At 42.2% G+C, this 144,179-nt stretch overlaps 1 protein-coding gene across 3 annotated transcripts; it reads right to left on the bottom strand.

Annotated features, from left to right (window-relative positions):
• Nucleotides 1-42,566: 42,566 nt before the first annotated feature.
• Nucleotides 42,567-140,012, bottom strand: cbfb (core-binding factor subunit beta). Of its 3 annotated transcripts, none has more exons than XM_060923967.1 (7): nt 139,509-140,012; nt 138,852-138,938; nt 135,095-135,211; nt 56,540-56,656; nt 54,985-55,080; nt 54,462-54,509; nt 44,240-44,329 (listed from the first exon to the last, which is right to left on the bottom strand). In XM_060923967.1, the coding sequence occupies exons 1-6, from the start codon at nt 139,584-139,586 to the stop codon at nt 54,480-54,482; spliced, it is 525 nt and encodes a 174-aa protein (XP_060779950.1). In that variant the 5' UTR covers nt 139,587-140,012; the 3' UTR covers nt 44,240-44,329; nt 54,462-54,479. The 3 variants fall into 3 exon arrangements, with proteins under 3 accessions (XP_060779949.1, XP_060779950.1, XP_060779951.1); XM_060923968.1 differs by having other exon boundaries at nt 44,268-44,324; XM_060923966.1 differs by lacking the exon at nt 54,462-54,509 and having other exon boundaries at nt 42,567-44,329; nt 139,509-140,011.
• Nucleotides 140,013-144,179: the final 4,167 nt, after the last annotated feature.

Below are 144,179 nucleotides of genomic sequence, written 5' to 3'. Positions count from 1 at the left end.
GTTCTAATCCAAACACAAACCTGAAATTACAAACGACACATTCAACACGCGACATTTATGATTTAAAAATCGAAGAACAAATGCATCAAGTAAATAAGCTACAGTGATATGGAATCAATTTTGTGCCAAAATGTTCATACAATACTTTTGAAATATCAAACAAAAACGACAAATCAAAATACAAAAAAACAAAAAAAGTCAATTTTTTTAGACTGGCAAACAAATTATTCGTGTAATCGTGCAAAATATCAGTCTATTACTCTTCAGAAAGCTTTTGTTTTTGTTCCGCGGCTTTCTCAGTTTTGTTTGCCGTAATTTATTTTGGTTGTGATTCCAGCTCTCTCGTTTGCGCTCCCTGACTTTTTGCTTGCAGTTTTGGCACAAACTTCACGTGTGGGCGGGCTGTCCAGGAACGCATTCCCATTGGCTAACTTGTGTTTGACTGACAGCTACGCTCAGCCATTCCCTACTCGGATTCTGGCGGACTGTTTGACGAGTGACCGATCCATTGACGGTAAACAAGGATCGAGTGGACTTCAGTGGCGACTAGGATACTGAATTAATTCAACAAAGTGTAAGTGCGGGACAAATGTGTTGTATGTGTTGCAGTAGTGCACATTATGCAGGTGTTTCGTGGCAAGTCAAATGTTAGCCTTAGCTCCACTACCCAATATAATAGAGTAGAGTGGGGGAAAAAGCCCCCCTTAAGGAAAATTCAGTTTTTCTCCAAGTTGAAATGAACCATGTGTTTAGTTTTAATCATAGTTTTTGACAACAGTGACATGAACAATAATGCCACCTAAAGTTTGCCTAAAGTTAATACTTAATTTTTTTTTTTTTTAAACAAAAACAAACATTGTGCCAAGGGGGCCTTCCCCCCCCCAGTGGGGTAAAAGGCCTCCTGAGGTGGGGCAATAGGCCCCCTCACTCAAAAAAAAGCTGTTTGGATAGCAAAAGTGTTTACTTAAGCCTATAATGTGAAAGAAACAAGAAAATATCCCTGAATTAATGAATAGATGCATTATTTTTATTATATTTCGCATTTTAATTTCAATATAATTGTGTGTGGATTGAACATGAATTAACAAAGAACAAGCTATTCATTAATTCAGGGATATTTTCTTGTTTTTTTGAGTGAGGGGGCCCATTGCCCCACCTCAGGGGGCCTTTTACCCCACTGGGGGGGGCTTGGCACAATGTTTGTTTTTGTTTAAAAAAAAAAAAAAATTAAGTATTAACTTTAGGCAAACTTTAGGTGGCATTATTGTTCATGTCACTGTTGTCAAAAACTATGATTAAAACTCAACACATGGTTCATTTCAACTTGGAGAAAAACTGAATTTTCCTTAAGGGGGGGGCTTTTTTCCCCACTCTACTCTAATTATGATAAAAGGAAACGATGCCCCCTGGGGGCCATTTATCCCGCCATTAAGGGGGCGTTTTACCCCACAGACTACACTTTTACAAAAAAGGGTCTTACTTTCAAAATGTGATTCAACTTTTTATCATAGTTCGAATTACGTGGGAGCCAATGGGAGCTGAGCTCCCATTCCCTCAGGCTCCCATGAAAGAAGCAAACTTAATTTCCTGTGGAAGTCTCTCAAATACATCATATATCACCATAATAAGCTTGAATAGCCTATATCACCATATAAATAAAACTCGTTTAATTTCCGATCACCATGCAGCCATAACTTTGTATTGAACGTGTTATTAAACCGCAACATGTATGGCTGTACTTCATCGCCACACCACTATGCGCGCAAACTGAAATTTGCAGCCTGCGAAATCGAATGTGAAGTCTGAAGAAGACTTGTCCTCTATCTCACAACGATCTTCCTTTGTTTAACAATATATATATATATATATATACATACATACACACACACTAATATATATATATATATATATAAAATTTGTTTAACTATATATATATATATATATATGCGCAACACCGTGTGTGTGTGTGCGCGTGCATGCGCGCACCTGTGTGTGAAAGCTGTGCACTGCAGTGCGCAAAAGTGCACTGGTCCAGGAGAGCGAGTATGCATTGCTTTTTTTTTTTTAAATAGAGACCCCCATAGGGTCAAATTTAGAATTCGAACCCTGCTTTTTATACCTAATGTATTTTTTTAACGTATTGACTTGTCTACTCATACCACATACACAGCTGTGATATCTGACGAAATAGCAGCTATCTAAATACAGTTTAACTGATATCTGAAAATTATATCACTTACCATGAAATTTGATTTTTCTCTCTGCTGCGTTGCTGATATGCGATCCACAGTGGATATTTGTATATCCCCGTTGTCAAGCCAGTCCATAGCAACAATAGAAATGTAACTTTGCGCCATCTGGTGGTTATTTTGGGTAAAACAGGCCAGGGGCCTTTTACCCCACGGGGGCCTTTTACCCCACTCTACTCTAACTGTCTTGCTAACGTTAAACACGCCTGCATAATGTGCACTACTGCAACACATCTGTCCCGCACTTACACTTTGTTGAATTAATTCAGTATCCTAGTCGCCACTGAAGTCCACTCGATCCTTGTTTACCGTCAATGGATCGGTCACTCGTCAAACAGTCCGCCAGAATCCGAGTAGGGAATGGCTGAGCGTAGCTGTCAGTCAAACACTAGTTAGCCAATGGGAATGCGTTCCTGGACAGCCCACCCACACGGGAAGTTTGTGCCAAAACTGCAAGCAGAAAGTCAGGGAGCGCAAACGAGAGAGCTGGAATCACAACCAAAATAAATTACGGCAAACAAAACTGAGAAAGCCGCGGAACAAAAACAAAAGCTTTCTGAAGAGTAACAGACTGATATTTTGCACGATTACACGAATAATTCGTTTGCCAGTCTAAAAAAAAATTGACTTTTTTGTTTTTTGATTTGTCGTTTTTGTTTGATATTTCAAAAGTATTGTATGAACATTTTGGCACAAAATTGATTCCATACAGTGTTTTGTTCACACTCAGGGCTTCAGCTGTTTGTGTAAACAGACCTCAAGATTATTTATTCTCTGCCCAGCTCCCAAACAAACAAACAAACCAAACTGTAACTTACATACAAGCGTCATTCAGAAGCAGCACTAGCTGTAGAAGGCCCTCGGCTTTTCCACTGGGACTCAAACCTCAACACTTGTTCTCAGGGTCGAATCTCTCAGCACAGACTCAGATGTTTCTAATAACAGAGGAGAGGAGAATGAAAGAACCAGCTCTCTCTCAGCTTGCTGCACATGAATAACAAACCCGCTTTATTATCAAACTCACACTGAGAAGGGACTAAAACGCAATTCTACCCTTCCCTAAACTTAAAGTGCAATTAATAAACCGCGCATGGACTCAACCGGTACAAGGAACTTCTTCTTCGTGAAATGGCGGATTAGACACTACTCGGTGTATTACCGCCACCTACAGGATAATTATGTCCACTACTAGACCATCACTCTCATATTCTGGCAAAAAGGCCAGAGGATTTTAAAAATCTAACTAGGCATGAAGTTACTTTTGGATCCTTCACTTTTAGCAGAGCAGGGAGGGTAATAGTGGTAACACCCAAGCTGGATAGGTCAGTTATCAGTGTATGCCTGTACTCACTATACATCTTGCATTCTAATAAACTGTGGAAAACTGTCTCAGGAACTTTGCAAACATCGCATAATCCATCCCTATGTTTATGAATCAGATGTAAATTTGAATTTAAGGCACAGTGCCCCAATCTGAGCCGATTATAGAATAGAATAAGGTAATTCCAGCTGTAATTCCAAATCGTCTGTCTTGTTTACATGGATCTGGCGTTGGAGAGATAGAGGCTTAGCAGTGGAGATTTGAGTGGCTGTTTTCTGAGCTTAGTCAACAGGCCGGCTCTGCCTGCAGCCTCGCTTTTGCTTCCGCTCCCGGCACCGCCTCCTTCGCTTTGCTTCCGATAACAATCCACGGAGACCCCGCTGGTCTCGCTATCTCGTCCGGAATGTTGTGTATGCGATGGAAATCGCTACAAACCGTCATTTTCTGCTGGAAACCAATGTCCAGTAAGTCCATACTGTTGTAGTGGATATTGAAGTCCGGTACAGACGAACAACACGCAAAAATACACACAAAAAACATAAAAAACGTGCACAGGTAGGGAGAGCTTGTAGCTGCAGCCGTTGTAGTAGAATTGTATATAGTAGGGTTTTCCAGAAGAAAAGGTAGAAGTAAAAGCATAAGTAGAACCAGAAGGCAGAATATGGCGTTTGACTGACAAGATGGTGTTTTTTTTTTTATAGATAGGACAGTGTAGAGAGACAGGAAATGAGTGGGAGAGAGAGACGGGGAGGGATCGGGAAATGACCTCGGGTTGGAATCGAACCCGGGTCCCCGGATTTATGGTATGGTGCCTTAGCCATCTGAGCCATGACACCCCCACTGACAAGATGGCGTCTGTCACAATCTGGATCAGCTGTGACGTCACAACTTACTCCTTAATTCTGTTCTCCCTGGTCTAATTGGGGCAGAAATTGAGTCTTTTTTTAAGGATTCTTTTGCAAGTTTGTCTGCCACCTCATTCCCTTCGATGCCTATATGGGCAGGAACCCATAGAAAAGATACTTCACAACCCAATTTATGTAACTCATTCACACTCATCAGAATGTCCATAATTAGATCAGGCCTAGCGTTTGAAGAATGGACTCTTAAGCACTGCAGGACTGAAGAAGAGTCAGAGCATATCACTACACTGTTAGGTCTCACTTCCATTACCCACTGCAGGGCTTTTATAATGGCCACAGATTCTGCCGTGAAGACAGCAATGTTGTCACTGAGCCTCGGTACAAGGAACTAGCCAACATGAAACGGTTTTTATCCTTCAAAATAAGTCTATAGAGCCTTTACACTTCACCATACAGCGTGTTCAGAAATGTATCATGCGGGATATGAACCACTTCTCTTTGTATTCGTCCCTTTTCCAAATCCCAGCATGCATTGCGCTTCCGGTGGCTAGGCTCATGTTGCTAATAACACTACAAAAACAATTATTATACATCCGGTACACTTTTTCCAAGCAGTAAAAAACATATTCGATTCCCTTCTAGCGGGTTGATTGATGATGTTATCATATCGCTTATCCTCCCTGCATTCCGCCGCTCTACCCAATGGAGAATGAGCGTGCAATATTGTTACAAGATTTCTTGTTAAAGCTGTTTGTACAGTCAGTCATACAACAGCTTTTTCCCATTTTAGATCTGTTTTTTGGTGTGTTTTCATGACATTCGAGCTGTGTTACTGCCACCTGGGGTGAAGTTACGTGTATTCCTGCTATTGTACACTACCGTTCAAAAGTTTGGGGTCACTTTGAAAGGTCCTTATTTTTGAAAGAAAAGCACTGTTCTTTTCAATGAAGATCACTTTAAACTAATCAGAAATCCACTCTATACATTGCTAATGTGGTAAATGACTATTCTAGCTGCAAATGTCTGTTTTTTGGTGCAATATCTCCATAGGTGTATAGAGGCCCATTTCCAGCAACTCTCACTCCAGTGTTCTAATGGTACAATGTGTTTGCTCATTGCCTCAGAAGGCTAATGGAGGATTAGAAAACCCTTGTACAATCATGTTAGCACAGCTGAAAACAGTTGAGCTCTTTAGAGAAGCTATAAAACTGACCTTCCTTTGAGCAGATTGAGTTTCTGGAGCATCACATTTGTGGGCTCGATTAAATGCTCAAAATGGCCAGAAAAATGTCTTGACTATATTTTCTATTCATTTTACAACTTATGGTGGGAAATAAAAGTGTGACTTTTCATGGAAAACACAAAATTGTCTGGGTGACCCCAAACTTTTGAACGGTAGTGTATATAGGCCACTTTTTCCATGGAATAAAAACATGTACAGGTAGTCGTCGACTTACAACCTATGCGACTTATGACCAATCGACTTTACGACCATCTGGTTATGACTGGCAAGTGTTTCCCAGCTGAGCATACAACAGTTTCCGCCCCAGCTCCCGGCAGCGCCTCTCGCCGCGTACAGCAGTTTCAGCCCCAGCTCCAGGCAAATGCGCAGTCTCTCTTGCACTCCCTCGCGCACTCCGTCATACAGTTTCCGCCCCAGCTCCTGGTTTATGAAATGACCAAATGCTCCCGCCAGCCCGAGCGCTGCAACAGCTGATGATGAAGTAGACGACCCACAGCCAAGCACCAGTGATGCCAGCCGTCACTAAATTTTGTATTTTGTTATGTTTTACATTTGTATTTTGGTATGTGTCAAACTAAAATGTTTTCTATTTTTCACACCTGTATTTCAGATTTTTTTGTTTTGCACATATTAAACAAATTGTACTGTACGCAGTGTAGTATGCAGTGTTTGACTTAAACCAAATAATGAGCCAAGGTAATGAAATAAGAAAATGTTGATAAAATAAGACACTAAGATGATTACAATAGGGCGGCACGGTGGTGTAGTGGTTAGTGCTGTCGCCTCACAGCAAGAAGGTCTGGGTTCGAGCCCCGTGGCCGGTGAGGGCCTTTCTGTGCGGAGTTTGCATGTTGTCCACGTGGGTTTCCTCCGGGTGCTCCGGTTTCCCCCACAGTCCAAAGACATGCAGGTTAGGTTAACTGGTGACTCTAAATTGACTGTAGGTGTGAATGGTTGTCTGTGTCTATGTGTCAGCCCTGTGATGGCCTGGCGACTTGTCCAGGGTGTACCCCGCCTTTCGCCCGTAGTCAGCTGGGATAGGCTCCAGCTTGCCTGCGACCCTGTAGAACAGGATAAAGCAGCTAGAGGTAATGAGATGAGATGATTACAATATCATTACACATCACAATATACTTACATTCATTTAACATAGGCCGACTTATGACCAGATCGGTTTACGACCGGTCAGTCATAACCAAACGCAGTCGTAAGTCGACGACTACCTGTATTCTATTCCCTTCTAGTGGGTTTATTGATGGCATGCAATATTGTTATCATATCACTTATCCTCCATGCATTACGCTGCTCCACCCAATAGAGAATGAGCGTGCGATATTGTTACAAGATCGCACGGTGTCAAGACAACACGACGTCACATGTCGGAGCTCATGCGAAGATCCAATGACAAAACTTTCTTGCTGTGCATACGCACGATCGTTTCTTTGTCAGCTGGGAAAGAGAGAAGACGAGGCTAATCCAGTTAAGCACTAAATAAATAAATGGAAAAGTCAATCTCATACTTGCCAACCCTCCCGATTTCGGCGGGAGGCTCCCGATTTTAGCCTCCGTCTCCCGCCTCCCGATCGTATTTGTTAAAAACTGGATAATCTCCCGGTTTTTGGGAAATCCCTACCATCAAGTTAAAAATACTCCCGATTATGTCCAATCAGAATCATATATGAGACACTGCTGACGTCAACTGATTTTTAACCAATCAACGAACAGAACGACAGTCACTTCCGTAATGTAGGATTCACCCGGGCTGTCCGACATTTTTTCATCATAGCCTCTAAACCCAATACCAAACGGCAAAAATATGAACGCAAATACCAGGTTGCATGGGAGAATGAATTTCCATGGATAAGCAAATGTTCGACCAGCCAGTTACACATTTTAAGGTAAAGATACCTGAAATCAGAATATAATGGACATTTGAGTGTGAAAGTAAACTAGTCTTCCATACCATTTCAGAAACAAACTGTACAACTTCTAAAGTGTTTAGTGAAATTTTTGCAGGACAGAGAATTTGTTTGGTGAGCGTATTTGAATAGTGTGGGAGTGTCGTAGTGCTATTTTGAATTTATGTTTGAAAGTTTTAAGTGAAAGTTTACAAGTGAATTATCTGGAAAGTGATTGATTTTGATAGAGTTTTGAGGTTTTAAGTGAAAGATTACTAGTGAATGTATTTTGGTCCTAGTAAAATTTTGCATTCGAGTAAATTTCTTTGTGGAGTATATTTTGATAGTATGGTAGTATTTATAGTGCCATTTTTACATTTTGTTTGAAAACTTTCAGTCAAAGTTTGCAAATGAGCAAATTCCTTTGATGCATTCCGATAGGATTTGGATAGGATTTCTAGTGCTTTTTAAAAATTCTGTTGGAAAGTGTTTAGTGAGAGAGATGCGTTTTAGTAGTACTAAGACAGTGCAGTATTTATTTAATTGAGTTGTTACTATTTTGGTTAAATCTTATTAAAATTGTATTTAATTTATATATGATATAGTTCTCTGTATTTTTACATGAGCTTACAGAAGGAAAACACATTTGATGCAATCCAATAATACCTTCATTCACTGTGACTATTTTAAGAAATGATAAACGTTCTTCTAAAGCATCACTTGTGTTATTTTCTGTGGGTCTCTGTACAGTATGTAGACAATATTCAGGCATGAGATTTTTCAGCTAAAAATCTGATTTAAGCAGACTTCCCTTTCATTGTTATTATATTAAAATTCAAGACAAGAGTATTATTTCAGATTTTTCACTCTCAGCTCTCTCATGCCTGACACATGAATCCCATAACCTAGAGTAATTGATAGAACAATATCAACATTTCAAAAACTCTTTAATTGTATAAATTTCATATGGTTTGCAATTAATTGGGATCCACTGTTTTTATCGTTTCAACCACGCATCATACCCTCATACAACTGAAAATGTCTTTCACGCACTTTTCTCCCCCATGAGAATTTTGAAAAGTTGGCAAGTATGCAATCTGAAGACGCGCTGAACACCCGAAAAGTGACCAAAACTTCATTATACATTCTTCACACATATTTACAAGAGAAAAACATACCAACGGACATCGAAAAACTGGAAAAGAGACACATCGAAGATGTAAAACTTCCGTGCTAGCGAGTGACTATGACAAGTAAACAAACATGGCCGTGAGGTTTGCTTCGTTAAAAGCAGAAGATTTTGAAAGAATTTTGGCTGCCAGGTCGCGCCGTTGTGTGGAGTTGTCGATGTTGATTTTAAAAGTAACTAAGTAAATTATATTGTTCAGTATTGTGACTCGTTCAGTATCGTGCTAGCTGAATGGAATATATCTGATATGCCATGAAAAATAGCCAGCAAATATTATTATTATTGTTATACCTCACCTGAGGGCCTTTCTATGTGGAGTTTGCATGCTCTCCCCGTGTCCGCGTGGGTTTTCTCCGGGTGCTCCGGTTTCCCCCACAGTCCAAAGACATGCAGGTTAGGTTAACTGGTGGCTCTAAATTGACCGTAGGTGTGAATGTGAGTGCGAATGGTTGTCTGTGTCTATGTGCAGCCCTGTGATGACCTGGCGACTTGTCCAGGGTGTACCCCGCCTTTCGCCCGTAGTCAGCTGGGATAGGCTCCAGCTTGCCTGCGACCCTGTAGAACAGGATAAAGCAGCTACAGATAATGAGATGAGAATGAGATACTAGACCGGACAATTCCCTGGGGGAAATTGTGAGAGGATGCAGTGCGCGAAGCAATTCGGTCACGCATGTTCGCTGGCCGTGAATGTGTGACCCGCAATGACGTTTCAATGCAATGATTATGTGTGTGCTTGAGACAGCAGCCGTCATGAATAAGAGCTATTCAAGAGTATGAACAAAGTGACTACAGGCGGAAATTAGCATGTACTGCTATAACCTGGGACAGACATCTGTCCTTACCACAAGGATAATGTTTAATTTGTGCGCTGTCCCTTTTAAAAATAAAATAAACTCTAAACTCTAAGAAGAGTGTTTGTAGTTTGTATGTACGAACAGAAGTGTTCCTAATAAAGTGGGCGGCTAAGGTGAGGCCTGTCGGCTGCCCTCTTCTCAGTTTGAGGCTTGTCATTCAAAAACTGTAAATCCTATCGTTTAGGTAGACACATTGTGTGAATCAGGACAAGTTTTACTACTACTTTTGAGAAAATCATGTCTGTAGAGTGAAATTTGTGGCAGAAAACACAGTTTAAGTGAGAAAGTTTGACCTTTTTTTTTAACCTCTCTCCACTCTGAGTTTAACGAGGTGCACTGGTGTGTAACGCAATAGGCACCCATTCAAAAGCCGGATTTTCTCCCGGAACCCACATGGCGTTTGACCCGGGACTGATCCGAAAGTGTAGAACCTAGCAGAAAAGTTGAATGCCAGATCCACAGAGGAGAAGTTTTCCTACGTTTTAGAGTTTGAATCACGTCTCTAGGTGAAAGCATGCCAGAGCAGCGGATGTTTGAAAAAGTGCTTTTTTTTCCAATTAATTCCATAGAAATGAATGGGGTTTTTTTGGGACAAGTGTGACTACTACTTTTGAGAAAATTATGTCTGTAGTCTGAAATTTGTGGTTGAAAACACAGTTTAAGTTTGAAATTTTGAGCATGATTTGTGTGTGGGCTTGAGACAGCTTTTCCCTCTGCCCCGTCACTGGCCCCAATCGGCATGGTGACGGGCCTGAACAGGAGAGTTAAGACACACACACAAGATTTTGTCAGGTGTCTGTCTGCTGTGTTTTGCTAAGGAGTAGGCCTCGAACAATCACAAATAACTCGACAACGAAAGCAGCTATTCACAAAATTCTTTCACAGTGAGCGCTAGAAGGGTCTCCTGAATAGACTGATGTAATTTTTTTGTCTGTATTGTTAAAAATGAGGACGCTACAGGGAGTTAAAAACGAGTGACTTTTCAGCAACGTTTATAATGAGAGTCAATGAGGCCGCTCACCTGTGCTCTCCTCACTTTGAGGCTTGTCATTCAAAAACCGTAAATCCTATCGTTTAGGTAGACACATTGTGTGAATCAGGACAAGTTTTCCTACTACTTTTGAGAAAATCATGTCTGTAGAGTGAAATTTGTGGCTGAAAACAGAGTTTAAGCGAGAAAGTTTGACCTTTTTTTTAAACCTCTCTCCACTCTGAGCTTAACGAGGTCCACTGGTGTGTAACGCAATAGACACCCATTCAAAAGCCGGATTTTCTCCCAGAACGCACATGGCGTTTGACCCGGGACTGATCCGAAAGTGTAGAACCTAGCAGAAAAGTTTAATGCCAGATCCACAGTGGAGAAGTTTTCCTACGTTTTAGAGTTTGAATCATGTCTCTAGGTGAAAGCATGCCAGAGCAGTGGATGTTTGAAAAAGTGCTTTTTTTTTCAATTAATTCCATAGAAATGAATGGGGTTTTTTTGGGCGATTTTTTCGCGACTACGTCGCGAAAAAATCGCAATCTGTAGAGAAAGGTAATAGCATAGCGAGTCCGATCGAGCCGCACGTTTTGATATATTGTTTGTCTGTGTGCGACGTACGGTTATTGAGTTATTCGAAATCAAAATTTGCGTAGGAATAAGAAGAAGAAGAAGAAGAAGAAGAAACACGTAGAAGAACAATAGTTGCAGTGCTTTGCACTGCAACCTATGGGCTCCCCTAGGGGAGCCCATAGGTTGCTGTGCTGCAGCACTGCATCCTAATTACAGGAAAACGACTGGATCAATCTTCATGAAACTTTCAGGATAGATGGGTGTTGGTCTCAAATAGAACCTCTAACATTTTGAGGGTCATCCGGTCAAGGTCACCAAAAAGGTCAAAATCATTTTTGTTGTGTCTACTGCCTCATATAGAGGTGCTAGCCACTACGTCATCGTGCTGTGAGAATGTAAGTGTAATGATTGCGCATGCACATACACGTGTTCTGATTAAAATGACCAGTGAGTGTATACAATTTGGTTCACCATTCTAAATAAATGGACTAAAGAAATCGCTTTCAGACATGTTTATGCTTATTACAGAGGGAAACTGCGTTCCACTGAGCTCTAGCGCCGGGCCATTTCTGGGAAATAAGAGATTCGGTCATGGCAACAGCGTGTGTATGTCAGCCTCGGTTCGGAGGTTTCAGTTTTGAAAACCATAAGAGGTAAGAGTAGAATGATATACAGTACAGACACTTGGTATATTTTACTTCTGTGATTTTTAAATTGTTCATTTTTTGATTACGCTTCATTTTTGTGACTACTGCCTCATAGAGTAAATATATACGCTATATTTACTGTATGGACATGGGATTAGAATTAAAAAGGACTATACGTACAGTCAAGTAAACAATTATCTACTAAAGAGAATGACTGAACTATAAACTTAATTATTTAACATACATTGCATCAGTAATACCAAAATTATTGATGTAAATTTTGCAAATAAAATGTATTAATATTAAATAGTTCATAAAAGTTATATTTGACAAGTGTTGACATCACCTACAATATTATATTCCCCCAAAGAAAATTACTTGAAATATAACAGCAGTACTAAGTAGGTATGTTAATTAAAATACAACCCCGATTCCAAAAAAGTTGGGACAAAGTACAAATTGTAAATAAAAACAGAATGCAATGATGTGGAAGTTTCAGAATTCCATATTTTATTCAGAATAGAACATAGATAACATATCAAATGTTTAAACTGAGAAAATGTATCATTTAAAGAGAAAAATTAGGTGATTTTAAATTTCATGACAACAACACATCTCAAAAAAGTTGGGACAAGGCCATGTTTCCCACTGTGAGACATCCCCTTTTCTCTTTACAACAGTCTGTAAACGTCTGGGGACTGAGGAGACAAGTTGCTCAAGTTTAGGGATAGGAATGTTAACCCATTCTTGTCTAATGTAGGATTCTAGTTGCTCAACTGTCTTAGGTCTTTTTTGTCGTATCTTCCGTTTTATGATGCACCAAATGTTTTCTATGGGTGAAAGATCTGGACTGCAGGCTGGCCAGTTCAGTACCCGGACCCTTCTTCTACGCAGCCATGATGCTGTAATTGATGCAGTATGTGGTTTGGCATTGTCATGTTGGAAAATGCAAGGTCTTCCCTGAAAGAGACGTCGTCTGGATGGGAGCATATGTTGCTCTAGAACCTGGATATACCTTTCAGCATTGATGGTGTCTTTCCAGATGTGTAAGCTGCCCATGCCACACGCACTAATGCAACCCCATACCATCAGAGATGCAGGCTTCTGAACAAGAGCCTAATCTAGGAATTTGAAAATAGGGGACAGATCCCTCACTAGTTGTAGAAACAGGGAACAGAAAATATTAACATGGGTAAAAATATCCCTCATTTGTTCCAGTTCGTGGGGACAGAAAAATAAGTAATACATTGGTAGATATTTTCAAGAGTACATCTATAAACAGAACAGTTTTATTAATAAAACTAAATGCATGTAACAAACATTCATATCAGATGTTAATCTATATAATATCATAATTATGGCACTATACATATCCTTTAATACAGTGATATGAAAACCGTATCAGCAAACACTTATCCACAGTTTATAGTATTGCACAAACATTATGATCAGATCTGAACTTTAAAAATGTGAAGATTTTAGATCAAAAACTATATGAAGAATTATATACTGCAAAACCTTAGAAATATGACTAGTTCTCTGTTATATGACTAGGTTACTGTTTTACTATAAATCATGTGACTAGCCTATTTTTACCAATTTGACCACCAGTAGTATAATATTGCATATCAAATATGACTAGGTTAATATTGCATATCAAATATGACTAGGTTAATATTACATCATTTGATATAGTTAAGTCTAAAATCCATGTAGTCTTGCCACTATTAATTAATAATAAGATGAAAAATCTGACTTTCTGAATAAAATAAAATCACTATCAAATATTTAAAAATGCTATCATATTTGTTTTGTTCAGACCACCTTTCATGAAAGTGAAAAACATTAAACAATCTGCCTATGTTTAAACTAGATTTTGACATAAATGACTGGAGATAATCTCAAAATTCAGACTATATAATTCAGTATATAATCTCTATCATTTACAATCTTACAGTACCTACAATTACACAAGAACAGATTAAATATATTTCATAATATTTTTAAATAAAACTTGCATAATACCAAACATTATCAAACTAATTGTATATTGGCATTAGGAAAATAATATCAAATTCAAACTTCAAAAACCATTATCAATCAGAATCAAATGACTTAGTATGTCTTCACACTGTCATATAATTACTCCAAGATCATATTTGTACACAAACTTATATATGTCTTATATATCAACTAAACACCTTTACTATTTGAATATGATTAATAACATAATACTAAACTGAATTAAACAAATTACTCCCAAACAAAAAACAACAAACAAACCAAAAAAACCCCTAGCATTCATGTAGAACTTATCTTTAAACTAGTTTTTGACATAGATGACTAGAGATAATCCCAAAATTCAGACTTCCTAAACAGTATATTATCATGATAATCTCTTATTATTTACAGTAATGTTACAGTACCTACCATTATACAAGAACAGATTAAATCTATTTCATAATATCTTGTATTGGGTTGTGTAATGTCGGCTGGATTAGTATCTGTCACTTCTGTGTCTTCGTTTTGTTTTCTTTTTTCGTCCAAAAGTCTTTCAACGTGACCACGCGTTTTGACATTATGTTTGGATGAGACAGAACAATATGCCATGTGCTTTTGGGTATTTTTAAAACACTTCACACGATTGGTTGAGATACACTGTCTTCCAGTTCAGTGACCAATGATATAATAGTTCACAAAACTGTTTTACCCGCTAAATAAACCATTCGGAATACTTCGGTCCTTTCCGATATTTTCCGATTGGTGTGTAAACAACGCTATATTTACCGCAGTGCTTGCTAGCTGGTGCTGACAAATTGATACGCACGAGATTCAGTAAAACGCGACTACACGCGCTCTACTTATAAATGCGCAACAAAATGAATAGATACGCGATATCACTCTCATGCCCAAAAAGTAGATGTGTGACAGACAGATAAAAAAACGCGTATTATCGCGTATTACGCACCCTAGATTAGGCTCTGTGAACTGAGCGCTGACAACAACTTGGGTCGTCCTTCTCCTCTTTAGTCCGAATGACACGGCGTCCCTGATTTCCATAAAGAACTTCAAATTTTGATTCGTCTGACCACAGAACAGTTTTCCACTTTGCTACAGTCCATTTTAAATGAACCTTGGCCCAGAGAAGACGTCTGCGCTTCTGGATCATGTTTAGATACGGCTTCTTCTTTGAACTATAGAGTTTTAGCTGGCAACGGCAGATGGCACGGTGAATTGTGTTCACAGATAATGTTCTCTGGAAATATTCCTGAGCCCATTTTGTGATTTCCAATACAGAAGCATGCCTGTATGGGATGCAGTGCCGTCTAAGGGCCCGAAGATCACGGGCACCCAGTATGGTTTTCCGGCCTTGACTCTTACGCACAGAGATTCTTCCAGATTCTCTGAATCTTTTGATGATATTACGCACTGTAGATGATGATATGTTCAAACTCTTTGCAATTTTACACTGTTGAACTCCTTTCTGATATTGCTCCACTATTTGTCGGCGCAGAATTAGGGGGATTGGTGATCCTCTTCCCATCTTTACTTCTGAGAGCCGCTGCCACTCCAAGATGCTCTTTTTATACCCAGTCATGTTATGCCGCTTTTCCACTACAAACGCGGCTGAGCCGTGCCGTGCCGAGTCGAGCTGAGTCGAGCTGAGCGGGGCTGTTGGAGTTGCATTTCGACTACAACCGCGCTGAACCGTGCTGGCTGGAAGTGGGTGGACACATTGGGTGGAGTTAGCGAAAGTGGGTGGACGTCAGGTGATGTCGTTAAGCAGCGCAAACAGTGACATCAGTGACAGTGGCGGAACAAGTCCGAGCCGGGCCGGGGGCGGGGCAAATGACCGGGCCCTTTATTAAAGCTTATCATAACATCATTTTAGGCTACAAAATGTCCGCAACTGCGGTGTTTACCAATTTCAACACTACCGGGTGCAACTATGTTATTTAGTACATCAAGTCCTTCAAACGAACATGTAACTCAGAAACAAAAAACATTAGGATACTGTACATGGCTCATAATAAAACATCAATAGCCTATACTGCGCACATTATTTGAAGGGCATACGAATGAGCGCTCAGAGGTTGCAACGCTGACAGGAAGAGTCAGAAATAAAAGGAGGGCGGTGCAAACCTCATTGAATGCACTGTGTTTACCAATTTCAACACTACGGGGTGCAACTGTTATTTTGTACATTAAGTCCTTCAAACGAACATGTAACTCAGAAACAAAAAAACATTAGGTGACATACTGTACATGGCTCATAATAAAACATCAATAGCCTACTGCGCGCATTATTTGAAGGGCATACGACGAGCCTTGCGCTCCGCGAACTCGTCCACGATGCTCTGTATGTCACTGATTCAGTGAGCTTTTAAGCAGTAGTCTCACAACCCGGATAGTAAACAATAAACATGGAGGACATGGAGTCGTTAGGGTTGCTGGTCTTGGTGCTGTGGCGGACAGATACTGGCAAGAGCGTATAGATGAGGCGAGGCGCATAAGGCTTCAGAAATTCTCGTAATTCGTAATTCTTCTTCTTCCGGGTTTACGGTGTTTACAGATCCCAGCGCGCTCGCGGGGCGTGTGTGGGCATGTGAGGACACTCCTCCTCACCAATCAGTGCACAGGGGAGTGTCTGCTCACGCCCCCAACCTCAGTCGGCACGGTTTGGCTCGCTTCAGCCCCACTCCAAAACGGTGCGAGTTTTAGGGGCTAAGCAGGGCTGAAACGAGCTGAGTCGTGCTGGTTTTTGGTAGTCGAAACGCGAGCCGTGTCGGGCTGAAGCGAGCTGAAGCGAGCTGAAGTGAGCTGAAAAAGGGTAGTGGAAAAGGGCCATTAATGACCTATTGCCAATTGACCTAATGAGTTGCAATTTGGTCCTCCAGCTGTTCCTTTTTTGTACCTTTAACTTTTCCAGCCTCTTATTGCCCCTGTCCCAACTTTTTTGAGATGTGTTGCTGTCATGAAATTCCAAATGAGCCAATATTTGGCATGAAATTTCAAAATGTCTCACTTACGACATTTGATATGTTGTCTATGTTCTACTGTGAATACAATATCAGTTTTTGAGATTTGTAAATTATTGCATTCCGTTTTTATTTACAATTTGTACTTTGTCCCAACTTTTTTGGAATTGGGGTTGTAGTAGGTTATATGTAATAAATTATATATAATCATGTCAAACAGTAAATGAAGGTTAGTAAAAGTTCCATTTGAGAAAAAAAAAGTGTTGACACCACAAGCAGTGTTAGCTCCAACTAAAGATGACCGAACCACATCAAGTATATTATGCAAACAAGGATAAGTGAAAATATTAATAAATTATGAAGTTAAATTGAAAATCTTCCCAGTAATTTATAACAAGAATTTGAATCTTATTCCTTTTTGGAGTGTTCTTTGTTGTACAAAGATGTTGCAGATTTGGCACTAGCTATAAATCACTGCTTGGGTAGCAGTTGTAGCTCCTCATCACAGTTCATTTTAATTTGCAGATATGCAGTTAATGTGTCTGCAGCTATATTTTTTCTGGACTCCGTATGAATTTTCCTAACCAATGAAAAAGCCCTCTCACTATCTGCATTGCTATGTGGGAGGCGCAGTAAAGCAGTAAAAAGTTGTTTCAGCACTGGAGACCTGGCAACACCCAGAGCAGTTTTTACATCGAAGACCTTTCCCCAGTATACATCTATTGGTACTTTTTTGCCAATCATTTGCCCTGCATGGCACAACACCATCTGGCACAAGCTGAAAGTCCTCCCACTCCTCCTTCAGCTGCTCCAGGTCCAGGTCAAAGCCAAAAGAGGAAGTTAAATTGACAACACGACTATAGTCCAGGTCATCCTTTTTAGATGGCTCTAACACTGCAAGATTGGCCAACACTTCATTGTCAAATGGAAATTTGTCCATCATCTTCCTGGCGGGGCAGCACGGTGGTGTAGTGGTTAGCGCTGTCGCCTCACAGCAAGAAGGTCCGGGTTCGAGCCCTGTGGCCGGCGAGGGCCTTTCTGTGCGGAGTTTGCATGTTCTCCCCGTGTCCGCGTGGGTTTCCTCCGGGTGCTCCGGTTTCCCCCACAGTCCAAAGACATGCAGGTTAGGTTAACTGGTGACTCTAAATTGACCGTAGGTGTGAATGTGAGTGTGAATGGTTGTCTGTGTCTATGTGTCAGCCCTGTGATGACCTGGCAACTTGTCCAGGGTGTACCCCGCCTTTTGCCCGTAGTCAGCTGGGATAGGCTCCAGATTGCCTGCGACCCTGTCGAAGGATAAAGCGGCTACAGATAATGAGATGAGACGAGATCTTCCTGGCAGCAGCCTCATAAAATCTTCTGACAGAGGAGAAGAAGACCTGGACAGTTTTTGCATCCAGGTCTTCCTCTAGCTCCACCAGGTGAGATATGACTGCAGGCCCCACTGCCAGATTGTCATTGGACTGTTGCAGCTCCTGGTTGCCCACATCAAGTTCCCTAAGGTTCCTGCAGGACTTGACATGCTGCAGCTCCAAGAACTTAACAGCAAACTTCCGTAGAAGCCTGTCCATCTCGGGGAGGAGACTGCCAACCATGCAATCCTCCCCTTGAAAAAGGATGTTAAACTGATTCAGCACTGGCATAATGTACTGCAGGAACAACAGTATCAGCTCAGTCAGGGGTTCCTGTAGCCTGTCATTTATCGACTTGACTTTGCCAGGTTTCTCAACATCTTTATGACTGGCAAAGTAGCTTCGCAAGTCCGGCAGTTGGCTCAGTAGGCGGTTGCAGACTTTCTCTAGGGACAGCCAACGGGTAGGACAGTGCTTCAAGATCTGCTGCTCCTCTACGTAGAATTTAAAGTAGAACAATTAATTGAGGAAAAGCTGGAAGACTACCAGAAGAGAATCTCAAAGACTCTTTATATTTTATGCCGCTTTTCCACTACAAACGCGGCTGAGTCGGGCTGAGCCGTGCCGTGCTGAGTCGAGCTGAGCGGGGCTGTTGGAGTTGCATTTCGACTACAACCGCGCTGAACCGTGCTGGCTGGAAGTGGGTGGACACATTGGGTGGAGTTAGCGAAAGTGGGTGGACGTCAGGTGATGTCGTTAAGCAGCGCAAACAGTGACATCAGTGATCTTTTAAGCGGTAGTCTCACGACCTGAATAGTAAACAATAAACATGGAGGACATGGAGTCGTTAGTGTTGCTGGTCTTGGTGCTGTGGCTTGTTGTCACCGACAACGTGGACAGATACTGGCAAGAGCGTATAGATGAGGCGAGGCGCATAAGGCTTCAGAAATTCTCGTAATTCGTAATTCTTCTCCTTCCGGGTTTGCGGTGTTTACAGATCCCAGCGCGCTCGCGGGGCGTGTGTGGGCATGTGAGGACACTCCTCCTCACCAATCAGTGCACAGGGGAGTGTCTGCTCACGCCCCCAGCCTCACTCGGCTCGCTTTGGCTCGCTTCAGCCCCACTCCAAAACGGTGCGAGTTTTAGGGGCTAAGCAGGGCTGAAGCGAGCCGAGTCGTGCTGGTTTTTGGTAGTCGAAACGCGAGCCGTGTCGGGCTGAAGTGAGCTGAAGCGAGCTGAAGTGAGCTGAAAAAGGGTAGTGGAAAAGGGCCATTAGTGATACGATAGGTCTGTTAGCTAACCTCTGTAAACTGCTGAAATTCTTTGAAGTCCTGAATGCGCTTTGAGCTGTGGTGGAAAAAGTAGAACACATCCGCCAGAAGGTCATCTACTTTTAAATGGCAGCACCTTCACACAAAGATTTGCCAAGTGGCAAATGTGGGCAATGCTGAAACAGAAATAACAGTAGAATAAGTACAGTACTGGAGTACTATTCTGATAAAATTTTGGTGTGTATTATTATATATACAAATATTATATGTATATACTTATGACACATGAAACACCTAAAAATCGTGGGACTTTTTGCTTGGAGCCTGGTCAAAACAGAATCTTTCCTGCCAATCATGGTGTTGCAATTGTCACTTGCAAACCCAACCATGTTGGCCCAGGGGATGTCATTTTCACTGAAAATATGCATTAGTGCTCATTTTGTAATTATAAAAGTTACAAAGGTATTTATATTATACATATTACTACACACTTCCAGTCTAGATTGTTAAACAGGTATACAGATTCAGCAAACTGGCACACCGTTTTACAATTTAAAGAATAAATTCTTACCTCATGAAGCTGTCAACAGCTTCAAATATCACTGAAGCTTTACCAGAAGCAAGTTCTGGTAAATCCAGCATTCTGGTTTTTACACCGACATCTTCAAAAATGCGTGCCGGAATGACCAAGCGCTTGGTGCTGTTTCTGTCGTTGCTCTCATCTGTCATAAGGCTAAACGGCTGCTGGCGCATTTTTTCGACGACAGGATTTGTATAAGCAGGGGCTAAACTTCCTTTGACGACCATGGTCATCTTCATTCATTTGCATGCAAAATCCTGGGTGAACAACAAATGAATAAAAGGTTAGGTCTACGTACATAACTGGCAAGTACAGATTATTTTCCTGGTCAATAAATGAAAATCAGAGCAGGGCAAACATGTAGATGGTGTTAAATTGCTTCCATCCCCTACTACACATTTTAGAGACAGGTTACCAACGGTCGTTACCACCATTACTCTTCATTCAATACTTTTCCAGTTTACTGACGACTGATGGTAGTAACGAGTGTTGGTCATCTGTTACCCCTTTTCCACCAACTCAGTTCCAGGGCTGGTTCGGGGCCAGTGCTGGTGCTGGTTCACAACTCGTTCAACTTGCGAGCCAGCTGAGAACCAGTTTGCTTTTCCATAGCTCGCGGTGCTAAGGGAAGCCACGTCATTACGTCGCTGTATACGTCAGTTACGTTGCTGTATACGTCAGTTACGTTTACATAAACCTTGGCGCAAATATCAAAGCAAAAACAACACGGAAGAAGCAGCAGCGGTAACAACAACAACAATAATAATAATAATGGATGACTTCGCGTTTGTACAGCTGCTGCTTCTCGTCGCTTAAAAATGGCGATCTTTCGCGGTCTTGTTATTGTTGTTGGTCTTAACAACTCCACCCCCCCACTGACGTAAGTGGTTCTTTCCTCTGGCCCAGCAGAGAGTTGGTGCTAGCCTGGAACCGGTTTTTCTGGCCCCAGAGCCAGTTCTTTGTCAGTGGAAACAGAGAACCCGGTTCCAAACTAAGCACTGGCCCCGAACCAGCCCTGGAACTGCTTTGGTGGAAAAGGGGCATGTGTCTACATATAATGTCTATCAGCAATTAAAATGTTTAGGGAAGCAAAACCAGAAATCGCCAGGTAACTACAGTCGTCGTTGTATAAACGCCGACTCCCAGTATCGCCTCCCTAAATTATCATGATAATGGAGGAAGCTTTCCTACATGCAAACAGTAAAAACTTTAAAAAAATAAAAAAACCCACAAATGCTTACCTCTGCAGTCTTTGAATCGGGAAACATTTTTTTTTCGCTAGCTGCGAAAAATGGTCTGCCACAGTTGGGGGGATGTTGTGTTCCACGAGAAATTGGCAGAACATAACTTCAACAGCCGTCACAGAAGTCTGGGCAGTCCGAGCCAATATACTTAAATGACCGAGAAACCCACATGCAACTTAAAACCACATAAATCGAAAATAGTTCCGTTTCATTGGGCATGCGTGTTTTGAAAAAAATAAATGGTGGATGCTAAGAAAATTTTCTCAGAGTAACGGAAAAAATCTCTGATACAAAACGTAATTTTCCCGTATGAAAATCAGTCTACGCCGTATTAGCCAAAAAATTGCATTTTCTCGTATAAAATACAGGGAAATCGTATAACTTGACATGTATGCCATAGGGTACTTTTTATTTTTTGCGATATCTTCCTTCATATTCATCATAAGTGCTACTGGGCGAGGTTTGTTTTGCCTGGCAACACTTGTTATTATTGTTATTATTATTATCATACATACACATTCCTTTTAGGTGTTCAACGCATCTTTCTCGTTCGAAATGCTCTCAAAATCTTCCGTATTTAACGAAACAAACCTGGCGGCCATGTTTGTTTACAAACTGTCACAGTCGCTTGCTAGCGTGGAAGTTTTACGTCTCCAACGTGTGACGTCATGTTGTCTTGACAACCATGCAATATCGTAAACCATATTCAACGCTCAGTCTCCATTGGGTAGAGTGATGTAATACACGTAAGATAAGCGATACGCTAACAATATTGCATGCTATCAAACCAAATGAATGAAACCCGCTAGAAGGGAATCGAACACGTTTTTATTCCATCGAAAAAGTGTCCTGGATGTATCAGAATTCCCAATATTTCACTCCCAGTGTTTTCCCCAGTGATCTCTATGTAAAATATCTGGATAGTTCAATTGCCAGTCTGTGCTGTCGAGACGAGTGAAACCATCTGGCTGCCATATTACCATGCACATTGCGTGTATTTGGTTTGTGTGTTAAAGCATCATATCCAATCGAATTTGCCCCAAGCAAAGTATTGGCTGACTTTGTATTCCTTTTCATTACCTCCTCTTATTTTCTCACCTTTACCCACATTCCTTACATATCTTTATAGCGCTCTCATCTCATCTCATTATCTCTAGCCGCTTTATCCTTCTACAGGGTCTCAGGCAAGCTGGAGCCTATCCCAGCTGACTACAGGCGAAAGGCGGGGTACACCCTGGACAAGTCGCCAGGTCAGCACAGGGCTGACACATAGACACAGACAACCATTCACACTCACATTCACACCTACGGTCAATTTAGGCCCTGTCCACACGGCAACGGATTCAGGTGAATCTGATAAAATTGTTTATCGTTTCGGCCTGGCGTCCACACGGCACCGGCGTTTTGGGTGCCCCAAAACAATATTTTTTGAGAACGGGTTCCAGAGTGGAAAAATCTGGCAACGGCGCCGTTGCGAAGTCGTCTGGATGAGTAGAACAGATTTGTTTACGATGATGTCACAACCACATGACTAGAACAAGCAGCACTCTCGCTGTTTTGTATGAACCACTGCATCACATTCACTTTTGTATACAGCTTTTCTTTTAAATAAACAAGTAACTGAACCATTTCTTGAATTTCTTTTTTTTATTGGATAAGACTGCTTTTCAAAATGTTCACACACAATATAAAAAGTTATATAAATTATATAAAAATGCTTTTCAAAATGTTCACACACAATAAGAAAATTAAGTTATATAAAACTATGCACACTAATAAAACTAATTTGTACACACAGAAGGCACGATTTCCTCGCGTAGTCGCAGCCATCTTCTTCTTGTTGTGTGTTTGTTCCTGTGAGTGCTTCACGCCGGGTAGAGGAAGGGGTTTATGCGCATGCGTCCTACTTCTTCTATTGTTCTGGTGTCGCCGATGGGACCGTCTTACAGCGCACGTAGAGGTGTGGCATGTGTATTGCATCGTTTTCAGCAAGCGTTGCGTTGCCATATGTACCTGATATTTTACTGATCCGTTGCCCATGTGAACGCGATTTTTTTTTTTATAAAATCTCATTGCCGTGTGGATGTAGCCTTAGAGTCACCAGTTAACCTAACCTGTATGTCTTTGGACTGTGGGGGAAACCGGAGCACACCCACACAGATAACATGCAAACTCCACACAGAAAGGCCCTCACCGGCCACGGGGCTCGAACCCGGACCTTCTTGCTGTGAGGCGACAGCGCTAACCACTACACCACTGTGCCACCCTGACTCTATTACTACTATCATTATTTTGACTGAGATTATTTTAGTTTTTCTCTTATACAGTGTATCTTTCTCTTTCGTATATTTCTTTTTCCTTTCTATTTAGGACAGTTGCTGAAACAGGATTATTTTCTCATGTTATTTGCCATTTTCACTTCATTCTCACAGTCATGTCTTAACAGTATGTATTGGTCACATAATTCAGATCACACATGAATCGATCCTGATAGAGTTCAATAACTTATAGATTATTCCTCAGTGCTCACACTAATATCTCACATCTCATTTTCTTTAATACACATTGGCTTTTTTATACTATTTAATTGTTATATTGATCTTGTTTTTGTTTGCCTGATGTTATTTAGGTTTTCTTGAAATTTATGTCAAATTTTTTTTTTACTGTTTTGTAAATATTAATTTGTATGGAAATATTTTCTAAAAATGGAGTATTAGAATAATTTATTGTTTTGTTATAATTATGCAGTAAATTGTAATTACTTTAGGACTTATTTAATTTTATTATTATTAGATGACTGATTGATTATACATAATTTGTAAATATAGCTACAGATTGGTATCAGTCTGTTTCTAAATAGTTAATTTGTAATATCTATATGTAACGTTTGGTTCCATCCATTATTTGCATGATTAGTTTCATTTCGGTTTTCATTCTGTGCAGTAGAATGTGTTTGTTTGTTTTTTATTGCTGATCTGGAACGGTATATGAGGGTTCACATGCCTCCAAGCAACAGGAAATGGCTTTATTTTTGTGGACTCTGACCCACATGCTGTCTCCATCTCTGTGTAAACCAGAATTCTTTTGTCATGTTGTAATGCACACTTTGTTTTCTTCTCTGTTATGCATGCACTGTCTATGTATTTTCTATTTGGTTGAATAAATACTACTACTACTAATAATAATAATAATGATAATATCTGCAGTAATCTTCCTGAATGTATCCATGATGATAAAATGTATTGAATACTGTACATTATGATTAAAACACAAACATCCCCACAAAAATCAACCACACACACACACACACGTATAAATAACATGTCCAGTTTGTGTTTTTTTTCTCAACAATTACATGAATAACATTCAGTTTTGTGTAGCTTCCTAAGCAGAGATATTACCGTACCAATCCGGTGTGCGCAATAATATGGCGGCCACTCTGATGGGCCAATGAGCTCTCTAGATATTTTAAGTAGAGATCAGTGCATCATTCATATTTTGCATACGAGTTACATCCGGGACATGGAAAACCAAAATCATGACATTTTTAAATAATATTGGCTGGCTTTGTTTCGTGGTCTATCAGATATATTCCATTCAGCTAGCATGATACTAAACGAGTTGAAGACGAGTAGCTGAATGGAATATATTTGATAGACCACGAAAAAAAGCCAGCCAATATTATTATTATTATTATTATTATTATTATTATTGTAATACACACACACTCTTCATATCAGCATTCTCGAAGGCTGATGCTAGTTTACCCACGACTCGGTGCTGTTAGCGTGGCAGTCCAGTTACCTTCTAGCTGGTGTCGTGTTTGCGAAGGCCAATGCTAGCGCAGTCAAGCAGATGATTATTATTATTATTATTATTATCCCTGTGTAATTTACTTAGTTATTTTTAAAATCAACATCGACAACTCCACACAACAGAACGACCTGGCAGCCAAAATTCTCTCAAAATCTTCCGCTTTTAATGAAGTAAACCTCATGGCCATGTTTGTTGACAAACTGTCACAGTCACTCACATGCACGGAAGTTTTACATCTCCGACGTGTCTCTCTTCCAGTTTTTCAATGTCCGTTGGTATGTTTTTCTCTTGTAAATATGCATGAAGAATATATAATGAGGTTTTGGTCACTTTTCAGGTGTTCAGCGCGTCTTTAGTTTCAGTTTATTTATTTAGTGCTTAAACTGAGCACTGGATTAGCCTCGTCTTCTCTCTTTCCCGTCCGACAAAGAAACGATCGTGCACATGTGCAGCAGAAGAGTTTTGTCATTGGATCTTTGCATGAGCTCCGACGTGTGACGTCATGTTGTCTTGACAGTGTGCAATGTTATAACAATATTGCACGCTCATTCTCCATGGGGTAGAGCGGCGTAATGCATGGAGGATAAGCGATATGATAACAATATTGCATGCCATCAATAAACCCACTAGAAGGGAATAGAATACATATTTTATTTCATGGAAAAAGTGGCCTATGTGTAATAATTCTCTATATGCCACTCGTGAGGAAATCGATACATTTTGATAAATTTGGGTCCTTTTTTGTTTGTGACTGTGTTTATATAATAAAAAGAAAATGACGTTGGTTTGAAGATATGAAGTTTATCTTCTCATGTTGAAAAAGGCAGCTTTGCACTACAACATTTCTTTGCATGTGTTTTAAGACTTCTATAAATGTATATACAGTACCACTCAAAAGTTTGTGCATCCCTACTCATTCAGAGGTGTTTCTGTATTTTGACTCTTTTCTACATTGTAGAACAACACTGAAGATATCAAGGCTATGAAATAACATCTGGAACATATATGGAATTTTGTGGTAAACAAAAAAAGTGTTTAATAAAAACAAAATATGTTTCATATTTTAGATTCTTTAAAGTAGCCAGCGTTTACCTTGATGACTCTTTGCATACTATCGGCATTATCTTAACCAGCTTCATGAGGTCGTCACCTGGAATGCTTTTCAATTAACAGGCGTGCCTCGTCAAAAGTTAATTAGTGCAATTTCTTGCCTTCTTAATGCATTTGAGATCAAACAGTAAATAGCCCTATTCCACACCACAATTGTAGTAATCCATATTATGTCAAGAACCGCTCAGCTAAGTAGAGAGAAATGACATCCATCATTACTTTAAGACATGAAGTGACTTTAATTCATAAAAATAAAGTGGCAACAGTTTGGGGAAGTTCCACATATGGGTGTAATGCTCAAGCGTCCACATACTTTTGGCCATACAGTGTACATAAAGGTGAAAGCTGAGTCAAAATTATCAGCTTTCTTGGTCTTATTAGTTCCAACATACAGTATATTTGAACTTTTATTGTTACATTTTTTACTTGGTCATTTACTGTATACCCAGACGGCCTACATTAGCTCAGTTCACAATACATTATAGGACCAGTGATGTTTTAGGTCCGTCGTTTGTGACAGAACCTGTACTAATGGATTACTTTGAGAAGGGAATTACCGCATAAAGAGAACTAAAGGAAACATAATCAGGAAAACACATGAATGTCGATTAATAAATGTATGCTCCAGAAAAATTGAATATGAAGCGATTTCAGGTTCATTTGCAATCCCTTAACGCTTAGGAGAATCACCTGAATGGTGTAACGTCACTGTTATGAATCAGTCAGGATAACAGTAAATAAAGCCATTCTGTTCTCAACATGTATGCTTGAGCCAAAATGTAGGTGCATTTACTCATCTCATCTCTCATCATCTCTAGCCGCTTTATCCTGTTCTACAGGGTCGCAGGCAAGCTGGAGCCTATCCCAGCTGACTATGGGCGAAAGGCGGGGTACACCCTGGACAAGTCGCCAGGTCATCACAGGGCTGACACATAGACACAGACAACCATTCACACCTACGGTCAATTTAGAGCCGCCAGTTAACCTAACCTGCATGTCTTTGGGGGAAACCAGAGCACCCGGAGAAAACCTATGCGGACACGGGGAGAACATGCAAACTCCACACAGAAAGGCCTCGCCGGCCACGGGGCTCGAACCCAGAACCTTCTTGCTGTGAGGCGACAGCGCTAACCACTACACCACCGTGCCGCCCCAGAGCATTTACTTCTTACCAAAATTCAAGGGGTGTTCTTTGTTTTCTTACCTAGCCCCACAGTTATGGAACAGCCTTCCAAGTAGTGTTCGGGACTCAGACACAGTCTCAGTGTTTAAGTCTCGGCTGAAAACATATGTGTTTAGTCAAGCCTTTTGTTAATGGTGTTTATGAGGTAAAGGAGTAGATCTGGAGGGTCCTCAGGCATAGAGTGTTTGGGTAAACTGGGATGTATGGATGCTGTCAGCCTCCACTCATTCAGGTTTGTTGGCGGTGTAGTGGCTGGTTGCTTTATGTCCCGGGGCTCCTTCATGTCTGTGTTACCTTCTGGCTCTCCTCTTTTAGTTTTGCCGGAGTCCCTGCTTGCACTCAGTGCAAAATCTATACTCTTCTTACTCAGTAGGTGACATTGGGCATACCTAACAACCCATGTGTACCCCCCGAGTTACATGTCAATCTTGAGAAACCAGTAAGATGCTGACCTCTTCTGCTCCTCGGACCTGCCTGATCCATCCTGATGCCCTACGTCTTGCTGGAGTCTCATCACATCGATCCTGTAGAGGACGGCCCCATATGGACGGTCGAAAGTCGCACTTGAAAGATGCTCTGGACGCTTACAGTAATACATTTATGCCTGAGGACTACAGTTGACTTTAGCACTGCGGTTGTCATGAACAGTTTTGCACTCAAGTTTCCATCAATGAACAGTTTATAACTTCAACAAAACAGACTTCATGTTAAAACTATAATGAACTTCCTGGTTTCACAGTTATACTTTGTGACTCTATAGGACACAGTTATAGAAGCGAGCTATTTATAATCATGCTATCTGTCATCACCCAAATGAGGATGGGTTCCCTTTTAAGTCTGGTTCCTCTCGAGGTGTCATCTGAGGGAGTTTTTCCTTGCCACCATCTTGCTCATTGGGGATGAATTAGGGATAAAATTAGCTCATGTTAAAAGTCTTTAATTTTCTGTAAAGCTGCTTTGCGACAATGTCTATTGTTAAACTTGACTTGACTTTCAAGGCAGTTATTCACAATCAGCCCTGCTGTGCTGCATAAAGCCCAGTCCCAGGATCAAACCTCCAGTTTCTCACATGACAATGGGGCTGTTCACAGTCGTACAACTCTTTGTACGGCTTCCTTGATGTGGTAATGTCAAGTAATGTATCAGACATTTCAATCTCTATGCCCTTTGTTATTTGCTTTGCTCCATGTAAAACTGTAAACTGTTTACCTGGTCATAATAACTTCAATCTCAGCACAAATGGCCAACAGCTCCTTTGTTACAGAATGGCTCTAAGGCCATTCTGACTGAATTGATGCTTTTTGTTCTGTTGTTGCTTTATTGTGCGACTCCTTTAACCCAGCACACTCAAAATGTCCCAAAGTAAAAACAAGACTTTATTCTCTTTACCAGTAATGCATGAGCTTGATGATCATTTTACTCGGTCTTCATTTATCCATGTACCCACCTCCCAATTAATGACGGTTAAATTCCCATATTAAAGTTTACATACAGAAACCCATGGCACAGTAACTATATCAGGAGCATTTCCACCTCAGTTTGATCCTGAGCTTGAGTTATTGTCTGTACCGGGAGGTGGATGGGTTACTCGAAATTGCTGCTATGTGGGAAAGTGTGTGTGAACATGTCTCAACAAACAGGTGTTCCATCCAGGGTGTGTTTATGCCCAGTGTTCGTGGGTTAGGCAAAGCCTTTTGCACGTGACAGAACGTAAACATGAACAGAAACTTCATCTTCTTACGCATTTCAATTTAGAGATGAGTGTATATCAATTCTAAACCCAAACCTTACCTATCTCACCCCATCCTGCCAATGACTTCAGCCGTTCCTGGCAACTTCCTATATTAGGATTAGATTCCTGTAGCCATGATTTTGACATTGGTGGGGACACAAAAGTGATCCAAGGCAGTTACCAATATTCGTCTGAAGGTGGCAGTAAAGGACCATGGATTTGTTGTATCTAGCCTAGCCTAGTAGTAGTAGAAAGAGGTCTCTGTAAAACGGTGAACGCAGCAGACTCAGCAGCAGACTCAGCGGCTGTCACGCTGTTGATTCTGAAATGCAAGTCGCACATCTGCATGGCCATGCAGTAGCCTACATCTGACTACTTACATTCTGTAAAACCATTAGGTCTATAAATTTAACATTCATTCATCGAGGATATTATCTAACACCAAGTTACATTGCTCCAGCATTCCTTTTCTCTGCAGCTATGCAGTAGCCTAGCTCTGATGCGTCCTGTCACATTGCTAAACCTGCCTAAGGAGCCGCAGCAATACTTTTATGAAGGGTTTCCATACATCAAAAGGATTTTGTTGAGTTTTTAAAGCTCAACGGAAACCCTGCACTTACATTCTTGACTTTGAAGAAGAATGAACGAATGTCTCGTTTCTTGGGAGGGGGGCCGTCGTCCATGATACTCAAGTCAGCATGTGAGTTGTAGGGCAAGCATGCAAGGACATCGAAGTCCAGCTCAATTTGTAGGCTGACGGAGAGTGGGGGGTGCGTGGGGTAGGTCAGGTGTGTACATGTGAGATACGGGGGGTTGATGGGCGGGTAGTCACGGCTGCTGTGGGAAGTGTGCTGCTTTTACAGCAGATGGAGTGACAGCTGGGATAGCCAACCATGTAAGTTAGAGAGAAACAGGTAGCTAATCAGAGAATGTATATCTACGTTAGAGGGGGGATTATTAGCAGTGTCATACATTTAACCCTTTGTGTGCCATATAATCATTGCTCAGGTTAGGACATCAGTTTTATTGATCGTGATTACACAGTAGCGGCTGAATATTGGTAGGGACACGTCCCTAGCGTCCCTACTCAAAATTACGGCCTAGCCTGTAACCAGCAGGAATCTACTTGCAATACTCAGACCCTCTTCACCCCAGCTAGGCAGGTAGAACACTGTTTGAATCTAGGAATTGTTGGGTCTCCTGGGACCTGATGAAGTCATTTCAAAGGGTTAAGTCCAAATAATGAACTTTTTCAGGTTCCATATCCTTTCTTTTCAACACGAGCTTTCCAAAGTATCTGATGACGGACCTAATGGCACTGTGTTAACCTAGTCATTGTTTTAAGTTAACTTCAACATTCATGACAAATAACTGACATTTTAGTTAGTAACAGGCTTGCTCGAGTCCGACTCGTGCCCTAATTTTAAGGACTCATGGCTTGAGCACTGATGACTCGGACTCGTGCATTAACTGCATTCAGACTCATAAATTAGAGACTCGGACTCTGATTTTTTTCTTCATTTTCTGGTAACATGCCATAATAATTTGGCATAAGATATTTATATCTACATTAATTTTTGTACTACAGTAATTTCGTGCAAGAGTGTCACACCTGCGCGCCTTGGTGTGTGCATCAGATAGACTCTCGGGTGCACTCCGGACAGCGTGCGTACAAAGTGGACTCTCGTGCACGCCATAAACAACTCGCACCTGCACAGGATTAAGACACAATCAGTGCGCCATTATAAAAACTGTGAAAACACACTTACTTTGCGAAGTATTGAGTTGCATTGCTGACACATTACCGAGCCTTATTTCCTTGTTTGGTTTCCTGATCCCTGATTTCCTATTTCTCATCTGTGATTCTGCCAAGTCTACGATAGCCTGTTTGTGTTTCGCTCGACCTATTGACCTATCACCGTTTTACGATTTTGCCTGCCGTTCTGGATTGTTTACCTGTCTTCACTTGTATTAATAAACACACCTTCTGTACTAGCGGCACAGTGGTGTAGTGGTAAGCGCTGTCGCCTCACAGCAAGAAGGTCCAGGTTCAAGCCCCGTGGCCGGCGAGGGCCTTTCTGTGCGGAGTTTGCATGTTCTCCCCGTGTCCGCGTGGGTTTCCTCCGGGTGCTCCAGTTTCCCCCACAGTCCAAAGACATGCAGGTTAGGTTAACTGGTGACTCTAAACTGACCGTAGGTGTGAATGTGAGTGTGAATGGTTGTCTGTGTCTATGTGTCAGCCCTGTGATGACCTGGCGACTTGTCCAGGGTGTACCCCGCCTTTCGCCCGTAGTCAGCTGGGATAGGCTCCAGCTTGCCTGCGACCCTGTAGAACAGGATAAAGCGGCTAGAGATGATGAGATGAGACCTTCTGTACTTACATCCATCTCCCAACCATCTCTGACACAATACTTCGCACTCCCTGATAAAGAGAATGCACATTCACCTGTTCATACGTCATGTTCAGGAACAAACTAATGTTAATGGTGCTAAAACAGCCACCGTCAAATGGTGCAGTTGGAGTCTTCTTCTCGGACTCGACTCAAATTTTTTTTAACGACTTGGACTCGACTCAGACTTGAACACTGGGGACTCGAAACTGGACATGGATTCGAGGTTTAGTAACTCGATTACAATACTGGTTTGCAATGTCATTTGAAGAACTAACACAATAAAAGAATATGATTAAACCAGGGCTAAACCTGTACCTGACCGTCCTGTCAACTTACATTTTGGCAACATGGGTTTATTATTAGACAGTTTTCTGCAGTGGGAAGCAGAAATTTCTAATATCTCACACTCTGGGCAAACCCAGCATTCCTACCAAAGATGCTGACAGTGCAGTCGCCGATATCAGGAAACCTATCAGGATATCTACACTTGCAGGTGAGAATAGCGTAAAGAGGGCTCTCAAGCTCTATATGGAAGTGACTGCCTGCTGGTGGATTACTGACAAACTGTCTGTGTGCTGTGGGGGGTGGGGGGTCTCCGCTGTAGAAAGATAGCTTGGCCCATTTGCTGAAGGAAGCGACTGTGCAACAGTACTTGAATGCGGGTAAAGAGGTGCCTTCTTCCATCTGCAAGCAATTTTGAACCTCAGAAGTGTACAGTATCAGCACCTTAAGCAATTTTCATCCTCGAGAGAGCAATATAAGAATGCTCTAATTCTAATCCTCTGTAAAGAACAGTATCAGCACAAGCGTGAGCTTCATCCTCAATAGCCTAAAAAAACTGTTAATACTTAAGGAGAAACCAGTGATTCTCTTATTTGATAGGAAGTAGTACTAATTTTTCATTTGCACGTGACATCATAGCTAATTACGCATGAGGCTTTGAACCGGAAGTGTTGGAGGATATACACAAACTCACGCGGCGCACATTTACTATAGAAGATATGCTCGAGAGGTTGTTACACTCAAGAGTTCCTTTAGTTTCTTCACTATGCCGACTCTTTGTACTGTAATTGGAGGCGGGCACAACTCTACTGGAGACAAAGGGACTTATAAATTCTTTAGAATTCCAGCAATTATAAATAATCAAGGAGAAAAAACAATAGAGTTGTCCCCGGAGTGTAGACGTCAACGGCTGTCCAACATAAACCAGGCTGATCTAAGCGATGAGAAAGCAAACACCACACGAGTCTGCAGTGAACATTTTATCAATGCTAAGTGCTACGAGCTATTTATTAATGAAAGATTGCAATATATAAGAAATATTGGATTGTTTAATAGCCTAGTCATGCAGAAACTCGCCGCTGTCAAATGCCACAAAGCCGTGATCATCGAGTGTGTGATCCGACAGTCAAAGGCTTCTATGATTATTTCACTTTTTTTAAAGATATTTTTTTGGGCTTTTTGCACCTTTATTGGATAGGACAGTGTAGAGACAGGAGAGAGAGACGGATCAGGAAATGACCTTGGGTCGGAATCGAACCCGGGTCCCCGGATTTATGGTATGGTGCCTTATTCACCTGAGCCACGACACCCCAGATTATTTCATTTTAAAAAGAGCTGGATAGAATTTTTGACGACACTGCTTTTATTTTGCTTTTTCTTTCCATTAGGGAAACCAACTGATCTCTATAATTTTACAGATCCAAACTGGGCTCCAACACAAAATATGGGCCACAACAAAATCAAAGATGGTACTAAAGCGGTAGCTCAAAATGCTCGGCTTACAGAGCGCAGAAAGAAATGCAAAATGATGGAAGAATCCTCCCAAGTGATCACAGAGTCAATTGAACAAGATTCATGTCAATCCTCGACCTCAAAAACCTCAACCTCCTCGCCCAGTGAGTGCTCTTTTATAACTAAATATGTTATAGTGTGGTAGATACATATCTTTTGAAGCAGTCAAAATGATTGTTTTTAAAATAGATTTGAGAAATGACTACAAGCTTCTAAATGTAACTCCTCTTTACCTTCTGGCCTGTACTCTTACCACTGTGTATATATATATATATATATATATATATATATATATATATATATATATATATATATATATATACACACACACACAAATAAACAGTTGTGGTCAGAAGTTTACATACAGTACCATGAATGCCATGGGCGGCATGGTGGTGTAGTGGTTAGCGCTGTCGCCTCACAGCAAGAAGGTCCGGGTTTGAGCCCCGTGGCCGGCGAGGGCCTTTCTGTGCGGAGTTTGCATGTTCTCCCCATGTCCGCGTGGGTTTCCTCCGGGTGCTCCGGTTTCCCCCACAGTCCAAAGACATGCAGGTTAGGTTAACTGGTGACTCTAAATTGACCGTAGGTGTGAATGTGAATGGTTGTCTGTGTCTATGTGTCAGCCCTGTGATGACCTGGCGACTTGTCCAGGGTGTACCCCGCCTTTCGCCCGTAGTCAGCTGGGATAGGCTCCAGCTTGCCTGCGACCCTGTAGAACAGGATAAAGCGGCTAGAGATAATGAGATGAGATGAGACCATGAATGTCATGGCAATATTGGGCTTTCAATGATTTCTCTGAACTATTCGTTTTCTGTGGCAAAATGATTGTACAACATATTTCTTTAATCGAAAAAAAAACATGAATTTGGTGCAGAAGTTTGGGTTTTCTGAAATCAACACAGGGTCAAAATTATACATACAGGGTCAAAAACATACATACACTCACTTAGATTATTAATTCACAGGTGCTGAAACTTCCAAAATGTCTCTCATCTTGCCACGGCCGAGGTCTCTTAACTTCCTGTTAGTGATCATGATTGACTACAGCTGGTAGCTTCTCTGTGCCTTCATAAAAAGGGTTTGTTTACAGCACTCATTGGATTGACCAACACACAGTAAAATGGGAAAGTCCAAGGAGCTCAGTGCAGATCCGAGAATGAGGATCGCAGATATACACAACTCCGGAATGTCTCTTGGAGCCATTTCTAAACAACTGCAAATTCCAAGCTCAGTTCAAACAATTGTATGCAAGTTATTGTGAGGTGTAGTCACTTTGCCAAGCCACTTTGCTTCAAGAAAACCCAAACTGTCACCTTCAGCTGAAAGGAAATTGATTTGGATGGTCAGGAACAACCTGGGAACCACCATGGCACAGCCCTGCCATGAACTAGAAGCTGATCACTGGATCACTGTCTACAGTTCAGATCACCATGGACTAAGACGCTGCTATCCAAGAAATAACCCCCTGCTCCAAAACTGACACCTTCAAGCTTAACTAAAGTTTGCAACTGACCCCATGGATAAAGAAAAAGCCTTCTGGAGGATAGCTGTATGGTCAGATGAGACAAAGGTTGAGTTGTTTGGCCACAATGACCACCATGTACAGAGGGACACTGTACCAGCTGGTGGTGGTGGTAGGATCATCATGCTCTGGGGCTGTTTTGCTGCCAGCGGAACTGGTTCATTGCACAAAGTGGATGGAATAATGAAGGAGGAGGATGACCTCAGAATTCTTCAGCATAAACCATCAGAAACTTGAACACGACTTGGGAGTTACAACAGGACAATGAATCCAAACACACATCAGAGCTGGTTGTGGAGGATAAAGCAGGCTAACATGAAGCTTAAAACAAGTCCTGACTTCAACCCTATTGAACATATATGGACCATGCTTGTAAGTCAAGTCCATGCCAAAAAAAAAAAAAATTTAATTGAACTCTACCAATTCTACCATGAAGAGTTGTGAAATATCCAACCAGAATTCTGCCAGAAGCTTGTTCGTGGTAAACAAAAAATGTTTGATCAAGGTGAATCTTGCGAAGAGACATTTTACGCAAACAGTTTTGGTCACGTGGTTGTAAACGAAGAATTGTGATTCTCAGTATCAGTAGTTGTAAAATGGTATTTAGACTATAATGAGTACTATCTGCTATTGTTTAGTGAGGTGTGTTATGAGGATGTGTTATGAAGCTTCATGATGATCTTTGGTACACAGCCTCCACTAGTTCCAAAGGAAACCATCCTGGTGGACCAGAATGAAAGGAGTTCTATAACTGTGGTTCTGCAGCTAAGCAGAAGAACACTTGGATCACTTGGGTTGACGAGAATAGCCTGAGGTCAAGAGTGACATAGCGTGAGCCCATGTGAGGTTCCAGTCATGAGGGGATGACTTTGCTGTTATTACTCATCAAGGAAGACGGCACTTGGGGAAAAAACCTTCACTACTTCTGAAGGACACTGTACTAACATTAACAGGTGGAGCCATGGTCTATTTGGCCAGGATGGGGTTATTTGTAATATAAATGTTTATAGTCCATCAAACGCACTACAGCATATCATCCATAATGGTGATAGTGGTGGAAATTGTGTCAATTGTGTACCTAAGCACATATGTACAGTATATCAGTCTGTGATCTACCGTAGACAGCACATTGTCTGTCTATTCACAAAAAGACGGACGCCACCATGGCTGTTCCAAATGATCTAAACCGCCTCCTTGTTAATTTGCCAATCCAATTTGCCATTGGACACAGGCCTGCTGCGAGACAGCACATCCGCTATTATAATCACATATGGCCACTTGAAACTTTCTGACTTCTCCCTGATTGAGTTCTTCTATGAAGAAGGCTCTCATGGCACACACACTGAGCTGCATGCCAATGTACTGAACAGGGGTGGCTTTCCCAAAAGTAAATGGTAGCGCGAGCATCATAATGAACACTCTCTCCTAGTTAAGACGCTCTTAGCGTTAAGAGGCTTTTGGGAAAGCCCACACCAGATTGTGTAGAAACAAATAAAAAGCCTTTTCTTATGATGTTTAGTTCCAGAGCTTCCACATGAGATTAGGAGCATCATAATGTCAGAAGCATGCTGCTCAGAGGACACAGCAGACCTTCTCACATGGGAGCTGTTTTTATTTTTTCCCCATGCTCCTTTGACCAGCAGACAGGCGGCATCAGAACATCAAAGAAAAGCATTTAAAGTCTCTGTTTTTCAGCTCATAACGTTTTCTGACCGGCTCACTGCCTACCCGCCTACCCCTACCTCATATTTGTTAATCAGGAAGTCTTGGATTACAGCTTGAAAGTTCCTACACACTCCAATCAACTCAACAATGTACCGTACAATTTAAATGGGAAACAATTTAAAGCTAGACTGCCTTTCAGATTTTTCAAGTGTAGGTCATAAAAAGAATTTTCCCTGACAACCGATTATTTTTGTTTAGTGGACGGAAAGCTACTGAATTCGAATCACAGACTTCCAATTTTATTAGTTTTTTAAAATGGAACAATTAATGAATTTACGGCCACATGGCCCGAAATTCTCAGCTAGTTTTTCCTGCTTCACCATGACGCAATACAAGATACTACGTCATGCATCACATGGTGGGCGTTCCCCGTTCGCGCAAGGCGTGGTGGGATACAAATTTGAAACAGGAGAGGAAAATGGAGGACATAAATGAAATGTGGAAGACCGACTACAGTAACAGAAAGCGAGAAGAAAAGATGTTATGTTGCGAAGGAAAGGAAACGCAGGACCAAACTAATAAATATCGGCGGTCAGCGAGCACCTCGGTGTGATCAGCTGTTCGTTTAACGACAGAATGATGTAACCGTCAGTGCACGGTCAAAGGTAAACCTGTAGATGGCAGTAATGCAACACTGGCTCATTTCCCTCAATAAATAAATGACCAAGTATGATATTTTTGTCTCATTTAATTAACTGGGTTCTCTTTATCTACTTTTAGGACTTGCGTGAAAATCTGATAATGTTTTAGGTCATATTTATGCAGAAATATCGAAAATTCTAAAGGGTTCACAAACTCTCAAGCAGCGCTGTACTGTATCTGATAGACCACTCAAAGCCAGCCAATATTATTTAAATAAAGCACCAAGAGATTTTCCACCGCATTTTCCAGAAAGTGTCACAGCCAGGAAACGCATGATTGATTGTTGCACTTCCTGAATGCAACAGGAGATGAACGTATAAACCACACAGGTTTGTTCATCCATGTCCTTTTTTTGTCTTGGCTGTTTATAAATTTTTAATTATTGTGTAAGCGCAGTTTCTCATTACTTTCAGCATGTGGTTTTTTCTCATCTGCCCAAATCTCTTGCTTTGAAACAGCTGAGCCAACAGTTACAGGAAATGCAGTCTTTACTTTCAATTGCACAATATAAAAAAATAAAGCGGGCGGCACGGTGGTGTAGTGGTTAGCGCTGTCGCCTCACAGCAAGAAGGTCCTGGGCTCGAGCCCCGTGGCCGGCGGGGGCCTTTCTGTGCGGAGTTTGCATGTTCTCCCCGTGTCCGCGTGGGTTTCCTCCGGGTGCTCCGGTTTCCCCCACAGTCCAAAGACATGCAGGTTAGGTTAACTGGTGACTCTAAATTGACCGTAGGTGTGAATGGTTGTTTGTGTCCATGTGTCAGCCCTATGATGACCTGGAGACTTGTCCAGGGTGTACCCCGCCTTTCGCCCGTAGTCAGCTGGGATAGGCTCCAGCTTGCCTGCGACCCTGTAGAACAGGATAAAGCGGCTACAGATAATGAGATGAGATGAAAAAAATAAAGCACCAAGAGATTTTTTTTTTTTTTTAGCCAGGAAGCATGAGTTTTTTCTCATAAATTTCTGACTTCTTAGTATTAAAATGTATAACTATTTAACCTCAGAATGTACGTTCGCAAATTTATGACCATCTAATCTCAGAATATGAGTTTTTATTTAGCATAAATGTACAACTTTTAAGTCAGAAATTTTTAGTTTGTTTTTTTTTTCCAGAGTATTACCCCCCATCACCACCTCTGCTTTTTTTTAACCTACAATGACCCTAATATGTTGTCGTAGAAAAATTCTGATATCATAATTTTTTAAAAATTAAAATATAAGCACATAATGTCTCATACCAGTCAGGTTTACAATATTAAACATACAGTGACGGCGTTCCCCGTAAACAGCACGGCCCTCCTGGAGACTGCACATAACTCATTTGTAAAAAGTTTATTTAGAAACAAGTCAAACATAACACTTCAGTTAACAGTCCTCCCTATTTAAAAATGGGAGGAGAGCTATGTAACATAGAAAAAGCATCCTTAAGCCCTGATGGAATTAAGGAAAAAAGTAAGCAATAAAAACAGAATTACATCATTCTTCATAGCATGACCTGAAAATGAAAAGGCAATCCTCCATCAATAACTTAAACGACAATTAAGAAAATAAACCATTTATTAAAAAAAATGAAATGTGTGAAAATCCATTCCCTGGTGTGTATCTTGTCTTAATGCCAGCATTAAGTAAAAGGTTGATGCAGAATCTCAGAATGTTATGAGGTGCAGCAATGGTAGTTTTTGACACACAGCACAAGACACACCTGGCAGGGGGGAAAGAGGGAGTGTGAGAGGGTTTCCTATTTGTTGCTTGGATAGTAAAAGGAAGAATCAAGACATGGCAGTAACACCAGCTCGACACGGACCGTTGATTTAGCTCAACTGTTTGAAAAAACATGGGACCTTCAAAGTGACGACTTCTCTGATCATTTGGTGACAACAATCAGCAGTTTAATACGACAGTGTCTTGCAAAAGTATTCTCCCCCCCCCTTGGTGTTTGTCCTGTTTTGTCGCATTACAAGCTGGAATTAAAATGGATAGTTGGAGGGTTAGCACCATTTGATTTACACACCATGCCTACAACTTTAAAAGTGAAAATTGTTGTTTTATTGTGACACAAACAATAATGAAGATGAAAAAACAGAAATCTGGAGCGTGCACAGGTATTCACCCCCCAAAGTCAATACTTTGTAGAGTCACCTTTTGCTGCAAGTCTCTTGCGACATGTCTCTATTAGCTTAGCACAGCTAGCCACTGGGATTTTTGCCCATTCCTCAAGGCAAAACTGCTCCAACTCCTTCAAGTTAGATGGGTTGCGTTGGTGTACAGCAATCTTCAAGTTATGCCACAGATTCTCAATCAGATTGAGGTCTGGGCTTTGATTAGGCCATTCCAAGACATTTAAATGTTTCCCTTTAAACCACTCCAGTGTAGCTTTAGCAGCATGTTTAGGGTCATTGACCTGCTGGACCGTGAACCTTTGTCCCAGTCTCAAACCTCTGGCCGACTCAAACAGGTTTTCCTCCAGAATTGCCCTGTATTTAGTGCCATCCATCTTTCCTTCAGTCCTGACCAGCTTTCCTGTCCCTGCAGATGAAAAATATCCCCACGGCATGATGCTGCCACCACCATGCTTCACTGTAGGAATGGTGTTCTCAGGGTGTTGGGTTTGTGCCACACATGGCATTTCCCATGACGGCCAAAAAGTTCAGTTTTAGTCTCATTTGACCAGAGAATGTTCTTCCATGTGTTTGGGGAGTCTGCCACATGTCTGTGAAGATTCTCAATCATCCAGGTCATAGTAAACTGTGGGTGGTAGAAAAGGGCAACTGGACTTGCTTGAAGATTCTTGAAAACGTTTCACCTCTCGTCCAAAAGGCTTCCTCAGTTCTGTCTGACTAATAGGGAGTATCAGATATTTATCCTCTCCTGGCTCAGAATCAGAATTCTGATGACCAGCTCATCTAAGGCTACGTTTACACTAGACCGTATCTGTCTCGTTTTCTTCACGGACGCACTGTCCGTTTACATTACATTACATTTTTCAGGGGGGTTAATATAAACGGACAGTGCGTCCGCGAAGAAAACGAGACAGATACGGTCTAGTGTAAACGTAGCCTTAGATGAGCTGGTCATCAGAATTCTGATTCTGAGCCAGGAGAGGATAAATATCTGATACTCCCTATTAGTCAGACAGAACTGAGGAAGCCTTTTGGACGAGAGGTGAAACGTTTTCAAGAATCTTCAAGCAAGTCCAGTTGCCCTTTTCTACCACCCACAGTCTGCCACATGCTGTTGGGCAAACTCCAAATGTGTTTTCTTAAGTAGTGGCTTTTTTTTGGCCACTCTTCCATAAAGCCCCGCTCTGTGGAGTGTACGGCTTAAAGTGGTCCTATGGACAGATACTCCCATCTTCACTGTGGATCTTTGCAGCTCCTTCAGTGTTATCTTTGGTGTCTTTGTTGCATCTCTGATTAATGCCCTCCTTGCCCGGTCTGTGAGTTTTGGTGGGCAGCCTTCTCTTGTCAGGTTTGTAGTGGTGCCATATTCTTTCCATTTTGCTATAATGGATTTAATGGCGCTCCCTGGGATATTCAAAGTTTGGGATATTTTTTATAACCCAACCCTGATCTATACTTCTCCACGACTTTGTCTCTGACCTGTTTGGAGGCTCCTTGGTTTTCATGTTGCTTGCTTAGTAGTGTTGCAGAGTCAGGGTCCTTCCAGAACAGGTTGATTTATACAGACATCATGTGACAGATCATGTGACACTTTGATCGAACACAGGTGGATCTTAATCAACTAATTATGTGACTTATGAAGTGAATTGGTTGGAGCAGCTCTTATTTAGGGGTTTCGTAGAAAAGGGGGTGAATACCTATGCACACTGCAGATTTCTGTTTTTTATTCTAATTACTGTTTGTGTCACAATAAAACAACAATTTGCACCTTTAAAGTTGTAGGCATGTTGTGTAAATCAAATGGTGCTAACCCCCCAAAAATCCATTTTAATTCCAGCTTGTAATGCAACAAAACAGAACAAACACCAAGGGGGATGAATACTTTTGCAAGACACTGTAGTCAAGCAGAAACATCTTTAACATGGAGCCATCAGATCATTCTTGCTATGAAACTTTTTGGTTGTAGCTGGAGGTAGGCTATGCTCGATTAATCGGCTACATCTTAAAACCAATTTGAGAGACCTATTGAGTACTGCACTTCTGACCTAGAATGAGCTACTGCCTGCATCATTTCAATGAGGTAATGCAGTTTCAATTTGATTATGAAAGGCAAATAAACTCCCGAAATAGGATTCACCCCTATTGACCTACTCTATCATTTCCATCTTACTGCTCCATACCTGGACTTGTTTGAGTTTCCTTTTAAACCTACAAATAGAAGCTTTACATCATCATGTGACCCCCATAGCAACAGTTACTACGCCGCCATGACAGGGGGTACACTTGTAGTGCTTCATTCAGACAAGCTAGTTGTTATTGATCGTTATGGGAAGGTTTTGCTGTGTTTTTGGATGTGCCAATCATTCTGAATGAAACAAAGACATCAGACTTTTTAATTTACCAAAAGTAATTTATCATCGGGGGGAAAAACTGAAGAGATTTCTCAACGTCGAAGGGAAAAATGGCTCCCAAACATTTGGCGGGACTCAGCATCGAATGGAGAGGTTTAAAACCCTATGGTATACTTATGGAGATAAGAATTCCATAATAATAATAATTTCAGAACTAGGCGGCACGGTGGTGTAGTGCTTAGCGCTGTCGCCTCACAGCAAGAAGGTCCGGGTTCGAGCCCCGTGGCCAGCGAGGGCCTTTCTGTGTGGAGTTTGCATGTTCTCCCCGTGTCTGCGTGGGTTTCCTCCGGGTGCTCCGGTTTCCCCCACAGTCCAAAGACATGCAGGTTAGGTTAACTGGTGACTCTAAATTGAGCGTAGGTGTGAATGTGAGTGTGAATGGTTGTCTGTGTCTATGTGTCAGTCCTGTGATGACCTGGCGACTTGTCCAGGGTGTACCCCGCCTTTCGCCCGTAGTCAGCTGGGATAGGCTCCAGCTTGCCTGCGACCGTGTAGAACAGGATAAAGCGGCTACAGATAATGAGATGAGATGAGATAATTTCAGAACTGCAGCAAGGTGCTCATTCTTATCCAGTGACGTGAACATGAGTGTAAGAGACAAAGTGCAGCGAGGTGCTCAGGCTAATGTTCGCTTCTCTGTATAAGACTGAACACCTTGCTGCACTTCGTATGTTTGCGAGCCATTTTTCCCTTCTATGCTTAGAAATCTCTCTTGTTTTTTTCTCCCTGGTGAAGAATTATTTTTGGTAAATTAAAAAATCTGATGTCTTTGTTTCGTTCAGAACGATTTGCACATCCAAAAACGCAGCAAAACCTTCCCATACCGACTGATAACAACTAACTCGTTTGAATGAAGCACTACAAGTGTGCCCCCTGTCATGGTGGCGTAGTCACCATTGCTATGGGGGTCACGTGATGGTGCAAATCCTTTATAACACGATTTTTTCCCATGTGTTGTGATAACATTGTTCCAAAGTTTACTTAGATTACTTTTAAGCCACCTCTTACTCATAGCTCTGATCCTTAAATGTAATCGAAGTAATATTAATAATTTAGTAATAAATTACATCATGAGTGGCATGGCTGACGACACAGAGTAGAAATAAAACATGAAACAGAATCAAGCGTGGCGCGTCGGACGCTACAGTGGACGCATTTTTGCCGTAGCACACAGAGCCTGCATCTCTCAGTCCTTTATAAAGCAGTATTCATGATGGCCACTAAGTTTTGCTTAGTGTGTTCTTTAAGGCTACATTGATTTTGGGAAGATCACCTAAGAGCACTAACTTATAAATGCCTCGATATGAACATTTTGGTGAAAAGCATCAACATACTGACACATAATTCGCTACAACAGCTGTTTAACACACTACAGATACTCAGAACTCAAATACAACATGATTTGAAGTGATTTTCTTTTCTACGGATATTGATATATATAAAATCTTTGGGAAAAAAAATCAACTTGTCCTGTGTCTCGGCTCAATTTTCAGCTTTGAGTAACTTTCTCGTCTTACTACTGACACCAATCTTCATCTTACTTGAGTAACTCCTTCACCCTGTATTCTTTTATCAAGCGCTCCAGAAACCCAAAGGACCAAAATCCTGAAGATAGCCGAGCAAACGTACATGTGATATTTAGCTGTCTTGAAATATTTCATCATGTTGTGATTTCACTTATAAAAACTTACGTTGCGTATTTTGATCAAGTTTTGTGGAGTGAGTTCAAACAAGCAGCGCCGGTAGGAGGGAAAGCTCGCCTACATTTTCTCTCAAGGCGTAGAAAAAAAAAGATTGTGAACTGGTACAAACAGGAAAAACATGACCGAATGGAATAATATAAGGTGGAAGCCAATATGAGCTGGTTGACCTTAATATGCGCTTCCTGCTGCTTTCAAAGCGTGTTCTGATGTACGCTAACGAGAAAAGACTGGAAGATGCCGAGAGCATGGGGGATGATGACAAAATGATAAGCCTTCCTTGTCAACAAGATCAGCAGCTTCTTTTTCTTTCTCTTTTTCACTACCTTATAGCACAAATTGAACAAGCAAGATTTAATGGTTTCTCCTACAAAAGCGCAAGGACACACAAATTTTATATATATAGAAAATTAAAAAAAAAATCCAAAAAGTAAACATTTTGACTTTCACACAAACAAATATGAATAAAAACAATAAGAATGCCGTTTCATTACAATAGTGCCAAAAATAAAAATAAGATAGCTTGCATAGGGGGATGAAAGAAAATGTAGGTAGGAACACTTACTGGAAGGCAACGTGGGAAGTTATTTGAAAGTATCATATAGTGCAAAACCCCAAGAAGGAACGGGGTGGGGGGTAGGGTGGGGAGGGGAAAAATAATTAAATACGACGTATCCCCCAGAACCAGGTTAATACCAGCCCGACATACATCTTGTCAAAATGTTTTAGCAAGGGAGTGCGATGAAACCCTCCCCCACCCCCCCACATGTGGACTTTGGTCTCTTGTGTAATGATTCGGGGCAATGGAGTTGTGAGATTGTTATGGTGATAGAGATGGTGTCACCCTTTCCCTGCCCACTGGATTGTTGATTGCCGTTAGCGCATCTTGTGATCGTCAGCGTTGCCCATGTTGGAGCCAGGGCTGGGGTCCTGCTGTCGCCTGGGCTGTGCCACACACACACACACACACACACACACAAAAAGGACAACACAGTTAACATTAATAGAGTGGCTGGTAATTTGAAGATTGGACCTATACATTCTCAAACACTGTCATGAGATGGGGTTTTAATGTGCTATTATTCAGGAGTGAAAATAGAAGAAGAAGAAGAAGAAGAAGAAGAAGCAGTTCCTGATCAGAAAACTAAGCAGACATGACTCAACATCGAAAGTCTGGACAAGCAGGAATGGCTGAAGTGCCCTTGAGCAAAGCAACTAACCCTTAGCTCCCCAGGCTGTTCCGGGTATGTTGTATGTCGCTTTGGATAAGAGAGTCTGCTAAATGCCTGTAATGTACAGTGTCTTCCAAAAGTATTCATCCCCCTTGGTGTTTGTCCTGTTTTGTCGCATTACAAGCTGGAATTAAAATGGATTTTTGGGGACAGCATCATTTGATATTGTTGTTTTATTGTGACATAAACAATAATTAAGATGAACCCCCCCCCCAAAAAAAAATCTGGAGTGTACATAGGTATTCACCCCCCCAAAGTCAATACTTTGTAGAGCCACCTTTTGCTGCAAGTCTCTTGCGACATGTCTCTATTAGCTTAGCACATCTAGCCACTGGGATTTTTGCCCATTCCTCAAGACAAAACTGCTCCAACTCCTTCAAGTTAGATGGGTTGCGTTGGTGTACAGCAATCTTCAAGTTATGCCACAGATTCTCAATTGGATTGAGGTCTGGGCTTTGATTCGGCCATTCCAAGACATTTAAATGTTTCCCTTTAAACCACTCCAGTGTAGCTTTAGCAGCATGTTTAGGGTCATTGTCCTGTTGGAACGTGAAACTTCGTCCCAGTCTCAAACCTCTGGCCAACTCAAACAGGTTTTCCTCCAGAATTGCCCTGTATTTAGTGCCATCCATCTTTCCTTCAGTCCTGACCAGCTTTCCTGTCCCTGCAGATGAAAAACATCCCCACAGCATGATGTTGCCACCACCATGCTTCACTGTAGGAATGGTGTTCTCAGGGTGTTGTGTTTGCGCCACACATGGCATTTCCCATGATGGCCAAAACGTTCAATTTTAGTCTCATTTGACCAGAGAATCTTCTTCCATGTGTTTGGGGAGTCTGCCACATGCTGTCGGGCAAACTACAAACGTGTTTTCTTAAACAATGGCTTTTTTCTGGCCACTCTTCCATAAAGCCCCGCTCTGTGGAGTGTACGGCTTAAAGTGGTCCTATGGACAGATTCTCCCATCTCCGCTGTGGATCTTTGCAGCTCCTTCAGTGTTATCTTTGGTGTCTTTGTTGCATCTCTGATTAATGCCCTCCTTGCCCGGTCTGTGAGTTTTGGTGGGCGGCCTTCTCTTGTCAGGTTTGTAGTGGTGCCATGTTCTTTTCATTTTCGTATAATGGATTTAATGGCGCTCCCTGGGATATTCAAAGTTTGGGATATTTTTTTATAACCCAACTCTGATCTATACTTCTCCACAACTTTGTCTCTGACCTGTCTGAGGCTCCTTGGTTTTCATGTAGGTAGGGGTTTCATACGAAAAGGGGTGAATACCTATGCACACTCCAGATTTCTGTTTTTTCATCTTAATTATTGTTTGTGTCACAATAAAATATCGATTTTCACCTTTAAAATGATAGGCATGTTGTGCAAATGAAATGGTGCTAACCCTCCAAAAATCCATTTTAATTCCAACTTGTAATGCGACAAAACGGGACAAACACCAAAGGGGATGAATAACTTTCCCAAGACACTGTAACATCTGATCTAGCTTTAATAACACCACGAACATGAACAATGCTCTCTCTACCTCTGCCTTTCATTCAGGACATATTTGGGCTAAAGTACAAGGACAGCTGCCTTCTGAGACATATCATATATTGACGAGGTGATCGTTTCTCTGCACTTTATTTGAATAGTGCCTCTATTTATGAACCAAATTATGGTTTATCTCAATTCAGAAGTTAATAACTGACTGTAAATTAATGTGCCATTTATACAAGAGGTGATTACATGTGATGGAACTGAAAGTTGTCCCAAGTACAATGCTGTGTATGGGCCTCTGCATGCTCTTGTGACAAGGCTTTCGCAGATAGCTTTTTGCAGACAGTTGTAATTTATCGTTGAGCGGGGAGTAATAGGCGTGCGTGATGTTATTCACCGCCACAACGCAAGGGGGCGCGAAGTCGCGAAATCGCTAGGAGTAGTTGGTGGGTGTGGTTAGTGGAGTGTTTATCCTCCGGTTACTTATAATGACTAGAACTGGAGTCGTATAGATGTACGTACTTCCTCACTTCCTCGATCAACCGCTCTTCGTGCTGCTCCATCTTTGCTCGTGTTTTTAAAAATGGCGGTCGTGAAAACAAAACAAACCGGGAAAGTCGGGAAGCGGAAGTGCGTGTACAGCGGATGTAGAGCGGACCAATCAGAGTCCTCTTGTCTGCGAGGCTGTCTGCGGTGGTCACAATTTTTGGGAGGTGCGCGCAGAGCGTCTGCGAAGGGGGGGGGCTTCGCAGACGCCATCTGCGACGCCATCTGCGAGGACTGGGTTGTCAGCATAAATTGGCCTTATGGCTCCCATTGCTGCCCAATGAATTCGGTACATCAGCACATATAGCATAACACTGTATCATGATGCATATAAAGATGAGGTGGAGATTTACAACCTACACAAGCTTCCACGAATGAAAACAAATCAAACAATACAAGCCAGTATGTATTGAATGACTTGGAAAAAAGAGCCCAATTATTTTGGCTTAACTTCACATGCAACACATCAAACATACAGCAGAGGGCAGCAGAGCTCAACTCCAGTGCAGACTCTAAAAATGGAGCTACTTTTTTTGTTTGAGTGGCAGGCAGTCATTAGTCTTCAAATCATTTAAAAATAAAAAGATGACTGCTGCCCCGTATCACAGATACATATGTTTATGTGCATATGCCTAAATCTCTCCCAACATAGACGTCGAGACACGGACAGGGCAGACGGACAGGCAGACGGCAAGGAGGAGAGGCAGACATAGAGGCAGACATCGTGTGAGCTCATCGTCCACCTGACTAACCGTTATAGCAGCTTCTAAGCCTGGAGCTGATCTAAAATTTTATTTCTCAACCTCCATGCATAAACTTTAGCCTAAAAGAATAAAGCATGGAGCCTGCTGTAGTTTGTGTGTGTGTGTGTGTGTGTGTTTTTTGTTTGTTTTTTTTGATGCAATCGTACTAGCATATGAGGATGATTCAGCAGTAGCTCAAGCCCATTATGCCTTTTTTCACTGCCTTTTTCCACTGCCATTACTCACTCACATTGCGGTTAGTGAGAGCAAAATGAGAAGAGGTTCGAATTCAAAGAGCTTTGAGTTTCTAAATGCACACGTACAAATTACAGTCTCTGTGCACTGCAAATAGAAGTTAAACATTACACATTTAAATTGTACAACAGCATGTCAGTCAAACCTCTGAAATATCGACAAAGCTCGGAATTAGGCCTCACGCACCAAATGTAATTTGAGTCTGGGACTGGAATTTAACTGAACACAATACTTAGCAGCGATCTGAAGTTGGAGTATAGAGTAGCCATGCGAACTATAAAACACAGTATAGCTAGCGCTGCATTCATGGTACACTGTACGTGCTAATTTGCAAGCTGTAATGATGTCATTTACCACCTCAGAATGTTCGACGTGCAAAGTGAAAAAAAAAAAAAACAAGAGAGCTCCGAGAGCACAATATCCACCGCTGGCAACTCGGCCGTAATTCTGGTAAAATGCGACTGAATTGAACGAATTTGCAATATGCGTCTTACCGACATATAAGAAAGAATCCTGCCAAGTTTCGTAAAATTCCTCTAAAAATTGTGAGAGGAGTTGATTTCAGAAGGTGAGTACACTTCCCAGGACGGCTGCACGGACATCGCCACGACATAATCCCCCTTCGGGCCTTTCGGCCAGCGGGGGATAAAAATTGTGAGGGAAGTTGATTTCAGAAAACAAGCACACCTTGATGAAACTGCCAAAGTACAAGTTTGTTCAGAATCAAGGGCGTAACTCTGGTAAAATCTGCCCAAATTAAACGAAATTTCAATATGCGTATAAGTGTTATATAACAAAGCCTTTTGCTAAGTTTGGTGAAATTCCTCCACAAATTGTGAGAGGAGTTGATTTCAGAAGAACGTACACCCTCATGAAATTGTCAAAGTACAAGTTATTTAATCGAGGCTCAAAACTCTGGTAAAATTTTCACAAATTAAATTAAATCGCGATATGCGTATTACCGTCATATAACAAGGCCTTTTGCCAAGCTTCAAGAAATTCGTCCAAAAATTGTGAGAGCAGTTGATGTCAGAAGGCGAGCACACCTTCATGAAATTGTCAAATTACAAGGTTGCTGGTAAAATGCGACCGAATTGAAAAAAAAAAATATGCGTACTACCAACATATAACAAGGCCTTTTGCCAAGTTTTGTGAAATTCCTCCAAAAATTGTGAGAGGAGTTGATGTCAGAAGGAAAACGCACTCTTATGAAATTGTCAAATTATAATTTTGTTAATCAAGGGCTGTAACTCTGGTATAATGTGACCGAATTTAACGAAATTACAATATATGTATCACCGACATATAACGAACAATCCTGGAAAATTTCGTGAAATTTCTCCAAAAATTGTGAGAGGAGTTGATTTCAGAAGGTGAGTACCCTTCCTGGGACGGACGGTCGGACATCGGCACGACATAATCCCTCTTCGGGTCTTTCGGCCAGCGGGAGATAAAAAAAAATGGACATCTCCAAAAAAGCATGTCTTTTGTTTGCTCTGTCAGAGCACCTAAATCTAATAAAAAGCTACTTTACAGTTACAGGCCCGAGTGGCTATTGGTACCGTTCTACTATCGTGAAGTTCAAACCTTCGATCGTCATTTTGGACTGATCTGGATTGTAGCTTAGCAACAAGCTAGCCAGCAGACAATAGCGGCTCATGTTAGCGGGTCATGATTATAGCATTGACGGTTACCTTCTCAGAACAGCGAGTGGTGTAGATGGTCAGTGTTATAGATTTAATCAAGTTCTGTGTCAGTATACAGTATTAACTGAAGACAAACCTGCTCGAAACTAATTTGAAAGTCGAGAATTGAAAGTAGCACAGTGAGAGCAGCTACTTTGTACATTACCGTTCAAAAGTTTGGGGTCACTTTGAAAGGTCCTTATTTTTGAAAGAAAAGCACTGTTCTTTTCAATGAAGATCACTTTAAACTAATCAGAAATCCACTCTATACATTGCTAATGTGGTAAATGACTATTCTAGCTGCAAATGTCTGGTTTTTGGTGCAATATCTCCATAGGTGTATGGACCCTTTTCATGTGACGTCACGACAAACGCAGCCGCCATTTTGGACATGTACTACCAGTAGTTTACCACAGCCAACATTGAGGAACGGCAGCAAAGAAAGTGTTTATTTTCAGCAAGACTTCCATCATGCCACTATATTGTTGTGCACCTGGATGTAGTAACCATCAACAAACAAGGCAAGGGTTATCATTTTATCGGATCCCGGTAGATGCTGACCGACGGAGAAGATAGATAGCGGCATACCAACGCTTGTGTAGTGACCACTTTGTTGGAGGTAAGACGAATAAAATTAGCCAGAAAAGGCATTACATTGCTGTTAACATTCTGTGGCGGCGAGTGTGTAACCAAATAGGCTAAAATAACCCATTGTAACCTCTTTGTTCTTCTGTAGTAGCTATTAGCTAACGACATTAGCTAGCGTTGTGTTCCTTTGCTGTTGGTAGACTGTAGGACAGATCAGAGGCAGTGTCCTACAAACAGCGCTTAATTTGAGGGGGAGCAAGCCGGAGCGCGCTCCGGAACCTCGGGCGTTGGCTCCGGCAGCTATTTACACTGGATCCGGTGATCCGACACCTCTTTTGACTATGTAAAAAAAAATAATAAAAAAAAAATAATTAAATAAAAAAATGCAAGTTTATTTAGTGTTAATGTCTGATTTTGATATCTGTTTTGTTGGTGATTTCTCTCATGAAACGACATCCACAAAATATCTGCAGATGAACTTAATTTGCAGTGTTATTACAAAACATGCCCAGAAGCGCAGCGCAGCGCCCCCTCCCCCCCCCCTTTTTTTCTGCACCGGAGCCGCTCATCCTCTGCGCTCCGGGACCTCCCACTTTACAAATTAAGCACTGCCTACAAATAAGTGTTCAAAATAAGAGGAACATGTATTTGTCTCTTAAATCCAGGCCGTTCCCTGTAATCTGTCACAACGGTTGCAGAAAGTAATGGCAAATAGTGAGTGCACAAACCATAGAAGGTAAACTGTACACAGCGCCAGGGCAGTGTGATGGTATGTCTACTTTTAGATTGTGTTAGCTTATCAATGAACACACTCGTCACTCGACGAGTTTCACGTCTTTACGACGGATACTTAAATGTGTGTTAGGTATTATTGTTGCAGTCTAAGCAGTCATTGTAGCAGCTAGATGAGCGAGAACCGAAAGGGTCTGTGCCATAAACTGTTATTTCTGTACGGCATTGCTAATGTGTCGTTACTGTTGTTATTTCTCCCTCTGCTCGCCCTGTAAATGCCCTACGTCGCTGGATAGCGAAGGTGTTTTCTGCATCTCGCTCCTTTTTCTTGTATGTTCTCCGTTTGTCGCCTTCCTCGCAATCAAACCAATTCGAGCCGAAGTCCACTACATGTCCAAAATGGTGGTCGCGTTTACGAAGGTCACGTGACTGAACTCTCACTCCAGTGTTCTAATGGTACAATGTGTTTGCTCATTGCCTCAGAAGGCTAATGGATGATTAGAAAACCCTTGTACAATCATGTTAGCACAGCTGAAAACAGTTGAGCTCTTTAGAGAAGCTATAAAACTGACCTTCCTTTGAGCAGATTGACTTTCTGGAGCATCACATTTGTGGGGTCGATTAAATGCTCAAAATGGCCAGAAAAATGGCTTGACTATATTTTCTATTCATTTTACAACTTATGGTGGTAAATAAAAGTGTGACTCTTCATGGAAAACACAAAATTGTCTGGGTGACCCCAAACTTTTGAACGCTAGTGTACATAAATAGGGAAAGAACTGGGAGTTGAGAAGCCTTACCCCGTTTGAAGGGGTGTTTTCAGTGGATTTTACCAGTTGCAACTTGGCCTTGAATGCAGCGTAAACTTTGGGGTAAGCGTCTGCATGTGTGTGTGTGTTGTGTGAGACTGTGTGTGTCCACATCGAGAGAAAACAATATCGATCATATGGAGCCAAGCAGCAGTGTTTGCCTGTACCGCAAGTCAATAGAGCTTAGATTAGGCTGGGCGAGACAGCACTCCTAATGAAGATGATCAATACTAATGATATATTAATACTTTCTGGGCCTGAGCATCAGTCATGCGCTAATCCCACCTGCAGTAAAGGCCGAAAGTTGGATGAAAAATGGCCCATCTATTCTCCATCCATCAGAGAAAAGGCCATTAAACTCTACCCCCATCCCCCAATTCATACTTCTCTGTGGTGGGACCACACACGCATACGCTCTCACATGCACACAATGCTGTAAATATTACACATGCAATCAGAAAAGTGAGTCTTTCTGTTACGCACGCACTCAACACCATCTCAGTCAATTCCAGGCTGATTCTGTTCACTCGAAACAACATATGTTCTCATTTGCAAAGCAAACCTCGCCTTCTTCCTCACAGGATGCCGTGCCACCCCTACCCTGTCATTTCAGCAGCCATTTCTGCATAAAATAGACGGCTGCTTGACACATGAGAGTCCTGGCCAGATTCGAGCCATTATTCCCTTCGCCAAAATAAATAAAGGGGGATCGGGAGCTGGAGAGAAGAGAAAAACTCCAGAGCCACAATCTCAAAAGAACCTTCAAGATCCAAAGACGTTATGTTACCGATAGGATGAGAAAGTGCTTATTAAAGTATAATTAAAGGGGCACGGAGATTATGGATAGCCTTGGCTGTCAGGGGTGAATTTTTTTGATTTTCCACCCCACTAAAAATGCATTAAAAATGATACGATTGATTTTCTAAGTGTTCGCTAAAAGGATTGGCCCGACCACACTGGAACTCTCAGAGGGCTTTCCGACATGACAGCAGAATATATTATGATATATACACACTGCCAGTTTGATACACCTGATATTTTAATGTTTTTGTTTAAATGGCACCAGATTAAATAATCTACAGTGTCTTGCAAAAGTGTTCATCCCCCTTGGTGTTTGTCCTGTTTTGTCGCATTACAAGCTAGAATTAAAATGGATTTTTGTGGGGTTAGCACCATTTGATTTACACAACACTTTAAAGGTGCAAATTGTTGTTTTATTGTGACACAAACAATCATTAAGATGAAAAAACAGAACTCTGGAGTGTGTATAGGTATTCACGCCCCCAAAGTTAATACTTTCTAGAGCCACCTTTTGCTGCAATTCCAGCTGCAAGTCTCTTGGGGTATGTCTCTATTAGCTTAGCACATCTAGCCACTGGGATTTTTGCCCATTCCTCAAGGCAAAACTGCTCCAACTCCTTCAAGTTAGATGGGTTGCGTTGGTGTACAGCAATCTTCAAGTTATGCCACAAATTCTCAATTAGATTGAGGTCTGGGCTTTGATTAGGCCATTCCAAGACATTTAAATGTTTCCCTTTAAGCCACTCCAGTGTAGCTTTAGCAGTATGTTTAGGGTCATTGTCCTGTTGGACCGTGAACCTTCATCCCAGTCTCAAACCTCTGGTCGACTCAAACAGGTTTTCCTCCAGAATTGCCCTGTATTTAGTGCCATCCATCTTTCCTTCAGTCCTGACCAGCTTTCCTGTCCATGCAGATGAAAAACATCCCCACAGCATGATGCTGCCACCACCATGCTTCACTGTAGGAATGGTGTTCTCAGGGTGTTGGGTTTGCGCCACACACGGCATTTCCCATGATGGCCAAAAAGATCAATTTTAGTCTCATTTGACCAGAGAATCTTCTTCCATGTGTTTGGGGAGTCTGCCACATGCTGTTGGGCAAACTCCAAATGTGTTTTCTTAAGTAGTGGCTTTTTTCTGGCCACTCTTCCATAAAGCCCCGCTCTGTGGAGTGTACGGCTTAAAGTGGTCCTATGGACAGATACTCCCATCTCCACTGTGGATCTTCGCAGCTCCTTCAGTGTTATCTTTGGTGTCTTTGTTGCATCTCTGATTAATGCCCTCCTTGCCCGGTCTGTGAGTTTTGGTGGGCGGCCTTCTCTTGTCAGGTTTGTAGTGGTGCCATATTCTTTCCATTTTGCTATAATGGATTTAATGGCGCTCCCTGGGATATTCAAAGTTTGGGATATTTTTTATAACCCAACCCTGATCTATACTTCTCCACGACTTTGTCTCTGACCTGTTTGGAGGCTCCTTGGTTTTCATGTTGCTTGCTTAGTAGTGTATCAGAGTCAGGGTCCTTCCAGAACAGGTTGATTTTATACAGACATCATGTGACTGATCATGTGACGCTCTGATTGCACACAGGTGGATCTTAATCAACTAATGATGTGACTTATGAAGTGAATTGGTTGGAGCAGCTCTTATTTAGGGGTTTCATACGAAAGGGGCTGAATACCTATGCACACTCCAGATTCCTGTTTTTTCATCTTAATTATTGTTTGTGTCACAATAAAACAACAATTTGCACCTTTAAAGTGGTAGGCATGTTGTGTAAATCAAATGGTGCGGTCGTCTTAACACCTTTCCCCTCTTTAATTTTGTTTGGTCTGTAGCAATAATATGATGAAACTGTAATAAAACAGCTCAAGGTGTTCAGTAACATTTGACTGGCAGTGTCGGGGAAAGCTCTGGCAAAACTATGAATATGGATCATGACTGAGGTTTTGTAGTATAATATCAAACAGAAAGTGCAGAAACACATACTAAGCATGAATACACAGATCAAGCTGCTATAACTCATGCACATGCTCTAACAGAACATCTTCACAAAAGACAAATCCATGCAGTCTCTTGCATACAACACACACACACACACACGCACACACATACACACACAACACAAGCATACACACACACTTACAGGCACATACATGGTTTAGTGCATTACACAGGGATAGAGAGAAGCAGAAGAGACAGACCCTGGTCCGTGAATGCCATCAGTCCCAGATTTTTGATGCCACAGGGTCCTAAAAAACACAATTTGGTTTTCATCTTAGGAGCGCAGTTTGGATCGACTTCAGAATGATTCTGTACTAAGCAAAGATTCTGCATGCACTGAGCCACGAGTCAACAAGTAAAGCACATGTATTGCACACACACACACACTTAATCTTACTAAAAATTCAGTTGCATTTTAGCATATACTAATTTATATAAGTTCATTACAGAAGTAACAATTAGTTTTAAGCATCATACGTTAGGTTAGTGGCTGTCATGAAAATGCTAGCAGAATAAGTGTACCTGCAGGACAACAGAAAATACAGCACACGGAAAGACAGAACACGTACGCATATTCATACACACCCACAGGGTTACCTTTTTGTCCCACCACAATTCTAATTCTACAGAATAGGCTCTTGTGTATGCTGTGCATGCACTAACCTGTCCGCTACAAGTGACACACTCACCTCGAACACACACGTACAGCACATATCCACTCACCTCTAGGTCCTCGCGGTGTGAACGATCCCTGTCCTCAAAATCACGAGTCCTCCTGCGAGCCTCCTCAAAGGCAGCCTGAGCAAGAGCATCCTCATGCTACACACACATACACATAAAGAGGGAATATTTAAGTCATATTGGCTGACTTTGAGTGCTCTATCAGATATATTCCATTCGGCTAGCATGATACTGAACGAGTCAAAGACGAGTGGAATGGAATATATCTGATAGACCATGAAAAAAAAAAGCCAGCCAATATTATTATTATTATTATTATTATTATACATACACACTCTCTTCATATCAGCATTCTCGAAGACCAGTGCTAGCTTACCCGCGACTTGGTGCTGTTAGCGTGGCAGTCCAGTTACCTTCTAGCTGGTGTAGTGTTAGCGAAGGCCAATGCTAGCGCAGTCAAGCAGATTATTATTGTTATTATTTTCCCTGTGTAATTTACTTAGTCTCATCTCATCTCATCTCATTATCTCTAGCCGCTTTATCCTGTTCTACAGGGTCGCAGGCAAGCTGGAGCCTATCCCAGCTGACTACGGGCGAAAGGCGGGGTACACCCTGGACAAGTCGCCAGGTCATCACAGGGCTGACACACAACCATTCACGCTCACATTCACACCTACGGTCAATTTAGAGTCACCAGTTAACCTAACCTGCATGTCTTTGGACTGTGGGGGAAACCGGAGCACCCGGAGGAAACCCACGCTGACACGGGGAGAACATGCAAACTCCGCACAGAAAGGCCCTCGCCGGCCACGGGGCTCGAACCCGGACCTTCTTGCTGTGAGGCGACAGCGCTAACCACTACACCACCGTGCCGCCCCTAATTTACTTAGTTACTTTTAAAATCACCATCGACAACTCCACACAACGGAGCGACCTGGCAGCCAAAATTCTCTCAGAATCTTCCGCTTTTAACGAATCAAACCTCACGGCCGTGTTCGTTTACAAACTGTCACAGTCACTCGCAAGGACAGAAGTTTTACATCTCCGACGTGTCTCTTTTCCAGTTTTTCGATGTCCGTTGATATGTTTTTCTCTTGTAAATATGCGTGAAGTATATATAATGAAGTGTTGGTCGCCTTTCAGGTGTTCAGTGCGTCTTCATTTTTCAGTTTATTTTTTTAGTGCTTAAACCGAGCACTGGATTAGCGCCGTCTTCTCTCTTTCCCGGCCGACAAAGAAACGATTGTGCGCATGCGCGGCAGAAAAGTTTTGTCACTGGATCTTCGCATGAGCTCTGACGTGTGACGTCGTGCTGTCTTGACAACGTGCGATATTATAACAATACCGCACGCTCATTCTCCATTGGGTAGAGCGGCGTAATGCATGGAGGATAAGCGATATGATGACAATATTGCATGCCATCAATAAACCCGCTAGAAGGGAATCGAATACACGTTTTTATTCCGTGGAAAAAGTGGCCTGTATGTATAATATCATATTACATGACCATGCATATGAAAAATGAGAAATTCGTAGCTTTAATGAAAGGTACGTTGTTGCTGAATAGTATACGCTGTGGTATGTTTTCTGGTCGTACCTGTGCTCGTTCATCATCATATTCCAAACAGCCCATCCCATCCAGACGCTGCAGGTCAATCCAGCCTCTCCATATCACACACACTCCATTTAAGATCATAGGGGCCTTCAGGTACACCTGTGCACAAGCACAAAGACACACACATCGTGGTTGTAATAAATGCATACAGTGTAATATCCCACCTACAAAGTGCACTGTATACAGAATAACTTTTAAAACAATGCACCGCTGGCTGTCACCCGGACGTTCTCTCGAAACTTGGAATAAACACTCGGTTGTACGTTTCAAAAGATTAGCCAAGCACTCGATCAACCCCGAAAGAAATTAATATCGTTTTTTTGTGTATCAACTGGAACTTGATTTAAAATTAAGGGGGATAAATGATGACACAAGAATGTACCCGATGGATGTTCTTCCCGAATGTCAAAAAATACTCGATGGTTGTACCACAAATGAAAACGCCCCCAGTGCGTCACATCCGGACACACAATGGCCTATTTGAATTGGAAAACATGCGGCTCGGTCTTAAAAGCTTTGACAAAGTAAATACGAGGGCAGGCTTTACATGCACACTGTTTTTTTTTTTTTTGTGTGTGTTGTTGTTGTTTTTTTTTGTCCCTAGTATCATGCTGTGGCGTTAACGTTCTGTGATGAAATTGTTTATTTTTAAAGTCTAGCGTAGCGGCAGGAAAGACTACACTGACGCTCTCTTAGCAGACATGACCAAAGCCAAGTCTGAATTTATTTATACTGATCAGGGGCAACAGTACACTGGGTACATGATTACATCCATGTGTGTGTGTGTGTGTGTGTGTGTGTGTGTGTGTGTGTGTGTGTGTGTGTGTGAGAGAGAGAGAGAGAGAGAGAGAGAGAGAGAGAGAGAACAAGAGATCTGGTGTAAATGTGCAAGACACGTTGTAGAGGAGATGGAGGTGAGACGCATGGAGAGAGGTGGGGATGAAAGAGACAGACAGAAAAAAATGGGCGTGGGGGTGTTAAAGTTGGCTCTTAGCCAGCAACGTATCACGTCTCAGAACTCAAGCTGAGACAAAAGTGTGCAGTCGATCACTCCAGGACTGCTGTTTGTTTCTGTAGCAACATGGTTCATGAGAGCGAGGCCATACACACACACACTATACAAACTTTTGCACAGAAGCTGCCAAAACACCCAAAAACAAAACTCAGGCAAGCGTTCCAAGACAGCGGGATAAACTCTACAGAAGCACAGAGCTGCTAAAACCCAAATCACACGGCGGTGTGTGGACGGTCACTGACCACGTCTCTTCTCAGACGTACAAACAACACGGGCTTTGTCTATCACCAGACGTCTTTACTACACTGTTTTATCGGTCTCTCTTTCTGCTTCTTTACTAGATGTGCTTCAGCTGTGAGGAAAGGATCTCCTGTTTTTCCTCTCACGAAGTGAAGTAATGACCACAAAAGGGCCAAATAAGTAAGGAATAAAACATGACAGGGCATGCTGTCAGAGTGACAATGCAAAGAGCAAAATCCTTTGCCCTGATGACTGTCAGCGGAACAGCTTAGTGCGTCCTTCCCTGAATGCTGAATAAACATCTCCTTATAGAAAAGCTTCGTCGTATCAACAATTAAAATCTACGCGGCCTTTCGATTTCATAAAATCGGTTCCCTCTGAAATTTGGTCATTGTGATATATGTTTATTTCTGTAATATCTTTAAAGGCATGAAATTTTCACTTTCTGAGGTTTTTTAACATTAAAATGAGTTCCTCTGACCTTCTTAAGTCACCCCAGTGGCTAGAAATTTCATAATGTGTAAACCAAACTACGCCCAATATTTGAGAATGGCGTGTCAAAACGGCGCGTTGATAAACTCTTCCCTTGCCGACGTCAGCAAGGGAGATGATCCCCACGCCCCCCCTCTGGATTCCCACCCACTGTATGGATTGCCCGCCCAGCTCAAAAGTTGCCACCAAACATGGAAGTTGCGCTGTACATGGATGTGACAACACAGAAAGGAGTCTGTTTTTACTGCCGATGGGAGACCCCCTGAAGACGCAGTGGCTTAATTTTATTTACTCCAATAATACGCCGTCGAGTCTACCTAAGACGGTGTATGTTTGTCGGAAGCATTTTCCTGATGAATGTTTCCACAACTTGGGACAGTACAGGGCAGGTTTTGCACATCAACTGTCACTGAAGCCTGGGTCCGTACCAAGCATCCCTGCCGCATCAGCCACAAACACCGAACAAGTAAGTGTATAACTGTTAAGTTGTTTTGCCGTGTTTTAAAATCAGTGCCACGTTAGCCTTGCAATGGCTACATTAGCTGTGCAGCTAACCGCTTCCTGCAGTTAGCCAGGTACTCTGCGCTACAAAACCAAAAAGCATGCAGCATGCTCTGTTATAATAGCCAATCAAAACAGTTTTTACAAAGACACCCACATTCTTTTTTTTAAGTCACTCGTTCATTTTATTTGTTTGTTTGTTCAGTAAAAACCCAAACATTTGTTGAATTTATTTTATTTCCTCGCGTCGCACCTTAATGACATCAGCGCGCGGTATTTTTCCCTTCGCGGTTTGTTCCTTCTCTCTCGCCATAGTAAGACACCCACATCCGCTTGTTCTGACCCACTGGAGGTAGCGTCACAGTGCTGTTAGCCAATCAGAGGTAACACGTTTACATGTCATGAATATTAATGATAAGACCCGCCCCCACCCTCTACCCTTCCCCGCCTCCTGCTTCTCATTAGCAAAACGACGCACTGGGAAAAGCGCTGAAATGGGGCTTTCTCCCAGGAGGCTATATCTACGTGCCGAGGGTTCATTTCGAGAAAGGCTGCAGATATAACATCCGAAAACCTCCACGAGCCCGTTTAAAGCATCAACAAACCACCATGCCATGGGACCTTTCCCAAAAAAAACCAGGCCATTCCGTGGCTGGGAAGTTATTTAATTTGAGGGGATTCCTGAGCAAATAATGTGCATGAAATCGCTCACTTCGTGCAGTCAAGCAGACAGAAGAAGTCCGTGTGCACATGCGCATGCTTACCTTGACCGTGCACTGACCGTTCCATCATTCTGTCACTAAACGAACAGCTGATCACACCGAGGTGCTCGCTGACCGCCGATTTTTATTAGTTTGGTCCTGCGTTTCCTTTCCTTCGCAACATAACATCTTTTCTTCTTGCTTTCTGTTACTGTAGTCGGTCTTTCATGTTTCATTCTCACACTCACGTCCTCCATTGTTCTCTCCTGTTTCAAATTTGTCGCCCACAATACCTTGAACGGGGAAAGCCCACCATGTGATGCATGACATAGTATCTTGTATTGCGTCATGGTGAAGCAGGAAAAACTAGTGGAGGATTTAGGGCCACGTTGCATTAAATTCATGAATTGTTCTGTTTAAAAAAAAAACTAATAAAATTGGAAGTCTACGATTCGAATTCGGTAGCTTTCGGTCCACTAAACAAAAATAACTGGGTGTCGGGGAAAATTCTTTTTATGACCTACACTTGAAAAATCTGAAAGGCAGTCTAGCTTTAAATAATTATGTTTGTTAAATAACGGTTTTCAAAAATTTCTCAAGCATCTCCCATACAAGTCCCTGTGAAGTAGTTGTTCCAGGAATGATATTAGGATTTTAAAGCACTAATTAATAAAAAGCTATATACAGGAAACAGAGATTCATATAAAAAGATAAAAAATGTGTCTTGCTACCAGCACTACTGTCCGAAACATGCTGTTATCAACAATTAATCAACACCTGAAGAGTTCTCTGGAATCTTGAAAAGCATTATTTGCAGAAATCAAGTAGATATTTATAAAATAAAAAAGACATAAGCAGTTAAAAATACCTTTAAAGGAGAACTGAAGTCATTTTTAAACTTGCTTTATTTCTTAATTAACGTGTTATTCAATTATGTTTTCGGTTTTAGTAACCTTATATTGTGACTCGTATTGGCAACTAATTGCAATTAAATATTAGACTTATCGGCCTGGGCGGCACGGTGGTGTAGTGGTTAGCGCTGTCGCCTCACAGCAAGAAGGTCCGGGTTCGAGCCCCGTGGCCGGCGAGGGCCTTTCTGTGTGGAGTTTGCATGTTCTCCCCGTGTCCGCGTGGGTTTCCTCCGGGTGCTCCGGTTTCCCCCACAGTCCAAAGACATGCAGGTTAGGTTAACTGGTGACTCTAAATTGACCGTAGGTGTGAATGTGAGTGTGAATGGTTGTCTGTGTCTATGTGTCAGCCCTGTGATGACCTGGCGACTTGTCCAGGGTGTACCCCGCCTTTCGCCCGTAGTCAGCTGGGATAGGCTCCAGCTTGCCTGCGACCCTGTAGAACAGGATAAAGCAGCTAGAGATAATGAGATGAGATAAGATGAGATGAGACGAGACTTATCGGCCTATTCGGTTTTTAGCCATGTTGAATGTAGTTCGTTTGGTCCACGGCAGGCGTCGCTTATCCGCGCGATCTTCACGAGACTTGTGCGAGACTTCGAAACATGAAGTGTCAGCCAGGTGTCAGTGCCGCCATTTTGCAAACTGTTTTCCAAACGAAACTTTGCACAAAAGCGAGTTTAAATGACGATTACTGCCTACTTTTTTCAAACTTTCCTGATTGCTCTCAAAACAAACAAAACTTCCAGCTTGATTACGTCAGCATTCGAAAGAGGGCGCGTGCATCTTTTGACAACGTTGGCAGATGTTGGTCACTTTGATTTCCGCTGTACGTTTTACTTCCGTCCTACGATGTCTCGCACAGGTCTCAACGAATCTCGTTTACGGCCATTGCTTTGACATACAGACTGATATATTACATAGCGTATTTCAAACACTCATAACTTGCTATAGCAGTGACACAATAATGATCAAAAATGCATTCCGATATTTAATAAAATGAGAGAAATAGAATTTTGAGAATAAAAAATTTGCCTCCAGTTCTCCTTTAAGCACTATTAGAGCCATAACTACAAATTTCACATGTTTCATCTCATCTCATTGTCTCTAGGCGCTTTATCCTGTTCTACAGGGTCGCAGGCAAGCTGGAGCCTATCCCAGCTGACTACGGGCGAAAGGCGGGGTACACCCTGGACAAGTCGCCAGGTCATCACAGGGCTGACACATAGACACAGACAACCATTCACACTCACATTCACACCTATGCTCAATTTAGAGTCACCAGTTAACCTAACCTGCATGTCTTTGGACTGTGGGGGAAACCGGAGCACCCGGAGGAAACTCACGCGGACACGGGGAGAACATGCAAACTCCACACAGAAAGGCCCTCGCCGGCCACGGGGCTCGAACCTAGACATTCTTGCTGTGAGGCAACAGCGCTAACCACTACACCACCGTGCCGCCCATTTCACATGTTTGAAACAGAAATTTGTCAGGAATTGGACCCATGAGCACATGAGCACACTGAAGGAGAGCAAAAGCCAAAGAGATTGCAGATTAGTTGAGTTCAAATAAGCTGCATGGAAACAATACGAGAAAAAAAAGCCTTTTCTGAGAGCATTTCACAAATTACAGTGTCTGAAACTTCAGCATGCGCCATCAGGCAATAAAATGCCCTCGTATGTGTAGAATATTTTCTTCACATCTTTTTCCTTGGAGGCTTTCATGGCTGAGAGAAGGCTGACATTCCCTGTCAATGTCTTGCAGGAGTAGCTGGCACTGTCGGTGCTTTAGCACGAGCAGCTGGCACTGTGCTACAGGCAATAGCACTGCTCTCACCGTCGAAGACGAGTTCAATATTATGCTAGCTGAATGGAACATATCTGACAGACCACGAAAAAAAGCCAGCCAATATTATTATTATTATTATAAATACATACTCTTCATATCAGCATTCTCGAAGGCTGACGCTAGCTTACCCGCGACTCGGTGCTGTTAGCACGTTAGTCCAGTTACCTTCTAGCTGGTGTAGTGTTAGTGAAGGCCAATGTTAGCGCAGTCAAGCCGAATATTATTATTATTATTACACAAAATTCTCTCAAAATCTTCCGCTTTTAATGAAGCAAACCTTGTGGCCGTGTTTGTTTACAAACTGTCACAGTCACTCGCTAGCACGGAAGTTTTACATCTCCGACATGTCTCTTTTCCAGTTTTTCGATGTCCGTTGGTATGTTTTTCTCTTGTAAATATGTGTGAAGAATATATAATGAAGTTTTGGTCACCTTTCGGGTGTTCAGCGCATCATTAGTGTCAGTTTTCAGTTTAATTATTTAGTGCTTAATGATAGCACTGGATTAGCCTCGTCTTCTCTCTTTCCCGGCTGACAAAGAAATGATTCTGCGCATGCACAGCAGAAAAGTTTTGTCATTGGATCTTTGCATGAGCTCCGATGTGTGATGCCATGTTGTCTTGACAACGTGCAATATTATAACAATATTGCACGCTCGTTCTCCATCGGGGAGAGCGGCGTAATACATGGAGGATAAGCGATATGATAACAATATTGCATGCCATCAATAAACCCACTAGAAGGGAATCGAATACATGTTTTTATTCCATGGAAAAAGTGGCCCGTATGTATAATAATTATGATTAATTCCCATGTAGACAATATTAGGGAAGGTTACAGTGTTGGACTGTATGTGGAGTGCTCCAGTACCGGAACACAAAATGTGAGAGGTTGACTTGGACTGTGCTTTGTCATGCCAGATTTGACATTAACGCCTCTGTACTTGTTACCTACGTGCTCCTATTTCTCTTCACGACTCATACACAGTTTCCAGTGTTATACATCTAAACTATTAATAAAACAAACAGACCCAACCAGGCTTGTCGTACTAGGGTCCGACTCGTGCCCTAAGTTTAAGGACTTGTGACTCGACTTGGACTTCAGCACTGAACTCGGACTCATGCATTACCTGCATTCGGACTCGTAAATTGGAGACGAGGACTCTGATTTTTTCTTTATTTTTTGTAACATGCCATAATAATTTGGCATAAGATATTTATATTTATATCTACATAAATTTTTATACTAATTTCGTGCAAGAGAATGCACATTCACCTGTTCATACGTCATGTTCAGGAACAAACTAATGTTAATGGCGCTAAGATGCCTGGAGAGAACACCCCAGGATTGTCCGCTTTGCTTATACAGACTTCTCGTGCAGTGGGGAAAAATGCACTGCTATGTGTTCCATATGTAGAAGAACGATCGAGGAGATGACGGGGACAACCTCGAACTTCAATCGTCATTTGGCAAGACTCCACTCAGAAAAGGAAGTGACATGCTGTGTTCATTGCTCTGTTGATAGCGGGGCTTGCTTGCTGAGCGATGAACTAGCTAGTGTTAATAAAACACTTTATTAAGTGATCCACATCCATCATAAGTTAAGAGCAAACTAAAGTGCTACTTTGGCTACAATGTTGTTCGGGAAAACCATGTTAGCTTAATGATGGATGGATGGAATTCATGCAGTGGCAGAGCAGAGATCTGGGGTGGGTTTCCCGAAAGCCTCTTAAAGCTAAGAGTGTCTTTAACTGCCTCTTAAGATCCATCATTAAGCTAACTTGGTTTTCCTGAACAACATCGTGGCTAAAGTAGCACTTTAGTTCGCGCTTAACTTATGATGGACCTGGATTGCTTTTTCACAGCAAAGAGTGTCTTCTCGCAGCCGAATTCACAGAATGCGCATGCGCCTCCGAGGGACTCTCACAGTCAGTGGGCGTAGGCTGGTGTTGTACATTGCAAGTACATTGAGTTAATTATTAAATAAATATACGCAAAACATTACGAATAGATTTCAATATGTTATGGAATTATGTATGGATTCGTAATGTTACACTGATATCACCACATTTTAATCAAATTTAACTCCGTTAGTCATTTAGTGTCATAAATGAGACACATTTCTGAACCTGTAACATTGTGTGTGTGTGTAGCAGTGAGAACACTGCCATCTTGTCATTGTGGATATCAGTTGAAATAATCCTGACTGCATGTCTGAGTAACAAAGAAATGAGCGGACACAGGGAAAACATTTACTGAATTATATCGCTTATTATTTGCTCATTCTTTCATGTGAACGTTTATTCATCCATCCATCCATCTTCTACTGCTTATCCGGATCCGGGTGACGGGGGTAGCAGCCTAAGCAGAGCCACCCAGACTTCCCTCTCCCCGGCCACCTCCACCAGCTCTTCCGGGGGAATACCAAGGCGCTCCCAGGCCAGCCGAGAGATGTAATCTCTCCAGCGTGTCCTGGGTCTGCCCCGGGGTCTCCTCCCGGTGGGGGATGCCCAGAAAACCTCCGGTGGGAGGCGTCCAGGGAGCATCCTAACAAGGTGCCCAAACCACCTCAACTGACTCCTTTCGATGTGGAGGAGCAGTGGTTCTACTCCGAGTCTCTCCCGAATGACCAAGCTTCTTACCCCTCCTTGAATCACCACCTTAACGTGGTGGAGGGGTTTGAGTGCCTCAGGGATTCTAGGAACTATGTTGTCGGTATTTGCCCCTGGTAGGGTCTCCCAAGGCAAACAGGTCCTAGATGAGAGGTCAGACAAAGAGCGGTTCAAAATGACCCTTCGGAAAGGAAAAACAGGTATCCAAGTACCCTCGGCCGGACCAGGGATACCGGGGCCCCACCCTGCAGCCAGGCCTGGGGGAGGGGCTCGTCGGTGAACACCTGGTGGCCGGGCCTACGGTATGTCCGTGGGGCCCGGCCGGGCCCAGCCCGAATGAGCAACATGGAACCACTCTCCTGTGGACCCACCACCCGCAGGAGGTGCCATAAGGGTCCGGTGCACTGTGGATCAGGTGGCAGCCAAAGGCGGAGGCGCTGGCGTACCAATCCCTGGCTGACAAAACTGGTGAAAGTTTATTCATTTAATTTAATAAAAAAAAGTTTGGAATAAAAAACGTTATTGTCCAAAAAATGTAAAATCGTTTCAATGATTAATTACCACATTATATATGTAATGTTTAACGACAATACAATATATTAACATCTTGTAGATGCTTTATATTTAATTGGTTTTTGGTAAAAAAAAAAAAACACAATGTGACCTCATCGACTGGATTTAGCAGTTACTAATGCCTTCAGCAACCACAGTATGAATGCCTTGAACAACTACTAATGCCTGTATCGAGGACGCACATTGCAAAGACGCTCTTAGCAAAGTTGCTCTTCAAACTCCTTCTTACCAATGAGTTCGGGAAAACCACGTATAGAGACAACATTCGTTGCTTAAGCGAGTCTTTAAACTGGCTCTTTAGCCCTAAAGTGCAACGTTATCGGGAAACCCACGCCTCAATGCTACAACTATAAAGCTTTGAGAGTTTATTATTAATTCTTTCTCTACAGACACTCGAATGTGCAGCATATGATACCCAACCCATGCACCTTTACCTTGGGTCACCTATTCTGTAATTGCAAGTGTTTCAAATTCTCCGAATCTCTGCCGTGCTCACACTAAACCGCATTTCAAGCTTGCCATCTGTTGTGTTGTCAACATGCACATGCTACATGAGCAAGCACAGATGATTCACACAGTATCACACACATGTGGTCACCAAAACCCCATCAACTCATGAAAATAATCGACATTCAGTCATGTTTGTAAAAGCAAAGTTGGACGAGAGATTGGTTGGAGGACGCAGGCATCAATGACTATTCTCAAAGAAAGCTGGAGGACAGTATTTCTTTTAACCCTCATCCTACCATGCTATTTTACACCTTAATCTTACCATGTGGGGTCCGTTTGGACCCCAATACTTTTCTTTAAAATTAAAGCTTATAAAGACAAAATCACCAGATAAGTTTTGTTCAGAACATCTTGTATTAATAACAGCAATACACTAAAGGGCCCAAGGCATAAAGGACACACTTAACCTTCATCCTACCAGCCAATTTTACATACACAAACTACCAGGCGGGGTCCGTATGGACCCCAGGAGGGAATACCTTGAAATCAATGCAGTAAGAACCAATTCAATGCAGCAAACAGACATAACTTTATTGAAGAACAAAATCCACTATGGCTGAATATCAATGATGTATTATAAATGCAATAACATTGCAATAATATTGCAATAACTAGCATACATGTAGCAAATTATAGCGCCACAAAAAAAAATTGGCATTATATACATGATTTTTGCAGCTCATGCAGCTGTAAAACATTCTGGATTACAACTTAGGTCTTTTCTTACAGAATTTAAAACAAAAAAGTAATTGTAAAATACTTTCGGGCTTTTGTTTTGCAGCCTGTGCTTATTGCAGCAGTGGGGTCCACACGGACCCCAAGAAGGAATGCATTGGTAGTTTCATTATGGAACATAAAAGAAATAAAAGAAGTTAACTTTCAGTGTGCTATTCAATTATAAAATGAAAGACAGATAAACTTTACTCTGGGGTCCGGTTGGACCCCAGTAACGAATTAATTATACCTTCACAATGCGAAAAGCTGATCTTCCGGTGCTTTAGTGTTTTAATTAAGACATAAATTCCGACAAATTCATAAAACGGTAAGGCAGTATGTCACATATTTTTAAAATGGCAAACAAACATATAGGTGCGGGGTCCAGATGGACCCCACTTGGTAGGATGAAGGTTAATACTGTTCCAACATCAAGGAGGTGTCTGGGTATTGATTTCTGCTGTTATTAACTTCTTATTCAATTTTAATCCCCCAGTTTTGTCAGTAAAAAGGGAATCAAAGTCTGCACATCATGTCTTCTTTTTCTTCTGAGCTCTCCCTAAGCTCATCACACAGCGTTATAGGTTACAACCAAACCGAAAAAAAGGACACCTTTTCCATTATCTGCTTATTGTAAACAATGAATGGATAAACAGACAGAAGACAATATGGCACTTAAATTCCATCATGTAGCGCAACATACAGTGCCTTGCAAAAGTATTCATCCCCCTTGGTGTTTGTCCTGTTTTGTCGCATTACAAGCTGGAATTAAAATGGATTTTTGGAGGGTTAGCACCATTTGATTTACACAACATGCCTACCACTTTAAAGGTGCACATTGTTGTTTTATTGTGACACAAACAATAATTAAGATGAAAAAACAGAAATCTGGAGTGTGCATAAGTATTCACCCCCTTTCATATGAAACCCCTAAATAAGAGCTGCTCCAACCAATTCACTTCATAAGTCACATAATTAGTTGATTAAGAGCCACCTGTGTGCAATCAAAGCGTCACATGATCTGTCACATGATGTCGGTATAAATCAACCTGTTCTGGAAGGACCCTGACTCTGCAACACTACTAAGCAAGCAACATGAAAACCAAGGAGCCTCCAAACAGGTCAGAGACAAAGTTGTGGAGAAGTATAGATCAGGGTTGGGTTATACAAAGTATCCCAAACTTTGAATATCCCAGGGAGCGCCATTAAATCCATTATAGCAAAATAGGAAGAACATGGCACCACTACAAACCTGACAAGAGAAGGCCGCCCACCAAAACTCACAGACCGGGCAAGGAGGGCATTAATCAGAGATACAACAAAGACATCAAAGATAACACTGAAGGAGCAGCAAAGATCCACAGCAGAGATGGGAGAATCTGTCCATAGGACCGCTTTAAGCCGTACACTCCACAGAACGGGGCTTTATGGAAGAGTGGCCAGAAAAAAAAACAAGTCATTGCTTAAGAAAACACATTTGGAGTTTGCCCAACAGCATGTGGCAGACTCCCCAAACACATGGAAGAAGATTCTCTGGTCAAATGAGACTAAAATTGAACGTTTTGGCCGTCATGGGAAATGCCATATGTGGCGCAAACCCAACACCCTGAGAACACCATTCCTACAGTGAAGCATGGTGGTGGCAGCATCATGCTGTGGGGATGTTTTTCATCTGCAGGGACAGGAAAGCTGGTCAGGACTGAAGGAAAGATGGATGGCACTAAATACAGGCCAATTCTGGAGGAAAACCTGTTTGAGTCAGCCAGAGGTTTGAGACTGGGACGAAGGTTCATGTTCCAACAGGACAATGACCCTAAACATGCTGCTAAAGCTACACTGGAGTGGTTTAAAGGGAAAAATTTAAATGTCTTGGAATGGCCGAATCAAAGCCCAGACCTCAATCCAATTGAGAATCTGTGGCATAACTTGAAGATTGCTGTACACCAACGCAACCCATCTAACTTGAAGGAGTTGGAGCAGTTTTGCCTTGAGGAATGGGCAAAAATCCCAGTGGCTAGCTGTGCTAAGCTAATAGAGACATACCCCAAGAGACTTGCAGCTGGAATTGTAGCAAAAGGTGGCTCTACAAAGTATTGACTTTGGGGGGGTGAATACCTACGCACACTCCAGAGTTCTGTTTTTTCATCTTAATGATTGTTTGTGTCACAATAAAACAACAATTTTCACCTTTAAAGGGTTGTGTAAATCAAATGGTGCTAACCCCACAAAAATCCATTTTAATTCCATTTTGTAATGCAACAAAACAGGACAAACACCAAGGGGGATGAATACTTTTGCAAGACACTGTCGGCATTTTCCCTATTTTCCGAATTCTTCTTAGTACCCATTCAGTTATCAATGTCGACACAGCCCAGCTGGACATGCTCATATTTCACAGGATCTCCGAAAACAAGTAGGCAGCAGCTATAGGTTTTTAAGTAAGGCTTCCAAAAGATTAAACGTCATTTACTCAATTACTTTATCCTGCAAGGCATTTAACTGAAACTGGCAGCCGTGGTACAGAACAGGGTTTCACTGTACCAAAGAAAAGCTACCTTTCAGGAAAAACAGGGCAGATTTATACCTGTTTAGTAAAGGAATCTGGCATGAAAACAACTCAACTGTCCATCTCTGTATATCTCAACTTGTTTAGTCGTTTCATTTTATCTTTAGGCCTATCAAAAAATTGGTTGTTTCCGGTCACCTGCCTGAAACTACATAAATGTGCTTGATCCTGAAGTTTCTTTAGTGTTGAATGAATACAACTGTTCATTTTAAGCATTGCAAATGATGAAAAACGTTTACTGTTGCTCAGAAACGATCGCGGCTACAGGCGTGGCCGTATTTGATGTACCACGTGACTATAGCTATAACATGCAGGAGTTCAATGTGATTCGAGCAGAACAAAAAAAAAAAAAAAAATATATATATATATATATATATATATATATATATATATATATATTAGTGCTGTCAAAAATGTTGCGTTATTAATGCGTTAACTTGACTCAATTTTAACGGCGATAATTTTTTTTATCACGAGATTAACGCTCTGTGACATGATGTAGGTTTTTCATAAGCTTTTGAAACTGCCAGGAACTTGGAACAGAGACTTTGCTTAGAAAACCGATAGCAGCTAGACTGTAATGCCACGCCCTGCACAGCCAGAGTCCTTTGCCCTCCTCCCCCAAAGAACCAGCGCGGGCAGGGCGCGCTAGTAGAGATGGGATTTATGGCTCTTTGATGGGATCCGCATCTTTGTGATCCGTTCTTTGAAAAGAGCCGTTCAAAAGACTGGCTCATTTGGCTCTTTTTAAATATTTATTCAGTTTTAAGAAGACAGCGTCTAAAGAAGCCAGATCCCTCTGAACTGTAAACTCAATGCTATCCCAGAAATCCTTCCTGTAATATGCAAATTCGGCCGCCTCTGATTGGACAGCGCGACGCATCAACAGGCAGAAAGTGTAAAAGTACAAAATGTGTTAAGTGAGCTGAAACAGTAAAGATCAGATTCAATGCAATATTTATCAACGAACAACTTAAAGTTAATATAATAGTGTACTTTATATTATAATCAAGCATGTCAAGCCTACCGTCACTGTGTAACCTGTCTCTCTGAGTTGTAGACTAACTCAAACAGTAGATCACTTCACTCATGGTTCTTTTGCTAGCCTCGGTGTTCGGCTTAGGTTTCACTTTGCAGTGGCTGTGTCAAGACGTGTTATGCTTTGCAATACAAAGCAAGCCCATTCACGTTTTCATGCTGATAAGAGAATTACAATGGTTTTTCATGTGACAAAAATGTGCGATTAAATTGCGATTAATCGCGAGTTAACTATGACAGTCGTGACATTAATCGCGATTAAATATTTTAATCGCTTGACAGCACTAATATATATATATTTTTTTTTTTTCCCCTGGCATGGCCTAAAAGTGGAGCTCCTGATGAGTGTATGAGCAAAATATTTGCAAAGGCACAAAATCAACCTATATAGAATAACAATATTTAAATAATATTGGCTGGCTTTGAGTGCTCTATCAGATATATTCCATTCAGCTAGCATGATACTGAATGTGTTAAAGGCGAGTAGCTGAATGGAATATATCTGATAGAGCACGAAAAAAAGCCAGCCATCATCATCATCATTATTATTATGAGACATACACACTTTGTGCCGCCCTAAAAATTAATCAATTACTTGAAATTGTGCATTAAATCTCATCTCATTATCTCTAACCGCTTTATCCTTCTATAGGGTCGCAGGCAAGCTGGAGCCTATCCCAGCTGACTACGGGCGAAAGGCGGGGTACACCCTGGACAAGTCGCCAGGTCATCACAGGGCTTGTGCATTAAATTATTGCACGAAATTATTTTACTTTACAAACAGCACCAATTTAATAACAGCGCTGCTTGAAAGCAAAGCAGCAAATTCTTTTCAGCCAGATGATTAAATAATATACACTCGCCGACCACTTTAACAGGAACTTGTTCTTGATTCTAAGATTCCTGTTAACTTTGACTATGCCTGTTTCGGCGAGCCACACTTCCCAGCACCCTCGGCCATAAAGGGAGCGTGCAGCGAAAAATAAACACAGGCTAGAAATATTACGCATTTTGCACAAATGTGTTTTGACTCCCCTGTATTGTCACACTGTGTCGCATAAAGCAGTACTTTAAAATTATTTTGTATTCCTGCTCACTCGAGTGCGCGGCCATATTGCCATTTTGTGGGCGGTGTCAAAGGGCAGCGTGACGTAGTATCGTTGATAGATTTCCTGTATCTTGATTGGTTCGCTGCTCCTGACACCACGATGTAGCCGGATGTACAAAACGTTGTTGAAAAATGGCAGAGTGCAAAGCCTGTGATTGCAAAAAAGAATAAAGGTGGTAACACGTTTTTTCTGTGTTCCACTGACGACAACTGAGCATGTGTGTGTGTGTGTGTGTTATTCTCTTTCGAGTCTCCTTTTTTTCGATATTGCTATTTTCCACTCTTCCCACGTGTCCTCAAACACAGCCCCTCCGCTCCTTCTCCACCGTGTCCTCAGTATAAATACTCCCAATCACACTGACTGATACACTGATATACTGATACACACACACACACACATGCAAAGTAAAGGCTAGGAAGCATGACAGCAGTTTAAACTAAAGGTTAATGAAAGCACAATGTCAAAAGCCGAACTGAAATCACATCCTCATTTCAGAAAGATGAATACTCAAAAATTTAGGTCAGTGCCCACACAACCACATTCTCTCTCTCTCTCTCTCTCTCTCTCTCTCACACACACACACACCATACTGAAAGCATCCGTACTATATAATTAGAGAGCAAATTTACGACAAACTGCTGACGAATGACAAAAACATTTGCCTCAAACAAATAGCAGTAATATATTATTTCCAAAGCCTGAAACAAAATCACGAGCAGTTCAGCACAAAGGGCGACAAAACATCGAATAATGCTGAACACAGATATTAACATAAATACACAATACTTTTATCATTTTACTCTTTTTCTTCCACACTGTCCAACTCAAACAGCTCCTTCTACCAACCAATACAGTCATTACTGCCATTAATAACATATATAAAAAAAGGGTCTTTCGAAATTCCAGCCAGAGAGCACATTCATAACTCAATCAGCTTAAATGCACAGTTTTCACTGGGAGCACGCCAGCAACATATACAAATGAGAGAGGGGGGAAAAACAACCCCATTTCTTTCTTTCTCTCTCTCCCTCAGGATTAGTGAGGTACGGGACCAGTCAAAAGTTCGGGCACATCGACTCATTCATAGGTTTTTCTGTATTTTTGACTATTTTCTACATCAAAACTACAAAATAACATATGGCACATCGAGCTCTGGGAAAAAAAAATTAAGAGACCACTTCAATTTTTTCTTAAATAAGCATCTCTGTGGGCGGCACGGTGGTGTAGTGGTTAGCGCTGTCGCCTCACAGCAAGAAGGTCCGGGTTCGAGCCCGGTGGCCGGCGAGGGCCTTTCTGTGCGGAGTTTGCATGTTCTCCCCGTGTCCGCGTGGGTTTCCTCCGGGTGCTCCGGTTTCCCCCACAGTCCAAAGACATGCAGGTTAGGTTAACTGGTGACTCTAAATTGAGCGTAGGTGTGAATGTGAGTGTGAATGGTTGTCTGTGTCTATGTGTCAGCCCTGTGATGACCTGGTGACTTGTCCAGGGTGTACCCCGCCTTTCGCCCGTAGTCAGCTGGGATAGGCTCCGGCTTGCCTGCGACCCTGTAGAACAGGATAAAGCGGCTACAGATAATGAGATGAGATGAGATGAAGCATCTCTGTGTACGGCAGCCATTTCATTCCAGTGTCTGTGCTGGAATTCCAACACAAGTGCACCTCGTTTTTCTTAACCCTTTAATGCAAAACATGGGTCAAAAGTGACCCGGCTGAGTTTTTATCTTCTATATCTTTGCAATAAATTAATTCCATCATTCAGTATTCGAGGTATTCCTCAATTAACTTGTTTTTGATCTTCATGCATCCTTATTTTATTTTTTCCTTTCTTACTTTTTGGATAAAAACCCTTTTTGTATCACTACCCTTCTAATGCACAACATGGGTCAAAAACGACCTGCATTCATTTTCCAGGTTATTTCATGTATGGCTGAGTGTTTCTATGATATACTTTTGAAATAAATTCATTTTGTCATTTACTTTTCCAAATATGCAGTAAATATCTTGTTTTTGTTTAGCACAAATCATCATTTTTATTTTTCCTTTCTTAAGTTATGAACAAGCACGGCTTTTGTAATTCTACATCAAGTTTACACACATGGGTCAGAACCGACCCGCATGCATTTACTCCAGCGTTTGGTGGGAACTGTGAATTGTGCTTGTGTCAGACATTTCACAGCTCAGCACAGTGCCCTTTGCCCATCTGATACATGGAAGTAATGTTTTTCAATTGTTCTAACATTACCTTAGAAAAAAAAATTGATTATGTTTAGGTTACCTTGAGAGTGAGTAGATTACTTGTCAGAAAGTTACAAGTAATTACTATTAGCTACCGAGCTGTTGACATATTCTACTTTAGTTAGCTAATTTTATTGTAGTTGGCTTAGCTAACTACATAGTTAATAAATAAATAACTGGCCCCATTCACTGCTAAAGTAATTACTTGAAACAAATTATTATTATTATTATACTATTAAGATATTTAATTTTAAATCACACTTGGATGACCCATGTGTAGTAATATAAAAAGTATTTTTGTTCATAAAGTAGGAAAGAAAACATTAAATTAATGATTTGTGGTAATTAAAAACAAGATATTTAAAGAATACTTGGAATATTCAATCCTAAAATAAATTGATTTAAAAAGATAGAGCAAAGAAAAACTCAGTCAGCATGAAATAACCTGGAAAATGAATGCGGGTCATTTTTGACCCATGTTGTGCAGTAGAAGGGGTGTGTATATGTTTTGCATCAAAGGTTTAAAGGAGAACTGAAGGCAAATTTTTTATTCTCAAAATTCCATTTATCTCATTTTATTAAATATCAGAATACATTTTTGATCGCTATTTTGTCGCTGCTATAGCAAGTTATGAGTGTTTGAAATATGCTATGTAATATATCAGTTCATATGTCAAAGCGATGGCTGTAAACGAGATTCGTTGAGACCTGTGCGAGACATCGTAGGACGGAAGTAAAACGTACAGCACAAATCAAAGTGACCGACATCTGCCGACGTTGTCAAAAGACGTGCGCGCTCTCTTTCGAATGCTGACGTAATCAAGCCGGAAGTTTTGTTTGTTTTGATAGCAATCAGGAAAGTTTGAAAAAAGTAGGCAGTAATCGTCATTTAAACTCGTTTTTGTGCAATATTTCGTTTGGAAAACAGTTTCCAAAATGGCGGCACTGACACTTCACATTTCAAAGTCTCGCATAAGTCTCGTGAAGATCGCGCGGATAAGTGACGCCTGCCGTGGACCAAACGAACTAAATTCAACATGGCTAAAAAGCGAATAGGCCGATAAGGATAATATTTAATTGCAATTAGTTGCCAATACAAGTCACGATATAAGGTTACTAAAACCGAAAATGTAATTGAATAACACGTTAATTAAGAAATAAAGCAAGTTTAAAAATGACTTCAGTTCTCCTTTAATGAAGTATTAATTAGGTGATCGCCTGAACCAAAACTTATTTAACGAGGAAAAGTATAAAAAACACTGCTGTGGTCATCATGATCCTCTTGCAATAGGATCAGTTTGGATGGCATAAACAGTGTTAGTCATAGCTTAAATTTAATCGCAATACAAAACAAGAAGACCAAGTCATCTATATCCTCCGCCCTGTATACCAATTACATACCAAGTTTCAAGATATTATTTGCCACATTTTTCAAGTTCTGCTGCAGGAAACCAACCCTACCTCTTTACGCTGACCTCAGCAGCCCATGGCATAAACCCACCGGACCTTTGGTCCAGGTGAGCTAAAAATGAAAATTTCGCACATTTCTTGTTATCAAAAGGCACATATACATTACTTAATCAACACATATACCAACCTTCAAGACCACACCACTCATAGTTTTCAAGTTCTGCTCCAGAAACAAAAAACTAACCTGAGAGACTAAGTCTGAAATTGTTTCAATGGAAACATGAAAAATTCAAATTTCTCAAATTTCTTAGTATGAAAAGGCACATCTCAATCACCTTGTTAAAATGTATACCAAGTTTCAAATCCGTATCGTGAATAGTTTTGGATATATGCTCCAGAAACGAACATTGCTCTTAGAAACCGAGTCAAAATCTATTTATGTAAAAATTTGAAAAATACTTTTTTTTCTTCAAAAATCCAAAATAGCAAAAGGCACCAGTTCACGTGTTGCTTGATATGTATACAAAGTTTCATGAAGATATCTTCAGTAGTTTTAAAGATATGGCCCGGAAACGAAAATGTGACCAGATGGAAGGAACCCGTTTCTATAAACTTCGTTTGGGTGGGGGATAAATATCTATTCATCATGCCAAAAGAGTGACAAAGAAAAGTTTTGAGTGAGAAAAAGACGGGTTCGATCCTGGCTTTACTGGGAAAGGGTTCCAGTGAGCATCAGGTTGCTTCCATCCTCAAAATTTCAAAAGATGGCAGTTTATTAGATCAACAGTGAAAATGACTCTCCACTGACCAGAATGATCATCAACACCTTCCAGTGTTACCCATATATATAATTTTTATTAACAGTTATTCCACGAAATTGAGTCGTAAATGAGCTGATAGCCGATGAGTAGCACCAAGCTGACGATAAGCCATGTATGACGAGACTGAGTAGAATAACTGTTTTATTGCATCCACATTCACTGGATTTTGAGAAATGGAACATTTTTATTTTTTTAGCAAAAAAAAAAAATCCAACAAAATAATTTCCGCTTAGAATGTAAACAAACTGGCGAAATGACAATAAATTTGTGAAAAATGCGATAATAATAATTCTTGAAAACTAAAAAAAATATGTTCTTACACTCAAATACTTTCATTCCATATTTTGTTGCTTTTTTTTTTTGCATTTTTTTGGGTTTTGTTGTTGTTCTTCTTCCTTAGGTTTTTTTTTGGCAGTTGGCAAACCAACTTAAAGGTGCATTACCGCCACTGACTGGGCTGGAGTGTGGAACAGGAGATATTGGGGGGGGAACAACCTCAATTCTTTTCGCTATTTCTGTTTCTTTTCAATACTTGATGAGAATTTTTGGGGTTTTGTTTTCGAGTAGAGATTTTATTTCGGCCACGGTTGGTTCAGCAACATGTTTTGTTTTTCTCTAATCATGGTATATGAGCTAATAGTCTAGTAGTAGAGTAGACAATCAGAGCGTGTGATTGCTCATATCCAGTGAATGTGGATATAATGACTTTTATATTATATATATAAAACACCCATTGGAAAATGTTCCCCGCCCCCTTCTGCATGTATGAGTAGCTCACAGACGCTAGTGATTGTTTAGTGTCACTCTAATTGAAAGGAGACAGTGCGTAAGCCACCCATCCCACCCAAAAAGCCTGGCCAATTTTGGTTGTTTGGACTGCGTTGGCTGTTACATCACCGGGATCTGAATTCATGATCTCCGGACGATATAGTGAACTCTGTTCTGGTGCGCCATTTGGGAGAATGGTATTGATAAGCTATTGCCAAACAACCTCGCCATCATCCTGATCTCTCTATAACCACGTTTTCATTTTCACTTTTTCATCAAAAAAAATTAAAGTTTAGAAATACAACTTGCTGATATTCCTGTCCGGGAATAACAAACGCTGCAGGCTCGGGAATAGAAATTTGATTTCCTGTTTTCTTGTTTCCCTCACTAACACTCTGACTCTGTCCAGACCACGCCCACGGCATCATCCCAATCACTTTTATTACCTGATGCTTTCAATTAATATGATTAGGTGTAACAGACTGTGTGAATGGAGAGCTTATGAAGCCTAGGTCACGTGACACGACTTGAGCTCTGATGATCCAGTCACCGGTGACCGGCCATGTCGTGATTTTGCAGGCTCCGAGTTTCTCTGTGATGAGTCCAGTGGCGTGAGAAAGCGCCTGTTCGAGCCCGAGAGGAAATCAAATTCATTTGTGCTCATGTGTCGCAGATTCCTGAATCCAGATTATCACCCATCTGTTTGTGTGGGAAGGCGAGGGCAAAATACAGCAAGCACAGTAACAGGCTTTTGCTTGTAGAAGAATTCATTTGACATTTTACAAAGCAAACGGTTTTTAGGAACAGCAAAATTAAACACAAACCTGACATGACTCCTGTTGGTACGCGGTTGAATAATAGCGATATTATTTTTCATTATACAGTGGTGCTTGATAGTTTGTGAACCCTTTAGAATGTTCTATATTTCTGCATAAATATGACCTAAAACATCATCAGATTTTCCCACAAGTCCTAAAAGTAGGTAAAGAGAACCCAGTTAAACAAATGAGACAAAAATATTATACTTGGTCATTTATTTATTGAGGAAAATGATCCAATATTATATATCTGTGAGTGGCAAAAGTATGTGAACCTTTGCTTTCAGTATCTGGTGCGACCCCCCTTGTGCAGCAATAACTGCAACTAAACGTTTCCGGTAACTGTTGATCAGTCCTGCACACCGGCTTGGAGGACTTTTAGCCCGTTCCTTCGTACAGTACAGCTTCAACTCTGGGATGTTGGTGGGTTTCCTCACATGAACTGCTTGCTTCAGGTCCTTCCACAACATTTCGATTGGATTAAGGTCAGGACTTTGACTTGGCCATTCCAAAACATTAACTTTATTCTTCTTTAACCATTCTTTGGTAGAACGACTTGTGTGCTTAGGGTCATTGTCTTGCTGCATGACCCACCTTCTCTTGAGATTCAGTTCATGGACAGATGTCCTGACATTTTCCTTTAGAATTCGCTGGTATAATTCAGAATTCATTGTTCCATCAATGATGGCAAGCCGTCCTGGCCCAGATGCAGCAAAACAGGCCCAAACCGTGATACTACCACCACCAGGTTTCACAGATGGAATAAGGTTCTTATGCTGGAATGCAGTGTTTTCCTTTCTCCAAACATAACGCTTCTCATTTAAACCAAAAAGGTCTATTTTGGTCTCATCCGTCCACAAAACAATAGCCTTCTGGCTTGTCCATGTGATCTTTAGCAAACTGCAAATGAGCAGCAACACTCTTTTTGGAGAGCAGTGGCTTTCTCCTTGCAACCCTGCCATGCACACCATTGTTGTTCAGTGTTCTCCTGATGGTGGACTCATTAACATTAGCCAATGTGAGAGAGGCCTTCAGTTGCTTACAAGTTACCCTGAGGTCGCTGACTATTACACGCCTTGCTCTTGGAGTGATCTTTGTTGGTCGACCATTCCTGGAGACAGTAACAATGGTCTTGAATTTCCTCCATTTGTACACAATCTGTCTGACTGTGGATTGGTGGAGTCCAAACTCTTTAGAGATGGTTTTGGAACCTTTTCCAGCCTGATGAGCATCAACAACGCTTTTTCTGAGGTCCTCAGAAATCTCCTTTGTTCGTGCCATGATACACTTCCACAAACATGTGTTGTGAAGATCAGACTTTGATAGATCCCTGTTCTTTAAATAAAACAGAGTGCCCACTCACACCTGATTGTCATCCCATTGATTGAAAACACCTGACGCTAATTTCACCTTCAAATTAACTGCTAATCCTAGACGTTCACATACTTTTGCCACTCACAGATACGTAATATTGGATCATTTTCCTCAAAAAAATAAATGACCAAGTATAATATTTTTGTCTCATTTGTTTAACTGGGTTCTCTTTATCTACTTTTAGGACTTGTGGGAAAATACGATAATGCTTTCGGTCATATTTATGCAGATATATAGAACATTTAAAGGGTTCACAAACTTTCAAGCACCACTGTAAAATGGTGACAGTCACATGATAAACAGCTCTTCCGTTTATTTTCTTGAGAAAGCTGGAATTGGGGATCAGACCTGCTTGATCAAAGATGGTGTATTTTGCACACCCCGACAAAGACTGGATTATGATTAAGGGTTTTGGATGGGTCCAAATCAAAAGAGCCTGTAGTTACAGGGTCCTCCCTCTGGCTACTCAGTGATACACCATCAAAAGGAACATGAGACTAAGACTCAGAAAATATGCATGAAAGTCTTCAATCTTCATTCTTCAGTAGTGCGAGCCTACAGTACGCACTGTCAGTCCTTTCTGGGTAATGCGGTCCCTTCAGATAGATGCTTACACTGCTACACGTCCTAGCTTGTCTTGCATGGGTTTCTAGGAACAATACAAAGCTTTGGATAAAAAGAACAAAAGTGGTGGAGGACAGCAGGAGAAAAAAAAGAAAGAGCGAGAGAGGCTCGGTGTACTTAGTGTGATTTAGAGAAAACATAAATAAAAGACTTGAATGGGGTGTTGATATCCTATTTGAATTTGGTAAATGATATGGAGCAAAAAAAAAAAAAGTTGGGGGGGACTGCAGAAGAAGGCAACAAGGCAGGGTGGGGCAGTGTGTGTGTGTGTGTGTGTGTGTGTGTGCGTGTGAGAGTGTGTGTGTGTATCTAGCAGAGAAGTGGGGGTGGTGAGTAAATAGAGGAATTCATTTGTGCCAGGCTTTTGATTCAAGCAGCCAAAACAATCACGCTGGCTGGCTTTTTTTCGTGGTCTATCAGATATATTCCATTCAGTTAGCATGATATTGAACGAGTATTATTACAATACAATCTCTTCATATCAGCTGTGACTTGGTGCTGTTAGCATGGCAGTCCAAGCTAGTGTTAGCGAAGGCCAATGCTAGCGCAGTCGAGCCAAATAATATTATTATCATTCTTTTATTATTTCCCCTGTGTAATTTACTTAGTTACTTTTAAAATCAACATCGACAACTCCACACAACGGAGCGACCTGGCAGCCAAAATTCTCTCAAAATCTTCCGCTTTTAACAAACCAAACCTTGCAACCTTGTTTGTGTACAAACTGTCACAGTCACTCGCTAGCGCAGAAGGTTTACATCTCCGACGTGTCTCTTTTCCAGTTTTTCGATGTCCGTTGGTATGTTTTTCTCTTGTAAATATGCGTCAAGAATGTATAATGAAGTGTTGGTCGCCTTTCGGGTGTTCAGCGCGTCTTTAGTTTCAGTTTTCGGTTTATTTATTTAGTGCTTAAACCTCGCACTGGATGAGCCTTGTCTTCTCTCTTTCCCGGCCAACAAAGAAATGATTGTGCGCATGCGCAGCAGAAAAGTTTCGTCATTGGATCTTCGCATGAGCTCCGATGTGTGATGTCGTGTTGTCTTAACAACGTGCAATATTATAACAATATTGCACGCTCGTTCTCCATTGGGGAGAGCAGCGTAATACATGGAGGATAAGCGATATGATAACAATATTGCATGCCATCAATAAACCCACTAGAAGGGAATCGAATACATGTTTTTATTCCATGGAAAAAGTGGCCTATATACAATAGCGGGAATACACGTAACTTCACCCCAGGTGGCAGTAACACAGCTCGAATGTCATGAAAACACACAAAAAACAGATCTAAAATGGGAAAAAGTTGTTGTACGACTGACTGTACAAACAGCTTTAACCCTTTGGTGACTGACCCCTTGAAAATGGTTCTTCCAGGAACGATGACGTTTCAGTTGTCAAGACAACGGAAAAACTAAAATACAAGAGCATTTTGTTTTGTGCACAAGAGCATTGTGACGTATCTTTCTCATCTCATCATCTCTAGCCGCTTTATCCTTCTACAGGGTCGCAGGCGGGAAAGGCGGGCGAAAGGCGGGGTACACCCTGGACAAGTCGCCAGGTCATCACAGGGCTGACACATAGACACAGACAACCATTCACACTCACATTCACACCTACGGTCAATTTAGAGTCACCAGTTAACCTAACCTGCATGTCTTTGGACTGTGGGGGAAACCGGAGCACCCGGAGGAAACCCACGCGGACACGGGGAGAACATGCAAACTCCACACAGAAAGGCCCTCGCCGGCCCCGGGGCTCGAACCCAGACCTTCTTGCTGTGAGGCAACAGCGCTAACCACTACACCACCGTGCCGCCCACGTAGCTTTCTGTTTTTGTATTTTAGTTTTTCCGTTGTCTTGACAACTGAAAAGTCATCGTTCCTGGAGGAACCATTTTCAAGGGGTCAGTCACCAAAGGGTTTTAACAAGAAATCGGAGCTCTCGTTTTACACACTGCTGAAAGCTAAAGAAAAGAGAAGCAAATGGAGGTAGTATAAATGTTCATGAACGTTTATTAAGAAAAGACCTATTTGTGATTGACTTTTTTGATTTTTCATAAAAGGAACATTTTATTTAAAAGGTTGTTATATTTTACTCCATCCTTTACAAACGTGGGCAAATTAGTGTTGGTAATGAAGAAAACGAAACAAAGGGCTTTTTTTCATTTAACAAAATGAATATTTAAGTTGATCAAGAATAGGAAAATAAATATTGCTTTTTTTTGGTAATAAAATCTCTTCACTTAATTTGTTCTTAAAAATATCACAGGAAAATCGTGGAACCCAATATCGTGAATCGAATCAAATTGTGAACTGGGTGACTGGAAACATGTGTCGCCTGAACTACAGCTGCAGCTAATAAGTCTGTATATAATCAAAAAATTCCCTGTTCCACTGATGATAACCTTATTACAAACTTATTTGATTGAAATTACAAATAAGAAATGAGATCATTTTAAACAATGACACAGGAACATACGATTCAAGCAGATAATGCTGATCTGTCTTTATCTGAACGTGCTTTCTTTAACTGCTCTCAATTGAAAGTTCCTTCAGTGTGAGATCATTTCTCCCTTGTGTCTCCTGCGGCGAGGGAGAAATGATGCTCATCGAGCAAAAAGAGAAAGGACAGTCTCGAATAATGGCTTGCCTACGACACGCTCTTGTTTCTTATCACGCTTTCAAGAAACACATTATTGTTCTGACTGAGTAACCTTGGACGTTCTGGTTCGTTAGGATCAAAGCAGTGTTGTAGTCGAGTCACTAAACCTCGAGTCCAAGTCCAGTCTCGAGTCCCCAGTGTTCAAGTCCGAGTCATAAAAGAAAATTTCGAGTCAAGTCCACTACTGATCCAAGTCGAGTTTGAGAACAAGACTGTAACCGCACCATTTGACGGTGGCTGTTTCAGCGCAATTAACATTAGTTTGTTCCTGAACATGACGTATGAACAGGCGAATGTGCGTTCTCTTTATCAGGGAGCGCGAAGTATTCCGTCAGATATGGTTGGGAGACGGATGTAAGTGTAGAAGGTGTGTTTATTAATACAAGTGAAGACGGTAAACAATCCAGAACGGCAGGCAAAATCGTAAAACGGTGAAACAGGCAATAGGTCGAGCGAGACACAAACAGGCTATCGGACAGAATCAAAGATGAGAAACAGGAAATCGTGAAACCAAACAAGGAAATAAGGCTCGGTAATGTGTCAGCAATGCAACTCAATACTTCGCAAAGTAAGTGCGTTGTCACAGTTTTTATATCGGCGCGCTGATTGCGCCTTAATCCTGTGCAGCTGCGAGTCGTTTACGGTGCGCACGAGAGTCCACTTTGTACGCGCACGCTGTCCGGAGCGCACCCGAGAGTCTATCTAAGGCACGCGGCAAGGCGCACAGGTGTCACACTTTTGCGCGAAATTAGTACAAAAATTAATGTAGATATAAATGCAATATCTTATGCCAAATTATTATGGCATGTTACAAAAAAAGCAAAGAAAAAAATCTCCAATTTATGAGTCCGAATAGCCTAGTAAACTAGACCCACTCGCCTAGCGGCCAAAAATATTTTTGCCTACGAGTGGGTCTAGCCTCGGACCATATCAACAACACACCCCGGGCATCAAATCGTGCCCGCCAATCACAACGCAAGGTTTTTGTTTGGATTCTTTGGGCGGGCTTTTGCAGGAGTGACGACAAAGCTGCGCGACGCTGGAGAAAGCGCAGCAGGAAAGATGGCTACGGCTAGTGAACAGCGCTCGGTTGACTCCGCTTTGGAATCAGTTTTAGAAGAATTAGACTTGGAGTTTTCGTTGAAACATGAGCAGGAAGAGGCTCTCCGCTCATTCCTTTTCAAGAAGGACGTTTTCGCTGTTTTGCCGACCGGCTATGGCAAAAGTCTGATCTACCAGCTGGCTCCGCTCGTAGCCAAAAGGATGGGGCTAGTTTGTGCAGTACGAAGAATTAATAAACAGCTTTGAAACATTACTTTTTGATTGTTTCTTATTTTCCCGTTATTTTAAATTTAAGGGAAATTATTTCACCAAACACCACTGAATAAAAACTCTCAAAAACAGTTTAAGCAAACCCTTGAAAAACACTTGAAAAAAACAAGTGTATGTTAAGTATGTGGTACAGACTCCAAACTTGTGGTCATTATCTCCAAGCTTCTTAATATCTAGAACCTGTTTATTAATTAATACGCATTTTGAAAAATGATTTATTTCAAGGCCTCCCCCACTGCTTTCTGTCGCTCTGACTACGTCACAGTCACTGTTGCGCTGATTGGTCAGAGCGTTGGCCTATACGCACAGAGACAGTTTGAAAGACAACGGGTTGTTCCTACCCACACCCTTCGGAAATGTCTACGACCTAGACCAGACTAAATATTCACATTTAGTCTGGCTTGCCAGGCTAGAGTCCGAATGCAGTCAGTGCTCAAGTCCAAGTCGAGTCACGAGTCCTTAAAATTAGGGTACGAGTCGGACTTGAGTACTACAAGCCTGGATCGAAGTGAGCAGGGTATACAAACAGTCAGTAAGTTGCAAGTAACATCAGTTTTCGGGTTTAAAATGGAAAAAAAAAAAAAAGTCCCGCATACTCAAAATACAGTACAACAGTACATGTTCTTACACTCAAGCATATTTTGGTTTTAGATCATTAAACTATATGTCGACCATAAAAATCCATGTGGATGTGTTTTCCGAAGTGACAGTTGATTTGAATCATTACAGCTCGAGTTTAAACGTGTCTGTGCTCTGTGCTGCAGTGTTGAGACATGAAAGAAATATGAAAGAACATATGAAGAACATAACACCCCCCCCCCCCCCCCCCCACACACACACACACTGTTGTAATGTGTATAACATGAGCTAAGGTAATGTGTCTCGGTAACTCCCAACGTTACTCAAAGCTACCAGATCTGTGTTATACCGTAAGTGTGTAATGCTCCAATGTATGCGGTGTTACCACTTATAAGTGTTCATCGGATTCTGCAGGCGATTCAGTGTGTGTATGAATGCAGCAGAGCTACGTAGCATTCCTTTGGGAAGGCCTGAATACTGATGATACATTCCATCATGAGTAATGCCAAGTCAGTAATTTGGCGCTAAATGATAATAGCAGCGAACGTACGGTATCGTGAGAAACATGTTCTATTACGGAGGTGAAAAAGAGCCATTTGCATGACATCGTTCTGGTTACTTTGCTCACTTTGGGGCATCCGCATTAAAATCAGACGTACTCAACTCCTGCTGTGTTTTACTGATTAAATTAATTCAGCACTTCAGTCCACACAAATGTTAAGCGTCAACAGGCATGTTTGCAAAACTGATACTAGAGCGGCGGCTACAATTATCGACACCTTAACCATCTTTTGGCCATTGCAAAAGCAGAAAAGACTTTCAATATGTAAATTGTGCATGAATAATTACTCAAATTTCCACTGAGAACCCCGCCAAAAAACAAGAGTTGATTCCCGATTACTTAGCGTATCGGATCACATGACACCGTTTCACAACTATCGACACCTTTGTCCACAGTTATCGACACCCAGATGATTATTTATGAAAAAAAAAACATCATTATATGGTATTAAGTTAACAAAACATAGTTTTTATTTAAAATTTGTTTCACATAGACTTATATTTAGTACAAAATATCTTTTATATAGGGGGCACGGTGGTGTAGTGGTTAGCGCTGTCGCCTCACAGCAAGAAGGTCCGGGTTCGAGCCCCGTGGCCGGCGAGGGCCTTTCTGTGTGGAGTTTGCATGTCCTCCCCGTGTCCGCGTGGGTTTCCTCCGGGTGCTCCGGTTTCCCCCACAGTCCAAAGACATGCAGGTTAGGTTAACTGGTGACTCTAAATTGACCGTAGGTGTGAATGTGAGTGTGAATGGTTGTCTGTGTCTATGTGTCAGCCCTGTGATGACCTGGCGACTTGTCCAGGGTGTACCCCGCCTTTCGCCCGTAGTCAGCTGGGATAGGCTCCAGCTTGTCTGCGACCCTGTAGAACAGGATAAAGCGGCTAGAGATAATGAGATGAGATGAGATGAGATATTTTGTTCATCATTCATCGTTGTTCGTATTAATTTCTAGTTTTGTAGTTTACCAATAAATGTCAACAGGCAACTGGCATTGTAACCACATGAAACTCCAAGTCAAAGGTCACATGTCATTCCTCGAACCATAATATAAAATGTCTACCGATATCATAATATGTGGTAGATATTTACAACAAACTGCAAAAAAAAAAAAAAGTTTTCTGAATGGAAGAGAAAAATCTGAATATTTCAAGCATGTAATTTTTTTTCAATGCTAGGAATTTAATTCTGGTTGAATTCTATTTATTGCAATAGGATTCCAAATACTCTATAAGCATTCCATTCTGTTCTGAATCAGGAAAAAAAATTATAAATCACAGCAGTTTTATTATTTTTTTTTTAAAGTACTCCATCTACTTCAACAATGTTACACAAAGCTCGATCCATAACAGTTGTAAACGTCCTTTAATTCCACAGGGTGTCGATAATGGTGGACACCGGTGAAAGTGATCACTATTATCAACACCTCACGTGATTCTCAAACGCGCGTTTAGATACAAAATGGCGACTGTCAAACGAAAGAGTAAGAAACAAAGTAGGTTTCGACAAGGAGATCATGAAATATCGGTGAATTTGAGAAGTAAAAACATGTCCATGATCTTTCCACCATGCTTACCTGCGATGAGAACGTCCGGGTTTTCCTCGAATTTCTGATCGTGCTAAAAAAACCCATCTCAGGTAATGAGCTGCGTCATCAGACGACAAGATCAAAGCGTGAGGCGGGTCTTCTGGTTGATTAATTAACCAATAATAACTGTTGTACCTGAAACTCACCTTTGTAAAATTGTTTTTTATTGGTAAATCTGAAAAGGTGGTGTTGATAATTATGGACTGTTGATAACTGTAGCTGCCACTCTACATCTGGATTGCTATCACACACACATACAAGACCCTGTTCATCCAAAGACGAACTAAAGAACTCAGAGAAATAATTAACTGCTAATCCGTAATTAGATATTAACTGCAGATAAAACTAAAATGACAAATGCTAATGCTGACAAAACAAGATCACTTACGTACTGTATCCCCCCGCTCTCGCTTACCGGTATATCAGAATGCGAGCAAAGGACTAGGACACTTATTATGAATGCTGACTTCAACAAATAATGAACCCTGAAACAAGTAAGTAAAGAGCCGTGTTCTGCCCAGGGATTTCAAACAGCATCCTGGTAAACTGTCATTTTGAAACAGTATTTTTCTTGAAATAGCATCAAAATCCACCCTATATGTTTTGTAAATACATTCAGTCGGTCAACAGGAAGTCGATGTGCGACAGACCCAAAAATGGTACACACGGTATAGAACCCCAAGCTGAAGCTCCGTACCAAATATCAAGTGGCTATGATTTGTGGTTGCTGAGAAAATTGTTACGAAAATTTTGTAAATCCACTCTATATGTTTTGGAAATACATTCAGTCGGTAAACAGGAAGTCGATGTGCGACAGACCCGAAAATGGTACACACGGTATAGAACCCCAAGCTGAGGCTCGGTACCAAATATCAAGTGACTATGATTTGTGGTTGCTGAGAAAAAGGGTGGTTCGGACGGCTGGAGATACAAAGGGACAGAGGTAAACCAGTATCCCTCTGTTCGGAGCGGGGGTATAATAAACCCTTGTCAAAGCGAGGGAGGTAAAATATCCTGGTGTTTTTAAGAGGGACGGGAAATATTGTTCGAAGCCGTGTGCAAGAAACACCTCCGTCAGTTACGAAAAGCACGAGCTGAATGTTGATGAAAGGACACGAGGTGGCAGGAAGTGGAAGGTTGAGGCACGTCACCGGTGTCACCGTGCACTTCCCTGATGAGCTGAGAGGGACACACGTCAGGGGCAGATGGAGCTGCTGGCAGCCATGTGGAAATGATTAATGTAGGAAATTAAAAGCAGACACACACACACACACACACACACACACACACCTCTTCAGTCGAAAGCGTTTGTGTGCATGCATATATTAAGAACAGACACACTGGCAGTTGAACGGCCAGCCACGCTAGCTTTATGGCTCGGGTGGGACAAATATTATTATTATTATTATTATTATTATTATTAACGTAAACATATAAAGAATAAAAAAAGGGCGGGGATAAAAAGGTGGTGTCAGATGTGAAGGTTTTTTTTTTCTGTTAGATGCACAGCCAGGCCTGCGTTCTTGCATATTTTTTTTTCGAGAGCTATTTTGAGCCCGAGCAGCACAGGGCTTTCATTTACGAGCAGCCCAAACCTGAGCCCTTCCCAGCATGCTTTTGGGCAAGTGGGGTCTTCTTTATGTGCTCTCAGACAGGCTTGCCTGAATCCCATGCTTCATAAACTCAGGCCTACCTCCCACACACACCCACACACACGCACTCTCTCTCTCTCTCTCCCTGAAATGGCTTCCACATCTGTAAGGACAGCCAGGCTTTTTTAAGCACTGCTACATGGAGAAAAACGGTCTAACCACAGACTTCCTCTTCAGAGCCAACCGACAGCTCCCCCACCCCCCACCCCGACTCCGTCGGTGACACTCGGGGGAGCGCATGCGCTCGTACGCGCTCTCAACAACGCCGAGGCTGCGCTCGATTGAAATTGCTTTTGTGCGGAGTTAAACCCGATAACCCCGATTCAAAATGATGTTACGCCTGTATTAAAATGGAACAGAGACACAGAACTCGCTGACGTTTATGGGATCAGACCGTCCTTTGTCCTCTCGCATCTACACAGGAAATGGGATAAAAACCGGCGGCGCCGTTACTGCACGACAGCCGATAGAGGCCGCCAAGCAACTCGGTGCAGAGGACAGAGAACACACAGGCGTGCGAGAGAGAGCGTTACTGAAAGACAGCGTGTGGAGAGACAGAGAGATTAAAGGACAGAAAGAGAGAGAGACAGAGAGAGAGACGGCACCCAAACATATTTTATTTTATTTTTTTTACATGGGGGTATCTAAGGACATGCTTTGTTAGCACAAAACCAGACGCCTTGATGACTGGGCACTTATCGGAGATCAGACGATTACAAACAAGCACTATTGACAAACGACTTTAGACCTGAGAAGTGAGAATTCAGAAAATAACAGCCCTGACATTGTCCTACACACACACGTACGCACGCGCGGTTCTAGTCTGCTTCCTCTGAATAAGCTGATTCTTTACAGAAGTGCTCGAAGCTTTGACAAATCCTTCAGAAAAAAAAACAAAAAACAAGAGGATAACACACATATCATGGGATGGTGTGCGAAGTTTCTGCTTTGAGTTGAGAGCATGAGCTCAACAGATCTGGTCATTTGAGTCGATCCAAAGTTGAGTGAGTAGATCTGAGTTGTCGGAGTTAAACAGATCTAAGTTGGGTTGAAGAGAGCCGGGGCAGAGAAGGACAGGACACGCCCACACACACACACACACACACACACTCTGACAGAAGGGCATTGTGTCTACACACCTCAGAAGCATGAGGCGCTCCGTGTGTGCATGGCTGATCTAACACAAGTACTAATTATACAGCAGTTGCTGATCACACACTTATTCACACTGCAGCTTGCTCTGTGTGTGTGTGTGTGTGTGTGTGTGTGTGTGTGTGTGTGTGTGTGTTATTCAGACATGTCTGTGTGTGTGAGTCAGAGGCTCACAAGACCTTTTCTGGATTTTCCCTCTCTGCAGAAAAGAAAAAAAACAATGAAAGAAAGAGCAAGACGGGGAGAGAGAGAGAGAGAGAGAGAGAGAGAGAGTGCACTGGATATGTAGATCCAGACTGTATATTATATACGAACACATCGCACCACCCAGGCTGTGACTCTTCACACTTCTCCACACTCTCACTCTCCTGATGAATGACTTGAGATAAGTGTAAACTCTATAGCCCTCCTACACGCCGGCGCTGTCAAATTTCTTTTACAAATGCATTCAAACTGCATTTACATCAAACATTTATCATTTGAATATTAATGTTCTTCTGCCACAGGCAGGACTGATGTCAGCACGAGCACTGGGTTTGTATCGCACGTGGAAGGCAATACGGAGTCGTTTCATCACGGTTTTATAATCTGCCACCTTCGACTCGTCTCTACTGAGATATAAGAGGTGTGTATATGAGAGAGAGAGAAAGAGACAGCAAGAGAGGGGGGAGAGAGAGAAAGCGGGAGAGAGAGAGGGAGAGAGAAAGCGGGAGAGAGAGCGCAAGAGAGAGACGGAGAGAGACAGAGAGAGAGGAAGCAGGAGAGAGAGAGACGGAGGGAGAGAGAGAGAAAGAGAGAGGGAGGGAGAGAGGGAGGGAGAGAGAGAGAGAGAGAGGGAGGGAGAGGGAGAGAAAGGGAGGGAAAGAGAGAGAGATTTGAGAGAGAGAGGGAGGGAGAGAGGGATTTGAGAGAGAGAGATGGAGTGAAGGAGGGAGAGAGAGGGAGAGAGAGAGGGAGGGAGAGAGGAATTTGAGAGAGAGATTTGAGAGAGAGAATAAGAGGGAGGGAGAGAAAGGGACAAAGAGAGAAAGGGAGAGAAAGAGATTTGAGAGGGAGAGAGGGATTTGAGAGAGAGAGGGAGAGAGAGATTTGAGAGGGAGAGAGGGATTTGAGAGAGAGGGAGAGAGACAGAAAGAGAGAGGGAGAGAGAGATTTGAGAGAGAGAGGGATTTGAGAGAGAGACAGAAAGAGAGAGAGAGAGGGATTTGAGAGAGAGGGAGAGAGGGATTTGAGAGAGAGAGAGGGAGGGAGAGAGAGACAGAAAGAGAGAGAGAGAGAGCAAGAGGGGGGAGAGAGAAAGCGGGAGAGAGAGGGAGAGAGAGATTTGGGAGAGGGAGAGAGAGAGAGAAAGAGGGAGGGAGGGAAAGAGAGAGATTTGAGAGAGAGAGGGAGAGAGAGAGGGATTTGAGAGAGAGAGACAGAAAGAGAGAGAGAGGGATTTGAGAGAGAGGGAGGGAGAGAGGGATTTGAGAGAGAGAGAGAGAGAGAGAGAGAGAGAGAGAGGGAGGGAGAGAGAGAGAGAGAGAGACAGAAAGAGAGAGAGAGCAAGAGGGGGGAGAGAGAGAAAGCGGGAGAGAGAGAGGGAGGGGGAGAGAGAGAGAGAGAAAGAGGGAGGGAAAGAGAGATTTGAGAGAGAGAGGGAGAGAGAGAGGGATTTGAGAGAGAGAGAGAGAGAGAGAGAGAGACGGAACGAGGGAGGGAGAGAGAGGAATTTGAGAGAGAGAGGGAGGGAGAGAAAGAGAGAGAGGGAAAAGAGGGAGAGAAAGAGGGAGAGAGAGGGACAAAGAGAGAAAGGGAGAGATTTGAGAGAGAGAGGGAGAGAGGATTTGAGAGAGAGAGGGAGGAAGAGAGAGAAAGGGAAAGAGAGAGGGATCATACTACTGTGTCAGAGGAAGAAGCAGCTGCTTTCTTACGAGTCGTATTAGCACACAGTGTGGAGCGAGGGAGTCGGAGGTGCAGACTGATGCTATGCTGTTTGACTGGATGGCGCTTCTCCACTCAACAGCAAAGCTCTGTAACAAACCTGAACCTGGGACTATCTATATCCTGGCCGTGTGTGTGTGTGTGTGTGTGTGTGTGTGTGAGATTTCCCCATCACATAAAAGAACAAAGAGAAGTTCTGAAATAAAACCAGGCGTCTTTCATTCGACGTTCATGTGCTGAGCTTCTCGAGTGAACTAGATAGAGCTTGAATACAAACGTTACCTGATGAAATTAAAAACAAGAGTCATCAGGAGATGCCGTATCCCCCTCGGCCCCCCACACCAAACCCCGCTCCAAATTTCCCTAAGTTGAATTGGTTGCCATGGAAATACTGGAAAAAATAAAAAGCACAGAAATCCCAAAAAGTCAAAAGCCACAACTCCTCTAGTCACTTAACATAACTGTCAGGTTCGTGAACAAAAAAATCCTAATAGTTTTTGAGTCATGCTCTGGAAACTAAAATGTTTACAGACGGACTGACGGACAGAGCGATAGCTATATCCCCCGCATTATATGCCGGGGGAATAAAATAAAGCCACGCATGTTCGGCTGAATCATGAACGTCTTTCTATACTACAGTATGTATGAAGGAACTAGACAGGGCAGGTTCAGCTCCACTCTTCACATATATTATGTAGAGAGAATGGGGTCTGGGCGGCACGGTGGTGTAGTGGTTAGCGCTGTCGCCTCACAGCAAGAAGGTCCGGGTTCGAGCCCCGTGGCCGGCGAGGGTCTTTCAGTGTGGAGTTTGCATGTTCTCCCCGTGTCCGCATGGGTTTCCTCCGGGTGCTCCGGTTTCCCCCACAGTCCAAAGACATGCAGGTTAGGTTAACTGGTGACTCTAAATTGACCGTGAGTGTGAATGGTTGTCTGTGTCTATTGGCCCTTTTCCACTACCCTTTTTCAGCTCACTTCAGCCCGACACGGCTCGCGTTTCGACTACCAAAGAACAGCACGACTCGGCTCACTTCAGCCCTGCTTAGCCCCTAAAACTCGCACGGTTTTGGAGTGGGGCTGAAGCGAGCCAAAGCGAGCCGAGTGAGGCTGGGGGCGTGAGCAGACACTCCCCTGTGCACTGATTGGTGAGGAGGAGTGTCCTCACATGCCCACACACGCCCCGCGAGCACGCTGGGATCTGTAAACACCGCAAACCCGGAAGAATAATAATTACGAATTACGAGAATTTCTGAAGCCTTATGTGCCTCGCCTCATCGATACGCTCTTGCCAGTATCTATTGGCGTTGTCGGTGACAACAAGCCACAGCACCAAGACCAGCAACACTAACGACTCCATGTCCTCCATGTTTATTGTTTACTATCCGGGTCGTGAGACTACCGCTTAAAAGGTCACTGATGTCACTGTTTGCGCTGCTTAACGACATCACGTGACGTCCACCCACTTTCGCTAACTCCACCCAATGTGTCCACCCACTTCCAGCCAGCGCGGTTCAGCGCGGTTGTAGTCGAAATGCAACTTCAACAGCCCCGCTCAGCTCGACTCAGCACGGCACGGCTCAGCCCGACTCAGCCGCGTTGGTAGTGGAAAAGCGGCATGTGTGTCAGCCCTGTGATGACCTGGCGACTTGTCCAGGGTGTACCCCGCCTTTCGCCCGTAGTCAGCTGGGATAGGCTCCAGCTTGCCTGCGACCCTGTAGAACAGGATAAAGCGGCTAGAGATGATGAGATGAGATGAGATGAGATGAGGACGGGGTCTTGTCTCGGGGAAACCATGGCCTAATGGTTAGAGAAGTGACTTTGGGACCAAAAGGTTGCTGGTTTGATTCCCTGGAACAGCTGAAGTGCGCTTGAGCGAGGCACTTTGGTGTACGTCATTCTGGATAAGAGCGTCTGCTAAATGCCTGTAACGTTATGTAATGTCTTAGAAGACGGTGGATTTTGCTTGGATCGCAGGAAAGAAATGAGAAAAAAAATGACAGGGTTTAAAAAAAAAAAGGAAGGTAAAAACTAATCTGAAATATTAAACTGCTGTTTAAAATGGGATGTAGCATCTTATATGTGCCAGAAAAAGGATGTAAGGAGAGTAAGAAACTTTGTCAGACACTAAATCCTTGCCTTCAGTTGAAGATTTGCGCGCTGGGAGAAAAGCGAACGCAGCCACAGATGTTACTCCCAACATCTGTTTGAATGTTGATCAATCGATGGTGTGCTTTATTTCTCGGCTCACCTCGCACGGTGCCCGGTTACCAAATCCAGCATGGGTACGTCGCTGTTCACATGGCACTGGAAATGGCGACAGCATTATGGGTAATTTGCCAAGCTGATCCCTCGTGGAAAAATGGTATTATGGTTTGAAAGTTATGACATACAGCAGTCTTATTTTCTCTCTCTCTCTCTCTCTCTCTCTCTCTCTTTTCAGCAACTGACTCAAAGCAAAATACTCTGAAAGCAGGTCTGTCATTCTGACTAAAACAAATTCTTTACATATCAGTGGAAATACACAGTTGAAGTCTCTCTCTTCCTCTCGGTCTCACTCGCACACAAGCAAAACACACACACACACACACACACCCACACACACTCACAAAAACAGGTGTGGCCAGGTGCAGGTGCAGAACACGCCTAGGCAAAGTAGCATTAAACAGATAGAGCATGCGTCTCTGTGTAATCAGAGAATGGCACAATCTTAACGTTTGCACGATTGTTAAACACACACACGCACGCACGCACACACCTGTAGAACCCAATAAGCGTAAATGCCCCTGCCCCTGCCACCTGTCTCTCTAACACACACACACACACACACACACACAAAACAGAGGGACATTAGGCTGGCCCTGCCCTTTCTTGTCCCAAACCTGTAATTACACCTCATGCCCTTGGGCACAAAATCCTCCAGCCAGCCCTTTCTCACTCACTCACACACACACACACACGTGCTAAGCAGCTCCACATTTTAGACCGCCACAAAAACTGGAGGACATTGTAAAGTAAAGTGACTCAATGCCCCAACTAAACAGATGTGCTTCTTTCAGAGAAACGGAGATTAAATGTTTTGCCCAGAGGGAAACTCGCCTGCTAACTACTAAAACCTCCTGGCGCAGTTGGACAAATGTTCACGTTGGTCACAGAGACAAAAAAAATGACTCACTTTCCCCTTTTGAGAAGCGACGATGTTTACAAAGACATTCGAATAAGGCAATTAAGACGAGTACACTGGAAAGTACAGGCTTTTTTTTATGACACTGCCTGGCAACTTCATTTCTAAAGAGGGATCTCGATAGCCAGGAGAAGAAAATTGTTGCGCACTGGACAATTGTTTGAAAGATGCCCTTTTTCACAATAAGGCATGACACTGTGGAAATGACGAGCGCTTCTGTTTGCTAAAACAGCTGTGGACTTAACCACTGGCGCAGAAAAGGAACTGAACCGTGTGCTCAGACTAGCAGATGACTAACTGTATGGAGACTAACGCATATAAAGTCGAAGGTGAGAGTGGATCATTTGAGGGACGATCAGAGCCCGTTATCCGGATTTGTCACTTTACAGTACGTCACACTAACTAATCTGCGACAAACTGAGAAAATCTAAATTCGGGTGAATATCGGCACGGTCTCGCGCTCATGTGAACGTAACACGAATGCGACTCACTGCTCAGGCTGACGCGTCCTCAGAGAGCAGCACGAGTGAAAGTGTTATCGTTAGCAACAAGTTCGGTGCAAAACAGAAGCTTAGAAATATTTACTTGACTTTCAGAATTTCTTCGTATTTGGTACTGTATGTCCCCCTTTTGCTTTCATGAAATGAAATCCTAGATCGTATCTTGTAATGTTCAAGACATTACATTTTTCACTATTCTACAGCTTTCTGTTTACTTCCAGTTTTAAGCAGTGTTGTAGTCGAGTCACTAAACCTCGAGTCTGAGTCCAGTCTCGAATCAACAGTGTTCAAGTCTCATCTCATCTCATTATCTCTAGCCGCTTTATCCTGTTCTACAGGGTCGCAGGCAAGCTGGAGCCTAGTCTGGCTAACGCGACTGCAAAGCTCTACGAGCTATTGGTCTAGCCAAGATATTAAGCCCAACCGTTTCCCAGAGCCCGTGGTTGACCCGCCTCCCTGAAATGCCTCAGTTTGCTACTGGTCGAAGCCAGAAAAGGCTGTGACGAAGCTTAAACCAATCACATCACTCTTTCCTCTGACGTATGTGATGCGACGGGGCTAACTGGTAGATTAAACTCTCCCCGAAGCCGGTCGGGAGCAAGGCGAAAACGTCCTTCCTTTCAATAAATACCTCCAGGGCTGCTCTTTGCTCCGTTTTCAATGAGAACTTGCTCCATGTTCATAATGTTTCTAGTGAATGAAGCGCTTCCGGCATAGATTCTGTAAACAATCTATGGCTTCCGGTCGCAGTTCTACTACGTCACTGCCTTGAACACGCCTCTACCCAGGGCCGTTGGAGATGCTCAAAGTTGATTGGTTCCCGATTTTTCGGGAGCTTGGAAGAGCTGGAGATAGCTTGCCTGGCCAGACTAAGATCTCAACAGGCCCTCGCGTTGCGTCACGCTTAGGATGGGCGGGCCCAGGCTAGCTGGAGCCTATCCCAGCTGACTACGGGCGAAAGGCGGGGTACACCCTGGACAAGTCGCCAGGTCATCACAGGGCTGACACATAGACACAGACAACCATTCACACTCACATTCACACCTACGGTCAATTTAGAGTCACCAGTTAACCTAACCTGCATGTCTTTGGACTGTGGGGGAAACCGGAGCACCCGGAGGAAACCCACACGGACACGGGGAGAACATGCAAACTCCGCACAGAAAGGCCCTCGCCGGCCACGGGGCTCGAACCCAGACCTTCTTGCTGTGAGGCAACAGCGCTAACCACTACACCACCGTGCTGCCTGTGTTCAAGTCCAAGTCATTAAAATAAAGTTTCGAGTCGAGTCCACGATTGATCCGAGTCAAGTCTGAGAACAAGACTCCAACCGCACCATTTGACGGTGGCTGTTTTAGCGCCATTAACGTTAGTTTGTTCCTGAACATGACGTATGAACAGGCGAATGTGCGTTCTCTTTATCAGGGAGTGTGAAGTATTCTGTCAGAGATGTTTGGGAGACGGATGTAAGTGCAGAAGGTGTGTTTATTAATACAAGTGAAGACGGTAAACAATCCAGAACGGCAGGCAAAATCGTAAAACGGCGAAACAGGCAACAGGTCGAGCGAGGCACAAACAGGCTATTGGAGAGTCAGCAGAATCAAAGACAAGAAGCAGGAAATCAGGAAACCAAACAAGGAAATAAGGCTTGGTAATGCGTCAGCAGTGCAACTCAATACTTTGCAAAGTAAGTGTGTTTTCACAGTTTTTATATCGGCACGCTGATTGCGCCTCAATCCTGTGCAGGTGCGAGTCATTTACAAGAGTCTACCTGATGCATGCGCCAAGGCGCGCAGGTGTGACACACTTGCACGAAATTAGGACAAAAATTAGTGTAGATGTAAATATCTTGTGCCAAATTATTATGGCATGTTACAAAAATAAATAAAAAATCAGAGTCCGAGTCTCCAATTTACGAGTCCGAATGCAGTTAATGCACGAGTCCGAGTCATCAGTGCTCAAGTCCAAGTCGAGTCACAAGTCCTTAAAATTAGGGCATGAGTCGGACTCGAGTACTACAACCCTGATTCCAAAAAAGTTGGGACAAAGTACAAATTGTAAATAAAAATGGAATGCAATGATGTGGAAGTTTCAAAATTCCATATTTTATTCAGAATAGAGCATAGATGACATATCAAATGTTTAAACTGAGAAAATGTATCATTTAAAGAGAAAAATTAGGTGATTTTAAATTTCATGACAACAACACATCTCAAAAAAGTTGGGACAAGGCCATGTTTACCACTGTGAGACATCCCCTTTTCTCTTTACAACAGTCTGTAAACGTCTGGGGACTGAGGAGACAAGTTGCTCAAGTTTAGGGATAGGAATGTTAACCCATTCTTGTCTAATGTAGGATTCTAGTTGCTCAACTCTCTTAGGTCTTTTTTGTCATATCTTCCGTTTTATGATGCGCCAAATGTTTTCTATGGGTGAAAGATCTGGACTGCAGGCTGGCCAGTTCAGTACCCAGACCCTTCTTCTACACAGCCATGATGCTGTAATTGATGCAGTATGTGGTTTGGCATTGTCATGTTGGAAAATGCAAGGTCTTCCCTGAAAGAGACGTCGTCTGGATGGGAGCATATGTTGCTCTAGAACCTGGATATACCTTTCAGCATTGATGGTGTCTTTCCAGATGTGTAAGCTGCCCATGCCGCACGCACTAATGCAACCCCATACCATCAGAGATGCAGGCTTCTGAGCTGAGCGCTGATAACAACTTGGGTCGTCCTTCTCCTCTTTAGTCCGAATGACACGGCATCCCTGATTTCCATAAAGAACTTCAAATTTTGATTCGTCTGACCACAGAACAGTTTTCCACTTTGCCACAGTCCATTTTAAATGAGCCTTGGCCCAGAGAAGACGTCTGCGCTTCTGGATCATGTTTAGATACGGCTTCTTCTTTGAACTATAGAGTTTTAGCTGGCAACGGCGGATGGCACGGTGAATTGTGTTCACAGATAATGTTCTCTGGAAATATTCCTGAGCCCATTTTGTGATTTCCAATACAGAAGCATGCCTGTATGTGATGCAGTGCCGTCTAAGGGCCCGAAGATCACGGGCACCCAGTATGGTTTTCCGGCCTTGACCCTTACGCACAGAGATTCTTCCAGATTCTCTGAATCTTTTGATGATATTATGCACTGTAGATGATGATATGTTCAAACTCTTTGCAATTTTACACTGTCGAACTCCTTTCTGATATTGCTCCACTATTTGTCGGTGCAGAATTAGGGGGATTGGTGATCCTCTTCCCATCTTTACTTCTGAGGGCCGCTGCCACTCCAAGATGCTCTTTTTATACCCAGTCATGTTAATGACCTATTGCCAATTGACCTAATGAGTTGCAATTTGGTCCTCCAGCTGTTCCTTTTTTGTACCTTTAACTTTTCCAGCCTCTTATTGCCCCTGTCCCAACTTTTCTGAGATGTGTTGCTGTCATGAAATTTCAAATGAGCCAATATTTGGCATGAAATTTCAAAATGTCTCACTTTCGACATTTGATATGTTGTCTATGTTCTATTGTGAATACAATATCAGTTTTTGAGATTTGTAAATTATTGCATTCCATTTTTATTTACAATTTGTACTTTGTCCCAACTTTTTTGGACTCGGGGTTGTACAAGCCTGGTTTTTAAGGAGGAAAATTCCTGATTTCCAATGTGGTCTGAGACTTTTGGAATCCAAATCAGTAGCCTGGGCACTGTGTTAAGTATCTTACTTTTCTTTGTGGGTGGTAGAAATGGGCAACTGGACTTGCTTGAAGATTCTTGAAAACGTTTCACCTCTCGTCCAAAAGGCTTCCTCAGTTCTCATTTCTACCACCCACAGTTTACTATGACCTGGATGATTGAGAATCTTCACAGACATCTTACTTTTCTTTGTTTTGTAGTTTCCCAGCAGACACACAGGTCAGTAGATGACTTACTTATGGAGTGGTTACTTGTGTTTTTTCCATCTACTAACAAGAGAGAAGAAAAAACGCTTCCCAATTTTAGCTAAACACTAGTATGATTTGATATGTATGTTTAAATGTTACGTGCTCCAGTTCATTCGTATATTTCATGGTAGTGAGACACACGACTAGCATGTGCTGCCAGGGATGCATTCTGACCATCAGTACAAAACATTTTTACAGTTGACTTTAAAGTGCTAGTCTTATGAAAATGACATCACTCCTACAAACTATACCTTATAAATAGTTTACTGTCTAAATTGTATTTTAATACGAGAGCAGGAATATGTTCTATTTAGATGGTAAAGTTTGGCTCTTTGAGTCCACCGTTACACAAATGCGTACCTGGCAAGTTACTGTTAATTCAAAGGAAATGACGTCATATGCGCAACACTTGAAAGTTCGCGGCATTTCTGGCTTCGTCTGCTTTCCAAAGTGTAACACGTTTTTAATTATTTTTTAAAATTCCACGACCAAACTAAAACCAAAGCACGCCTCCTAAGAGGTGTATCGTTCAAGGCTGTTCGAGTGTAGCTGATAAAAAAGCAGAATTTCGATCCATTATATATAGCCCAAAGTCGGCAGAACACTTACGGAACGAATGGGTTCGATTTGTACGGACAAAGAGAGGTAACTTCAAGCCGACAGGACTGTTTGGTGTCTGCTCCGTACATTTTGAAAAAGATAAATTTGTGAGGAAGATTCACAGTGAAGGATCTGAGCGACGTCTGGTATGAGGAGCAGTTCCTACGATCTGGAAACAGCAGTCAGAAGCGCTGTCCCAGAGAGCTCACTGCACAGGAAGTGTCAAGCTTGTGCTTAGCCTGTTGCTCGAATTTATTCGTTGTCCTTAGTCTTTTATCCTTTTAACTGATGGAAGTTCTTTAGTTTTATACAAGGCTAAACAATGGCAGTAATTAGGCACTTTCACTTTCGGTGCTGGAGCCGGCAGGAGCGGGTGGCGCGTTGTGCCATGTGCATTGTGCGCAGTGAGCGAGCAAGAGCTAGGAATTTGTTAGGATTCACCTCCAAAACTAAGTTGCTCATAAAACTACAACCTTTTCTGGTTCTAACAGTTCAATAAAAAGATGGCGCACACCCTTTACGTGTAGTCTACAGTGCAGTCCGGGAATACAGTATGTTATTATGTTGATGCACGAAGTTCCCACGCCCTGTTCAAATCCAACAGGACTCACCCAGCTTGCTTTTCACTGCATTCGTGTCACAAGCAAAAAAAACCTAAGCTAGGACCTACTATTAAATATAAATTAATATCGTAAACTCTTCAGCTCAACCCCACATAATGATTTATTGAGTTTATTTTTTTAAAACCTTATTAATTAAAAAACAGCAGGCATATCTCGGTATCTGCAATACAATCAAGTCACAATTCCAAGTAGCCGTAGACTAAAACTTTTTTTTTTCTTTTGGACGGGGGTGCCCGCCGGGTGCCACCCCAAATCCGTGCCGGGGGGGGGATCAGCGCGCAATTACAGTGATTTATTTTTTAATAAAATTCAGGTGCTGTAGTTGAAAGAGAGTGTGGAAAGGTTGTTTCTGTTTGTGCCGATGATGCAGTATTTGAAGAAGGAGGAGCTGCTATTTGTACAACAGTAGACACAGACGCTTCGGCTGTTTTGGCTATAGCACACTTGGACGAAATACCGAAAGGAGAAGAGAGAGGTTGTTTCGACAGTTTATTTTGTTTACAGGCAGTATTTGACAGAAGATGGAAATGATGTGTTAATACCAGGCTACCTGAAGATGCAATATTAATTGAACAGCATGCATTTTGCTCATGTTGTGAGAGAATCTCTTTCAGAGCCTATAAATACAGGAACAATGAGTTAGTAGAGGGGGCGGCATGGTGGTGTAGTGGTTAGCGCTGTCGCCTCACAGCAAGAAGGTCCGGGTTCGAGCCCCGTGGCCGGCGAGGGCCTTTCTGTGCGGAGTTTGCATGTTGTCTGCGTGGGTTTCCTCCGGGTGCTCCGGTTTCCCCCAAAGGCATGCAGGTTAGGTTAACTGGTGACTCTAAATTGACCGTAGGTGTGAATGGTTGTCTGTGTCTATGTGTCAGTCCTGTGATGACCTGGCGACTTGTCCAGGGTGTACCCCGCCTTTCGCCCGTAGTCAGCTGGGATAGGCTCCAGCTTGCCTGCGACCCTGTAGAACAGGATAAAGCGGCTACAGATAATGAGATGAGTTAGTAGAGAGATGTAACAGGACAGCGTGTCCATTCTTTTGAAACTGAAATCATGTTTTCAGATGCATTATAACATCGCACGTGTTTCAGTGGACAAAAAGGCAACGACAAGATTCAGAAATACACAGGGAAGTTTATTGGAGAGTGATAAATTAATCTGGCAATGGCTTTTTCCTTCGCGGCAATTCCGTGATTACTGTAGGGACTTTACCTGAAAATTTCAAACAGGTTCAGTTCACCTTAACCCATTGACGCCGGATGCTGCGTCACGCAACATTGCCCCTAGCGCCGGTTGTTGCATAACGCAACATTGCCCCAAATGCCGGTTGCTGCATAACGCAGCATTGTTGATTTGTCATTATTTTCAAGACTCATCTATGTGTTAACAAATGTGTTAGTGCTAATGCTGAATGAGCATGATCCAATAAAAGCAGAGAATTTTATCTTTTAAATGCAACTTACTTCATGTCTTTATGTGCTTCAGAGGCTGAGATATTGAATTTTTCATAGGCGTTTTCAATTAATTATTTTTATTTCAGAAAACCCTCAGGCAGATGGGGACCTTTTCTAAAAACTGGCTTAGGCATTTGCAGACGTTTTTTTGCAGGCGTTTCAGGCGTCAATGGGTTAAAATCAGCTCTCTGTAAAGGGACGCCGCAAGAAGATCATAGGTTTTGGAATTTTGAAAAAATCTTTTATGGTTGCAAAGATACGGTGATTTAGTAAAAATTAAATAACGGTAATTGCATGCTGACACAGGCGGCACGGTGGTGTAGTGGTTAGCGCTGTCGCCTCACAGCAAGAAGGTCCTGGGTTCGAGCCCCGGGGCCGGCGAGGGCCTTTCTGTGTGGAGTTTGCATGTTCTCCCCGTGTCCGCGTGGGTTTCCTCCGGGTGCTCCGGTTTCCCCCACAGTCCAAAGACATGCAGGTTAGGTTGACTGGTGACTCTAAATTGACCGTAGGTGTGAATGTGAGTGTGAATGGTTGTCTGTGTCTATGTGTCAGCCCTGTGATGACCTGGCGACTTGTCCAGGGTGTACCCCGCCTTTCGCCCGTAGTCAGCTGGGATAGGCTCCAGCTTGCCTGCGACCCTGTAGAAGGATAAAGCGGCTAGAGATAATGAGAGATGAATGCATGCTGACACCCCACCACCAACACCTCTACTTAATGTTGTAGCACAAAATAGAAAGGGTCTACATAGTTCTAATTGGTACTGATAGAACCAGAAAATGTTGTAGTTTTATGAGCAACTTAGTTTTGGAGGTGAATCCTAACAAATTCCTGGCTGCTGTGTGCTCACTGCGCACAATGCATATGGCACAACGCGCCACCCGCTCCTGCCGGCTCCAGCACTGAAAGTGCCTAATTACTGCCATTATTTAGCCTTGTGCCTACCAAGTTTGGTTGCAAAGATGACAATTACAAAGAGACACTGCTTTACTGTGAAAGCTGAACACCAGATCAGTAAAAAAAAAAGAAAGAAAATGAATAAGCAAACCATGATTTGTACCATTAACTTCCTGGGTTCCAGAAAACTGCTCAAGCTGTTGTTGCTCTTCTTCTTCACGAGCAACTTGGTTGCGTATTCGTCCGCCTCTTTCTCCGTGACTATAGGTCCTAAATCGTCCTCAGACAACCAACCAAAGATTGAGGATGAATTTAAAGAGCTTTCGTTGTCTTTTTCCAAAGAATCCGTATCAAGAACGCACGCCATTGCAGAGAATAGTATAGAGTCAGTGTGGACACAAAAGGCAGCAGTGGTGCGTATGACGTCACATATGCAGCACCGCTGACCTATGAATTGCTGCGATCTAATAATGGCGGACAAGCTCTCTCTCATTATCTCTAGCCGCTTTATCTTGTTCTACAGGGTCGCAGGCAAGCTGGAGCCTATCCCAGCTGACTACGGGCGAAAGGCGGGGTACACCCTGGACAAGTCGCCAGGTCATCACAGGGCTGACACAGAGACACAAACAACCATTCACACTCACATTCACACCTACGGTCAATTTAGAGTCACCAGTTAACCTAACCTGCATGTCTTTGGACTGTGGGGGAAACCGGAGCACCCGGAGGAAACCCACGCGGACACGGGGAGAACATGCAAACTCCGCACAGAAAGGCCCTCACCGGCCACAAGGCTCGAACCCGGACCTTCTTGCTGTGAGGCGACAGTGCTAACCACTACACCACCGTGCTGCCCCGGTGGACAAGCTTTCAGTGATTTTTGGAACAGAATTCAGACGCAAAAAAATTATTTTTCAAACCAATTTTTTATTTATCAGTGAACTTTACAACCTATTTGAGCATATCACACACAGAAAACCTGGGATTTTATGATGCAATTTGCGTTAGACTGGCACTTTAACACACACTTACACAGATGGATGTACAGCAGTTTTTATGAATCAGTAGCATGCAGGGATGTGAAAACAATGGTTAGATGCATCACATACAGAATAGTTGCTCCGAACTACTGGCACAACAAAAAAAACTTCCACCCTAATGTCAGATCAATCCCAATGATGTTTAAATCCCAATGATACCACCTCTGGCCAGGAGCCAGGACAGCAAAAATGGCTGTGTTCTCTGGGTGGGAGGGTGTCTCCTGTCAATCACAGTGACACTATCCAATCACAGGCATCTATGAGCTCATGTATGCAGAAGAGGGCAGTTGGCGCTTTCCTCCGTGTGTGTTATGCTGGCTGGGTTGGCTTCATGCACCTCACATAGGCATGCAACAATATATTGTGTGATGATAAATCGTGATACAGCTGATGAAATAAAAAAGGAATCGTGATCATTATCAGGCAGTGTAACCTCTTAGATTTCCTCGCTTTAACTGTGTTGTTTAGAGAGCAAAGGACGCAGTAAAATATAATAGTGGAATATATATGACTTCACCCGAGGCAGAAGTAACACAGCTCTAATGTCGTGAAAACACATTAAAATAGATCGAAAATGGGAAAGAGCTGTTGTGGGATGGACTATACAAATTGCTTGAACAAGAAGTCGAAGCAATCTTTATACAGAATGCTGAAAGCAAAAGCAAAGTCAAGCAAATGGAGATAGTACAAATATTTATTAAGGAAAGGCCTACAATGTCTTGCAAAAATATTCACACACACACACACCTTGGTGTTTGTTCTGTTTTGTCGCATTACAAGCTGGAATTAAAATGGATTTTTGGAGGGTTAGCACCATTTGATTTACACAACATGCCTACAACTTTAAAGGTGCAAATTTTGCTTTATTGTGACACAAACAATAATTAAGATGAAAAAACAGAAATCTGGAGTGTGCATAGGTATTCACCCCCTTCCCTATGAAACCCCTAAATAAGAGCTGCTCCAACCAATTCACTTCATAAGTCACATAATTAGTTGATTAAGATCCACCTGTGTGCAATCAACATGTCACATGATCTGTCACATGATGTCTGTATAAATCAACCTGTTCTGGAAGGACCCTGACTCTGCAACACTACTAAGCAAGCAACATGAAAACCAAGGAGCCTCCAAACAGGTCAGAGACAAAGTTGTGGAGAAGTATAGATCAGAGTTGGGTTATAAAAAATATCCCAAACTTTGAATATCCCAGGGAGCGCCATTAAATCCATTATAGCAAAATGGAAAGAACATGGCACCACTACAAACCTGACAAGAGAAGGCCACCCACCAAAACTCACAGACCGGGCAAGGAGGCATTAATCAGAGATGCAACAAAGACACCAAAGATAACACTGAAGGAGCTGCAAAGATCCACAGCGGAGATGGGAGAATATGTCCATAGGATCACTTTAAGCCGTACACTCCACAGAGCGGGGCTTTATGGAAGAGTGGCCAGAAAAAAAGTAAGTGTTTAAGAAAACACGTTTGGAGTTTGCCCAACAGCATGTGGCAGACTCCCCAAACACATGGAAGAAGATTCTCTGGTCAAATGAGACTAAAATTGAACTTTTTGGTCATCATGGGAAATGCCATGTGTGGCACAAACCCAACACCCTGAGAACACCATTCCTACAGTGAAGCATGGTGGTGGCAGCATCATGCTGTGGGGATATTTTTCATCTGCAGGGACAGGAAAGCTGGTCAGGACTGAAGGAAAGATGGATGGCACTAAATACAGGCCAATTCTGGAGGAAAACCTGTTTGAAGATTGCTGTACACCAATACAACCCATCTAACTTGAAGGAGTTGGAGCAGTTTTGCCTTGAGGAATGGGCAAAAATCCCAGCGCCTAGATGTGCAAAGCTAATAGAGACATACCCCAAGAGACTTGCAGCTGGAATTGCAGCAAAAGGTGGCCCTACAAAGTATTGACTTTGGGAGGGGTGAATACTTATGCACACTCCAGAGTTCTAGGTTTTTTTTTTCCATCTTAATTATTGTTTGTGTCACAATAAAACAAATTTCACTTTTAAAGTGGTAGGCATGTTGTGTAAAGCAAATGGTGCTAACCCCCCAAAAATCCATTTTAATTCCAGCTTGTAATGCGACAAAACAGGACAAACACCAAGGGGGAGGAATACTTTTGCAAGACACTGTCTTTGCGATTAACTTTTTTGTTTTTAATTAAAGGAATATTTTAGTTAATAGGATCTTTTAGACCTATTATATTTAATAAAAATATATTTAATAGATCTTTACAAATGAGGGTAAATTTTTTGGTAAGACAATTTTCCTCATTTAATATCCATCTCATTATCTGTAGCCGCTTATCCTGTACAGGGTCGCAGGCAAGCTGGAGCCTATCCCAGCTGACTACGGGCGAAAGGCGGGGTACACCCTGGACAAGTTGCCAGGTCATCACAGGGCTGACACATAGACAACCATTCACACTCACATTCACACCTACGGTCAATTTAGAGTCACCAGTTAACCTAACCTGCATGTCTTTGGACTGTGGGGGAAACCGGAGCACCCGGAGGAAACCCACGTGGACACGGGGAGAACATGCAAACTCCACACAGAAAGGCCCTCGCCGGCCACCGGGCTCGAACCCGGACCTTCTTGCTGTGAGGCGACAGTGCTAACCACTACACCACCGTGCCGCCCTCATTTAATATATTTTCAAAAATATTGTGACTCGAATCCAATCGTTACGTGTCTAGTTTCAGAGGACGCATGTGTTTGCTTTCATCCTCTCTGGGTGGTAGTTCTATATGTATATATATATGATAGGGGAGAGCTTGCTGGTGGTTGGGAACAAGCAGGTGACCAAATTGGGAAAAAAAAAAGAACAGTGAAGCACAAGACTGTCATGTAGCTCGTAATATAATGCAACATAAAAGCATAACAAGTTAGTTATGTAAGCGCATTAATACTGACTCAGGAAAATGAGTGAATAATTGAATGTGTGACAAGAAAGTAACTATACGTACCCATAGGCCTTATTCTCTCTCTTGAAAATAGGTCTGATGGAGCATATCATATTTCTGCCTTTGACAAAAACACAGCCTGGCTAACATTTCAGCTATGAGCATTGTGTAAAAGGCGTGACTTGAGTCTGGATGTTCATGCTTATTCACTGTGAAACGACTGTGCTTTCAGTGTTTGCTGTATGGACCAGATAAAGCTCTTCCTGAATTCACCTATCGACCAGGCAACTATGAATAAAAACCGCACAGCCCAGGCATGTAATCTGCTAGTTCGGCCCACTGGAGGCAGGGCTTCTGACTTGTGCACCTCTGTCAACGATGACCTACATTTACTCGCTTGCTACAGTATGGAAGATCATGATCCTAAAGCGATTTCGCACAAAAGAAAATCAGCACACGGAGCAGCAGAAAGGTGGCTGAGCAGTGGATCGGCCAAGTCACTGCAGCGCTGTTTCCTGGAAATAGGAACGTAAGCCGCACCGAGCTGCCGTATTTCTCACCTGCATCCTGGCACGACAAGAATAATCCTGAAAATAATCCCATAGCCCAAACACGCTGCATTTTCACCAACACTGTCTGTTTCTAGTAGTAGCACTCATGGCACTCCCAAACCAATGAGATGCAGCATCCATTAATCATTCACCCCGTTTTTTTTTTTTTTTTATACTTTACATGATTACTGTTAGGGGCGTCACGGTGCTGTCGCCTCACAGCAAGAAGGTCCGGGTTCGAGCCCCGTGGCCGGCGAGGACCTTTCTGTGCGGAGTTTGCATGTTCTCCCCGTGTCCGCGTGGGTTTCCTCCGGGTGCTCCGGTTTCCCCCACAGTCCAAAGACATGCAGGTTAGGTTAACTGGTGACTCTAAATTGACCGTAGGTGTGAATGTGAGTGTGAATGGTCGTCTGTGTCTATGTGTCAGCCCTGTGATGACCTGGCGACTTGTCCAGGGTGTACCCCGCCTTTCGCCCGTAGTCAGCTGGGATAGGCTCCAGCTTGCCTGCGACCCTGCACAGGATAAGCGGTTACCAATAATGGATGGATGTATATTTTCATTACGACTGATGAAACTGAGACTGGGGTTAGTTGTGCATTTGTATCACTGTAATCTCCTTTAAAATCTTTAAAGGTCTGATGACACGTTTTTGACATCTTTGGCGATGTTTTATAACATAAAAAGTAATTCCCGATGATCCATATATTAATTCACGAAGGCGCCTATTTTACAAGTTATGATAAAAAACGCGGCTATTTGGGCAAATTTGACGGGGCTGCAGCACCCAGGAGACGAATGAGGAGGAGGGGCTATATGACGTCAGCGAAAGAACCTTCCTCCTCACTTACCAGTTTATTGTTGATGCGACAGGTGTTCAGTTTGTCATTATTAGTATTATTATTATACATTATTATACATTATTATATATAGTTATTATGCCTTCGCGTTGTGTTGCCGGCTTTTGCTCCAAAACCCACAAGGATGGGGTAAGTTTATTCAAGCTTCCCGGAGATCCCGAGCTGCATGCGAAGTGGGTGAAGCAAGTCAGGCGCACTCGTGACAAGTGGGAGCCCTCACCAACATCCGTCCTGTGCTCTGAACACTTCGATTAGGATTGTTTTGACACCCTTCCCAGCTTAAAAGAATCTCTTGGGTGTTCAGTTCAGCACAAACGTGTGTTACTACCATCAGCAGTGCCTACAGTATTCCGGAGGGGGTCTACTAGTAGCTATGCCGGATCCAGCAGTCGCCTGGGACAAGGCGACTCCTCCAAAGACAGTCCAACTGTCAGAACATGTGTTGAGAAACGACATAAGATAAAGGTACGTAGAGCTATAGAGTGCTCCGACATGATGCTAAAAATAGTAACACTGCGGTCTGCGCGGCCATCTTGGAAGTGACTCGCTCCAGAGCGCTCAGAGTACACATCATAGAGTACACATTCATGATAATCATAAATGTAATCATAAAGTCGGCGTGATATCAGTCATGTATTTGCTTGTGAAAGCTTGCGGCTTTCATGTAACTGCCGCCTAGCAACGAGAGGCAAAGGGTAAAGAGGGTAGGCCATCATAGATTCTATTCGGAAGAGATCAACACGTGATTGCTTAAAAATTAAGTATTTTAACAATTTGCGTCTGTTTTGTGATTATCGTGACACTTGTGTGTTCTATAGAACTGTATGTCTTATCAGCACATCGAGGATCTTCCACCGGAGGCTTTAGCAAGTACTCGTAGCAACACTACACTTTACCCTTTGCCATGCGTTGTTAGGGAACGGTAGCAAGTACCCCGATGACCGACTTCCAGAATATGTAGAAAAAAATTAGAAATTATACTTTCCAAAAGTCATTTGAGCTTAGTGTATTGCATTTCCATTTATATTGTAGGTTCTTGCTGATGTTTTTGCGGAGTATGACGCAGCTGCTGAATCAGAAGCTGCAGAGTTTGTATGTACTAGTTGTGAACATTCACATTATTATCAATCTCATTTATTTAAAATCAGATAAAATCATGCCATCATGATCACTGCTTAAAGTACCAGTATTTGGTTGTTCTTTTGTTCAGAGGAAGAGCTAGCACTAGAGAGTTCACCGGCGTTTTCATGCGCCATTTCCATTGAGTAGAACAGCCAGTGAACCGCAGCGTGTTCTTCCGCTGACGTCACAGCATGGCCGCGAGCCACGGACCCAGTTTTCTTGCGCTGTGCAATTAAAAGTTGGATATTCGCGTAACAACAGCTTCTTTTCACGTACAGTGGTGCTTGAAAGTTTGTGAACCCTTTAGAATTTTCTACATTTCTGCATAAATATGACCTAAAACATCATCAGATTTTCACACAAGTCCTAAAAGTAGATAAAGAGAACCCAGTTAAACAAATGAAACAAAAATATTATACTTGGTCATTTATTTATTGAGGAAAATGATCCAATATTACATATCTGTGAGTGGCAAAAGTATATGAACCTCTAGGATTAGCAGTTAATTTGAAGGTGAAATTAGAGTCAGGTGTTTTCAATCAATGGGATGACAATCAGGTGTGAGTGGGCACCCTGTTTTATTTAAAGAACAGGGATCTATCAAAGTCTGATCTTCACAACACATGTTTGTGGAAGTGCATCATGGCACGAACAAAGGAGATTTCTGAGGACCTCAGAAAAAGCGTTGTTGATGCTCATCAGGCTGGAAAAGGTTACAAAACCATCTCTAAAGAGTTTGAACTCCACCAATCCTCAGTCAGACAGATTGTGTACAAATGGAGGAAATTCAAGACCATTGTTACCCTCCCCAGGAGTGGTTGACTAACAAAGATCACTCCAAGAGCAAGGCGTGTAATAGTCGGTGAGGTCACAAAGGACCCCAGAGTAACTTCTAAGCAACTGAAGGCCTCTCTCACATTGGTTAATGTTAATGTTCATGTGTCCACCATCAGGAGAACACTGAACAACAATGGTGTGCATGGCAGGGTTGCAAGGAAGAACCCACTGCTCTCCAAAAAGAACATTGCTGCTTGTCTGCAGTTTGCTAATGATTACGTGGACAAGCCAGAAGGTTATTGGAAAAATGTTTTGTGGACGGATGAGATCAAAATAGAACTTTTTGGTTTAAATGAGAAGCATTATGTTTGGAGAAAGGAAAACACTGCATTCCAGCATAAGAACCTTATCCAATCTGTGAAACATGGTGGTGGTAGGATCATGGTTTGGGCCTGTTTTGCTGCATCTGGGCCAGGATGGCTTGCCATCATTGATGGAACAATGAATTCTGAATTGTACCAGCAAATTCTAAAGGAAAATGTCAGGACACCTGTCCATGAACTGACTTTCAAGAGAAGGTGGGTCATGCAGCAAGACAGCAACCCTAAGCACACAAGTCGTTCTAGCAAAGAATGGTTAAAGAAGAATAAAGTTAATGTTTTGGAACGGCCAAGTCAAAGTCCTGACCTTAATCCAATCGAAATGTTGTGGAAGGACCTGAAGCGAGCAGTTCATGTGAGGAAGCCCGCCAACATCCCAGAGTTGAAGCTGTTCTGTACGGAGGAATGGGCTAAAATTCCTCCAAGCCGGTGTGCAGGACTGATCAACAGTTACCGGAAACGTTTAGTTGCAGTTATTGCTGCACAAGGGGGTCACACCAGATACTGAAAGCAAAGGTTCACATACTTTTGCCACACATAGATATGTAACATTGGATCATTTTCCTCAGTAAATAAATGACCAAGTATAATATTTTTGTCTCATTTGTTTAACTGGGTTCTCTTTATCTACTTTTAGGACTTGTGTGAAAATCTGATGATGTTTTAGGTCATATTTATGCAGAAATTATAGAAAATTCTAAAGGTTTCACAAACTTTCAAGCACCACTGTAATTATAACAGAAATCTAACATGTTTGCCATGTTGTATAGTTTATTTAAGAAATTGCATAGAGTCATGTTCGTGTCATCAGCACTTTAAATATGCATTCTACCACAGATTAACAACAACAGCAGGCTCCAAAAGTTTGCACCCACACTAAAAATCTAGGTTTTAACTTCCATTTAAAATTGGAAATAAGCAAAAGGTTGTCAAATTTTGAAATATTTAAAACAATGAAAGCCAACGTTCGGTATCTTGAATATTTCATATTCAAGATCCTGCACTATTTCCAGGTCCCTATTTAAATGTAAGCAAATGTGTGATTTTGACTGTTAACTGATTTGCACAAAAAAAAAAACAGCAGAAAGCAGACAGAACAAACACTAATAAACACATGTGGACGGCAGGGTGATGTCATGGTTAGCACTGTTGCCTCACAGCAAGAAGGTTCAGCAGCCTTTCTGTGTGGAGTTTGCATGTTCTCCCCGTGTCTGCGTGTTCCAGTTACCCCCACAGGTTAGGCTAACATGGGCTGAAGTGTCCTTGAGCAAGGCACCTAACCCCCCCAGCTGCTCCCTGGGCACTGTAGCATAAATGCCTACTGCTCACTTGTGTGTGTTCGCTGCTTCAGATGGGTTTAATGCAGAGGAGGAATTTCACCGCGTGCTTCAGTCTGTGCTTGAGTGGAACAACTTCGTGTGACAAATTAAGGCTTGTTCTTCTAAGAGCCTTGAAAATTCATGCAAATATTTCAAAGGTTCTACGTTTCACTTCAAGGAGATATGTAGCATGGTATATATGTTGTATAGTTACTATATAGTTACTGCAACTATACAACATGGTAGCACAGACTGAAGCACACGGTGAAATTCCTCCTCTGCATTAAACCCATCTGAAGCAGCGAACACACACAAGTGAACAGTAGGCATTTATGCTACAGTGCCCAGGGAGCAGTTGGGGGGGTTAGGTGCCTTGCTCAAGGACACTTCAGCCCATGTTAGCCTAACCTGTGGGGGTAACTGGAACACGCAGACACGGGGAGAACATGCAAACTCCACACAGAAAGGCTGCTGAACCTTCTTGCTGTGAGGCAACAGTGCTAACCATGACATCACCCTGCCGTCCACATGTGTTTGTTAGTGTTTGTTCTGTCCCCTTCACTTCAAGCAGTCATGGCCTCACTTTCGTTTATAAACGCCTTGAGACCTCAAGAATGGCACAGGAACAGTTTTAAGCGTTAACAATAAATCTAATATAGTAATTTTTACGATTAAAGTGATTCATATAGGTAGCGGTCTGAGTGAATGACCTTGACATCTGTGATGTCACAGCAGGAAGTCTGTCGGTCTCATCGCCATTTCCGCTATACTAAAACACAGAGCTGACTGCAACTCCGATCCTCCATTTTGAGCTAATTTATTGCCGTGCCACGGAGATGTGTTGCTGGCGGGTGCAGCAACACGACAGAAGGTGGATTTACGTTGCATTCATGGCCCGAGAATGTTCAAACTGCAAAGATTTGGACGCGTTTTGCGAGAAGTTCACGGGCACATTGGGCGCCTACGAAGTGGCATCTCCTCTGCTCTGCACATTTTACTGAAGACTCATACGAGACCTCTGATCTGTTGAGGAGCGTTGGCTATAAACCCGTATTGAAAGAGGGTGCAGTACCAACAATTAAAGAAAACCACAAGAAAAGGAAAGTATTTATTATTATTATTATTATTTTAAAGGAAAGTAAGTTCAGTTGCACCAGTTCTCCTGGAGTGTGAGCTGAGGGTTGTTGGTAAAACCCGGGATGGAACGGGACATATTATCGCTCGGGCAGCGACCTCCCCGCGGTTGTTGTTAAAACCGGTGACGTTCCGTCCCGTCCCGGGTTTTAGTAATTGCCTGAGCCGAGCAGTAATGGTGGAGTACTCCATCTGGAGAAAATGGAGAATGAGTGGAGCAGCTGTCTGATTTCTCCGCTGGATATGCTTTCCTCAACAGCAATATCTCGCCCTTACGTGGAAGAAGCGAATGAACGGAGAACTGAACGAACAACTGAAAGTCAGATTGTTTCAAAACAATCGGCCACAAGGTTGGCCTTCAAGAAGCGAGAACGCAGACGGGTAAGCTCCGATTCTCGTTTGGATATAAAACAACAAAAACAGCTCGTTGTTTATCTGCATTTAGATTAATACACATAACTTGTATTGTGTGTTTAAGTTAGCGGTATAAGATTATTTAATTTGCTTCAGAATGTGATTCTCAGTTCATCTGATTATTTAATTAGCCTTTTACGTTTTATCAGTGAAAATGCATGCATGTACATGTATGCTGCATAAGTTATAACGCCTATCCTGTTTTAATGAGAGTCAACCCACAATCAATGAAGTCAAATCAGTCTTAGGCTACATCCACACGACAACGGCAACGAGATGTTATTTAAAAAAATATCGCGTCCACATGGGCAACGATCAGTAAAATATCAGGTACATATGGCAACGCAACGCTTGCTGAAAATGATGCAATACACATGCCACACCTCTAGGGGCGCTGTAAGACGGTCCCTTCGGAGACACCAGAACAATAGAAGAAGTAAGGACGCATGCGCATAAACTATTATGCGCGAGACTTCATATTAGCCACAAAGTCAGAAAAATCTGTTCGTAAAATTACGTTATAATGACCAAATACAATGAAAAGTATTTTTCCAGTCTCACCTGTGAAAGGTAATCCCATGTGATCTCGTTTGGACGGTAAACCTGTTGGTACAGTTAAACGCAGCACATGAATGAGGCATCTTTATTCTCCGCTTTGACCTATCCAATATGGCGGCGAGGATGACGTATGATTCTACGCGGAAGGCGGCGTCTTTAATGGTCCAGAATAAATTGAATGCTACACGCTGATGGATTAATTTGTTCTTCTACGCCCTTTTTGAGGAATGTATTGTAGGACTTAAACCAACATCTGAAGAGGTGAGATCGCTCCTTTTTTTCCCTATTTTTGCTGGCGGGATTGACTCTGCCCTAAGGGCTATTTTCTCTCTCTCTCTCACTTTGCACCAATACACAATAAATATTCACAGTGAAAATATTTTGTAAGCGCGTTTCATGAACCAAGTTATAGGATTTGTTGACAACTCGCATCGAGTTCGTTACACTTCTACCCGGCGTGAAGCACTGACAGTCATGTGGTTGTGACGTCATCATAAACAAATCCGTTCTACTCATCCAGACGACTTCGCAACGGCAACGTTGCCAGATCGTTCCACTCTGGAACCCGTTCTCAAAAGATTGCGTTTTGGGGCACCCAAAACGCCGGTGCCGTGTGGACGCCAGGTCTAAACGATAAACAATTGTATCGGATTCACCTGAATCCGTTGCCGTGTGGACAGGGCCTTAGTTGAGCAAGTCGGTAACGCTATTTCTTACTTTCACCATAAATTTTTATTTATATGACTTTGGTCTGTAGCTGTAAAAGGCCTCGGCCTTAAAACCGGTTCTCGCTGTGACGTCACGCGCTCAGGGCTGGCTGGCTCAGCGGGGCAGCTCGAATGCCAACTTTGCGATCGATTTTAACTCTTAAAAATATATATTTTTTAAATTCCCATTTATGCAGCATACAAGAGCCAAGGATGGAGATACTATCCACTCAGAAATGTATTTAAAAATAAAGGTTCTGCGTATCTGCTTAAGGATGTAATTTGTGACAAAAATTGTTGTGTTCAATTAGAAAAGCCAAAAGAACAATGCTCTGAGTGCTCGCAGACTTTTGGACCCCACTGTAAATAAATGTAAAAATGTTCATTATTTCTGTAAGCCATAATTCTTTTACGATTATTACTCGCTAAGTTTCTCTCCTCGTTTCTCTCTCGGCATTGTGTACTTGCTTAATAAGGGACGCTGGGCTTAAAATTGGTAACGTGGCAGATGTTGCGTGTCGGGGGTCGTGTACTATAACATTAACTACTACTGCGATCGGAATTTTTAGTTTGGTATCAATTCGGAGATTTGTTAGCCATGCTAAGCCAGTCCATTGGGTTTCTCCTTTCTGTGACAAGTTCAGAGCACAATTACATTAGAGCCAGGCACAGTTAGAGGAAAGGAAACGTTTTAAATGGCAAGAGACAAGCAGTAAAGCAAAACACATCAGTCTGCAGCATCATCAAGAAAAGAGCACACTTGGCAATTCAGCCAAAAAGAGGGAAAACTCTCTCTCTCTCTCTCTTTTCATTTTTCTGGTCCAAGCATAACAGCAGCACTGTGCTCCTGAACAGACTTCCAAGTTCTGCAGTGAGAGAAGATGAAGCGTGCTCTAACAATAACAGAGCAGGAGCTTCATAGCGTGCTGCTGCCTACCACACTCCAATAACAATAACGTGTCTGTATGACTACGCATATGAGGCCAGGAAGAACACTAAGGCATGGAGAAAGAATACTTTATAATACCCAAGTAAAATGTACGTATACATGTCCAGAGCTCGATTATAAAAACCTGGAATCATTTTACTTTGTTCCTGTTTTTTAAAAAAGAAGTTCTACTAAAAAGTTTGACTTTGTAGAAATCTGTCTGCACGAATCCAAGAATCATAGCCACGGCTATAATGTGAATAATTACAGAGGCAACGAGACAGTGGTGTACTGATCCGTGTCTTCATATTTGTTTTATTTCACACGTAAAAAAAAAAAAAAGACAAAAATAATGACAACAATAAGAGACTACGTGCTGGGGAAGGAAGGAAACCTATTTGGCTTATACTACCGTAGGTCCTCCCCGTCTAACATACCATAGGAACAATAATCAAACTAATAATGATTAAAATGGATAAATAAACACGCCTATCAATACTATAAAATACAACCCCAATTCCAGAAAAGTTGGGACGCTGGATAAAACAAATAAAAACAGAATGTGAAAATTCCGGAGGGCGATTCCGGAGGAATCGGCCAGAGGTTTGAGACTGGGACGAAGGTTGACGTTCCAGCAGGACAATGGCCCTAAAGGGAAACATTTAAATGTCTTGGAATGGCCGAATCAAAGCCCAGACCTCAATCCGATTGAGAATCTGTGGCATAACTTGAAGACCAACGCAACCCATCTAATTTGAAGGAGTTGGAGCAGTTTTGCCTTGAGGAATGGGCAAAAATCCCAGTGGCTAGATGTGCTAAGCTAATAGAGACATACCCCAAGAGACTTGCAGCTGGAATTGCAGCAAAAGGTGGCTCTACAAAGTATTGCTGGGTTTCACGTGTCATCACATCCGCCTCATTAGTTATTCAAAACTTTAGCTGGTGGTCTACCAAAGCTCAGCCGACAAAGCGTCTGTATGGAGAAGGTGCATTGCTCGCATGAAAAATGCCTTACGCTTGCGTTGTTTTAGGTTGTTCGAATCGATCAAACTGTGAAACTGATAAAAGTGAACTAATAAAAAAGGGTGAACGAACACAGGATTTCACAAAAAGATGTCAAGAAAGGTGGCATTTGAACCTCTCACTGAAATCGAAGCGAGCCGAGTCGAAGCATGCTCGAGTTTGCAGTGATCACTTGGTGAAAGGTTTGTATATCCGTCTCAGCTATGTCACTAGTGTTTTCCACGTACTTTTCTTGCTATGTGTCGTTATTTTACGGTACTTTTTTTTAGTCACAAAGCGCTAAAGTCCCCAGTTGTTTACTCCTCACGAAGTCTATATGCATGAAGGTTGTGACAAAATTCTTACCCAGCCGTACAGTTACAATGCGCCGTGATCACGTCTCCGTCTTGTTTAACTAAGATCCAGGTCTTTAAAGGAGAACTGAAGGCAAATTTTTTCTCATCAAAATTCTACTCTCATTTTATTAAATATCGGAATGCATTTTTGATCACGCCCTGTCATGACCTGGCGACTTGTCCAGGGTGTACCCTGCCTCTCGCCCGTAGTCAGCTGGGATAGGCTCCAGCTTGCCTGCGACCCTGTAGAACAGGATAAAGCGGCTAGAGATAATGAGATGAGATGAGATTTTTGATCGCTATTGTGTCACTGCTATAGCAAGTTATGAGTGTTTGAAATATGCTATGTAATATATCAGTCCGTATGTCAAAGCGATGGCCGTAAACGAGATTCGTTGAGACCTGTGCGAGACATCGTAGGATGAAAGTAAAACGTACAGCAGAAATCAAAGTGACCGACATCTGCCAGCGTTGTCAAAAGACGCGCGCGCCCTCTTTCGAATGCTGACGTAATCAAGATGGAAGTTTTGTTTGTTTTGAGAGCAATCAGGAAAGTTTGAAAAAAGTCGGCAGTAATCGTCATTTAAACTCGCTTTTGTGCAATATTTCGTTTGGAAAACAGTTTGCAAAATGGTGGCGCTGACACCTGGCTGACACTTTACGTTTCGAAGTCTCGCACACGTCTCGTGAAGATCGCGCGGATAAGCGACGCCTGCCGTGGACCAAACGAACTACATTCAACATGGCTACAAACCGAATAGGCCGATAAGGATAATATTTAATTGCAATTAGTTGCCAATACGAGTCACGATATAAGGTTACTAAAACCGAAAACATAATTGAATAACACGTTAATTAAGAAATAAAGCAAGTTTAAAAATGACTTCAGTTCCCCTTTAAAGGGGTTTCTGATGATCTTTGTGAATGATTTAGCTGAGAGATAAGAGCCAACACAAGTGAGAATCAAGCCAACTGTTGTTTGTTTACACTTCAACTTGCAGCGCTTTGTTGTAAAGACGCGAACAAGAAGCTTAAAAAAAAAATACTTACACGGGCAAAAACAATACAGGATTCATTCGGCAGCGACTTGATCCCGAGGTCCTTTACCCAGCTACGTACAAAAAAGTTATAAGCCTCCATACTCTTCCACGCTTTCATCTGTTTTGCGGTGTAGAAGGACGTCTGCAACACCAGATAGTTCGAGATGTCGGGGAACTCGACTGAAGGGTGGTTTTCGAGATCGTACGACAAATCCTTCTTTCCCAGACTGTACGGTCGATTCCATTGCACACAGCAATCTTCTGAATATATCTAAAGCCAGCAGCGGCTTCTGGATTCTAAGCGTACTCGGATAACTTATCGCTAGTTGTTTGCGCTACAGCAGCCGTTAAACCACCAGCTATTTCACTTCCGGTAAAACCGCTACGAAAAGTCACGCGACTGAAACCCAGCAATACCTATTCACACTCCAGATTTCTATTTTTTTCATCTTAATTATTGTTTGTGTCCCAACGAAACAACAATTTGCACCTTTAAATTCGTAGGCATGTTGTATAAATCAAATGGTGCTAACCCTCCAAAATGAATCCACGTTAATTCCAGCTTGTAATGCGGCAAAACAGGACGAACGCCAAGGGGGATGAATACTTTTGCGAGACACTGTATCTTCATACCTCAGAAAAGTGTACTGTGACACAATCGTGAAGTGTCACGATATATAAACAGCATCATCATATTGCTCGGCCCTGATTCATTACCACGTCGCATCTTCGTATTTCTTCGTGGTAATACAGAAGTAAGAACGGTCTCCTGCATATCGTCTTCCCGAGACACTGCTTGACCGCTGTTAGTAACGTCGAGGGTAAGTCAAGAAGGTACTGATGGCAATAAATAAAAGCGGAAAGTGAATACTGCAGACAGAACAAAAACGCTCGGAGAAATATCGTTCGGGTTCGTTTTTAAAGGCAAATGAATCATTAAAAAAATGTGCCATTGTTTCTGCCGACGTTCAACTGGATTGTGTTACAAAAAATCTTATTCACAAATTAAACAACAAAGCAAAGGAAGAAAGAGCAGCTCTGTAATTCAGATATTACTAAAAAAAAAAAAAAAACAGACTGAAGCTCCAGAACGTTTGGACTAAATAAGCAGAGATGAGACTGAGATGGAGTGATGTGGGTTTTTTTTTTTTCTGCATCTCACTTGGTGCATGGGAGAGGTCATTGATCGGAGTGGTGTGACTGGAAGGCTGACAGACAGGATGGGGAAACTTGAGCAGCACACTATAATTGAAACCCAATGGGAAAAGGCACGAAGACAACAGACCCAATGTCGCTCTCTCTCTCTCTCTCTCTCTCTCTCTCTCTCTCTCTCACACACACACATACATTCTCGCTTTATGTCTATAGTCCAGTGCTGTCTTAACAATGCAGAAACAAATCTAAAAATGAACACAATTGTGCACAATACACAAAGAAAAAAAAACCTACCCCCCCCAACACAACTAAAAAGGCTGACGGTGGAGTGGAGTGGAGTGATTTTTTTTTTCCGAGTGCTGTAGTTCAGTGCAACATCACTGAAACTGAAGCAGCAGGAATCAATTAGCTGTCTCGCTTTGATGATGTCACTGACAAGTTGTCTAAGGGGACTGCGGCTTCCGTTTGCGTGAGCCGGAAATGCGCCACCGCTGCCGCGTAGTGTTTCAACGGAAACTGTCATCCGTCACTCTGTCTATACTCGGCATGATCCGATTTGAAATGTTTGTGTCGCGATCTGTTCTGGTTTACAGCGTCATAATGACGCTGCTTCAAATAAACACGCAAACGCTTTATTTTATTCTTTTTAAACAGAAAAATAACTTGGAATTTTTTTCGACATTACATAAAGATGCAAAGAGTGTACGATCTCAAATAAATGAAAATACGAAACGGAAACTCAAATGACAAATGCGGTCCTCGAAAAAAAAAATCTCCCAGCCTTACTTGCCCAATGAGCAAGCAGCACCCAAAACGTACTCGCCCGAAAAACAATTCCACTTTGCCCAGAGCTTTATTTTATTTTGGAGAGGACAGAATGCAGTTGATTTTTTTTTTCTTCGCTTCTTCCTGACTAAGATTGTCCAAGTAATCCGGTAGTTGAGCTTTTTTAGCTGCAGTTTTCTTCGGACAACAGCAACAGACGCCGGACATCTCAGTATGTGAGCAGCCAATCAGCGGGTCCCGTATGCGTTTACGATTTTTATATCACGATTTACAACCAATGGGAGACACCCTTTGTCGGCTGTCCACCAATCACAGGCTCCTGTGCTACAATGGCAGTATGTTGATAAATATTTATCTCATTATCTCTAGCTGCTTTATCCTGTTCTACAGGGTCGCAGGCAAGCTGGAGCCTATCCCAGCTGACTACGGGCGAAAGGCGGGGTACACCCTGGACAAGTCGCCAGGTCATCACAGGGCTGACACATAGACACAGACAACCATTCACACTCACATTCACACCTACGCTCAATTTAGAGTCACCAGTTAACCTAACCTGCATGTCTTTGGACTGTGGGGGAAACCGGAGCACCCGGAGGAAACCCACGCGGACACGGGGAGAACATGCAAACTCCACACAGAAAGGCCCTCGCCGGCCACGGGGCTCGAACCCGGACCTTCTTGCTGTGAGGAGACAGTGCTAACCACTACACCACCATGCCGCCACCATCAAAAACAATTCAAAAAATCATAATATATATACACTGGTTCGAGGTAAGGAATATTATTCAGTGATATTGTTTATTATTAACTCCAATCGTGATATAAAAGTTCCAAGTTTGACACCTGCCCGCTTCAGCCATGCTGCCGGCACATGATGTCTTTAACCCTCGTCGCCCCGAGCCAGTTGGTATAATTATGTCATTACGTGGACCCCTCTGAGCCGAGCTTTTCCAGTACACTCGAACACACGCATACTTCGACGAATTCTAACCAAAAACAAGGAAATTTGAATGGTTTCCTCAAAATATTTTTTTGTACTTTTATATATTGTCGCGCTGATGAATAAAACTTTTTAATGCATTTCCTGTGAAACGAGACGAGCTTCTTTAGACCGGTTCCCTGCTCTCTTAGGGCAGAGTGAGCATACAGTCAGTGTCTCTAACGCTTGGTAGGATTAATTTTATACAGGAACCAGTCCAGGAAAACAAGATTTTCGATGGACGCTGGTGAACTTTGTTTTTACGAGGAGTCAGATGTCACGACACGTGATTCGCTTTGCAGAATAATAATAATAATAATAATAATACACTACTGCCAGACTGACAGTTCAGATCTGCATCACGGAGCGGTTGCCTGGATTAACTTTTGTCGTCCTATCGGACGATTACCATTAAAGTTTTACTCGTCCCTGCACATACTTTAGTTGTCCCGGACAATCGGACATGCGGTTTTTCGAGCATTGCAAATGTGATTTTATCCCAAATCGCATCGCCTCTATGAGCCATACATGAGTTATATATTGTATATTTGTACCTACGAAAGACGTCCTGCTTTGCTAAGGGGCTATCGAACTCATCTCTCATCTCATCTCATTATCTCTAGCCGCTTTATCCTGTTCTACAGGGTCGCAGGCAAGCTGGAGCCTATCCCAGCTGACTACGGGCGAAAGGCGGGGTACACCCTGGACAAGTCGCCAGGTCATCACAGGGCTGACACATAGACACAGACAACCATTCACACTCACATTCACACCTACGCTCAATTTAGAGTCACCAGTTAACCTAACCTGCATGTCTTTGGACTGTGGGGGAAACCGGAGCACCCGGAGGAAACCCACGCGGACACGGGGAGAACATGCAAACCCCGCACAGAAAGGCCCTCGCCGGCCCCGGGGCTCGAACCCAGGACCTTCTTGCTGTGAGGCGACAGCGCTAACCACTACACCACCGTGCCGCCGCTATCGAACTCATTTTTGTAATAATATTATTCATACACTAATCGATATTGTAGTATTCTTGTAATCCGTAATGTAAGGGTTGGCAATTGTCTTGGTATTTACATTTAGCCTCGTTATATCCGACATTAAATAAGGCCAAAGCAGCCTTCTTGCTACCCGGGATTATCCGTAATGGTCTACTAGGAGACCTGTTCGTTTTGAGGAGTGGAGATGAGTTGAGAGGTCTTCAGCTCCTTATTTGATTTCCTGTGTGATTTTCCACTGAATGGCCTCCTACTCCCTGTTCACGTGCTCTGTCTTGGGCTGAACTGTCAAACTGGCGCCACAAGGCTCCTCGACATGTTCTGTGGCAGTCATGAATATGGAGATATGCTTAGTAAGTGGAGGGGGGAAAAGTGGCAGAGATGCATGCAAAAGTACGATAATGTATGGAAAGCAGACACGAGCACGTACAGACAAATGCGCCGACACAAACCCGTGCACAAACAAATGCTGACAGACGCAGACACACACGGCTTGGGAATGAGCTTTAGCACAAAACTATTAAAACTCCAATTCCTGTGGTGAGCCTCAGACTACAGCCCCTTTCATAATGGAGTCACTTAGGCGGACTCGTCCCGGCACTATCTGCCCCCGAGCGAACATTCTTACGCACGCAGCCATGGTGAAGATTTATAGAGTATAAGAGAGAAAAATGCCACGCCCTAGCGTGGCTCCGAAACATGGCCTGCGCAATCTAGTCCGTAATTCCCTCTCTCTCTCTCTCTCTCTCTCTCTAACACACATACATTATACTTCTGCATTTTTAAATGCCATCTACTGTCTCAGAGTCTCATGCATTCACAAGCACCATCAAGTCCTCCATGAAAAAGTCTCGCAATCGAACTGACCTCCCTGAATATTCAGAACACCTCTGATCACTATCAGTACGTATGTCGAATTTCGCTCGAAAGAAACTCCAGGGACGGCTTAAACGGCGAACGCTTCCTTACACTTAACGTTTTCCTCACACCTCGTTTAAATTGGCTTGTGAACTCTGCAGTCATCATGAAGTACTGACTAGATGCAGCGAGGAGGGTCTCCAGATACAGCGAAAAGCATATCATTTTATGGCCTCAATGTTGCTTTTCTTCCTGCAAATATCCCGAGCCTTTTGGCGTGGCCTGAGCAGACGGACCCAATTTCTGCTTTGCATGAGCAAAAAAAAAAAAAAAAGCAAACCACACACCAATGCAAAGAGAAAGAGGAGATGAGAAGAGGGGGCCAAGCATCGGATCGCTCAAAGCCTCCCAGCTGAAGCAAAGATCCGGCATCACATTTCAATGAGATTAGGTTTAAGTGGCTATATGGAAGCGCGGCTCACAAACTACGCCATGTGCTTTGAGCACGTCTCTAGCAGGAAAAGGTGAGCTACGAACTACTAGGCCTAAGTGAAGACCAAATATTGTCGAGCGGTTGCTGCTGGTACTGGTAGTTCGACAGGTGACTCAATCCCTTAGCAGGATTCACTTTCATTGCTTTAAACGTTCGGCAGTGTTTCGAAGCAGGAAATTTGGTTATGCACGCAAGATGCCTATAAAATGCATTTCTCACTAATGCATACAACCTGGAACAACTATTTTATTTAATGACTTTTACAGGTTGCTTTTAATTTTAGGTAAAGTGAAAAAACTCGACCAAATATTTGAATAAATAAATAAAAACATAAAATACCATTTATTTTGAGTCAATGCCAATATGCCATGCGGCCTGGTACTTGTGATCATTTTTTTTTTCTGATTTGCGTTTTCAGGCAGAAATATGATTTTATCCAACTGATGGATGGAACGGGGCGACTGAGTGACTTTGAAATGGCAGAATGACTAAGAATAAAAGAGATAAACATCCATCGCAGCTTCAGGGCTTTTTAAATGTGTATTAGATGAACTAATAAATCACAGAAATTCATAAAGTCGGCCAAAACGCGCTTCTGCCTGCATCGTACCTCTCAGAGGCAGCAATTAGTGTCAGTTACAGCTATTATTTGCAATCACTGGGGTACTTAATTATAATTATTACACATGGCCTCCTTGAAAAATAAAAAAATAAAAAAAAACATTTGGTTATACAGACAGGAAAGCAAACGGGTAGTACAATAATAAAAACATTTAGTAGCAGTTGGTCCAAACAGTGTTTACTTTGCAATTACTGAGCTTCAACTACAACCCCGATTCCATAAAATTGGGACACTGTGTAAAATGTAAATAAAAAAAACAGAATGTGACGATTTGAAAATCATGGAAATGCTGTATTTCATTGAAAATACTACAAAGACAAGATATCAAATGCTGAAACTGAGAAATTTTATTGTTTTTTGAAAAATATATGCTCATTTTGAATTTGATGTCAGCAACATGTTTCAAAAAAGTTGGGACGGCGCATGTTTACCACTGTGTTGCATCACCTCTACTTTTAACAGCACTGTAAACGTTTGGGAACTGAGGAGACCAATTGCTGTAGTTCTGAAAGAGAAATGTTGTCCCATTCTTGCCTGATATACAATTTCAGTTGCTCAACAGTTCGGGGTCTTCTTTGTTGTATTTTGTGCTTCATAATGTGCCAAATGTTTTAAATGGGAGACAGGTCTGAACTGCAGGCAGGCCAGTTTAGCACCCGGACTCTTTTACTACGGAGCCATGCAGTTTTAACCCTCCAGCGAAGCTCGGCAGACTTAGAATGAATAGGTCATGTATTTAGATAAATATCTTCGTAAGTTTTTATCATACAAACATGACAAACATATTGACAGAAACTTTATACTTTACATTTTCCTATGTGCCCACTGCCAAATAATATTATATTTTTTTAATTACTTAAATTAGATGAAACGTAAAACTTGTCACCTTACTCAGTCACACCGGAGTCGGAGCGCTGAGCGCCCACTTACACATTCATAAAAGACTATTCACATGGTAACGGCACATAGGCTTAGCTAGCGAGCCGTGCAGCCATGTTTTACACAGCCAATTCTCAAAAAACACAGCCAAAAAGCCCCAAACACGGCCTATACATTTTATACTAACCCGTGCTAACCAAAAATTTGTGACATTTTGTTGTTTTGTGAAGTAATTTTGTGCATTTCTGTGGACGTTTTTGTCGATGGTCAGCGGTGCTTTCCATATATGGAAGTTAAATCGAGAAAATCAAATTTACCACTAAAACTGTAGCATTCTTATTGGTCAGACTTCGAAACGAGGCTTGAATGGAAGCAAAATACTACGAGTTTTGAGAGCTTCGCAGGTGAAGTTCGGCAGGTTTAGAATGAGTAGGTCATGTATTTAGATAAATACACTGCAAAAACTAGCCATCCTAATATAAGGAAAAACATAATAAATTTGAGAACATTTAGACTATAATCAAGTGAAATAATCTGCCAGTGCAGTAAGATAATTACACTTGGTAAGACATCTTAGAATAAGTTGGTTGCAATCTAGAACTAGGTTTAATAATCTCAAAACTGGTGTCTTGTTTTCTTCTAATAAGAAATGCTAGATCGTTTCAATAATTTTCAAGATGTTGTCACTTGCTAAGATATAATTTTTTGCAGTGTACCTTCACGAGTTTTTTTTTATCATACAAGCATGATAAACATACTGACAGAAACTTTATACTTTACACTTTCCTATGTGCCCACTGCCAAATAATATTAGTTTTTAAATGACCTAAATTAGATGAAATGTAAAACTCAGTCATACCAGACTCAGTGCGCTAGGAGCCCACTTCCGCATTCGTAAAAGACTGTTCCCATGGTAACAGTATGGTTATCGCTTTCACTCTTTCAGTTTCAATTGGTTTCTCTTTCGCCAAGCTTTACATTATCTGAAATAGTACCTAAATAAACTACTATTATTATTGAATTTTTTGTACTGTTTACAGTATTTATACTTCAATTAACTACAGGAAAATTTCCTTTCATTTGTAACTTCATTTCACTTGTTTTTAACTCCTCTTTATTGCACTTTTGAACAGAATCAAAATTCCTAACATTTTGTGATATAACATTTGCATCATGTTATAGTTCGTAAAATCAAAACTTATTAAAAGGTATCTATTATATTCAGTTGTATACTGTATATTTCATAATATTAATCTCCAGAGTCGGCTGAATCTCGTGTTATCTTTGTTGTATATAGTAAAGATGTATTCTGTGTAATATGACTTGATTGCAGCAATTTGTATTTTGTTTTTTGTCTTAAGTGCACTAGAAATTATAATTTAAGGTTTCTGCTTTTATTGCAGGAATTTGCAGAAGATTTTATTGATAATTACAGTGATTTGTAAAGATCTGGTTAAGGAATAAGAAACTAAATTTAAACTTTGTTATAACATTTTATTAAGTTAGTTAATAAAATTTGTGTTAAATGCCTCCTGGCTAAGCTGCTGTAATGGCATGATAATCAATTTCACTCTTTCAATTTCGACTGGTTTCTCTTTCGCGGTGGGAACAACCGCCACAGACAGGATAAAATATGTCAGCCTACCTGTTTGGAGAAAAAACTTGTTGCGAGATGGCATGCAGATTTGCGAGATGGCACTTCGGATGATTCAGGACAGCGATTCAATCCATGATTCAATTCATGATTCAGGACAGTGATTCAATTCATGATTCAGGACAGTGATTCGATTTCAGTGGCTCATCAGATCTTGAGAACTGCGACACTGATGATAAGCGGTGCCTTTTTTATTTTTTTTTATACTTCGACTTGATCTAGCCAAAGAGCAACTCGAGTAAGTATAAATATTTCTTCTATTTCTTATGAGCAGATCGGTTGATATGTGTGCGCTGTAGTGCATACACAAGAAAAATTACTGAGAAATTTTTCCAGAGTTAAAAGTATTTTCCTCAAAAATAGTTAATTTTGCTCTATTTTGAGTTTAGAGAGTAAAATTTGGAGTTGGAGTGGGAGCAAAATTACAGAGTAATTGTGTAACAGAGTTGACTGTGGCTCTGAACTGAATCAAATAGTCCAAGAGTTAATTTCAAGGCACTGAATAGAGTCAAACTTAAAAAAAAGGTTAAATGAAGATGTTGTAAAAAGCAGTTTTAGAACTGTGTTGGAGTAGGTGAAAAAACATGACCTTACCCATTGTGGCGAACCGTTTTGATCACTTGACCTGATGGGATTAAGAGTTGGCAATGGGAGGGGTTTTCACTCTTCTCATTGAATGGAATGGAATTTTTTACACTTCTCATTGAATACCCTTCCCACTGCCAACCCTTTATCCCAAAATAAGAGGACACACATGTTTTGCTGGCCAGTTAATTGTCCAAATCAATGGAGCAGATTTACGTTTTTGTGCTTGATCCATTCCTAAGACTGAACAGAATCACCTCAAGTGATCAAAACGGATCGTCACAATGGGGAAGGGAACGTTTTTTCACACTTTCCAACACAGTTTGAAAACTGCTTTTTACAACATCTTCATTTATGTTTTTTTTTAAAGTACAATCATGACATACATACAACATAGATATTATTGTAGCTGAACTTATGCTGAATACAAAAAAGTCATATGACTTTGAAAATACTGCTTAGATTTGTTGAAATTGACAACAAAATCAGAGCATACCAAAATGATTAGAGTGCCCAAAAATACCCTCAGACCCCAGAGGGTTAATATATGCAGAAAGTGGTTTGGCAATGTCTTGCTGAAAGAAGGAAGGCCTTCTTTGAAAAAGATTTTGTCTGGATGGCAGCATATTGCTCCGAAACGTGTTGCATTACACGACTTTTTCAGTCTTTTGCTGCCCCGTCCCAACTTTTCTGAAACGTGTTGCTGACATCAAATTCAAAATGAGCATAGATTTTTCAAACAAACAATACAACTTCTCAGTTTCAACATTTGATATGTCGTCTTTGTTCTGTTTTCAATGAAATATAGGGGTTTCCAGGATTTGCAAATTGTCATATTGTTTTTTTTTTTTTAAATGTCTCACACAGCGTCCCAAATTTATGTAATTGGGGTTGTACTCTATTAGTACAGATCTATTTTCTGTTTGCTTGGTAGTGCAATATAAAGTTTTGTTTATTATTATTATTATTATTATTATTATTTAAACTACGCTACATCTGCCTTTATATTTCTACATTTTCCAAAATACTTTGTAAAAGTGCTCTTAAAAATGGCATGACTGTAAATTAAGGAGACACGAATGCTGAGCCAAACTGTGCCCACCCAGTGTTTGAAAGTTCAGCGGCACCATAATATTCTCCTGCCTCGCTCCACATCCCTCGTTAGAAGCAGTGTGTGTGGGAATAAGGAGCGAACTGTTGGGTAGTAGAGAGTTTTGAGCGCAAAGGCTTTTGGCTGGGACAGGGTTAACATCTCCTCCCAAGGTTGTGCTAGCTACCGCTAAAATTAACCTCCGCCACAGCTGGTTCCCATTAGCGTGCAGTGACACTGGGAGCCTGTACTTAAGCTGTGCTGTGGGGGCTCTCGGATAATACTACTGTCCCCCCCCGCCACAGGCCAAGTTTAAACTGGCCCCGCTCTGCTTCTGCTGGCAACGCCTGTGTTTCAGAAGACGGAGGAGAGGAACACAGCGGTAAGAGGAGGGGGTTACAGATGAAGGCCATTATACCGTAGCTTACGCAGCTTACTACCTCCCGAAAGCTCAGAAACTATGAGGCAGAGCAAGAAAGTCTGTGAAAGTGTGTGAAGTCAGATATGAAAGGTGCTGCAATTGTAGAATCGTGCCGTTTTGTACGGTATGTGCCTTATATTCTAAAGTAAACCGTGTTGTGTAATTATATTGGCTCAGTATCACCAAGTCATCTGGCTAAAAGCAACACACCCTGGCAGGCTCATTAGAAACAAAACGACACGGGGCGTCGTGGCTCAGGTGGCTAAGGCGCCATACCATAAATCCGGGGACCCAGGTTCGATTCCGACCCGAGGTCATTTCCCGATCCCTTCCCGTCTCTCTCTCCCACTCATTTCCTGTCCTGTCTCTACACTGTCCTATCCAATAAAGGTGAAAAAAAGCCCAAAAAATATCTTTAAAAAGAAACAAAACGGCACACTGCGACAACAACAAATAATAATAATAAAAATGAGAAGAGAGAGGAAAAAAAACGACATGGATACTTACATGAATTTTAAAAAAGATAGCATTTACACAATTTCAGGCCAGGATGCATTTACACACCTCGGAGTGTGTGTGCCAAGTCCGAATCGGAGCATAATTTCTACTTTTGGTCTGTTTGCTGTTTGGTTTGGTCTCACACTGGACGTAATTAAGTGAGACTAAAAAGAGGCTGAGATGCTCGGAGGGCTGAAAATGTATTTGTAAACCTCTTTCATTCACTGGTCATGAATATACTGATGGACAAAGGTAAACAAAACTTTGCCAAGTGTGCGGAGAAATCACAAAAAAAACCCACCCAAGCGTGAAGAACACAGCGTCAGTGCGAAATTAATTGTTATATAATTATATAAATAACTAGCTGAAAATGTTCAGTGTTTTGAGCCAGCATTTCCTTTCTCTCTTTTTTTTTTTGGTCCAAGTATCGTCAACACACTGCGTTTCTTTAGAGCTACAACTTTAGTTTAGTTTGTGTCTTGCAGATCAGATTAGCAGCTTGCGTCGACAAGAAAAAAAAAAAAAATGTTACCCACAACCAGCCTGTTGCTGCAGTTTTGATCGAATTCAGGGTTGACTCGCTTTCTCACTGCACTCCGCCACTTGAAAACGCACCTGAGAATGACCGCTGTGTTCTCGCCTGCCTAAATGTAATGTCTTGAGAGGGAAACGACACCAAGGTTCGGATCAAGCGGACTAAAATCAGCATGTTTGACATTTGTTTTCGAGCAGGACGATGAACACGGCTGCTTCGCGTTCTTTCGTTCAGCGCTCTACCATCATCATCTGCATGTCGGAGGAATATAATTAGTTTCATTGACGTGTTCCTTACCGTGTAGTACTACTTACATTTTTATAATTCACATCAGGTTTTCATCTCATCTCATTATCTGTAGCCGCTTTATCCTGTTCTACAGGGTCGCAGGCAAGCTGGAGCCTATCCCAGCTGACTACGGGGTACACCCTGAACAAGTCGCCAGGTCATCACAGGGCTGACACATAGACACAGACAACCATTCACACCTACGGTCAATTTAGAGTCACCAGTTAACCTAACCTGCATGTCTTTGGACTGTGGGGGAAACCGGAGCACCCGGAGGAAACCCACGCAGACACGGGGAGAACATGCAAACTCCGCACAGAAAGCCCCTTGCCGGCCACGGGGCTCGAACCCGGACCTTCTTGCTGTGAGGCGACAGCGCTAACCACTACACCACCGTGCCGCCCACGTCAGGTTTTATCAGAGTAATTTTTTTTTTTTTTTTACCGTGTGGTGGTCTGGCAGTCATCATGACATGACATCATCCACTAAAAGCAAAAAAAAAAGATGATTTATGATTTAAGACTCAGTCAGCACATACTGTCGATTTACTGGGATGAAAAGCTCAATGTTGACTGGCTCGCTTTAATTTGCTTCTGTATACTTTGATATAAGTTTCTGTACTTTCCAGCTAAGGTGCTGTTTATTTGAGGCTTTTCATTGTAGTCTATTAAAACTTGAGTGCCGAGGGAGGGAAGTGTTTGCGCAAAAGGTTAACAATCAGTTTAATTAGGAGCAGAGGTTGGAAAGTACGCATGAACTCCCCTGGTCTGACAGCAGGGCTCTACTGGGAATTTAGTGCATCAAATACGCTGTGTGAGCGTAAGAGAAAGCAGACGGGCAGAAAGTGTGAGAAAGTGAGAAACAGAAAGAAACGTGGAAAAAAAAAAGAAAGAGAGAGACGGCTTATCAGCATGGGGTCTCTCACAGAGTTTCCTCTTAAACAAAAAGGAAAGGAAATGCACGCTCTAAAACTCGATTCTGGGTTATAAACCTGTCAAGCCCGATCATTTTGAACATTATCTCCGAGACCTCAGCCCCTACAACTTCAAGGATGACTTTTGTTCGACGAAACACGTCAATGTGTTGTGTTCCTTTGTTTCCAATACCCAGATTTTAAAAAAAGGATATATCGATAAAAAATAATTCACTGGGCTACGTTAAACAAAACGGTCACAGTTTCATCATAAAAGGTGAAAACTGCCAGCAAACACGCTTCTTCTTGTTCATGTGGCGCTCCAACTTCTTCAGCGTGTGTTTAGTTCAAGCTTGAACAGTTTAATGCTAATCTAATTGAGATCCGTGTGGGCGTTTTAGAAGCAGCCGGTGTGAGGTTCATTAAAGTCCGACCGGCTTTGTGTGCTGCTCGAGGTGACGGGCAAAGAGATTGGGTTACCATCAAGCTTGACCTCACAAGCGCATTCGAGCGCGCTCACACCCACGCATCCTCAGCTACTCGTCAGCACAGAACTACACACACACACGCGCGTGCGTGCAACCTGTCACGCCTTTTTAAATAATTAACAGCCAAAGATTAGTCCGTCAGCCTTGGGGCCGAGAGGTCCATTGATTTCTGGGAGATGCATTTTTAATGAGCACATCTCGGCAAGCCACTGTCCGTGAAGGAAGGTTTCAGCAAAGCCAACACCACCGCTAACTGGCCGAGCGTGAAGTAAGGAACCTGAAACAAAAGCCAATAAGTGTGCAGCTAACACGTCTTCAACAAGCGCAATCGCATTCCAAAGCCAGAGGAGAAAGTATTAAAGGGTCAAGCGTCACATTTATTCCTCTATATGTACAGTATTACATGCCAAATGGTTTCCTCAGAAACTGAAATATTCTGCGTTATGGAGATACGTAACAGGCAATGAGACAGGGTATTTATTAAGATAACCGATCACACAGCAAAAACAAGCTAAATGGCTTGGCGACAATTGTGAGGGGTTGTTGGGTTTTTTTTTGTTTTGTTTTTTTACACAGGCCAAGCTTTAGAATGTTTATATCGGAGGAAACGCAGAGCTCATATGACACTGATATGACTCACTGATCTCCCAATGACTCAAGCCTTTGTACTGATGGGAACAATGTGGAGGAGATCGCTGTCTGCTTGAACAGATTCACAGGACATTCAGTATGCAGGAAACGACGGATCAGCGAATTTGTGTCCCATTCGACATGGGAGCACGTTTCTAGTTCAAGCACGACAGGACAATACGTGAAAAAGTACCACTCGAAATAAATAACAATTATGTGATCATGACGAGGAGGAGGAAGAAAAACAGAAAGAAACTGCTTTAGTAATAAAGAAAAAAATTATAGTTGGTTATGTGGGTTCTAGCTCTGCTCTCAGAAATCCACTGAAACGTATAGCTGTGTACATATAACAATATATATAACACACATACAACGTCACTGCTTACCCAATAAACACTCCATGAACAGACAGTTAGCTCTTAATACAGGAAGGATGTAAGCTACCATTGTACACTTTCTGATTCAATGCCATCAACCAGTTTGACAGACAGACAGACAGACAGACAGACAGACAGACAGATAGATAGATAGATAGATAGATAGATAGATAGATAGATAGATAGATAGATAGATAGATAGATAGATTATATCGACACGAGTGTTTTACTGGGAAATACACCACTCATACTGTATTTTTCATACAAACTACATCCGGGACATGAAGAACCAAAACCGTGACATAAATCTCGATATGTCACTTGTGAAGAAATCCATGAATTGTTTTGATAAATTTGGGGACTTTTTGTTGGTCGATATACTGTAATAAAAAGAACATCACAGGTTGGCTTGAAGATATGAAGTTTATCTTCTCGTGTTGAAAAACTCTCATTTTTCATACGAAATACATCGCGGAAGAGAGCAACATATTATTATTATTATTATTATTATTATTATTATTATTATACGTACACATTCGGTGGAGCAATTATAGATTTTACAAAAAGTTAAGAACAGGGCGGTAACTTACCAATGCGGATTCTGATCGAATGTTCTGTCAATCCAATGGACAAAGTGCTAACAATAAAAATGGTACAAGTCCAAAAATCCTAAACAACAACCCAACTTATATGCACGCTATATCCAGGTACTGTAGACAGTTCAAGTTCAAAGTTACATTTGGCCGTAGTTAATTGTTACATTGCAGTTGTTCAAAACAAAAGGGCTTTTCTGAGTGAAGTCCATGAGTGAAGTCCTCTTGTAAAAGTCTCCGTCACTTTTCCTCACCTCCAAGTACAGCTCTGACAATATTTCTGCTATTGCTCTCTTCCAGTTTTTCGATGTCCGTTGGTATGTTTTTCTCTTGTAAATACGCATGAAGAAGGTCACCTTTTGGGTGTTCAGCGCGTCTTTCTCTTTAAATCTTCCACTGTTAATGAAGCAAACCTCGCAGCCGTGTTTGTTTACAAACTGTCAGTCACTCGCTAGTGCGGAAGTTTTACATCTCCGACGTGTCTCTTTTCCAGTTTTTCGATGTCCATTGGTATGTTTTTCTCTGGTAAATATGCGTGAAGAACATATAATGAAGTTTTGGTCGCCTTTCTGGTGTTCAGCGCGTCTTTAGTGTCAGTTTTCAGTTTATTTATTTAGTGCTTACACCTAGCACTGGATTAGCCTCGTCTTCTCTCTTTCCCAGCCGACAAAGAAACGATCGTGCAAATGTGCAGCAAAAAAGTTTTGTCATTGGATCTTCGCATGAGCTCCGACATGTGATGCCATGTTGTCTTGACAACATGCAATATTATAACAATATTGCACGCTCATTCTCCATTGGGTACAGCGGCGTAATACATGGAGGATAAGCGATATGATAACAATATTGCATGCCATCAATAAACCCACTAGAAGGGAATCGGATACACCTTTTTATTCCATGGAAAAAGCGGCCTGTGTGTATAATAATTCCTGATATACAACCATGTAATAGCCTCTATTTATGTCACCCAGCTCCATGATGTATTTTGTATGAACTTTGTGTGAACATTCACAGATAAAAACTACCCAAATTTATCAAAACAATTCATCGATTTCCTCATGAGTAACATACAGAGATTTATGTCACGGTTTTGGTTATATACACATATACAGTAACAGTCAAAAGTTTGCACACCCCTATTCATTCATAGGTTTTTCTGTATTTTGACTATTTTCTGCATTATAGAACAACACTGAAGGCATCAAAAGTATGAAATAACATCTGGACCATATATGGAATTATGTGGTAAACAAAAATATGTGTTAACAAACCAGAATATGTTTCATATTTTAGATTCTTCAACGTAGTCAGCGTTTACCTTGATGACTCTTTGCACACTATTGGCATTATGTTACCCAGCTTCATGAGGTCGTCACCTGGAATGCTTTTCAATTAACACGTGTGCCTCGTCAAAACTTAATTAGTGCAATTTCTTGCCTTCTTAAAGTGTTTGAGCTCAAACAGTAAATAGTAAATAATAAAAATACAGTAAATAGCCCTATTCCACACCACAACTGGAGTAATCCATGTAATTATGTCAAGAACCGCTCAACTAAGTAAAGAGAAACAACTTCCATCATTACTTGAAGACATGAAGTGACTTTTAATAAATAAATAAAAACAAAGAAAAGCTTTTGAATTAGAAGGTGTACAAACTTTGGATTGGTATAGCTGTGGAAAGATGGAAAAACCTTATGAGACCACTTTTCATTTTTTCCATGGCTCTGTGTGTGTGTGTGTGTGTGTGTGTGTGTGTGTGTGTGTGTGTGTGTGTGTGTGTTAAATATTGAAATTTGGCAAACAGTTGTTCAATTCTGCTAGGTCTAATTAGGCTTTGTAGATGGATGGATGGATGGATGGATGGACAGATGTATTAGACAGACAGGAACATAGGTAGACAGATTGATAGATTTGGCAAGCGGAAAAAAAAATTTTCAGCCAGGACGGGGCACCAAGCCATCGCACACACACATTCACGCGCTCATTTACACTTTATGGCACTGTACCATGCCAAGGATATTTGGAAAAAAAAAAAACAACAACAACAACAACAGCAACACCACCATTAACTCAGGTTATAAAAATAAAGTAATATTCAGTAGTGTAGCCTAATATTAAGAGCAAAAGCTGATGTAGCAGTTTCTTCTAAAATAAATGGCTTTGATCAAAAGTATTGCACAGAGCAGAGACACAAATACATTATGGTATGGGTTTATTTCACTTTCTTATGGGTTTTAGAGAGTTTGAACGAGACTACACGTCCTCTGAATATATAAAGGAAGTGGAGATGGTGGGAGCGGTTTAGAAAATCATATCTAACGGCCGAAGTGTAAAATGGAAACTGGTGACAAGCTTCACTCAAGAGCTGTTTTTTTTTTTTTTTTTTTTTTGCAGGGACGTGAAACATAATACTATAAGTTTTCATCCTTAAAATGTACAAAAGGATCATTATTGACCATCAGAGACAAACCAAGTGTCTCAGCGTTTTAAAACCAGAGCCCTAACAGAACCAGAGGAAACCAATTCTGCAGCTATTTGAGACAAGCTGTGTAAGTGTTGGACTTGGAACTCCAGAGCTTTAATAAAATGTCACATCAGTGTACGAGACGGAGCTAACTATGCAAATATTAGAGCATTACAGGATGTGAAAACTGGGAGGAAAAGAGAAGCAAAAACAAAGATGGTTCTATGTCACAAATGGGTGAGCACAGTCCGAACGAGAGATGTGTTGAACTCGAGATTATAAGTGTTATCAACCAGAGATAAAGAGATGGAGAAGGACAAAACATACAATGCCACAGCTTGACAGAATGCGGATATAAACAGAGATTAAAGAACCAGTGAGTGCTGGATCTCTGACATCTGTGTGCGAGTGCTCGGTTCTGTTTATGCTCTGTGTATGTATAACTGTATATATTTAGATACTTGTCAAAACATGAAATAAATATATAAATATATGGCCTGGTTGAAATGCTTTGGTGTTACTGTACTGTCATGTGGTTGTGCCAGTAATGCTCATGTGAACAAACGTGAATTGAGACAGAATGAAAAAGAGGGGGATTACCTTTCCTGTCTCTCTCTCGAAGTCCACATACTCTCGGCTGGGCATCTGTCTTTGCTCGCCATGCAGGTTGGCGGGGAAGAACTGCAGCGAGAGATTGGTGCCGGTCGCCACAAAAGCCTTTTAGAGGGAAATCAATACAAACAGGATCAGAAAAGCCCAGCCTAGGCATTAATTATGCAGCCCGCCATTTCTTTTGCACATCAGAAAGGAGGAGGAGGAGAAGAACAGCCTGGAGCCAGGGCCCGGGGAAGAAGGGAAAAGAGAACGAGAGGGCAAAAGAAAGAGAGAGAGAGAGAGAAAAACACAAGTCATCATTTTCCCTATTTGAAGTATTGAGTTACGCACATCTGATTCTATTTTACCAACTCTTGTTGCTGGCGAGCTGGGCTGCGGCACATTGGATTTTAAGACTGACTATGAGATGGAAAGGAAGAAGGAATAAAGGAGCAAATGTCTTGAAGATAGCGAGATAGCAGACAAACAAAGAGAGAGAGAGAGAGAGAGAGAGGTTCAGAAAAATCAATAAATTGTTTTATATGCAGGTCTTCACTTACATTAATAGCGGCCGGACTAATACACTGATTTAAAATCATAGCACAGTAATCGAATAATCTCGCGAGTGTATGGACAACTGAAAGAAAACAGTCTGTACTTAATGTCTCGAGAGTTTGGATTCTGCTTTTTAATCTTTTAGGCTCTTAAAATGTTTGGAAACGACTAGTCCCTAAAATAGAACAGAGGTAATTACCATAATATTCTTGAAATAAAAGCTACTGTGCTTTTATCAGAATTATATGAGATGTTCTTCGATCTCATATTTACATCATAAATACATTACATAATATACCATGGATAAAACACATACACTGTAAATATATACATACAGGTAGGCTATGATCCATGTACTATACATGTTATACAGGAATCATTAACGTAAATGTCCTGCTTTAAAATAAAACATATTTATACATGTTTAAGTATAGTGGGCTAGATACATGTTTATAAAGTTGATTCATCAATACATTTTAGTTTATCATATCAAGCAGGGCCTGCTGTCAATGTGGAAGCTCTGAATATTTAAAAGAAAGAAAGAAAGAAAGAAAGAAAGAAAGAAAGAAAGAAAGAAAGAAAGAAAGAAAGAAAGAAAGAAAGAAAGAAAGGCATGTAGGCTATACTTTGTCGTATTCTTTTTACAAAATGCTGGATTCGTCCGAACTGCTGTATCTCATACAATTACAAAATCTTTCAACCATATGAAAAACCAGCAAACACACTACAGTAGCTCACATACACACACTGCGACACATATCACAGAGAGACACGGGGAGACAGAGGATCACAGAGAGCTGATCACAGAGAACTGTTCACAGAGAGACACAGAGAGCTGATCACAGAGAGACACAGAGAGCTGATCACAAAGAGACGATCACACAGAGACACAGAGAGCTGATCACAGAGGCACAGAGACATGATCACAAAGAGACAGACAGCTCATCACAGAGAGACGATCACAGAGAGAGCTCATCACAGAGACACAGAGGGATGATCACAAAGAGCTGATCACAGAGACACAGAGAGCTCATCACAGACAGCTGATTACAGGGAGACGATAACAGAAAGACAGAGAGCTCATCACAGAGGCACAGAGAGATGATAACAGAAAGACAGAGCTCATCACAGAGAGACGATCACAGAGAGACACAGAGCTGATCACAGGGAGACGATCAGAGAGAGCTGATCACAGAGAGACGATTACAGAGGGACACAGAGAGCTGATCACAGAGAAACAATCACAGAGAGACAGAGAGAAGATCACAGAGAGACAATCACAAAGAGCTGATCACAGAGACACAGAGAGCTGATCAGAGAGAGACAGAGAGAATCATACAGAGACACAGAGAGCTGATCACAGAGAGCTGATCACACAGAGACACAGAGAGCTAATCACAGAGAGGCACAGAGTGCTGATCACAGAGAGATGATTACAGAAAGCTGATCACAGAGAGATGATCACAGAGAGACATAGAGAGATGATCACAGAGAGATGATCACAGAGAGACATATAGAGCTGATCACAGACAGCTGATCACAGAGAGACGATCATAGAGACAGAGAGCTGATCACAAAGAGACACAGAGATATGACCATAGAGAGACACAGAGAGTTCATCACAGAGAGACACAGACAGCTGATCACATACAGCTGATCACAAAGAGACACAGAGAGCTGATCACAGAGACACAGAGATTATGAAAGAGAGATATATAGAGCTGATCACAGAGAGACACAGAGAGCTGATCACCGACAGCTGATCACAGAGAGACGATCATAGAGAGACACAGAGAGCTGATCACAGAGAGACGATCACAGAGCGACACAGCTGATCACAGAGAGACGATCACAGAGCGACACAGCTGATCACAGAGAGACGATCATAGAGAGACACAGAGAGCTGATCACAGACAGCTGATCAAAGAGACACAGAGATGATCAAAGAGAGACATATAGAGCTGATCACAGAGAGACGATCATAGAGAGACACAGAGAGCTGATCACAGACAGCTAATCAAAGAGACAGAGATGATCAAAGAGAGACATATAGAGCTGATCACAGAGAGACACAGACAGCTGATCAATGACAGCTGATCACAGAGAGACACAGAAAGCTGATCGGAGAGCTAATCACAGACAGCTGATCACAGAGACACAGAGATGATCACAGAGAGACACAGAGAGACACAGACAGCTGATCACTGACAGCTGATCACAGAGAGATGATCATAGAGGGACACAGAGAGCTGATCACAGAGAGACGATCACAGAGTGACACAGCTGATCACAGAGAGAAGATTATAGAGAGACACAGAGAGCTGATCACAGACAGCTGATCAAAGAGACACAGAGATGATCAAAGAGAGACATATAGAGCTGATCACAGAGAGACACAGACAGCTGATCACCGACAGCTGATCACAGAAAGACACAGAGAGCTGATCAGAAAGCTAATCACAGACAGCTGATCACAGAGACACAGAGATGATCACAGAGAGACACAGACAGCTGATCACTGACAGCTGATCACAGAGAGACGATCATAAAGAGACACAGAGAGCTGATCACCGATAGCTGATCACAGAGAGCCGATCATAGAGAGACACAGAGAGCTGATCACAGAGAGACGATCACAGAGAGCTGATCACAGAGAGACACAGACAGCTGATCACCGACAAACGATCATAGAGAGACACAGAGAGCTGATGACAGAGAGACAATCACAGAGAGCTGATGACAGAGTGACACAGAGAGCTGATCACAGAGAGACGATCACAGAGAGACGATCACAGAGACAAACAGAGCTGATGACAGAGAGAAGCAGAGAGCTGATCACAGAGAGACAAAGAGAGAAGCAGAGAGCTGATCACAGTCTTTTGAATGATTCAATAAAAAGTGCAGACAGAATCTTGTGGCTGATGGGTAAATCCTTTTCATCACCTATTCCCATCAAGTGTTTACACCCAAACCAACTACATTTTCTTTCTTTCTAAGACACTGAAAGTCGCTGATGTGGAACTGCTTTTTACTGTTCTGACAGAAAATGAGGAAGTGTTTGGAGTTCCGGGTGTTTATTAGCCTCGTGTTTGTGAGTTAATGAAAGATGCTAACAGCAGATGAAAAGAAGAAAAAAAAAATCCATTTCATTGAGCCGCTGATAAAAACCGCTCTGGAAAAACAAACTGAAAGGGAAAAAAATACTCACTATTTCTGAGCGGCCGTCCCGGCAGGCGTTCTGAAAGCGGGCTTGTCTCTCCTCATGGGGTCGGTCTCGGAAACCGGTGTATTTAATCTGTCAGTAGGCACACACAACAACAACATTATTATTATTATTATTATTATTAAAAAGCCCATTCCCATTCTTCATCAGCCCTGAGCGGTGTCTATATGCGCACTAACAGACTCCGCTGCGCGCAGCTTTGACTTTATAAGCTACAAAGTAACTTGTTGGAACTGTTAAAATGAGGTAAAGTTTAATAAAGATGAAAAGAACTGTGAATGGTGGCGGGGGGAGAGGAAGAGGAGGAAGAGGAAAGGTGATGCGCTTTAGCGAGGTGACAGGAGCTTGAGGTAAAGAGGTAAAGAGGTAGTCGAGCTGAGTTTTGATGCAGCAGTATAACTGGCTTCATACCATTTTATAGCAAAACGGAGAGAGAGAGAGAGAGAGAGAGAGAGAGGAGAAGAATCGTGGATGAGATACATTCCGGGTGTCCAGGTTTAAAGGGAGGGAGAGAGGGGGGAAAAGTGTTGAAAGGAAGAATAAAAGTGCGACACGGCTCGATCTCATGCCCTGCTGTCTGGCTGAGAAATGTTGAGTTTGTTTCCGCCACTCTGACGAGGTGTTCGAGGCGGTGAAGTTTACCTCGCACTCGCGGCTCAGCTTCCTGAAGAACTCCTCGTTCTCGAACTTGCTCCTCTGATCCGGGACCACCCGAGGCATCTTGAACGTTATGTGCTCTATTTTGCCGATTTTGTGTCTTTTACAGTGCAAGAGAAACAGTCGCTTCGAAACTCCCCGCGAAAATCCCGCTCGAGTTTCCTTCCGTCTTTTTGCTTCTTCGCAGGATGAAGGGTATGCGTCGATGCCCCGCTTTAATATTTGCGTTATTTTGCGACAGGAATTTCTAGCGTTCCCGAGCTCCTGTGGGGTCTCAGTGTCCGTCACTACGATACATTTGGCACGATTTCGTAGTCGGCTAGTATTCTCCCTCCCCGTGCGTGTGTGTGTGTGTGTGTGCGTGTGTGAGATCACGGGCTGCTGACGACAAGGCGCGCGCTCGCTTTTACTTTATCCGTGGCGCGGCATGGCTCACAGTTACTTCCTGGCTCCTCCGAGTCCGACTTATGACTGTACACCCGAAATACTCCCCCCACCTCATTCACAAGTCTCTCCACTACAGAGCTTCTGTGCGCATGCGTTACATCCGATGGGGGGGTGAAAAAACTTCAAGAAGCCAGTTAGGCCATGAGCCTGTGCAATTACTGTATACAGGCTGCTCTATGATACACTACAAAACACCTCAGCAGCTCTACAGGCCGCTCTATGATACACTACCACACACCTCAGCAGCTCTACAGGCTGCTCTATGATACACTACCACACACCTCAGCAGCTCTACAGGCTGCTCTATGATACACTACAAAACACCTCAGCAGCTCGACAGGCTGTTCTATGATACACTACCACACACCTCAGCAGCTCTACAGGCTGCTCTACAATACACTACCAAACGCCTCAGCAGCTCTACAGGCTGCTCTACGATACACTACCAAACGCCTCAGCAGCTCTACAGGCTGCTCTACGATACACTACAAAACAGTCCTGCTGCTCTACAGGCTGCTCTATGACACACTACAAAACACCCCATCAGCTCTACAGGCTGCTCTACGATACACCACAAAACACCTCAGCAGCTCTACAGGCTGCTCTACGATACCCTACCAAACACCTCAGCAGCTCTACAGGCTGTTCTATGATACACTACCAAACACCTCAGCAGCTCTACAGGCTGCTCTATGATACACTACCAAACGCCTCAGCAGCTCTACAGGCTGCTCTATGATACACTACAAAACACCTCAGCAGCTCTACAGGCTGCTCTATGATACACTACAAAACAGCCCAGCAGCTCTACAGGCTGCTCTATGATACACTACTAAACACCTCATCAGCTCTACAGGCTGCTTTATGATACACTACAAGATACCTCAGCAGCTCTACAGGCTGCTCTATGATACACTACCAAACACCTCAGCAGCTCTACAGGCTGCTCTACGATACACTACAAAACAGCCCAGCAGCTCTACAGGCTGCTCTATGACACACTGCAAAACAGCCCAGCAGCTCTACGGGCTGCTCTATGATACACTACAAAACACTCCAGCAGCTCTACAGGCTGCTCTATGATACACTACAAAACACCTCAGCAGCTCTTCACCTGTTCAGCAAACACATCATGAACACACTAGCACTCCAAAATCCCAAGGAATCACAGGCCCTTACTCCAGCACACATCTTAGACTGATCACTTTCATGTCTATCATGTCCACTTGCCATGAAAGAAAAGAAAGAAAGCACAACTTTATTCATCACACACTTGTGAAATTTCCTCTCTGCATTTAAACCACCTGAAGCAGTGAACACACACGTGAGCAACGAGCACACACACACACACACATACCCAGAGCAGTGGGCAGCCATGCTAACAGCGCCCGGGGAGCAGTTGTGAGTGAGGTGCCTCGCTCAAGGGCACCTCAGCCCAAGGCCGTCCCATATTAATCTAACCTGCATGTCTTTGGATTGTGGGGGAAACCGGAGCACCCGGAGGAAACCCACGCAGACATGGGGAGAACATGCAAACTCCACACAGAAAGGCCCTTGCCAGCCGCTGGGTTCGAACCCAGAACCTTCTTGCTGTGAGGCGACCGTGCTAACCACTACACCACCATGATTCAAATCCAGAAAGAGCTTCATGGTTATACAGAATCTAAACCCTAAGGACTCTGCCAAATACAGACTAGACCGTTGGAAAGCTTCAGACACTCTACCACCAAATGCAGCTCTTCAGAGTCCTTGCGAGTCCCTACCTCATGGTACTCACCTGCCCAGAAGGGAATGGGTTGCCCTGAACAGAGCCAGGAGCGGAGTAGATAGAACTAAAGACAACCTACTGAAATGGGGACGGGTGAACTCAGCCGAGTGTCGATGCGGTCATCCGAACCAAACTATGGGACACATTCTCAGTGAGTGCGAACTGGGTCCAAATGTTACCAATCAAGACCTATATGAAGCTAACCAAGAAGCCCTGAACTGACTGCAGTACTGGCACGACAAGATGTGATGATGATGATGATTACATTTCTAAATCGCTAAAACCTATTCATACTTGGATGGCACGGTGGTGGAGTGGTTAGGACTATCGCCTCACAGCAAGAAGGTTCTGGGTTCGAGTGTCAGTGTGGGTTTCCTCTGGGTGCTCCGGTTTCCCCCACAGTCCAAAGACATGCAGGTTAAGCTAATTGGTGGTTCTAAATTGACCGTAGGTGTGAATGTGAGTGTGAACGGTTGTTTGTCTCTGTGTGTCAGCCCTGTGATGACCTGGCGACTTGTCCAGGGTGTACCCCGCCTCTCACCCATAGTCAGCTGGGATAGGCTCCAGCTTGCCTGCGACCCTGTAGAACAGGATAAAGCGGCTACAGATAATGAGATGAGATGAGATGAGATGAAGTTCAATGTCAGGGTCCCATTTAATTCAAAGTGTTTCAACACTTTTAATTAAATGGGACCCTGACATTGAACTTGCCTAATAAAATTACATGGAAAAACTTCATGTAATTGAAATACTTAGTCAATGTTTTTGGTACAATTATTTTTTTGAGTGTGGGCTAGGCTCCAGCTTGCCTGCGACCCTGTAGAACAGGATAAGCAGCTACAGATGATGGATGGATGTCCATCATGTTCACTTGGCATAAATTAGTGATTACATTTAAACAGGAAGCCACAACACTGTTCGAAATGTGTTGAAAATTGCTAAACCTATTCATACTTGGGTGGCACGGTGGTGTAGTGGTTAGCACTGTTGCCTCACAGCAAGAAGGTTCTGGGTTCGAGCCCAGCGGCCGGCGAGGGCCTTTCTGTGTGGAGTTTGCATGTTCTCCCCGTGTCTGTGTGGGTTTCCTCTAGGTGCTCCGGTTTCCCCGACAGTTCAAAGACATGCAGTTAGGTTAACGTGGGGCGGCCTTGGGCTGAAGTGCCCTTGAGCAAGGTACTTAAAACCAAGAATTACGCTCAAAAGAAGTGGATATAGAACCCACTCAATGGGATTAGATCCTTACACATTAACAAAGAAGGATTTTTCCTATGAGTTGGAAAATTATCCGTTGGCTGACTTCACCAACATCTCAAACTACCTGGTGCTGAAAACATCGTTCTACATGGACACACAGATGAAAACCTGGAAGAGCATGGAGGCATACAACTTTCTGTATGTAGCTGGGTTTCCGTATGTAGCTGGGATCCAAGTGCAGGAAGAGTGTTTATTAGCAGGCGTGATATTTACAAAAATGAAAGCAAAAAAGAAAGCAGAATCATAAAGCAGAGTATTTAAACAGTGTTATAATCATGGCTAGAAACAAACGTGATAGTGACGATACTTCGCAAAGCCTTCGTGAAAACAGCCTCTGTATCTGCACGAGCTGATTGCGCTCAAATCAGTATCAGGTGTTTCCCATAACGACCGGGTCCCAAGCATGCGCCAGACTTAAGTGCGCGAAGGCGTGACAGTCAAGTGTTCATGTGCTGTGTGATCACAATTTTTAGCTCACGTGTCATGTATATCGCCATGCATCACTGCCAAAATGCCTCATTTTCATCAATAACCCATAGCAAAGCATCACAAGCTGTAGTGTGACCATAACTTAATGAGGCGGATGTGACGTCAGATGCAACCCAGCAACTGTACCCTCCTACGAGTAAAAATTAGCTTCAACTTCAAAAAATAAAATAAAATCGCTGCCCACTAGAGGGTGCTTCGCAGCCCACTAATGATTGAGAAACACTGTTATAGGTCACATGTTTAATCAAATACATTTCATCTCATCTCATCTCATTATCTCTAGCCGCTTTATCCTGTTCTACAGGGTCACAGGCAAGCTGGAGCCTATCCCAGCTGACTACGGGCGAAAGGCGGGGTACACCCTGGACAAGTCGCCAGGTCATCACAGGGCTGACACATAGACACAGACAACCATTCACACCCACATTCACACCTACGGTCAATTTAGAGTCACCAGTTAACCTAACCTGCATGTCTTTGGACTGTGGGGGAAACCGGAGCACCCGGAGGAAACCCACGCAGACACGGGGAGAACATGCAAACTCCGCACAGAAAGGCCCTCGCCGGCCACGGGGCTCGAACCCAGACCTTTTTGCTGTGAGGCGACAGCGCTAACCACTACACCACCGTGCCGCCAAATACATTTCACATATATGAAAATATATATCTACGAAAGTGCACTTTAACAAGTTACGGCC

Source organism: Neoarius graeffei, chromosome 6 (assembly GCF_027579695.1).
Source record: "Neoarius graeffei isolate fNeoGra1 chromosome 6, fNeoGra1.pri, whole genome shotgun sequence".
NCBI classification, from domain to species: Eukaryota; Metazoa; Chordata; class Actinopteri; order Siluriformes; family Ariidae; genus Neoarius; species Neoarius graeffei.
Note: the sequence above shows the minus strand (reverse complement) of the source record. Positions and strands in the feature narration are given on the sequence as shown.

Excerpts from the sequence above, each read along its gene's own strand:
- cbfb (XM_060923966.1), bottom strand. The coding sequence starts at position 139,586 with ATGCCTCGGGTGGTCCCGGATCAGAGGAGCAAGTTCGAGAACGAGGAG. Across the intron at positions 135,212-138,851 it reads GGGACGGCCGCTCAGAAATA|GCTTTTGTGGCGACCGGCAC; the intron begins GTGAGTATTTTT and ends TCCCTCTAAAAG. Across the intron at positions 56,657-135,094 it reads TCGAGAGAGAGACAGGAAAG|GTGTACCTGAAGGCCCCTAT; the intron begins GTAATCCCCCTC and ends GCTTGTGCACAG.